This window comes from Beta vulgaris, chromosome 3 (genome assembly GCF_026745355.1).
Source record: "Beta vulgaris subsp. vulgaris cultivar EL10 chromosome 3, EL10.2, whole genome shotgun sequence".
NCBI classification, from domain to species: Eukaryota; Viridiplantae; Streptophyta; class Magnoliopsida; order Caryophyllales; family Amaranthaceae; genus Beta; species Beta vulgaris.
Genome location: NC_079204.1, coordinates 22,486,384 through 22,630,562, shown reverse-complemented (window position 1 = coordinate 22,630,562; position 144,179 = coordinate 22,486,384). Strand labels below are relative to the sequence as shown.

The 144,179-nt window shown below is 35.4% G+C and overlaps 6 protein-coding genes and 1 long non-coding RNA gene across 11 annotated transcripts; 5 read left to right on the top strand and 2 right to left on the bottom strand.

The window, feature by feature from the left end:
- The first annotated feature begins 40,143 nt into the window (after nucleotides 1-40,143).
- LOC104907990 (uncharacterized) lies at nucleotides 40,144-46,564 on the top strand. Of its 2 annotated transcripts, none has more exons than XM_010697025.4 (4): nucleotides 40,144-41,336; nucleotides 43,262-43,487; nucleotides 45,663-45,837; nucleotides 45,928-46,564. In XM_010697025.4, exons 1-4 carry the CDS (start codon nucleotides 40,340-40,342, stop codon nucleotides 46,357-46,359), a joined length of 1,830 nt encoding a protein of 609 aa, XP_010695327.1. In that variant the 5' UTR covers nucleotides 40,144-40,339; the 3' UTR covers nucleotides 46,360-46,564. The 2 variants fall into 2 exon arrangements, with proteins under 2 accessions (XP_010695327.1, XP_010695326.1); XM_010697024.4 differs by having other exon boundaries at nucleotides 40,145-41,381.
- On the top strand, nucleotides 41,388-43,123 carry LOC130590907 (uncharacterized). The gene is made up of 2 exons (XR_008968780.1): nucleotides 41,388-42,598; nucleotides 42,794-43,123. It is a non-coding gene; the product is annotated as an uncharacterized LOC130590907 (long non-coding RNA).
- Nucleotides 46,565-48,103: 1,539 nt separating the features above from the next.
- LOC104907991 (isoamylase 2, chloroplastic) lies at nucleotides 48,104-52,320 on the bottom strand. Of its 2 annotated transcripts, none has more exons than XM_010697029.4 (2): nucleotides 51,950-52,320; nucleotides 48,104-50,972 (listed from the first exon to the last, which is right to left on the bottom strand). In XM_010697029.4, exon 2 carries the CDS (start codon nucleotides 50,914-50,916, stop codon nucleotides 48,325-48,327), a length of 2,592 nt encoding a protein of 863 aa, XP_010695331.1. In that variant the 5' UTR covers nucleotides 50,917-50,972; nucleotides 51,950-52,320; the 3' UTR covers nucleotides 48,104-48,324. The 2 variants fall into 2 exon arrangements, with proteins under 2 accessions (XP_010695331.1, XP_010695328.1); XM_010697026.4 differs by having other exon boundaries at nucleotides 52,105-52,320.
- Nucleotides 52,321-73,219: 20,899 nt separating this feature from the next.
- LOC104907992 (hypothetical protein) lies at nucleotides 73,220-87,052 on the top strand. The gene is made up of 13 exons (XM_010697030.3): nucleotides 73,220-73,957; nucleotides 76,228-76,837; nucleotides 76,928-77,481; nucleotides 77,825-77,944; nucleotides 79,325-79,390; nucleotides 79,983-80,093; nucleotides 80,839-80,915; nucleotides 82,170-82,237; nucleotides 82,730-82,840; nucleotides 83,430-83,605; nucleotides 83,694-83,762; nucleotides 85,111-85,266; nucleotides 86,744-87,052. Exons 1-13 carry the CDS (start codon nucleotides 73,883-73,885, stop codon nucleotides 86,819-86,821), a joined length of 2,271 nt encoding a protein of 756 aa, XP_010695332.1. The 5' UTR covers nucleotides 73,220-73,882; the 3' UTR covers nucleotides 86,822-87,052.
- An 8,513-nt stretch (nucleotides 87,053-95,565) lies between these two features.
- Nucleotides 95,566-98,938, top strand: LOC130590906 (uncharacterized). The gene is made up of 5 exons (XM_057393666.1): nucleotides 95,566-96,276; nucleotides 96,921-97,169; nucleotides 97,682-97,828; nucleotides 97,923-98,123; nucleotides 98,554-98,938. Exons 1-5 carry the CDS (start codon nucleotides 95,581-95,583, stop codon nucleotides 98,875-98,877), a joined length of 1,617 nt encoding a protein of 538 aa, XP_057249649.1. The 5' UTR covers nucleotides 95,566-95,580; the 3' UTR covers nucleotides 98,878-98,938.
- Nucleotides 98,939-107,466: 8,528 nt separating this feature from the next.
- Nucleotides 107,467-122,255, top strand: LOC104884274 (hypothetical protein). 3 transcript variants are annotated; one of them, XR_788703.4, is made up of 10 exons: nucleotides 107,468-107,651; nucleotides 107,783-107,917; nucleotides 109,096-109,212; nucleotides 109,364-109,492; nucleotides 111,406-111,582; nucleotides 114,243-114,383; nucleotides 118,417-118,602; nucleotides 118,754-118,825; nucleotides 120,829-121,218; nucleotides 121,393-122,255. XR_788703.4 is itself a non-coding variant. In XM_010668897.4 (9 exons), exons 1-9 carry the CDS (start codon nucleotides 107,520-107,522, stop codon nucleotides 120,976-120,978), a joined length of 1,239 nt encoding a protein of 412 aa, XP_010667199.1. In that variant the 5' UTR covers nucleotides 107,468-107,519; the 3' UTR covers nucleotides 120,979-122,255. The 3 variants fall into 3 exon arrangements, 2 of the variants coding, with proteins under 2 accessions (XP_048497245.1, XP_010667199.1); XM_010668897.4 differs by having other exon boundaries at nucleotides 120,829-122,255; XM_048641288.2 differs by lacking the exon at nucleotides 118,754-118,825 and having other exon boundaries at nucleotides 107,467-107,651; nucleotides 120,829-122,255.
- Nucleotides 122,256-133,009: 10,754 nt separating this feature from the next.
- Nucleotides 133,010-133,612, bottom strand: LOC104884282 (uncharacterized). The gene has a single exon (XM_010668904.1). It carries the CDS (start codon nucleotides 133,610-133,612, stop codon nucleotides 133,010-133,012), a length of 603 nt encoding a protein of 200 aa, XP_010667206.1.
- Between the last annotated feature and the right edge of the window lie 10,567 nt (nucleotides 133,613-144,179).

Genomic DNA, 144,179 nt, shown 5'->3' with positions numbered 1-144,179 from the left:
TTCAGTTTAGTTATTGTTAACTTTTTTAAATTTATAACACTTTTTGAGTTAGTATTCTAACTTCGTATTGTAAACTTTTTTTGGAATATTAGTATTGTAATAAAGTAGGAGTAACATCACTTTTTTGGAACTTTATTACTCTATTTTCATAATACCCATTTTTTACGGCATCTCCCTCTTAGTTCTAAGGTCTTCTAATGTCTCTCATCTCTACGTACCTACCAAACTATCGTTATTTTTACTCATCATTATTTCCTTCAGCACTACAAACTCTTGTGATCTCTTCGTTCTTTCACTTGATCTCTCTATCATCTTTAGTCTCTACTTACTTTACTAAACTAAACTATTCATCTTCAAGTAACGAAAATTTCCTTCCTTCCTTCTTTGTCATCTCAACTCTCAAGCGAGACATTTTGTAATTCACAAAACTAACAATTAAGTTTTGTCAGATCAAACAAAGTTTGTGTTTTATATCTTGCTGAAGATACCGAGCAAGAACGATTACACAAATTTTGCTTTATCTAATCTTCATGCAACAATTAGAATATGAAAATGCTCATGCATAGGTATGTCTTATTCTCTCCTTTGTATGCCATTAATCTGCTATCTAATTTATGAACCTCTTATTTTAGTAATTTTATTAGTAGTAAGCTTCATTTGTTTGATGACATTTCTACAGTCCCAATTCTATCCTCTTCTTCCTGTCTTTTTTGGGGACAATGAGAGAGGAGGCAGAGATGATCGAGAGAGCTGAAAGGGAAATAAGTTCAGTTGTGGCTTGATTTTGTTTGTTTGATCGCTTCATGTTTCTCCTCTAAGTTTTTTTAAAGGAAAAATTATCAAGAATAAGCCAACCTTTAGTTGGTCTGGTTAAAGTAAGTCACAGTTTTGATTAACTCAGAATAAGCAAAGCTTGAGGGATATTAGTTTTAGTAGGTTTAACAGGTAAACAACCTGTTATTATTGGTGATCCATCCATGTGTCTTTTTTTATCGGTTTAAATTTTAATTTATTTCTAAATTTTAATTCAAAAAACATTAACAAAATAAATAGTCTTCTTTTCTCTCCTTCACGTCCCTCCTCTACCCCTCCCCTTCCACCTCCAAAGCCACCATCCCTCCCTTTTCTACTCTGTCTAACGTTCCTTGTTTCTCTCTCATCCCTTTTCTCCCAATTTTCAATTTTTCCAAACCCTGCAATTTGTTAGGAAATAAGTGACAATGTCAGGTAGAAATTCAGGTCTGCCAATACCGATGAAGCGCATCCGCATGGCAGACATCCACTTCCGCCGCATGAACCACCGTCATATAACCGAAACATGGGTATAATGCCGCACCCAACACTTCTGGAGGAGATGAATGTAATACTCCGTATTTTTAGTAAGTTGTTAATTATAATTAGTAAAAGGGTTTTATTTATTAAAGAGGTTTATTAAGAATTATAAAGGTTTTAAATAAGCTTTTATGATATATTATGGGATTTTTAAATAAATTCTAGCCCAAATTATATATTGGGGCTAAGTTTACAAATTATAATCCAAGTAGTTAGTTTAGTAGTTGAAGTTATTTATTAAAAAAAACAGAAAAGATTTACAAAAAAAAAAAAGGAAAAAAAAGATTTATAAAAAGAAAAAGAAAAAGAAATTTTTTTAGCGCATGCGGCTAAGAGTTAAGTGTGTGATAAGTTTTGGTTTATGTTTCCTTTTTGTTTATCTTTCAGTTATTTTACCTTATATAATTATGCAATATGGGATAATTTAGATCTTTTCATAGTCTTGGTTGGATAATCATTAAATATTAGTTAGATCTTAGCTAGATTAGTTTATCTTTTTCCCTAGATTCATCTTTTAGTTTCCTAGTCCTATTCTGATTATACCAATCCAACTAGTATAAATAGGGGTCTCCACCCATCATATTTTTCATACCAAACTTGAGAAATACATCTCTTTTCTCAAGATTAAACTCTCTCTCTCTCAGCCTACTATTTTTCTTCTCTCCTAGTAGTTATTGATTTTCAAGGTGCGTGTATGTGTAGATCTTTAATAGTTATTTTGCAAGCGTAGTATTATGTTTTTAAGAAAATATTTTGGATTAAAATACATGCTTTTATGAGATTTATTATGAACTACATCTGTTTTATATGAACATGTTTGAATATTTTACAAATTTTATTTATGAATTTTGAATTATGTCTTTTGTTTAATATAATTATAAAGTTTGATCTTCAAATTTATATTCAAATATTTTAAAAGGAGTTTGATTTTTAGATTCATGTTTAGATATTTAAAAAGGAGTTGTTTTGAATTACTATTATTTTTCAAAAGTTATTTCTTAAGCAAGTTATTTTATTTATCTCTTTATATGGCTAAATTTATAAGTAGTACTATTCTTTTTAAGGGAGGATTATTTCAGAAGGATTTTTATTAGATATATGATCTTTCACGATCGCAATTATAAAGAGGCAACGATTTGTTATTTATTAGCAAGAACGGTGGCTATTAATATTATTTACCCAGGCAACGACTTGTTATTTATTAGAAAGAATGGTAGCCATTATATTATTTACCTATATACTTTTTGTATAAGTCATGTGGACAAGGTAGTAACCCCTCTTAATAGACTCAGTAAGGAATACTAAACTTGGGGGGTCTGCACACTTTAGGAAGGGTACCTAGGTGAGGAAAAAGGATTTTTAAAGTTAAATATATACTTTATATTATACAAGTATTACTAGTATCCAAGAAAGGTTTTTCGGAATTAAATATTTCAAATGTTTAATTAAATAAAGTGTTTAATATTTCGCATATACATGTACTCAATATTTTTACTGACACGCTTTTATTTGTTTTGTTTTATGGCTTTGTTCATGTGATGACCCTATTTTGGCGAACAAATTTTACAAGTTGATATGATGCATACTTCATGTGGGGAGCTAGTGAGGAAACATAATTAGTCAAAAAAAACATATTTTATTTTCTTTATTTGTATTGTTAAATAGTTGTACAATAAAGTTTATATTAATAAAGAGAAGTTATTTAAGTTATTTCCTCTGCATTAGTTCAAGTTCAGTTATTAGTTAGTATTAAAGTCTTTAACGTTATCACGTGGCGATAATACTCTCAAGTTTCTCAAGGAATTTTATATTAAAATGTATTTTCCAAAAGAGGGAAATTTGGGGGTGTCACAATGAAGGATAGAGAGAGAGAGAGAGAGAGAAAGAGAAAGAATCGCAGTTTGGGATTGGCCCACATAGGTCACTTCCCCCTTTACCTTGCAATACTCGAGGATCGCCTCAAGGGGCGGATCGTCCAGGAATTTTTTATTGCCTGGGCCATATAAATCGAACAAGAAATTTAACTAACCAAAAATTAAGAAATATGAATTTTTTAACGACAAAGATCCACATATGATTATATGTTCCAAAAACATTATTTGATACAAACTATTCTAGTCATCCGAATTGGACTTTCCTTGTTTTCATAGAATTGAAATCATCTATGATCAAGTCAATTATAAACTCCTTAGCAATATACTTCTCTATAAACACAATCAAGTACTCCGATAGAAAGTCATCGTCCATATTATTTCGCAAGCTAGTTTTGACAATTTTCATTGTTGAAAAAGCTCTCTCAATAGTTGTTGTAATAACAGGAAGAGTTAAAATTAGTTGAATCAATCTATCAACTAAAGGATAGACATTGGAGTTACCAATTTCAGCTAAAGTTTGACATAAATCAGTTATGGAACTCAAATTTTTTTATCTCATCATGATTAAAGACACATCGGTAAAATAGCTGAAGTTGGTACCTCAAATGAAACTGATCTTCAGAAAAGTTGTCAAGATAGTACTAATCTACAAGACCACAAAGGTTATCCACGTTGAAGTTTTTATATCCCTTGTTAGGATTCAAAGATGCACTTAAGACAAGAAGCTCTGTTGTTTTCTCACTGAAACGACTATTTAGTTTTTGCAGTTGCTGATCCATAGTAGCTATGAACACATCAAATTTATAATGATGCTCCACTAATATGATATCTTTGTTACGTCGAGATCGTATTATATCGGAATAACTAGCTTGCATATCTGGGACTAGAGTGCCATGTTTGTTGCAAAATGAGAGTAATTTTTCCAAAAGATCTTTCCAACCTTCATCTATAAGATTCTGAATTGCGAATTTTGTATCAACAAGTAAATCCATGGTATGCCAAATATCTTGTGATTATTGTTGCAACTTGCAAGGCTCGACAAAGTAAATCCGTGAACACCATGAGTTCTTGCATCATATGCAAAATGAATACAAAATCAAATGCTAGTAAATTTTAAGAGCATATTTAGCATCGCTTCGTTGTGAATATGTAGCTCGACGATCCATGGCTATTTCATTCATGTCATGAGTAGAATTCCTCAGTTGTACGTGTCACATTGAACATTTTCTCAATAACTGCAAATTGATTTAAAATGTTGTTGAGCCCTATTTTTGATGATGGCAAAGGAACAAAGATGCAAATTAAGTATTGGACTAACAAGTTGTTTAAGTGAGTGAATTTAAAGGTATCAATGAAAGAAACAAAGAGAATAATAAGTCAAGGAAGAAATCAAGTTTGGATTTTGAAGACTAAGTGAAGATGTTTCTATATCTGGTACTGGAGCAGCATTGGAGCAAGAACACTAAAGCGAGACTTTTTATTTCTAGTTCTTTTGTAAAGGAAGGAGTAAGAATGGTAAGGAACTATGGCAATTTAGAATGAGAATGATCGTTTGTTCCTTTGAAAGGAACAGACGAACTGGTGCTGATCTTATAATGTCAAAGGAACTAATAATTAAAAGGAACTAGATTTCGGATGAAGCATTCTAACGGTACATTTATGTCAGTTGAGTAAATTATGCCTAGAATCTAGGTAACTGTTTTATTTAAGGAAAAATCTGATTTTAAGGAAAAAAGATTTTATTTTTCCAAAGACAATAAAAATTCTTTTCGGTTTTTATGGAAATATTTTATAGATAATATTGTTAGTAAAAGAATTTTATTTCGGTTTTATTAATTAAAATGTTTTTAATTAAATCAGATTTTCGAGGAATGCTCAAAGTAGTTGCTAAAATTAAGAGTAGTAACTTGAATCTCTCCCACGTTTAACAGTGATCATGGAGATCATGGATGATTGAGGAACGTGTTCCTCTGGATAAGGAACTTCATGGAATAATGGTTCAAACCACGATACATGTTTTTAAATCCCACGTTCTAAGTTTATTACACACTATAAATACTAATGTGTAATGAAGTACTAAAGTGATTTCGTGATCGAGTTTAACTAAGTAAAGTGTCAGTGCCTTCATTCTCTCATAAAAGCCATTTGTTCTTTATTTTCTTACTCTAATTTCACTAAGTTTATTTTTGGTTTGGGTCAAGGGACTTTGAGTGAAGTTCTATAAGAGAGAAGCTTTGAGTAAAGCAAGTTAAAGTGAGAAGACTTCAAGTGAAGTCGAGAGGAACAATTGTTAAGGGAACATTTGTTCAGGAACTTGAATTTAGGAACTCAAGGTGTGGCTCGTGAGTAGAATTAGGTTGTAACAAAGTTGTTATGCCTAATTAGTGAAAGAGTTGAGTTTAAAATCCCAAGTGGTCGAGGTTGTTTCTTCTTGTTGGGCCCAAGAAGTTTTTCCTCGTAAAAATCCCTTGTGTTCCTTTAGCTTGTTTATTTGTTTAAGTTTGAAATTCCACAAAAAGTTACGTTTATTTCTACACTATACAATTCAACCCCCCCCTCTTGTATTGTTCCTAGTGAAATAACAAATGTGAACTCCATCTAGTATCTCCAGGACGTTGCAGTGTACCAATTTGATTCATCCCTTTTACAATATCAACCTCCTCAATTTCAATTAGGTTCCCCAACTCAGCTACTTGAGTGGACATCCCTTGATGAAGTGATATGTACTACCACATTTCTGACAAGCAGCTTTGTTAGACAACTTTTTAGTTTTACCTTTGAAGTTCCCGTTCTTCATGTTCCAATATATCTTTCGAAATTTTCGGACCATGAGAGCTGCTTCCTCTTTTGAGTCAGAGTCATCTTCATCATCTGCTTTGAGGGCAATGGATTTTGATTTGTAGCTTTCACCATACTCAGTATCGAGGTGAAGCTCATGTGTCATAAGTGACCCAGCCAGCTGTTCCAAATTGAACTTAGTGAAGTCTTTTGTTTCTTGTAAAGCAGTGACCTTAGCCATCCATCTATTTTAGGAAGATTCCTAAGAACTTTTCGAACCTGTTCCTCTGGTGAAATAAACTTTCCAAGAGAAGCTAACTCATTAATAATGTTAGTAAAAAGAGTAAACATCTCTTGTATGCTTTCCTTAGTCTTTATGGAGAACAGTTCATATTGATTCATTAGTAAATCAATTTTAGATCGTTTGACTTCATTAGTTCCTTCATGAGTTACTTCTAGTAAATCCCATATTTGCTTTGCGGATTTGCATCCCATGATCCTATTGTGGTCATGGGGTCCAAGTCCACAATGCAACAATTTTACAACCATGGCATTTACTTCCATTTTTTCGAAATCAGCTTTTGTCATATTCAGAGAAGGGTTTTACAATATGATGTGGTAGTACATATCACTTCATCAAGGGATGTCCACTTTGGGAAAGTGCTAAAACCAAAGAAAGGAACAAGGAACGCTTCGCTGAAAGGAAAAAGGATAAAGCACCTTTCTCTAAGGCAAACGTTCGAAAGCAATGATAGCTGCTTGGGGAGATTCAGAGACGGAAGAAGAAGAGAACAAAAACTGAAAAACGCAAACCTTTGCCTCATGGCAAACACTGATGAAAAAGAAGATGAAGAAAAGTTGAGGTAAGTCAACATGGACTTGAGTCAGACTTAATTGAAAACTAGGCCTGAAATTAATGATCTTCTTTATGATGCAATTCTTGAATGTAGAGATGAACGTGAAAAACGTAGCAAACTGAACAAGCCTTAAAGTTTGCAAAGAACACATAGAATGGCTTAAGAAAATGAGAACGAATTGAAACTAGATTCTTTGATTTGTTTGATAAAAACTTAAAAATCAAAGAATTTATGAGAGTTGAAAAATGAAAATTATCTAATTAATTTAAAATTTCACACAAAGGAATTTGTCCCTGTTCTGAGTTCCTTTGATATAAGATCAACCCTTTGAAAGGATACAGATCTGAGATTGAAAATTGAATAAAGAGAAATGTTTTAAAGGAACAGATCTTAATCTTAAAAGGAACTGGTTGTGCAAGGAACAGAGGCAAAACATGGTTCCTAAGTGGATTGAGAAACCACAGACAAAAGAAAGAAGGTCTTGGTTTTGAAAACTACAAGAAAAGGAACAAGACAAAGAAATATGTTGCTACCTAGTGATAATTTTGTATGTATTGTGGAAGGTAGGTCATTACATAAATCAATGTCAACTAAAATCTGAGTGATTGGCAAAAATGTGAAATAAGTAAAGAAATGGGTTGTCAAATCAATCCTAGTCAAGAACAGGAACCCACGAAAAAGGGGTTCCTATCAACTAACAACTAGTTGATTTTTGCAGGTTGGAGTGAGGGGGAACAACACTTGGTATCTGATAGTGGTTGTTCCAAGCACATGACAGGAGACAAAACTAAGTTTCTCTCACTCACAACCTATGAAGGTGGAAGTGTAACATTTGGTGACAATAAGAAAGGTAACATAGTTGCCATGGGTAAGGTTGGTAAGTCACCATCACACTCCATTGACAATGTATTTTTAGTTGAAGGTCTAAAATATAATCTATTAAGTATTTCTTAATTCTGTGACAAGGAAATTGTAAAATTTGATAAGAAAAATGCTTGATCATAACATTAAAACTAAGAAGGTTATTTGGAAGGAACAAGGAAAGGGAACACATACATTGTGGATCTTGACCTTGTTCCTAAATCAATTAACTTGTCTTAGTGTTATTGAAGATGATTCACTTCTTGGCACAAGCGTCTAGGACATGCTAGCTTTTCATTACTTGAAAACTTAGATCAAAAGATCTTGTTTTAGGATTACCATCATAAAATTTCATATTGATCAAGTTTGTGATGCATGTGCACGAGGAAAGCAAGTAAGATCCTCTTTCAAATCTAAAACGTATAAGTACCACAAACCATTAGAATTAATTCATATGGATTTGTGGCCCTATGAGAATTCAAAGAGAAGTGGAAAGAGGTATGTGTTATTATTGTAGATGACTACTCTAGGTATACTTGGGTTATTTTTCTCACTAGTAAAGATGAACTTATGATGAGTTCCTTGTCTTTGCTAAAAGAGTTCAAAATTGAGTGGTCATAAAATAATGCCATTAGATCAGATCATGGCAAAGAATTGAAAATTATAAATTTGATGACTTAAGCAGAGTAATGGCCTAGATCATAATTTTTCTGCCCCTAGAAACCAACAACAAAATGGTGTGTAGAAAGGAAAAATAGAACTTTGGAGAAATGTCTAGAACATGTTAATTGCTAGTAACTTCCAAGGAACTTTTGGGCTGAACTGTTAATACTGCTTGTCACATAATTAATCGTGCCATGATGAGACCTATCATTAAAAAACTCCTTATGAACTTTATTTGGAAAGAAACCAATATCACTATTTAGAACATTTGGTGCAAATGTTTTGTGCATAATAATGGAAAAGATAATCTTGGAAAATTTGATGCAAGGAGTGATGAAGCATATTTTAGGATACTCATCACATAGTAAAGCTTATAGAGTATAACAAAGAGAACTATGTGTGTTGAAGAAAGTATTCATAATTTTGATGAATCTGACAAATCAATCCAAGCATACAGGTTGATGACTATGAGATTGGTTGGTACGACCATGAGAAATACAGATTCAAGAAGAAAAGAAAGTAAAGAGGAAAGGAACGAAGAAATGAAAAATCATAATAATGATGTTCCTGTTCCTCAAGGAGAAGAGTGTCTGTTCCTCAATGAAGGAACTGAGTCCACCAGGCTAACAGAGGAACAACTGATCAAGTTCCTCATCACTCAAGGAACTCAGAGGAACAACATGTTCCTATAAGGAGTTTCAACCAAAACCTTGGAGACATCAAAAAGTCACATCCAGTGGAACTCATAATCAGTGACATATCCAAAGGTACGCAAACTAGATCTCAGTTAAGGAATTTTGTGCATTTCATGTCGTTCCTATCAATGATGGAACCAAAAATCATGAAGAAGCCTTAACTGACTCTGATTGGATTACTGCATGCAAGCTGAATTAAATGAGTTTGAAAGAAACAAGGTATGGCATCTAGTTCCTTCATCTAAACAAAAAAAGTAATTGGCTTAAATGGTGTTTAGAAAAAACTAGATGAATATGGAACCATTGTAGGAAACAAAGCTAGACTTGTAGTAAAAGGTTATAATCAACAAGAAGGAATTGATTATGAAGAAACCTTTGCTCCTGTAGCTAGATTAGAAGCCATTAGAATTTAATTGCATTTGCTGCTTACATGGGATTTAAATTATATCAAATGGATGTTAAGTGTGCATTTCTAAATGGCTATCTAAATGAAGATGTATATGTTGAACAACCCCCTGGTTTGAAAACAATATCTCCCAAATCATGTCTACAAGCTTGAAAAGCTCTTTATGGGTTAAAACAAGCACCTAGATCATGGTATGAGAGATTATCAAAGTTCCTTTTAGAAAACAACTTTAAAAGAGGAAAGGTTGATAAAACCTTGTTCCTAAAATCTAAAGGAACTGACATATTCTTGTTCAAATATATGTTGATGACATCATATTCGGAGCTACAATGAAACATTTGCAAAGAATTCTAATCTCATGAGTAATGAATTTGAAATGAGTATGATGGGTGAGTTAAATTTCTTTCTTGGTATAATAACAAACTAAAAAGGAATAATTTTCACCAACAAAAATACATAAAGGAACTTAAAGAAATATGGCCTCGAAAATCAAAGATAAATCACACTCCTATGGGAACTTCAACTAGATTAGATGAAGACTCCATAGGAACAAGTGTTGATCAAACAAATATAGAGGAATGATTGGTTCACTTTTGTATCTAACTGCTAGTCGTCCAGACATAGCTTTCAGTGTTGGTTTGTGTGCTAGATTTCAAGCAAATCCAAAGGATCTCACTACTACCGTAAGAGAATTCTTAGATATCTTAAAGGAACAGATGATCTTGGACTCTACTATCCAAGAAGTGATACATTTGAGCTAAAAGGATATGCAGATGCAGATTATGCTGGAGATCTTGTAAATAGGAAAAGCACCTCAGGTATGGACAATTCCTTAGTCATAGTTTAGTTTCTTGGAGTACCAAAACAAAACACAGTTGCTTTATCCACTGCTGAAGCAGAATATGTAGCTGCTGCTGCATGTTGCTCTCAAATGCTTTGGATAAAACAACAACTTAGTGACTATGGAATAAACTTTAATTGTGTTCCTATTTATTGTGATAATACTAGTGCAATTAGTATTTCAAAGATCCAGTGCATCATTCAAGAGTTAAGCATATACATATCAGACATCACTTTCTAAAAGAAAATGTGGAAAAAAGTTTGATTAAACTTGAGTTTTGTCAAACTGAAAATTAAATCGCTGAGATACTAACTAAGCCTCTACAAAGAGATAGATATGAAAAATTAAGGCTTGAGTTAGGTTTAATAAAAATTAAGTAATTGTTCCTATTCAATCCCTCATGTCTGAATTGATTTGTCTTACTCTATGTGATATTAAGTGATTGTGCTTGATTGCCTAAGACCACTGCAAATTAAGATGTTAAAACATAAAAATGGATTCAAAGGAATAAAACAACTCACAAATGTCACATAATACTCCCCTTATTGTTCCAAGTTAAAGAAACATGCATAATATGAAGAATGTTGATATTTAGCATAAGTTGTTCCTATAGCACAAGTTCCTTAGAATTATTTTCTTTCCAAAAATTAAAAAATCCATAAAAATCTAAAATCCAAAAATCTCAAAAAGATAGGAATCGGAATTAATCAAGTCGTGATTCTCTTTTATTTTACTTATATCTTTTATTTTTGCTTTTATCTCTTTAATTTTTACGCGTGTAATTTCATAATTACTGTTACATGCATCTTCTTCTTTTTCTTTCATCGCAAAATAGTGCTCCTTAGTCGCTTCAACTTCGCCATTAGTCATCTCCTTCACATCCCTTCACACGCCATAAACCCGAAATTCTTTTCACAACATGGCAAAAACCTCACTTACTTCACCTTTTCCAAACACAAAAACCTCTAAAACCTCTCAAATGGAAAACACGACTTCTCCATCCAAAACCCTAGAAATCGAAAAATCTCAAGACTCAACAATGGTGGTAGAAGAACAAAAATTGGAATCACCTAGAAGAAGTGTGAGAAGAAGAAAACTAATTGGGGAAGATGATGAAGAAGAATCCCCGGAACAAGCTAAGGGGGGAGAAGAAACTACACCTGTTCCTTCCAAAGGAACTGTTGCTTTTTCCTCCAAGAAACGAGTGGAAAGAAGTGAATCAAGGTATGTCTTAGAATTCTGTGTTGATTTGGAGTGGGCAAAGGAAGTAAGATTCCAAGAATTAACCGAAATACTAAAGAAACAGGGTAATACCTGTTTGAAACTGCATTTAACAATGCCCTAGTTCCTTTAGCTATGGATGAATTTTGTACAAATTTCATCAACACTGATTGAATATGTACTACTGAATTTAGGGGGAAGAAAATAAAATTTTCTCAAGAAACGCTGACAAAAATTTGGGAAGTTCCTTGCAAAGGAACTGATGTGTATTTTAAGAGGAAAGGAACTATCTCCTTTCCCAATTTCCCTCAAGATAAGATTGTTGAATCTTTTGGGAGAACTGCTGGCCAAAACAAAATAAACCACGACCTTCTTTCTCCTATTCATAAAATTTTCTCAAGAAACGCTGGCAAAAATTTGGGAAGTTCATTGCAAAGGAACTAATGTGTATTTTACGAGGAAAGGAACTGTCTCCTTTCCCAATTTCCCTCAAGATAAATCTTTTGGGGGAACTGCTGGCCAAAACAAAATAAACCACAACCTTCTTTCTCCTATTCATAAAATTTTGTTTAATCTTGTTTGGAAAGCACTCATTCCTCGAACTGAGAAGAGGAATGAGGTGGGTCTCTTGGATATGTGCTACATGTTTTGTCTTGATCACCACATTCAAATAAACTTTACTTCTCTCTTTATCCAACATCTCACTCATTGCAATGATAATCATTGTGTTGTTGGATATGGAGCTTTAATTACTTCTCTTCTTACCCACTCTAAAGTGAAAACAACTGGTTGGCCAACATTAGGAATAAAACAAGGTAATATTCTCAATGAAAAAACTTTAAATGGTTTGGATCTCTCTGTGCAAGAGGGAATGTTGACTCAAGGGAGAATTGCTCCTAGTTCCTCTCACAAGAAGAAACTGCCTAGTGTAGTAGAAGAGGAACCAGCTGAAGTAATACTGGAGGAACAAGTTCCTGCTCCAATAGAACCAAAGGAACAAAAACCAAAGAGGCACAAAACCATTGCTAAAAAGCCTACCCCTCTTGTTCCTAAAAGAGTTAGACATAGCACAAGATTGAAAATTGCTCAAACTGTTCCCGCTCCTTCAAATCAGGACTCTCCTTTAGTCTTATCTGATGCAGATGAACCAAAACACCACTCACCTAAGGAACAAACTCCTCCACCCTCACCAAAAATATTTGTGCCCCTCACTAATCTCTCTTCCATCTCTCCCTCATCCTTCTCTGTTCCTTCTAGCTTTGAACAGTTAAAGGTTGAGATGACTGCACCCCAACACTTTCTCTTCCACCTCTACTGACCTTCCACCTCCACCACCTTTTCTTCCTTCCATTTACACTACCACCTCCCCATCTATTTCTCTTCCAGGAACATCTGGTCCTTCACAAGAAACCACCCCATTTCCTCTACCTAAACCATCTACTGCCTCTGGCTATAAGGGAGAGGAACAAGTTCCTTCAGATGATTGTGGCTGGGTTAATGAAGTCTGTCTTCCTGCTCAACATATGATTAAGTTTTATAATCACCTTCACTAGACTTTTGATGCTAAAACTGATAAGATGCTGGGTTTAATGAAAATCCTTAGTGATACCGTGATTGAGCAACAAAAGAACATGGAGACAATGGCCCAAGCCATTGAAAGTTTGAAGTAGCAACTTGATGTGCAACATGGAGAGGTGATGAAGAAGTTGGAAAATGTGGTTGAAGAAGAAGTTGTTGAGGAACACCATTCCCCTTCCTTTCCTAATGTATAGTTCTTGCTTCTCTTTAAGGAACAAGACTTCTTAGCTTTTGTTTATTTTATTTTCTTTCTTTGTCTCTTTTTGTACTTTAAGGAACAAGTGCTATAAATACATGACTTTTGCTATATTTGTCTTCGTTTGTGATTAATGTGTATAATTTCTTACTTGGAATGGCTAGTATTCTGTGATTGATGTTTGAGCTAGTCTACCCTTTGCATATCCTAACTTAACCATTTTTATGGTGTTTGTTAATGGTCTCAAGGTATTGATCTCTATTCATGAAATCACCAAGCGTTTGATCTTTTTGACGATGACAAAGGGGAAAAAAGATTACGGAACAAACTATACTAAATAAAAATAAAAGTTACAAAAAGAGGTAAATGAAAAATCAAAATTAAGATTCTTAATCCAAGAGGTAAATGAAAAATCAAAATTAAGATTCTCAATCCTGCTTTTTCATTTCTTATTTTATTATTTTGTCTTTTTCATTCTCTTATGTTATTTGTTATTTCCTTAGTTTGTACCTTTGTTGTCAATTGTCCTCATCAAAAAAGGGGAAAATCGTTGAACCCTAGTTTTGATGATGACAAAGGAACAAAGATGCAAACTAAGTATTGGACTAACAAGTCGTTGTTTAAGTGAGTGAATTTCAAGGTATCAATGAAAGAAACAAAGAGAATATAAGTCAAGGAAGAAATCAAGTTTGGATTTTGAAGACTAAGTGAAGATGTTTCTATATTTGGTACTGGAGCAGCATTGGAGCAAGAAGACTAAAGCGAGGCTTTTTGTTTCTAGTTCCTTTGTAATGGAACGAGTAAGAATGGTAAGGAACTATGGCAATTTAGAATCAGAATGATCGTTGTTCCTTTGAAAGGAACAGACGAACTGGTGCTGATCTTATAATGTTAAAGGAACTAATAATTAAAAGGAACTAGCTTTAGGATGAAGCATTACAACGGTACATTTATGTCAGTTGAGTAAATTATGCCTAGAATCTAGGTAACCGTTTTATTTAAGGAAAAATCTGATTTTAAGGAAAATCTTTTTAAGGAAAAGATTTTACTTTTCCAAAGACAATAAAAATTCTTTTCGGTTTTTATGGAAATGTTTTAAAGATAATATTGTTAGTAAAAGAATTTTATTTCGGTTTTATTAATTAAAATGTTTTTAATTAAATCAGATTTTCGAGGAATGCTCAAAGTAGTTGCTAAAATTAAGGAGTAGTAACTTGAATCTCTCCCACGTTTAACAGTGATCATGGAGATCATGGGATGATTGAGGAACGTGTTCCTCTGGATAAGGAACTTCATGGAATAATGGTTCAAACCACTACTACATGTTTTAAATCCTACGTTCTAAGTTATTACCACTATAAATACTAATGTCTAATGAAGTTCCATTAAGTGTTTCTGACTAAGTGATTTAGTGATCGAGTTTAACTAAGTAAAGTGTCAGTGCCTTCATTCTCTCATAAAAGCCATTTGTTCTTTGTTTTCTTACTCTAATTTCACTAAGTTTATTTGATCAATTGTATTTTGGTTTGGGTCAAGGGACTTTGAGTGAAGTTCTGTAAGAGAGAAGCTTTGAGTAAAGCAAGTTAAAGTGAGAAGACTTCAAGTGAAGTCGAGAGGAACAATTGTTAAGGGAATATTTGTTCAGGAACTTGAATTTAGGAACTCAAGGTGTGGCTCGTGAGTAGAATTAGGTTGTAACAAAGTTGTTATGCCTAATTAGTGAAAGAGTTGAGTTTAAAATCCCAAGTGGTCGAGGTTGTTTCTTCTTGTTGGGCCCAAGAAGTTTTTCCTCGTAAAAATCCCTTGTGTTCCTTTAGCTTGTTTATTTGTTTAAGTTTGAAATTCCACAAAAAGTTACGTTTATTTCTACACATACAATTCAACCCCCCCTCCCCTCTTGTATTGTTCCTAGTGAAATAACAAATGTGAACTCCATCTAGTATCTCCAGGACGTTGCAGTGTACCAATTTGATTCATCCCTTTTACAATATCAACCTCCTCAATTTCAATTAGGTGCCCCAACTCAACTACTTGAGTATCTTGTAACTCATCATGACGCTTGGAAGAAGAACTAACAACATTCACAGTAAAAATTAAATCTTCAAAGAAATCATGTACCTTAGATACTTCTCTTACGGCAGCAATAAGAGATAATTACAATGGATGGGCTAGGCAATGCCCAAAATATGCATAATGGCAATCATTTATAAATACAGCTTGTAATCCATTCCACTCCCCATGCATATTGCTAGCTCCATCATATCCCTGACTTCTAAGATCTTTAATATTCAGCTCATGATTAGACAAAACTGTTGTTATCTCGTCTTTGAGAGTTCTAGAAGTTGTATCTTTGACATGCACCAAGTCCAAAAATCGCTCTTGTACAATACAATCTTTATTAACAAATCTTATAACAACAGCCATTTGCTCTCTCTTAGATACGTGTTGTGATTCATCTATGATTATGCAAAATTTTGAATTACCAATCTCCTTTCGAATTTCATTCTGCATTTTTTTTTTTAGCAAAGACATGCAAAATTTGCTTTTGAATTGATGAAGTAGTATATTTGGCATTTTGTGGTGCATTTGTTAGCACAACACCTCGTACATCCTTGTTATAAGAAGCAATGAGTTTTAATATCTCTAAAAAGTTTCCTTGATTTTTGGACTCGGTACTCTCATCATGTCTTCTAAACGCACACTTTTGAAATGTGAGCCATTTTATAACTGTTGACCCTTGAGTTTTGAAGATGACCTAACCACAAAAGACATAGTGTATTTTATTTATGTTGTTGCAAGGTTATTCATGCTCGAGCTAAGAGAATACTTGATTGAAGATTAAAGCGGAGAATTAATCAAGATCGAAGTAAGATGTTCGAGAGATGAAGATCAAGCATGGAATGAAGATTAGAATACATTAGGTATTTTAATTTCTTGTTAAGGTTGAGTAAAAGCTTTATTAAGTTCGTAGTGAATTCTCAAAGGAACTTGGTTCCGTTCCCATGAAAGGAACAGACCTGGCACTATAGGAACAAGGCTAAGGAACAAGACTTAATAATTAGGGAACAAGACTTAAAACTAATTTAGGAACTTCTAAGTAACTAATATTGTGCGCCTAAGTTAATTGAGTGCCCAATATAGTTGTTAGAGTTTTTAGGGATATTTTGACTAAGATCCATTATTTTAGGAAGTTAGTTTAAGTTTGTTAGGAAAAGATTTTAAAAAGATTTTCTGATTTTAAATTTACTGATTTTCAAATATTATCTTTTTAAAAATATATTTATCTTTTATATTTTATTTAAAAGATTTAGTTTTCGAAAATTTATTATTTCCGGATTTCAAAATGTTTCGGATTTTTAAATTATAGAAACTGTTTTCCGGTTTTATAAAAGATTTTGAAAAAGATATTTTCCTAAAAACTAGCTAAAGTATTTTATTTATTTATTTCCTAAAATCTAGATTACACGCCTAAGGTTTACTGCTACACGTTTTATGTAGTTATGGATTTAGTGGCTTAAGTTAATTATCCTCCAAGTATTTAATTAAATTAAATAAGTTTAATTATTCTCCAAGTTTGCAAAACCACGTAATATGTTACTGCTTCTATGAAGTGAAGTAGTGGATTAGTGGATGCTTTACATGACATGGAATAATTAATTTAATTTAATTAATTAAATAAACATCATGGAGAACATGTGATAATGGTCTAACTTAATGGAGAACATGTCTTGTCTTAATTGTCTATAAATAGGCGCCTAATTCATTTGAGAAAATTGTGTCTGACTTAGTTAATTTGTCTAAGTTATCTAAAGTGTCAGTGCCTTTTCCTTAAGAGAATTCATACTTACATTAATCGAGTTTATTACTCTTCCATTATTTTATAAAGTGTATTTTTGAGAAAAAGGGTTTGAGTGAACTCTTGTAAGTGTGAGAAAGCTTTGAGTGAAGCAAGAGAAAGAGAAAGAGAAAAAGAAAGGAACTTCGAGTGAAGTTTGAGAGAAAACGTCAGTTGTTGGGAACTGTCGTTGGGAACTTGAGTTGAGTGACTTAAGTTGAGAATTGAGAGAAAAGTAATAGGTTGTAATCAGAGTTGTTTTGGCCTATTATAGTGGAAAGTTGTTTAAAATCCCTTGTGGTCGAGGTTGTTTCCTCGTAAAATCTCTCGTGTTCCCATTGTTTGTTCCCAAGTTTACTTTTAATTCCGCAAAAAGTATAGCTTATTCTCTCACTATAATTCACCCCCCTCTTATAGTGCTCATATTATACAACAATTGGTATCAGAGCGGGAACTCTAATATTCAGGAAACCCTGTTGAGTTCAAGATCTTGAAAAATATGAATACTAGAGAGAAACTGGAAGAAGGGTACTCTACGCAGAGGCACCAATGTTCAATGGTAAGTTTTACACTTACTGGAAGAACAGAATGGAGATCTTTATCAAAGCCGACAATTACCAGGTATGGAGAGTCATAGAGGTAGGTGATTTTGAAGTCACTACCACTAATGACAAGAATGAGGTAATTCCTAAATCTATATCTGATTTTGATAAAGCTGATTTCGAAAAGATGGAAATTAATGCTCTTGCTATAAAACTGCTTCATTGTGGTCTTGGACCTCATGAACACAATCGTGTCATGGGATGTAAAACCGCAAAACAAATTTGGGATCTTCTTGAAGTCACTCATGAAGGTACGAGTGAAGTTAAGAGATCAAAAATAGACCTTTTGATGAACCATTATGAACTTTTTCAAATGAAATCAAAAGAGTCTATCCAAGACATGTTTACACAACAAGAATCCGCCTTTGTAGCGTCTGAATTTAGCGTCCGACAGTATAAGCGGACGGTAAATTCACAATTAGCGTCCGATGTATGACAAACGCAAAGTAGCGTCCGCTTTCAGAAATGTAGCGTCCGTTCTTTTAAACGAACGCTAATTAGCGTCCGTTGAGTGAAATTACCGTCCGACAGACGGACGGTAAATAATTGATATAAATACGCGCTTAACTATCTCAAGTCGACCAAAACCTTTTACCCTAAGCCACGCTGCCCATGCTTCTCTCTCTTCCTCTTTCCACGCCTTTCTCTCTTCCTCACTCACGTTTCTCTCTCTCTCTTTCTTTCAGATCTCACGTTTCTCTCTCTTTGTTTCAGATCTCACGATTCTCTCTCTTTGTTTCAGATCTCACGACTCTCTCTGTTGTTTCAGATCTCACGAAGCCCACGGTTCACTCCACGTCTTTCAGTGAAATTTAGTGAGTAAATATGTTTTTTTTTTTTGTTTTGATTGTTGATTATGGAGTTTCTTGATCTCTCTCTCTTTTCTCGATTTTCTTTGTTTTTTTAATTTCGTTTTGCGTTTTCTTGTTCTTTGTTTTTCCTAGATCAGAATTCCAAAAGATTTTTAATTTTTTTTGTTTTTCGATTTTTCTTTTTTTTTTTTAGTTTTCGGATTTTTGAAATTTTGCACGAGTTTAAGTACCTTGAGTTTTATTTGGTTGAATTTCGGATTTATTTGTTTAAATTTGGGAAATTATGGTTGAGTTTTTTAGAAATTAGTTTTTCTTGTTTTTTTTATTCGTTTTTCGTTTTTAGTGCTGGGTTATTTTATGGAAAATATCAGATCTAGTCTCTTTGGCAGTATGAATGCTTGAATCTGCTGTATAACATTAATCAATTTTAAAATTAATTAGTTTTATTTTTTTTGGTTGATTTTTTTATTTTTTGGTACTTATAGGTTTCTGGCAGCGGAGTGGTGGCTGCGGAGGTGCGGTGGCTGTCACGGTGGTGCGGTGGCTGTCGCTGTGGTACGGTGGCTGTCGCTGTGGTGCGGTGGTTGTCGCTGTGGTACGGTGGCTGTTGCTGTGGTGCGGTGGCTGTCGCTGTGGTGCGGTGGCTGTCGCGGTGGTGCGGTGGCTGTCGCGGTGGTGCGGTACATTGGCAGTGGGTCCTACTCTTATTAGATTGAAGTTGTTGTATTAGATTATAGTTACAATGTAATTTTAGATTGTAATTATATATATTTATTTTAAATAAAATTCTCATTTGTTTAATTCTCAATTTTTGTTATTCTAACATTGTTCATTTTGAAATAATAATAAAAGTTAATAAAATGAATTAAATAAAAATAATAAAAGTAAAACATTGGGCAAAGTCAAAGTTCATAATAACTGTCAAAAAAAAAGAAAAAGGAAGCTCATACAGCTCATAATCATAATAAAAGCTCCTAATACCTGCTGGGCTAAGTGGTTTAGCGATGTGGCCTACTTGGCATACATTTAGCGTCTGCCTTCTTCTTTTAGCGTCAGAAATTCAGACGCTAATTAGCATCTGACAGTTCGGACGCTAATTAGCGTCTGAAATGTCGGACGCTAATTACCGTCTGAAAATCAGACGCTAAATTGAAAAATCGGACGCTAAATTTTTAGCGTCCGCCTGTCGGACGCTAATCCAAGTATTAGCGACCAGGGGATTTGCATCAGACTTTTAGCGTCCGTTGACGGACGCTAATTCTTTTAGCGTCCGATTCCGCGTTTTTAGCGTCTGATTTTTGCGGACGCTAAAGGCTGACATTCTTGTTGTGTTACACGCTTTACTAATATTATTAATGAGCTAACATCTCTTGGTAAAGTGATTACATCTGAGGAACAGGTACGAAAGGTCCTAAGGAGCCTTCCTAGGGATCGTTGGATGGCTAAGGTAACTGCCTTACAGGAAACTAAGGACTTTACTAAGTTCAATTTGGAACAACTTGTTGGTTTCCTCATGACTCATGAGTTGCAACTGGACAATGAGAATGGAGACATGTCCAAGCAAAAATCGATTGCCTCAAAAGCTGATGAAGATGAAGACTCAGAAACTGATGAAGAAGAATCCGCTCTCATGGTCCGAAAATTCAAAAGAATGTTTAGGAACATGAAGAATGGAGATTACAAAGGTAAGAATAAGAAATATTCTAACAAACTTGTTTGTCATAAGTGTGGCAGTTCTGAGCACTTCATCAAAGATTGTCCCCAATGGGAACAAGAAAAAGGCAAAGGAAGGGAACGAAGCAGAGATAGGAACAAGGAATACAAAAACTCATATACTCGATCTGACATGAAGAAAGCTATGGTTGCTGCATGTGGAGACTCTGACTCCGAAGAAGAAGATGATCCTCAACCGAATGAGGAGACCGCAAACTTCTGTCTTATGGCACGTGACAATTCCGAATCTGATGAAGAGATTGAATCTCTTGAGGTTGGAGTGAGGGGGAACAACACATGGTACCTAGACAGTGGTTGTTCTAAGCATATGACTGGAGATAAATCAAGATTTCTCTCACTCTCAGCCTATAATGGTGGAAGTGTGACTTTTGGTGACAACAAGAAAGGTAATATAGTTGCCATGGGCAAAGTTGGTAAGTCATCGTCACATTCCATTGATAATGTGTTTCTAGTTGATGGATTAAAGCATAACTTGTTAAGTATTTCCCAATTCTGTGATAGAGGGAACTGTGTGAAGTTTAATAGTGATGAATGTTTAATTGTCAACAATAGCACAAAGGATATCATTTTGGAAGGAACAAGGAAAGGGAACACATATGTTGTGGATCTCAACCTTGTTCCCAAAAACAAATTCACATGCCTTAGTGTTATTGATGATGATTCATTTTTATGGCACAAGCGTCTAGGTCATGCTAGCTTTTCCTTGCTTGACAAACTGCGGTCTAAAGAACTAGTTTTAGGTTTACCCTCTACTAAGTTTCATTTAGATCATGTGTGTGATGCATGCGCAAAAGGCAAGCATGTTAGGTCCTCATTCAAGTCCAAGAATGTGGTGAGTACCACAAGACCTTTAGAGTTAATACATATGGATTTATGTGGACCTATGAGGATAAAAAGCAGGAGTGGAAAGAAATATGTGTTAGTAATTGTAGATGACTTCTCTAGATTTACTTGGGTTATCTTTCTTTCTAGCAAGGACGAGACTTATGATGAGTTCCTTGTCTTTGCAAAGAAACACTAGGGAAAAAAAGCAGAAGGGCTGCGCAAGTAGGGCTGCGCTTTTTAAAAAAGCGCAGCCCTATTGTTGAAGGGCTGCGCTTTTTCAAAAAAGCGCAGCCCTTCACCTAGAGAAGGGCTGCGCTTTTTTAAAAAGCGCAGCCCTTCTCTAGGTAGGGCTGCGCTTTTTTGAAACTAGCGCAGCCCTACTAGCTGTGTTTTTTTTTTCGATATGTTCTATGCGCGCCTTACTTCATTCTCACTTTCCCTCTTTCACTTCTTACTACCCCAAGTTATGCGAAAATATATTCCCCCCTTCTCTTCGAGTGTTGCACCACCACCACCACCACTACTTTGCTGCCCTAATTCGAGCACCACCACTACTTTGCTCCACCATCAACAATTCGCGCACCACCACTTTTCGCACCACCACATTTCGCGCACCACCACAATTCGCACACCACCTTGTGCAGCACCCCCCACATTGTGCCCACCACCTTGCGCACCACAATTCACTTCTTAGTTTCTTCTCTTCTCTTCTCTTTTCTTCTCTTCTCCACCATTTGAGTGGTTAATTAGGTATGGATTAATTTTGTTTTTAAGTTACTTTTTTTTTTGTTAATTGAATTAAATGGTTAATGTGCAATGTGGGTTTTGTCAATTGTAGGAAGAAGAGGCTAAGGAAGGCAAGTAAAGTTCCAAGTATCTCTTTTCTCTTCATTGCTCGTCGTTGTGTTAAGAGGTAACTACTTTAACATGTAGACAAAGTTGATAATTTATTGATGTATATATGTATTTTTTTTAATGTATATATATTATTTGTTCATATGAGATTGTATGAAAACGCAATGTGATTTAGCTATATATATGAAAATATATAACTAGTTGTTTGAATCATCATCATATATGACTAGATACCCGTTCAAGACTTACTCATTAGGAGTAACTCTTGAATAGTCCCCGGTTTGGGACTGTTCTTGGACGTTTGATCTCAATTAGGTGGTGAATGTGTGTCTTCTTTTCAATTCTGAGGAAAATCTTGGCTTATCGTTTCGCTACATTGTTCTCTGGGTACATATGTAGATAAGCAATTATCTACATTGTGTACTTGGAGAACTGTAGGGAAATGCTGCCGGATTTTCCTTAGAATTGAAAAGTTGGCATATATTCACTAGTGAGATTAGACGTCCAAGGATGGGTTAGGTTGGAGTGATAAGGACCTTTGACTGCATGCATACAATTGAACATGTGACTATCTTAGCTTGTTGTATACGTGTGTGATTTGAATATGTGAGTGTGTGTACTTTAATAATGATTGATGCATTATAATGAATGTTGTGTTTAATTATTAGAGGTGGTCTTCTTGAATGAGATGGATCGTACTTGGATGTATGGTAGTCGTGAATCGATTGAGTTTGTGAATGGGGTCTCGGAATTCTGTAGAAGTGCATTAGAATATCAAACATCCTCTGGAGCAGTCGACTTTTATTGTCCTTGTTTGGATTGTAGAAATGTGAGCAAGGTTAGTAGTATACATGTGGTTAGGGAGCATGTCTTTCGCCGTGGGTTTAGGCCTCAATACCACGTATGGATTTGGCATGGTGAGCAGGGGAGGTATATGGGAAGCTCTGGAGTAAAGAATGATGTATGTGAAGAAAAAAAGAAGGATGATGATGAGTTAGGGGATGAGAATTTGGATGATGAATTTGGAGATGATGATAGGGATCGGGTAGACGAGATGATACACGAGGTTGAAGATCAGTCGTGTAGACGACCTCGTATTTTTGAGTCTATGTCTTAGGCTGCTGAAAAGCCGTTGTATCCAGGTTGTACAAAGTACACCAAACTTTCCGCGGTGGTAACACTGTTCAACATTAAGTCGAACGCTGGTTGGACGGACTCTAGTTTCACATCGTTGTTGGAAGTTTTAGCTGAGATGCTCCCTGAGGAAATGAACTGCCAAAGTCGTACTATTATGCGAAGAAGTGATGTGTCCTTTGGGTTTAGAGTACGAGCGGATACATGCTTGTCCTAACGATTGTGTGCTTTATCGTAATGAGTATGAGCATTTACATGAGTGTCCACGTTGTGGATTGTCGAGGTACAAGCGTGAAGGAGCTGGAGGTAGTGAAGGACCACCAGCCAAGGTGTTGTGGTATCTACCCATAATACCTAGATTTAAGCGCATGTTCTCAATTAAAGGAGATGCGAAGAATTTGAGGTGGCATGCAGATCGTAGGAAGAAAGACGGTCTGCTCAAGCATCCGGCTGATTCGCCTGAGTGGAAAACTATCGACAGGGTGCATAAGTCATTTGGTAATGAGGATAGGAATCTGAGGCTTGGATTATGTACGGATGGCATGAACCCTTTTGGCAATCTCAGCTCGCAGCATAGACATGGCCAGTAGTTTTAGTGGTTTACAACTTGCCTCCTTGGTTGTGCATGAAACGCAAGTACATGATGTTGTCGCTTCTTATATCGGGGCCCAAACAACCTGGAAATGACATAGATGTATACCTTCAGCCGCTTGTTGAAGATTTACAGAAGATGTGGAACGAAGGAGTGTTAGTATTTGATGCGTATGCTAATGAGATGTTCACTCTGCGTGCCATGCTTTTTTGTACTATGAACGATTATCCAGCTTATGGGAACTTATCTGGGTATAAGACTAAAGGAAAACAACCTTGCCCGATTTGTTTAGATGACATGAAATCTACACACCTTAAGGGCTGCAAACATGTGTATATGCGCACACGAAGGCTCCTCAGCCGCGACCATCCCTATCGGTTTAAGAAGAAGGCATTCGATGGGACGGTTGAAGAAGAAGTTGCTCATAGACCATTAACTGGTACTGAAGTTTATAATCAGGTGAAGGGCATTGAAACAGTCTTTGGTAAACCTGCTAGTGAGGTTGATAGACCTACAGGATTATGGAAAAAACAGTCCATTTTTTGGAAACTCCCATATTGGAAAGATCTAAAGGTCAGACATTGTTTGGATGTCATGCACATAGAGAAGAATGTTTGTGAAGCTATTATCGCGACACTTATGAATATTCCGGGCAAGACAAAAGATGTTAAGGCGTCACGACTTTACTTGGAAAAAGAGGGGTTCGACCAGAGTTGTGGGCTCAGAAAAGGGACGGAAGGAAGAAGAAAAGAGGGGAGGAAAGGGTTGATGATGAAACTCAGAAAAGTAAAAAGGTGGAGGATTCGGAGAAGAATTATTTGCCACCAGCTTGCTACACGATGTCGCGTGCAGAGAAACGAATTTTTTGCGAGTCATTGTATGGCATTAAGGTCCCTACTGGCTACTCATCGAATATGAAGCGCTTTGTTACCTTAAATGGTGAGTTGAAGTTATCGAGTATGAAATCGCACGATTGTCATGTCATGATGCAAGTATTCTTACCGATTGCAATTCGTGGGATACTTCCAAAGCATGTGAGGCACACCATTACAGAACTGTGTTCATTTTTTCATTCAATCTGCAGCAAAGTCCTAGACCCGTCGACCCTCGATTCCTTGCAGCTAGAGTAGTTGAAACTCTATGCAAATTTGAGATGTATTCCCCCCCCGCATTCTTTGACATTATGGTCCATCTCATTGTCCATCTAGTTCGAGAAATTAAGCTGTGTGGTCCAGTGTTTTTGAGGTGGTGCTATCCTTTTGAGAGATATATGGGAACTTTGAAGGATAAAGTTCGAAATCCTGCACAACCAGAAGGTAGTATAATTCAAGGGATTGTGGGTGAAGAGATCAGTAATTTTGTGGCTGAGTATTTTGCTAGTGTTGATCCTGTTGGACTTCCGACATCCCGACACGAGGGCAGACTTGAGGGCAAGGGTACAATTGGTTCAAAATTGATCACACCTTCCGTAGAAAAGCGTAAACAAGCTCACTTATTTGTATTGCATCACGTACCAGATGTCCATCCTTATTTAAGTGAACATATGGAGGAATTACGTGTTAGCAATCCTGGAAAAGGAGTGAGGGCATTGACGCAAATGCATAACAAGACTTTCATTGATTGGTTTCATAAACGAGTACTCAATGATTTGGATGAAAGTGTTCCTGAAACAGTCAAGTGGTTAGCATTTGGTCCTCGTGAAGCTGTACGCTCTTATGAGGGTTATGATATTAATGGGTATACGTTTTGGACTGAACGTCAAGATCTAAAGTCAAGATCGCAACAAAATAGTGGTGTTTCACTTGTGGCATCGTCTACACAATATGCAAGCTCGAAAGATAAGTCGCTGTACATGCTGAAAGCAACTATTATGGGCGAATACAAGAAATTGGGAGCTGGACTACTGTACTTTTAATATTTGCCTCTTGTGTTGCACGTGGGTTGACAATAATCGACGTTGTGTAAGAAACGATGATCCTTGCGGTTTCACCTTGTTGACCTTAGTCGTCTACGTGAAACTGAGGAGCCATTTGTAATTGCATCACAAGTCAAGCAAGTATTTTTTGTAACTGATCCTGCTGATCATAAGTGGTCAATTGTTGTACCTGGTAAAAGGAGTATCCTCGGTATTGGTGATGTTGATAATGAGGAAGAATATGATGCATTTGAGGACCTCCCCCCTTTACCTATCCTGAAATTCGTGTGGAAGATGATGTAAATATGTCGGAGAACTATATGCGTGTAGATCACACGGAAGGGATACATGTACTTGAGGATCCTAAGAAAAGGCGGAAGCTCAATAAATCATGAGACATAAACTCAGGTCTGTGTAATTTCTCCAATTTGTAACTATTTTGGCCTTTTGCTCCCAAAATGTACTTATGAGTGATTTAACCCCAAATTTTCTTTGAACATGATTATATGATGTATAATGTAACTAGTATGTAGATTTTAGGCTTTAATTTGTTGTTGGTTGCACTTTGGGAACGAAAAGGCCATTTCCGGCCTATTTTGGCCTTTTGCTCCCAAAATGTACTTATGAAGTGATTTAACCCCAAATTTTCTTTGAACATGATTATATGATGTATAATGTAACTAGTATGTAGATTTTAGGCTTTAATTTGTTGTTGGTTGCATTTCGGGAACGAAAAGGCCATTTCCGGCCTATTTTGGCCTATTTTGGCCTTTTCGCTCCAAAATGTACTTATGAAGTGATTTAACCCCAATTTTCTTTGAACATGATTATATGATGTATAATGTAACTAGTATGTAGATTTTAGGCTTTAATTTGTTGTTGGTTGCATTTCGGGAACGAAAAGACCAATTCCGGCCTATTTTGGCCTTTTCGCTCCCAAAATGTACTTATGAAGTGATTTAACCCCAATTTTCTTTGAACATGATTATATGATGTATAATGTAACTAGTATGTAGATTTTAGGCTTTAATTTGTTGTTGGTTGCATTTCGGGAACGAAAAGGCCATTTCTGGCCTATTTTGGCCTTTTCGCTCCCAAAATGTACTTATGAAGTGATTTAACCCCAAGTTTTCTTTGAACATGATTATATGATGTATAATGTAACTAGTATGTAGATTTTTAGGCTTTAATTTGTTGTTGGTTGCATTTCTTTATATGATGTATAATGCATGCCCCTTCCCCCCCCTGCTGCCCCTGCACCCCCCCTGCAGCCCCCCTGCACCCCCCTTCCCCCTGCTGCCCCTTCCCCCTGCAGCCCCTGCTGCCCCCTGCTACCCCCCTTCCCCCCTTCCCCCCGCACCCCCCCTTTTACAATTTCGAATGTTTTTAATTAATTATTTTTAATTTGCCTATTTTTTTTTAATTAATTCGTATGTTTTACAATTTCAGGGACATGGCGGATGTGCATACGGATACGAGTGCGGAACACACTACCGAGGATGAGTGTTTCGATTACAAAAAGGAACAGCGGCAATTGGTTATGGCTCGCCGTGAAGAAAAAGGTATACAAAGTCCAATTGCAAGTAAGAACTTGCAGACGAAAAAGAGGAAAGGAAGGGGACCTACAAAGTCACTAGGGAAACCCACCCTAATGACTTTGGATTACGATCATTTGGGGCAACCTTGTGGAAAATGGCGTCAAAAGTATGCCATGCAAATTGGGATTTGCATGCATAAGCTCTCCATTCTCCACTCATGGAAAGAGGTCCCCGAGTCTTTGAAGAAGATGATTTGGGAAGATACTATGATAAGATTCGCGTACAATTATTTAGAATTTTAACACTTTAGTTAAATATACTGTAATATCGACTAATTTGTGAAATGCGTTCTTTGTAGAATCAATTCCATATTCCAAATGATGAAGCGAAGAAGAATTTGTTTCTATCCGCGGTTGCCCAAAGGTTCCGAGACTTCAAGGCCAAGCTAGTATCGGGGTGGATCACGAAGCGGAGAAAAGTCGGGGGAACAATGAAGAAGAAAATCTATGACGGGGGAGCAACACCTTCTTCTGAGGCTTCACAGGACACATCATTTGAGGTCCCTCCAAGCTTCCATATCAGATATGGAGGCATATCACAGCTGAGCAGTGGCATGCATTTGTTGCACAAAAAACAACTACCCCAGAAGTTGTTGTAAGAATTTTTTACTAGCTAAGATTTAATACTTTAGATCCAATATAATTGTATAACACCATATCCAACCTTTGTTTATATTTGTGTGTTTCAGGCATCCGAGAAAAATACGCGAATCAAACTAGGAAGCACTATCACCATCTGGGTTCTCAGTCGTATGGTCTGGCGAGAGAATCGTGGATGTATGACCATTACCCCATGATTGCGTCGACCATGACATCGGGCATTAGCTCTACGACGACAGTTGCACAACGGCAACCAGATAGAGGCTCGATTGGTGGTGTTCCATGCATGGGGTTGATGCAAGGGACAGAGAGTCATACCTGATCCCGGAACAAAACAGATAGCTAATGCCATTGTAAGTACATATTATAAGTTTTTGATAAGGTTTACATAATAATATAACTTGTGCGCTCACGAGTATTTCTCTCTTATCTTATGCAGATTGGCTTGAAGGAAAAGGAGGCAACTGGTGAGTTCACTCCTAGAGGACAAGTTGATGCCTTACACGAGACTCTAGGACGGGACCAATATGGACGTGTGAGGGGGTAGGAGTGTCCGCCTCGGGTGAGAAAGGTGTATGGTGATCAATACACCTCTACGTCAAGATCCACTGCCTCCAGTGTCAATTCATCACCTTCCATAGATGTGGAGGCTATGAAAGCCCAACTTCGGGAGGAGCTCAGAGCGGAGATGACTTAGAATTTCAACGCCATTTTGGCGCAGATGGGCTTCGACTTTTGGTGCTTTCACGCAGGGCAATGTTCCTATGCAGCCTGTTCCTACGCAGCCTCGTCCACATCCGGAGTTCACGGTAATCATTTAATATCACAACTATTATTCTTAAATATGTTGTTTCATAGACTAACTATAAATAGAGTTTTTTTTAAAGGAAGAGACACCATGTGAGCTTTAATCAAGGAGATGGTCATGGTAGTTTCATTATCGTTGGCTTATGGATCTGTACAGCCCCCTAGGGACCGGACTATTGCACAACCAGCCAGTCGCTGATATTCACTATGTGGTCAGCGTTTCAGACATTGTGCTCGTTTCGAAGCATTCTCCCTCGTCCGAATGCGGAGTTGGTCTACAGTTATTGTCTGATCCCTTGGCAGTTATATTCTATGGCCGCGTGCATTGGTGCGGTTATCAGATCAGGTACAATGTTAACATAAGTTATATACATAGTTTTCTTTTATAGTTCCTATATATGATTGTCAGTAATATCTTTTAATTTAACTAATTACTAGGGTTCGGGGAAGGCCGACAGGAAGGGAAAGAAGGTAGCTTCACCTCAGGAGGCCGACGTGCCCAAGTGGGAAAGAATTTCTACGGCAAAGTCTCCACTCATTACGGATATGGAGGTGGTGCAAGGCCTTACTCAACCGTGCTTCTGGCTACATGAGTGCTTAGCGATGCAGACGATGAAGCAATGATTGAGATTAAGTTGTCGGACCACCAATTCCACTCATTGAGGAAACATCGACCTTCATTTCTAAGGTTGATATTAAAGAATTCTTACTTGGGGAAGAGTTGAATGTTTCCATGATACAAACATTCATGAGGTAATACTTTATTAGTATATTAAATTAATAAATATACATATATGCCTTAATTAAGTAGTATTCAATCCAACTAATAATACTTCCATAATAAGTAAGTTTTATTTTTATCAATATGAATTCTCAGGCTATTATACAATGATTGAGGCAATCTAGTCAGCCAATTTTGGTTGGTTATGTCCAAGCTTTGTACGAGATGACAGTTGCGTACAAAACGAAAAGGAGGTGAAAGCATATCTCAAGGATTCTTTGAAGCATGTTCTCGTAGTGGATATAAGATCATTCTTCTTCCTTACATTGAATCGTATGCTTCTTAAACTCACTTTTTAACTTTAATTAAATTGACCTATTAGTTGTTCTACGATATAAATAACATTTTTATTGTTGTAGGAACCATTGGACACATTGCAATATGTTTGTCACGTAACGAAGTCTACCACTTTGATTCTTTGCGTAAAGGAACAATACGGTCCTTACTAGTCAAATCATTGTTAAATAGGTAGCCTAATCGAAACATATATGCACACTTAGCTTATTAAATATTAAATGTACATCTAATCTTATATAATTGTATTGATGTAGTGTGATAAGAAGATTATGCATCTGGACTTCGACAAGGAAAACCTCCTGTTTGGTATTTGGTCGAGGTAACATGAGTAATTTTTTACATCCTTTTATATAAAAACACATAATACACATCTAACATGTCATTTATTGCATCTTTAGTGAATTTTAGTGTCCGGTACAAGAAGGTGGATTGTGTGTGGGTATTACGTCATGAGGTTCATGCTCGATATCGTCAACATTGCAAAGATGTTGGTGATCTTCGAAAGGTATGTAACTTTTAGGTTTCCAATTGTTGTTTGTTGCATTTCCGGCCTATTTTGGCCTTTTCGCTCCCAAAATGTAGTTATGAAGTGATTTAACCCCAATTCTCTTTAACATGATTATATGAGGCAAATATAACTAGTATGTAGATTCTTAGGCTTTAATTTGTTGTTGGTTGCATTTCGGGAACGAAAAGGCCATTTCCGGCCTATTTTGGCCTTTTCGCTCCCAAAATGTACTTATGAAGTGATTTAACCCCAAATTCTCTTTGAACATGATTATATGAGGCATAATATAACTAGTATGTAGATTCTTAGGCTTGCATTTGTTGTTGGTTGCATTTCGGGAACGAAAAGGCCATTTCCGGCCTATTTTGGCCTTTTCGCTCCCAAAATGTACTTATGAAGTGATTTAACCCCAAATTCTCTTTGAAAATGATTATATGAGGCATAATATAACTAGTATGTAGATTCTTAGGCTTGCATTTGTTGTTGGTTGCATTTCGGGAACGAAAAGGCCATTTCCGGCCTATTTTGGCCTTTTCGCTCCCAAAATGTACTTATTAAGTCATTTAACCCCAAATTTTCTTTGAACATGATTATATGAGATATATTATAACTAGTGTGTAGACTTTTAGGCTTGCATTTGATTTTGAAGGGAAGGTATATGTCATTTTTAGAAGTACTAACTAGGTAAAATGATTGAATTTTATATATGTGTTTATTCCTTGGTTGTTTTGCAAGGTTTATGCGAATTCCAACCACGTTTGAGGAACTTCACCAAAGAAGAAATTGATGAAGTTCGGGATAAGTTGGCGTCCCACATTACCGATGATTGCATAGGATAGATTTAGCCACAATGTACTAGTTTCTATCAATCTTATGTACACTTTTTACATTATTAAATTAATATATTTGAAGTTAATTATTACCTTTCTCCACTTGTCATATATTATCGTATTGCAATTTGCATTTTTTTTGTCCAAGGGAGGTTTTGGGTGGGGGTGGGGCTGCTGTGTGTGTGCAGGCTGTGCTGCTGTGTGTGCAGGCTGTGTGCACGCAAAAAAAAAAAAAAAAAAAAAATAGTGAAGGGTTGCGCTAGTTAGAACTAGCGCAGCCCTTCTAAGAAGAAGGGCAGCCCTTCTAAGAAGAAGGGTTGCGCTAGTTCTTCACTAGCGCAGCCCTTCTTCTTAGAAGGGCTGCGCTAGTGAAGAAGGTGCAACCCTTCTAGCTTAGAAGGGCTGCGCATTTTACAAAAAAGCGCAGCCCTTCCTTGTGAAGGGCTGCGCTTTACTAGCGCAGCCCTACTTGAATAGTGAACGGCTGCTATGGAAAGGGCTGCTGTAAAAAAGCGCAGCCCTACATGCCATTTTCAGCGCAGCCCTTCTGCTTTTTTCCACTAGTGAAAGTACAAAATTTGAGTGGTCATAAGTTACTTCACCTTAGATCCGACCATGGTAAAGAGTTTGAAAATTTTAAGTTCGATGACTTTAGCAGAGACAACGGATTAGATCACAATTTCTCAGCCCCTAGAACACCTCAACAAAATGGTGTAGTTGAAAGGAAGAATAGAACACTAGAAGAAATGTCTAGGACTATGCTGATAGCTAGTGGACTTCCTAAAAACTTTTGGGCAGAAGCTGTGAATACTGCTTGTCACATTATAAATCGAGCCATGGTAAGACCTTTATTAAATAAAACGCCCTATGAGCTGTATTTTGGTAAAAAGCCCAATATTACATATTTCAGAACATTTGGATGTAAATGTTTTGTTCATAATAATGGGAAACAAAATATTGGAAAATTTGATGCTAGAAGTGAAGAAGCTGTATTCTTAGGATATTCTTCTAGTAGCAAGGCTTATAGAGTGTATAATAAAAGGTCTATGTGTGTAGAAGAAAGTGTGCATGTTATTTTTGATGAAACAGATAAATTTGATGCAAGCACACAGGTTGAAGATGACTTCGAAATAGGATTGGCAAAAGATCTAAGTCTCATTGATGAGACTTTGGAAGACGAAGTCATGGGAACAAAGCCAAGGGAACAACATCCTGTTCCTGTTCCCAATGAGGAAGAAGAGGAACTAAGTGATGATGCACTAGTGAATGAATCCACTATTGTTGAACCTGGTTCCCAAGTACAGGAAAATGAAGATGATCAAGGAAACCAAGTTTCCATCCAGGATTTCCAACCTAAGCCTTGGAAAACTCATCGTTCCCATCCTGTGGAACTAATATTGCTTTCAGTGTAGGGTTATGTGCAAGGTTTCAAGCCAATCCAAAGGAATCTCATCTCACAGCTGTAAAGAGAATCCTAAGATAACTCAATGGAACAGATGATTTAAGCCTCTTCTATTCAAGAAGTGATACCTTTGAATTGAAAGGATTTGCGGATGCTGACTATGCAGGAGATGTGGTCAATAGAAAGAGTACATCAGGTATGGTTCAATTCCTTAGTCATAGTTTAGTTTCTTGGAGCACCAAGAAGCAAAACACAGTTGCTTTATCTACATCAGAGGCTGAATATGTTGCAGCAGCAGCATGTTGTTCCCAAATGCTATGGATAAAACAACAACTACGTGACTATGGAATCTACTTTGAATGTGTTCCCATCTATTGTGATAATACTAGTGCTATTAGTATTTCGAAAGATCCCGTGCATCATTCAAGAGTCAAACACATCCATATTAGGCATCACTTTCTGAAAGATAATGTTGAAAAGGGTCTTATTAAAATGGAATTCTGTGAGACTGAACGTCAAATTGCAGACATCTTGACAAAGCACTTAAATAGAGATAGGTTTGAGAAATTGAGACTTGAACTTGGCTTAATCAAGTTGAAATGATTGCTATAATATTCCCCTTTGTGTTAATTCTTTGGCATTATGTCTGGATATGCATATTCGATGTTTTTATTTGCTTAAATACATCACAATTCTTATATGATTATTTCATGTGTATAAGTAAAAATGTCTGAAAACTGCTCACCAATGTCTAATAAAATTCCCCTTATTGTTCATAGGACAATTCTATGCCTTAAGTGATGAAAAAGGATTAAAAGAATTAATGGAGTTCCAAAGTAGCAAAATTTCATTGTTTCCATTCATGTTCCCAAACGCTGTTCCCAGCGATTGATTTAGATATTTTTTCTTTTCAAAATTCGAAAAACCAAAAATATTCTGTTCAGATTTTATTTCCTAAAAATCTGATTTTTCCTTATATCTCTCAAGTTAGTTGAAGATATTTTTTTAATTAGATAGAAGATTTTTTTTCATAAAACGTGTAAATACACGGTTTTATATTATTCTTTCCTTAAAACAAAACAAATTTTTTTCCTTCCTTCTCATAAAACCGAAAAACTCTCCACAAATCATGACTACCAAAAACACTTCTCACTCTCTCTCCTCCCACAAAGCCGAAAAACCCTCTCCTTCATCACTAAAATTGAATCACCAACACCCATGGATATTTCTCCCAATTCTTCATCTAGAATTCTAAGGAAAAGGAAGAAATAGAAGAATCGGTTGAAATGGAGGTTGAAGAAGCTCATGCAACTAGTGAGGGGGAATCAGATGTTCCCGAGAGAGGAACAACTACGTGTTGCTCGAAAAAATTCCACGGCAACTAGGTATGTGCATGGACTTTTTATTGATGTTTCTTGGTGCAAAAGAGTAAACTTTCGTCAATTGCTTAATATGATTAAGTTTCAAGGTTGGGAAAATCTTTTTGTGAAATGTTATGGAAATAGTTTGATTCCTAAATTGATGGATGAATTTTGTGAAAACTTTTCCATGGATGAAGAAGGAAATTGTTCCACATTGGTGAAAGGAACTCAAATAATTTTAATGCTAAAATTTGGGTAAATTGCTTGGTGTTCCCGTGAGAGGAACGATGTTTATTTCAAGAAACAACGTGGTTCATATCCATTTTCGGACATTTCTTTTGATCAATTGATTGTTAAGTATGGTGGTCAAAAGGGAAAACATTTCTTGATCATAATCTTCTTTCCCTTATCACAAAATTTTTTTCACATCCTCAAGAAAGCTTTATTGCCTCGTCTTTCCAAACGTGCTCAAGTTAGCATGTTGGATTTAATTTACATTCATTGTTTAGCCTCTCACAAACACATAAACTTTCCCTCTTTAATGATTCAACATTTGAGTCATTGCATTGAAAATGGATTTGTTGTTGGATATGGAGCTTTAGTAACCGAAATTCTACTTAAGTTTAATGTGAAAATTTCGGGAACTCAGTCCATTGGAGTATCTACGGGAAATATGTTGAATGTGCGTGCCTTGAATAACTTGAATGTTTGTGTTGTGAATGGAGAAGTTATTAAGGGACTGCTAATCTTGATGATGATGAGGATGATGATGTGGATGATGAAGTGGAAGAAGAAGAAGAAGAAAAAGAAGTTGAAGAGAAGAAAATGAAAAGGCGAAAAAGAAAAAGAAAAGAAAAATCAAAAAGAAAAGAAAATCGAAAAAGAAAAAGAAGAAGTTAAAAAGAAAGGGAAGAAGGTGGTTGATGAGGTGGTGAAACCGGTTGTGAAAAGCACTAGAGCTAGTCAAAGGGTTCAAAATGAAAGTGCTTAATTTTCCTTTGCTTGATGCCGAGAAAGTTTTGAGGAAGATGAAGTAAGGTGATTGATAGGGAAGATTATGAATCTAACCTACCTCCTTCTAGGGAACCGACTCCTGTTCCCATGGAAACCAATCCTCCTTTTCCTCCATCTCCACAAAAATCTGCCTCACCCTCTACCCTAGCACCACAAATGATCCTATCCCTCCCTCTACCTCAAAACCTCCTGTTCTGTTCCTAAACTAAGAAACAGGTGTGTTCCCATTCTAGAGGAACAACTGCTGTTCCCAAACCTAAGGAACAAACAGAGCACCCAATCCTTCTCAAGCTCCCTCGTCTTCTCAAAATCCTACCATTGGTTCTACATATACTCTAGCTCATGCTAGAAGTTGGATTCTTTGTTTTCCTTGGTTATGGGTCATTCGGAAGCAATGATGGAGTTTGCTACGGAAGCTAAGGATTTAAATGGGTTGGTAAAAGGGGTTATGAGCAAAGTTGACAAAGCCTTGGATGGACAACAAGAAATTGGCTCGGCTTGGTGAACTTTCTTCCTCATTCAAGCTATGAACTCTAGTTGTTGAAGTTGGAAGACATTGTGCTCAAGGGAAATGATACATTGGCCGAAAATCATCAAGAAGTGATGGCAAAGCTTCATGATGTGGTGGAAGAAGTAGAACAACCTCCCTCTCCTAAATCATAAACTTTTCTAGTTTAGTTTGTTTTATTTTGTGTGGGAACATGAACTTTGTTTAATATTTGTCTTTTCTATCCTTCTCCTTTAATCATGCTACAATGGAACTAATTAATTTGCTAATTCTAAGTTTGATCTTTTTGCATGTGTGCGTCTAAATGAATGGCTAATATTCTTGGATTGCGGTTTTTGAGAGTTGAATGCTTTATTTGCTTATACTAACCAACTTATTTCTTACAAGTTTGGTGTTGATGTGTTTAGTGAATAATATTCATCTTTTTGAAATCGTGGACTATGTTTTTGAAGATGCCAAAGGGGGAAAGATAAGGCAAACAGAGTAAATTTTTTTTTGTCATGAATTATGTTCTCATATTTCGACTTTACAAAATAAAAATAACAGTCTATAATACTTAATTTAACTTGGTTACATACTTTGTTAAAATTGTTTTATATGACTTATGTGTATTATTTTTAGTATATGCCTTTTGTTGCCATCTTCAAAAAGGGGGAAATTGTTGACCCTTGAGTTTTGAAGATGACCTAACCACAAAAGACATAGTATATTTTATTTATGTTGTTGCAAGGTAATTCATGCTCGAGCTAAGAGAATACTTGATTGAAGATTAAAGCGGAGAATTAATCAAGATCGAAGTAAAGATGTTCGAGAGATGAAGAATCAAGCATGGAATGAAGATTAGAATACATTAGGGTATTTATTAATCTTCTTGTTAAGGTTGAGTAAAGCTTTATTAAGTTCGTGGTGAATTCTCAAAGGAACTTGGTTCTGTTCCCATGAAAGGAACAGACCTGGCACTATAGGAACAAGGCTTAGGAACAAGACTTAATAATTAGGGAACAAGACTTAAAACTAATTTAGGAACTTCTAAGTGACTAATATTGTGCGCCTATGCCCAATATAGTTGTTAGAGTTTTTAGGGATATTTTGACTAAGATCCATATTTTAGGAAGTTAGTTTAAGTTTGTTAGGAAAAGATTTTAAAAGATTTTCTGATTTTAAATTAACTGATTTTCAAATATTATCTTTTTAAAATATATATTTTATCTTTTATATTTTATTTAAAAGATTTAGTTTTCGAAAAATTTATTATTTCCGGTTTTAAATGTTTCGGATTTTTAAATATAAAAACTGTTTTCCGGTTTATAAAAGATTTTGAAAAAGATATTTTTCCTAAAAACTAGCTAAAGTATTTTATTTATTTATTTCCTAAAATCTAGTTACACGCCTAAGTTTACTGCTACACGTTTATGTAGTTAGTGGATTTAGTGGCTTAAGTTAATTATCCTCCAAGTATTTAATTAAATTAAATAAGTTTAATTATCTCCAAGTTTTGCAAAAACCACGTAATATGTTACTGCTTCTATGAAGTGAAGTAGTGGATTAGTGGATACTTTACATGACATGGAATAATTAATTTAATTTAATTAATTAAATTAAACATCATGGAGAACATGTTGATAATGGTTAATTATGGAGAACATGTCTTGTCTTAATTGTCTATAAATAGGCGCTAATTCATTTGAGTAAAATTGTGTCTGACTTAGTTAATTTGTCCTAAGTTATCTAAAGTGTCAGTGCCTTTTCCTTAAGAGAATTCATACTTACATTAATCGAGTTTATTACTCTTCCATTATTTTATAAAGTGTATTTTTGAGAAAAAGGGTTTGAGTGAACTCTTGTAAGTGTGAGAAAGCTTTGAGTGAAGCAAGAGAAAGAGAAGAGAAAGAGAAGACTTCGAGTGAAGTTTGAGAGAAAACGTCAGTTGTTGGGAACTGTCGTTGGGAACTTGAGTTGAGTGACTTAAGTTGAGAATTGAGAGAAAAGTAATAGGTTGTAATCAGAGTTGTTTTGGCCTATTATAGTGGAAAGTTGTTTAAAATCCCTTGTGGTCGAGGTTGTTTCTTCCTACTAGGCCTAGGAATTTTTCCTCGTAAAATCTCTCGTGTTCCCATTGTTTGTTCCCAAGTTTACTTTTAATTCCGCAAAAAGTATAGCTTATTCTCTCACTATAATTCATCCCCCCCTTATAGTGCTCATATTATACAACAATAACATTTATTGAAGTCGATAGTCTTAAACGATTATCTGCAATCTGGCTTGGAGTGAGATTTTCAAATGTAGTGTATATATGACCTTAAGAATTTCGAATATTTTTGCAACATTGAACAGAATATCCATGAGCTGAATTAATGTCTCCTCCCCATATGGGATACAAATGCACAATCTTTTCCACCGACTCTCTTTCAATTTCTAAATCCTTGTACGGTAAAAGTATCTGAACCAGCTTTTCCCAAAGGTTTCTTATCGAAAAGAAAGCATTGGAAACAATAGGCAGCATCAGTTGTTGGTGAATACTCTAGCCATGTAAAACTGTTAAACTAATTAGATACAAATCGACGTGGATGACTTTCTGGACATGATAAGGGATACTCATATAAACAAATTTGGAATGGTTCAAACTCAATGAACTTGCCCACAATTTCTCGTTGTATCCCCGAGGGATAACTACTAATTGGCTTACGTAATGCTGGATCACGCACAAAAGAAGTGTCACTACTATTAGGTTGTTCATTTGCTATCTGAGTTGGATTATCTAGATCTCATGTTTGTTGTTTCACTAGGATCATCAAAGTTGACGTTATCAACATTTATTTCTAGAGTAGGTTTTTGTTTTTGGAAGTATGAATCAATGTTTTTTCTCTTCATATTTTAAACCTAGAAACAAATATAGTGAATTCTATCAATAATATATCAGATTAATACATTTTGAATTAAAATAAAAATCATATACTAAGAAAAAAGTTGTAATATACTTTGTCTAGCAAAGTTAAGTAATTGACTTAACTATTAAGTTCGTCCACAATCTAACAAGTAACAATAACATCATACAACCAAAGAGTAAAAAAATATTGAAAATTATCGAAACAAACACCATCATCATTCATCCTATCAATACATGCTTGTTGTGAATTATGAATTGGGACTTGTGAGAATTGGATATTACAGTATTTTACTCAAGCAATCAAGCAAAAGCAAATCAAGATTCAAGTTGAATGGTTGAAAATGGCAAGAATAATAAAATATGAGAAAAGTAAAGACACTTAATAATTAAATATGAGAAAAGTAAGAGGCACTTATAGTTAAATATAGAATTAAATAAAATACTTGTACTCTTGTAAATTGTGAAGTTGGAGAAACCAAGAAAGCTCTGAATTTTGTTGTTGCTTACTTACACTTGTCAATTGTATTTTGGAGTAGTACAATAGGTTGTACTGTAGCAAACTGCAGATTCTGAATCGACTAGGATAAGGACTAGGGCTTAGGCAAACTAGGCTTTTTAGTTTTTGCAAATGAATATGTTTTGTTTAACCTCAGGAGGCTGTAATTTTTTGGATCATTTTATGTATATTATAATGGGCCTCTAAAATACACTATTTTTTTGGACCATGGGAGGCCAAGACACGAGTAGTCCCCTTGGATCCGCTCTTGATCGCCTTAGAGTTCAACTTCAAGAAAGAGGGGGTGCGAGCGAAAAAGAAGGAGACAAGAGAGATAAGAATGAGGGTTTTCAAGTGGCCTGATGATTGGGGGAGGGTTGGTGGTTTTGGCGGGGAGGTGGTGGTGGTGGTTGTGAAGTGAGAGAGCAGAGAGTTATCTAAAGAAAAAAAAATTTAAAAATATAAAATTATCCAATTGTTCAAGTAATAGGTCCCCTGAGCTTAAAAAAGGTTAATACCGTACAAGTTTTACTTATTTTAAGTAGACATGACAAAAATTGGCTTATTTTTTAGAATTTTTGTAAAAAAAGCTCAATTTTTTTAAAAAATTATAGGTAATATGTGATATCTCTTATTACTATGTGGCTCGGCCACTGCATGTATAAAGTCTTTAATCCTTATAATGATCTAGACGCGTTTCATGTAGAACCTATCCATCGAAAAAATGATTTTTGTGAATAAATATCACTATTATATAAGGGAAGGGGAAGCTATGGTGTCCCCAAATGAAGAGACTATTTTACCCTCCTTACCTTTCTAAATTACAATTCACTTACAAACCAAAGGGAGCCTTCAAACAAAAATTAAATACCGAAAATAAAATTATAACAATCAGTCAAAAGTCAACTAAAATAATAGGATTGCATAATTTACGTTATACAAATCACTCAAATGAGGAAAATTTACAAAAACTAAAAAAAATTCACTTACCAACTACAACCAATACACTACAGCGTCATTACATACTAACAAAAACATTCACAAAAATTTGACTTGAAATCAAAGTGTTCACTTTCTTCAAAACCTATGAAGTAGTGTACTTAATACAAAAATCAACTAAAAAATTATAATATTAGAAATCGTAAATAAATTCAATAGAATTTCTATTTTGTTCATAAAATTTAACTTTGAAAAGTAAAAAAAAAAAAAAAAAAAAAGAAAAGACTAGCGAGAGACTTAAGTGATAGAGACTAAACTAACCAAATTTTGCAACTAAAAACAATTATACTTCGTATGTCTAATGTTCAAATTTTGACTCTTATTTATGTCGAAAAAACTCAAATTTCTGTCTCGAAAAAAATCGAAGAAATGCTAGTATTAAATTAAATTAATACCATGGACACTTTGACATAACATTATAGCACAAAGGCTCAAGCCGCTCAACCGCCTTTAGGTCGACATTCGAGAGTCCAGAGTCGAGACTAAACGGCTAAACCTTCGAAAAGTTGTCAAACGGTAATACTTTATTACTATAAGAAGAAGAACCCCCCTTAATTCTCAAATTGCGTCTCATTTTCCGGCCTCAATCTTTCATCATTGATTTGCTTCTTCTACTGAATCTTCTCTCTCTTTGTCAGTGTAAAATATGGCAGAAGAGTCGCCATTGCCTTGTTCTGATACCTCTCCTCTTTCTCACAAGCGAAGAATCACTCTCTCTCCTCCTCCATTGGAAGTCAAATCCTCAGTTCTCGAATTGGTTCCTGCTGAAACCCAAGATACTCATTCTCCCCCTGAACAATCCCCAAAAAAGCCAAAGTTTTGTTCCCAGAATCTCTCAATTACTGTTGATGAGGGTGGAATTACTGATGAATTTCCTCAACTTTCAGAGAACAATAAAGGTGAAGACTTCTCTGAATTTGAGCAATTGGGAAATGAACAGTTGGACGTTAATGGTTGGACCAAGTTCTCTGAATTTGAAATGGAAGAAAAGAATGTTGGTTTTGATGAGTTTCTTGGAAATAATGATGGAACTAGTGTTTTAGAGACAGAAAGTTCCTGTGAAATTGTGGGTTTTGAGAAAAAGGCCAAGAATTTTGATGGGTTGTTGCAAGAATTGGGGAAGAGTGAAGATTCAACAAGTTCACTGAAAATTGAATGGGAGAAAATGAATGAGGGTTTTGAGGGTAAGGAGGTAAATGATGAGTTTCTTGAAATTAAAGATGAAATTGGTGTTTTAGAGAGAGAAAATCACTGTGAAATTGAGAAAAAGGGCAAGAATTTTAATGGGTTTTTGCCAAAATCAGGGAAGAGTAAAGATTCTTCAAGTTCACTGAAGATTGAAGTGATTGATGGAACTGCAGTGCTTGATGTTTCAATGCTTGAAGGAAAGAGAAACATAAGAAAGGGTAAAAAAGACAATTCAAGAAAAACTGGTGTTGTTGCTGGTGCTTCAAATGGGGGGAGAAGAAAGTCTATTTACTCAAGGAAAGATTTGGAAATTTTGAAGTTTGTAAATGTAAAAGGTCAGAAAAAGTTTTGGCAAAAGATCTACAATGGGTTTTCTGCGACTATGAAGAAGGAATATGATGAAGTGGGTTGTTTTAAGCATCATAAGAGAAACTGCAGTAATGGAGGAGTTGCGGGTAATTACTCAACTGTCCCTGACAATTATAGCAGAGGAATTTTGGGTATATTCTCTTTTGTTCATTTGATCTTGAGTTCCTGTCCTAAAATGAGTTTTTTTTTTGGTTTTAAGTTGTGTATAAGTTGTGTATTTAGTATTCATTGTGTTGCTTTAGTTGTGTTCATCTTGAAGTCGGTTTATTGGTTTTATGCTGTCTATTTGGTATATTGTTACGTTTTTTTATCTTCTTGAATGATTGAGTGATGTTTGTATTTTTTTACGTAAGAAATTTGAGTGTTTGAAGTCTTGAAGCTTAGGATATAATATTGAAGAGTAAGAAAATAGGGTAGGGTTTCTTTTTGAGTTGTCTCCGCTAGAAGTTAAACTGGTATTGCAATTATTTGAGAAAGTTCTGTTTATCAGTTGTGAGCGGTAATAGGCCAGATATGTTTTTGTGGTATGTTCTTGATTGCTATTTTACTGCTAATATTTTGTTAATCCAATTTTTAGATTACCTGTGATTGCTTGATGTTTGTAAATAGTCTTGTAGAAATAACATAAAAAGTAATTGATGCTATGGAAGTTTGCATTGTTGGAGGCTCCTTGTAATCACCTAAACCAGTTACCCTTGGTACTAATCAATTTGGAAAACGTTGCTGATGTTTTGTGCATAATAGTGAAATTTCATTTTGAAACACCCTAATGCTCTGTAACATTCTTATAAGTTAATAACTTACGTGTAAGTTAATACCTATTTGTCCTTGTTGTTTGCCTCTGTCAACCTTTCTCCTCATCTTGCCCCCATTCTCAGCCTGTACATTTCTTTCAGGAGGGCAGGGTACTTTTATATTTCTTGATTGGCCAACTTAAATAGTCATCAACACCTTACACGAGTTTGTTACTCTTGCTTTCAACTTTACTTGGATCGTATTGAGCTAGGCATGTACTGTTGTTTAGGTATATTTTTCTTAGATGTGTCCTTTAATCAGTTCCAACTTCCAAAATATTGTTGGGTCAAAAATCAAGATTTACGAGACTTCTTCAATTCTGCTTTGTGATTTGACCTTCTGTTGTTGCATCATATCACCTACCCCTTTTTCTTAGGGGGTGGGGGAGTTACAAAGTTAGATTCCAACGTTTGCAATGTATTTTTCCCATCTCCTCCATGCCAACATCTCTTCCCAGCAAATTAAAAGAGTATATTCCCATCTTCCCATGCCAACATCATATCATTGTCCTTGAAAATTCTTTGTTGATTCTTGACTCTCGTGACATGCTTCAGTAAGCTCCAGCTCTTGTCTTTCATTCTATCATCGTAGTCTTCATATATACCTCACCTTTCTATGATACTTCATACAACTTAATTCCTTATATTGGAAATGGATCGAGGGGATTGTTCCTTCTCTTTTTTGAGCTATCCTCTTGAAAGTTCCTCTCTAGTTGTGTCAATTGATGGATCAATTTCTTTTGGCACAGGTGTCGCTGCTGCAAGGGGAAGATGCAACTATCCAAACATTTTTGTCTACAAAAGAAAGAGGATAGCTACTTGCGAAGGCCCGATCAGTTGACATTTGATCTTGATTCCTTATTACCATTCCAAAGTTGATAGTGCTTAATTCAACTGTTCAAATTGTATATACCACTGGTATATAGTGTAGTATGTGGGGGTAGTGTTGTAGATGGACACTTGTTCTTTCCGTGTAGTATGTTTGGATAGTTTTGTAGATGAACACTGGTTCTTTCTGTGTAGTACTTGTTTGCTGGTTACATTGTGCAATTTGTGAATAAAATCTGATTGTGAGTTTATGCATTGACTTTAACATTTTTAGTACTTAGTTGTTGAATGTGCAGATTGATTTCTTCACTCCCATTATCTTCTCTAAACAACCATAGGATCTCAATTCTGAATACTTTAGATTTGCTAAATCTTGTGGTGTCTTTCAGGAGAATCTTGTTCAGGAATTGTGAGTTGTGATGCAGAAATGATTAATACCTCAAATCTTACTTGTGATGGTGAGGATGGTGATGGTTTGGTGGAAGAGTGGAGTGAAAATGAAGAGAGTGATGATGAATATGAGAGCATTTATAGACCTGCATTTAAGGTTGAAGGTGAACCAGATTTTGAATCTGGGCCACCAGAAGATGGATTAGAATACCTGAGGCGTGTCAGGTACATCTATTTTACAGTCTTTTAAGCTACCTAGCTCCTTTCAATTACTTTTGGTGATGATAATTTATTTATTTTATTCATCTAGTTCACTTATATATGCATCTTTTTATTGGTCGTACACTCGTACCTGGTCGTACACTCGTACCCCCAATTTTGTGATTTATGGTTCAAGTAGTTCCGTATTATATGAAACAATTTGCAATTTGCAGTCTCTGTTCTCCTATAGGTTGATGAATTTGTCAATGTAATCTATTATTTCCTTTGTTCTTTTTCTATTGCAACAATGGGATTTTTACACTATTCACTCACCATCCTTTAACTATCTATTGTGATTTTATGCAAGGAAAAATGCAGTCATATGGGACTTGTTAGATTCGTCTCGATATATATTTTCAAAATATCTTTTTTTTCTTATGTTTATTTTTACTAAATAGTTGAAGTTGTGCATTGGCAAGCGTGAAAACTCAATTGTTGCAATAGAAAAAGAATGGAGGAAGTAGAATTTTGTGGAAACTTCTTTTATATCCTTGAATAAAAAAATTGGTATAAGTATTGTACATCATACATGAGAGAACATCATTTCCAAATCATACGAGTGTAATTATAATAGATATCAATGATATAAAATGTGCATTGGTAAATTAAAGCCTAAAAGCAAACAAGAATAACATTTTTGTGAAACAAAGAGAACACTGTTGATGTATTTGTAACTAGAATATAGAATATCAGAAACTTGTTAGGCAAACTAGTTGGAACTTCTATTACTTGTCCATGTTGCTATAGAGGAGTCTGATCAACGATTAGGGCATTCCCTGGCTTATTATGTGAAGGGAACCACTCTTCATATTACTGATGTATTTTTTTTCTTCCTTTTGTGAATTTTTGGTTTTTTTTCTCAAATCATTCATATAACACAATGGCTAAACAGTTAGATTGCAAATACTCTCATTATTCATAATTATGTCACAATTTTGGCAGCAGATGTATAATCTAATTTGAAATCCAAATAAAGGAACATGGAGGAAAAGGTTAGGAGTTGGGAAAGAATGTAGAGGAACATGAGATATTTCTAAAACTGAGCAGTCTAAATGGGAGATGAAGGAAGCAAAGGTTGGAAGTTGGGAAAGAGAAGAGAAGCGTGAAGAGAAATTTTGGAAAATGTGAAGTCTAAGATCTGTGTACCTCAATATTTCAAAGTAATTGCATATAATGCTAATAGTGCTATTGCTTTAAATTATCCACTCTAATGACTCATAGTGACACATTATATGCAACTAGTAATAGAAAGTGAAGCATGGGCTAAGCTAAAAGCTTGCTACCTTTTACAGATTCCAGCCGAAAGCTCAATCTTGCATTCAACTGTAACTGTAGATTCTTGCATGGCTTATGTCTCTCTGTAGATTCTAATGAAAAGCCCTATCCTTTATCTATCTCAAATCCCTGTGACCATGCTTCCCCCTTTCAGGTGACATTAGGCTATAATTGTTCTGATATCACTGAAAAGTACTCATAATAGCCTCCAATCCTGATTTATCAATCTATATTTTAAATTCTCCTAGTTTGACAAACCCCTTTTTGCTCCTAAAAGCTCCTCTGCTGTATGTGTGACCATGGATTTGGCAGTCCACATCTCAATGATCCTGTTACATTCAGTTACTGCTACTTGGAAGACACATTAAGTTATATTGTATTGACTTATTCTAAATTCTGGAATTTACATGGAATGGAAATGAGGATTTAGATGCAGGATTATGATTGTCTAAATTGTGGAATAATATGATGATAGTTTGGAATAATATGATGATAGTTTGCTCCAGGGTTAAAACCATGAATGTCAATGATGCCAGTATGACTAAACCCCCACCTTCCTGCAAGGGGGTGAGATTTCTAATGCATCATATGGAAGAAGAGAGCACTTTGCAGTAAATGCATGGAATTTCTTCTATATCTATATTTTCTTGTATGCTGCTTCAACAAACAGCGTGCCTTTGAACCTAGCTATGAAAGACTTCCCTCTTACTATGTTGCTGCAGCTCTGGGAGCTCTTAACAATCATATATGTAAAGAAACGAACTGGTTGATTCTTGATAGAAGGCTTGAAAACATTTTAGTTTGTCTCTGAAACACCAGTAACATGTCGATTTCTTTGCATTTATGTGAATATCATTTACACAGGTGGGAAGCTAAGCAGATTCCAAAAGTCAAAACTGCAAAGCTTGATAATGTCAAACTCAAGGATCAGAGTTTTTACATGCCTGAAATTCCTGATATCGAGGACTGCCCTCCACACCTTATTCCGCTTAGGCAGTGGGAAGATGAGTTCATTTCTGATTTTTCGGAGTTGAGGCTGGTAATTATCTAGACCTTTTTCTCTAACTTTCATTAATTTTCGTAAATCAAATTCCATATTATTTACTGATCAGTAATTCCTTGGTTATAGGCTCTGTCACGTCTTGAGAATACCAGTGATGCTGTGGCAGACGATTCAGAAACAGTCATTTTTGCTTGCCATGAACGCAAGTCTCATCCGAATGGAAACTTAGCATCACTTAAGTTAACACCAGGGGCTCCGACATTGTCTACAGTTTTAGCAATGGACTCAGTAACTAGGGTTGCAATGTTGAGAAAACGCATAAGCATGTTTGAGAATTCAAGTGATTTCTCAAGGGATGAATGTGCTTGGCTCTTTGCTCTTTGTGCAATAGTTGATACTCCCTTGGACGCTGATACTTGTGCATCTCTTCGTTGTTTGCTTCGTAGTTGTGGCAAGTTGCGCGCCAGAAAATCTGAAGTTGATGATGAGGTTATAATGTTGAATGTTTTGACAACAATTTCTGGTAGATTTTTTGGGCAGTCGGGCAAAATGATGTGATATGCTAATGAATTATGATTAGCTCACCAAAGTCATATGTTCTATTTACTTAATGTACGGTTTTGGCCTTTTGGGTATAATTTGAGTATATTCATGTTAATCCCAGTTTTAATTCGAGTATATTCATATTCATCCCAGTTTTTGTGTAAGTTAACTTTGTATCCCAATTTTGTGTAAGTTAACTTTTGTATCCCAATTTTGTGGATGATACTGGTGTTATTTCTTGGGGTAATATGTCAAACTTACATGTATCATATTCATACACAATATTACAGTATTACTTGACCTGATAGGTTTCACACAAGGAGTTTTGTACCAACGACTCAACGAGTAATGACAGTTAAATATCTAAGAACGGATCTGAAGTGAGCCAGCAACGTCGACCCGAAATTGAGTAGAAGATCTGAAGGATCTGTAGAGGTTGCGTGGAGCAAACTATCAAGTATAAACGATTGCAATTAGAGCTGAAAATCTATAGCCTGAGTTGATTAGAACCCGAACAATTGACTTGACTTCGTCTCAAAACCAAACCAAAGTTGTTTCGAGTGTAAGCTGAACCCAACCCATGTAATTAAATTGCCAGCTTTAAATTGCAATGTTGTGTCATTCTAAAAATTAATCGCACTTGTGTTGCTTAAGCCAATAGGTAAGCTAAAATTTGTAGGAAGAGTTGGAAGACCAAAAGCAATGGTGTAGATGTATCCGCCCAATCAAGGCAATACTAACAAAGTTACAAGTTTGTAGTAAAGTTCTAAGCAACATACTAAACGGTCAATAGAAAGAGAGAAGTCAATTGGCAAATAGGAGAGGATAAAGCTTCTTTAAAGTGTGAAAAGAGAAAAAGCTTCGATTAAGTTCTTAACCACGCTTGTCTCAGGCTAAGTGAACTCTTACTGGTTTAGACGAAAGCTTTTAATCAACATGAGGTTTTTAATAGCAAAGAATCCATTTTGGTGATTGGGACACAAGATTACACATTCTATTAAGACAATTATAGCCGAGAAGACAGGGGAGTCCGTGCAAAAAGCACAAGTTGGACTATCACCCACCAAAAATGAAAATAACTAAAGAATCCAACCCGTTGTAGAAAGCGCAACTAGATTTATAAAAAAGGTAAAAAAAAAAAAAAAAAAAATGCACATTCCATCCATAAATAATACTCCCTCAATTGTATTTATGTTGTCACAAACGCTTTTTGCACGAGTTTGAGGAGACGAAAAAGTAGAGAGAAAAAAGTAGGTAGGTAGATGTCTATCTAATATTAAAGTAATCGTAAATATAAAAAAGATTAATGAAAACATATGATACACTTAGATTGATACGACCTAAAAAAATAAAATGTGGCAATTAAAAAGGCATGGAGTCGGTACATAGAAGTTTATTCTAATGTAGAGATAGTAGGATTTTTTGAATGAACTACATAGATATCCCAACTTAGACTAAGCATTTGCTCTCTTCATCTTATCTTTTTCGTCAACTTATTGGAACTTCTTACACGAGTTTCAAGCAATTTATTGGAACTTATCTGAAACTATTAGAATTTATTGAAACTTATCTAAACCTATTAGACCTAGAACTTATTTTTCTAGAGGTGAATTGAACACACCCTAAGTGATGAAAAGTTGAACGGGGTGCTTTGAACTAGAATATCATACACGAGCAAAAATCATGGCATATCAGCTGAGAACGTACTGCATATAAAAGACTTAGCAAATAAAATGACAAGAATAACAAACATATAATATGACCATACCTTGAAGACTTTTCTCATTATTCCTCCATCTCAAAATATGACATAACATAAGTCACCCACAAGAAAATCAGGATAATTTGATGAAGTAACCCCGTCCCCAACAGTCCACAGATGAAATTTTTTGTCATATTCTGGACCATTCAGATACCACTATTATATGTACATTTACTATTGATAAAAAAAAACTAATTTACAATGCAGAACAATTAAAGTTAAGCATGCTGGACTTTTGCTTCGAAAAGCACTGAACTGTATGATTTTATTTCATATGCTATTAATCCAGGCATCTGCTCAGGAAGAGGAATGCCATCCGACGAGAAAAAACCAGGAAATGCAAGAGCAGTGTCAACTAATCGTACCCATGCCATCCCCTCCGGAGGTGATGGTAAGATCAAACTTTCAGACTGTTCCCCAGCATTGAAGGCGACATACAAGTCACCGCTCACAGGAAGATACTCTGAGCTACTTTGGATGCCTTTGTTTTCAGCCTTGAGCTCCATAGCCAAGAATTTAGCTGATGGATCATTCCATCGTGGTGGAGATAAGTCACTGTGGTACCAGCCAATTTTTTCTTCTTCTAAGAACTTCCTCTTTTGCAGAAGATCACCACGCCTCTCTCTTAGAGAGATCAGAAATGAGATGAACTGTGTTATCTGGATACCAAATGCAGTATTGACAGCACTCCAATTGAAAGCTTTTCTATCATTATATGAAGGGGATCCTCCAGATGATTGACCACACTCATCTCCCATATTTAATACAGGAATACCAAGTGAAACAAATAATATAAAGAGAAAATTACGAATTTGTTTAAGACGCGTTTCAAGAACAACTTTCTTATCTGTAGGACCTTCTTCCCCACAATTCCAACTTAATTCAGAAGCAAGATCACTGCTGCTGAAGCTAACCAAATCAACTAGTGGAAGACCAAAGTTCCCAGCAACATAATTAAAGGAAAATGATGGACCTCTTGCAGCAGAAAAAATGTCCCCACTTCCACAAAGTCGTGTTGCAAGACTACTTATAAGTCCCTCACCCCTCAGAAAATTTCTCACATCAATACAAAATTTCGAATTTATCTCAGCCCACCTCTTCCAATGAGGAAAGCAGGTTCCTTTGGATTTTAGGTCATAAGGATCCCAAAAATCTGCAATTATCTTTGTTTTTGAAAGTATAGGATCAAAAGCAATAGTTTCGATCAAAGGCGGACGAGACAAGCTCTCTCCATAAGAGCCTTTTAAGAGATATGAAGCATTTAAGAAGCAAAATCCATCTATACGGAACTCTGTCACCCAATATCGGAGACTATCAACAATCATCTGCTGCACGATTGGATAGTTACAGTTCAAAGCACACCTGGCCCTCAATTCACCATCCTTGTCAGCATAAAAATAGGATAAAGGATCAATATCTTGGAGAATTCCATCTTCAGTGGTATGAGTGAAAACAACTTCCAAGTAAACCTCTATTCCATTAGCATGCATTTTCTTTACCATCTCTTTCATCGACTTAATAGCAGATACAGAATCGTCATCAGGTCCATATACCTGCATTGGTGAAAAATAATGAAAGGGAAAATAGGGACTCTTTTTCTCATTGCTTGGAAAGACTGGCTCCAGTAATATGCCATTGATACCGAGATTTCTGAAATGCTGAATTTTTTCAGTAACACCAGAAAAGTTCCCAGAAAATTCAGCAGGTAGTTTACTGGACTTATCCCTAGTAAAATGCATCGTATTTAGTCGATAGAGAACTAATTTCTCCATGCTTAACCCAGGACGGGAATCCCCACTCCAATCAAAAGCAGGTATATCACGTAATTCTCCAAGATCAGGCAGACCAGGCATCTGTTTCCTAATTAGTTTGGCGTAAGGATCTAAAATAATTCTGTTACTACTTCCGTTAATTACAGCTCCTTCGCATCGGTAGCCGTAGCTCACAAAAGGTCCAGCACTATCAAAGGATGCATGCCAAATATCACCAGTTCGGTTCACATATGAATCTAGTTCAATCTCTAAAGCAGGTTTCTCTGATGCATTATCATCAAACAAACACAGGAAAATACTTTTTGCATTTCTGGAGAAAAGAGCAAAATTTATCTTACCATCACTGGAGAAAGAAAGACCCAGTGGAGCTGGATACCCAGGAGCAAAGCCAACAGGGACGCAGAAATTGCTTTGTCGATTACTCTTTATCTCTACACTTTTGGAATCAGCACCATTTGGATACTTCAACACAAATGAGAGATAGAATGGGGCTAAATATGATTCAAAATCCATTTCAACTACGTAGGTGCCAAAAGAGTTCCTCCTCAAAGGTATTTGAGATATTCCCTTCTGGGTATCCGGATCTGATGTTCGGTATTCAAGAGCCATAAAGGATGAAGAGTCAGATCTATATATACCCCAACTTAGTATCAGCTTCTCTGCTAGGTTGCCATTTAATTCAGAAGGCAAAAACTCTATATGCACTGAATATCTTAAACTTCTCTTCCCTACAGCTACCTTCACCTGACCACCACTCTCAGTCCTATATAGGTATTTTGACAATCCCTGCTCAGCCTTGTCAACCGAGATGCTAGATGAAGCTCCTGCTTGGAGAACTAGTTTTCCTGCAGGATATCTTTTGAGACGACCACAGCTTTCTCCAAATTGAATTTCATTTTGCTTAACACTTTTTCCCTCAGGTCTCAGACTCCTTCTATTATATGAAATGCAAGTAGAAGCAAATTTTCTTGATGATTCTACACTACTATTGATTGTTTGGGCACATCCTATCGGAACAGATGCTAACAGTGTTGCCATTGATTGCTACAAATGGAGATGTTCCAGAGTTCTTCAACAGGACACAATAGTTTAACCTGTTTGGTAGCGGAGTAAAAGTAAGTCCAGAATTTATATTCAAATGCAGAAGGCTTACAAGTTATAAGTACTTCATAGCTAAGAAGAATGCATATCCAACAAATGATAACAAGAAGCAAGAAATCTCGTCTAGCAAAATCTTCTTAAGTTTAAGATCCATTATGCATTACACATGTACAGTAGATAATATTGGCAACATAGAACCTATAAATGGAAAGACAGTTATCAATCAAAGATATGGGAAAAGAACTATCAACAAGCTGACCTGTGTACCTTCCACAAGTCAGCTAGACCTAAGCACCTAGCCAAATATGTCATTTCATTGTTAGAACATACAACACACAAGATGTATCTGAGTCCACACTGTTGGCAAGTCCAAGTAACATCAAAGTATAGTTTAAAAGTATTTTACGAAGTACCACAATTCTCATATTCTGGAATCGCTTTAATCGCATCAAGATTGACATCTGAAATGAAATCTCTCTAGAAAAGTAATTGAACTATTGTTCAAACCATTGATCTCACACGAAATTACACAAGTATCACTTTTGATCCAAGTCATTCCTGAATATGTGTCCATTAAAAGAAACTACCATCTCTTGTTCCCTCTACCAAATTCTGAAATATATTGGATATATTTTTATTCGAGTCCAATTTATGCTCAAACAAACCCCCACAAATCACTAATCAACAAATGCAGAGCCTAAATTAGTTTAAGAACTTGACAATATTGTTACTAAATATTTCAAAGAGGTAGTACTTAGTACTTAGTAGGCTCTGCATTGATCTTACCTAGCGAAATAATATTGAATCATAAATATTTCATTCATCAACAGTAGAAGAAACAACCTAATTTCATCAACCCAAAATTCCAAAAAACACACACCCACATTATCCTAACAAATAAAAGCAAAGGGATGTGAATAATTTTACAGTCATATTTGCATATTTGAGGAAGAGGAATAAAAAAACTGACCTTGAGCTTTGAGTCTTAAGTGATACACCCAAACCCAACTCTCTAAAGAGTTGAAATCTCAATCACAAATGGTATGAATTTTGACAATTTTGGGAAGCTGTCAAATAAACCTTAACCAATAAACAAAGATAAGTGAGAGAAAGATGAATACTAACAGAATAAACTGGTGCTGCTGCCTTTGCTGGGCTACTTCTAAATGTTGCTGCTGATTACTTGTGCTCTTTTGCGTCTACCGTTGATACTTGATGGATTGTTCAGTAGCTCCTTGCGTTGGATTTTGGACTTTGGAGGGAGAGTCATTGTGATCTGTGCACGCCTTCCTAGAAACATTATTTGTTTTCCACATACACTAGAGAAATGCATAAATCATAGCGGCTCACAACAATATGTAAGGCTCAGACCGAACACCTCTAGACCCGGCTCGGCTCGTTTAAGAATTACTCGAGTTCGATTCGGCTCGTCGAGCCTGAGATTCCTGAGCTCGACTCGAGCTTGTCAAAAAAAACTACAGCTCGAGCTTGACTCGGGCTAGTGAAAAAACTACAGCTCGAGCTTAAGCTCGTTGTTGGTGACTAAACTCTATTATATTTACTTAATGTTTGTCAACTAAGTCCAAAAGGCCCAATCCATATTTGTTTAACTAGGCACATTTAGAAGGACTAATGTAAAGCTCATTCTAAAGGCTACACATATGTGCTTGCCTCAAAACTTGTGTAGCATTTTAAAAACAATATCTCACTCCCTTTTTCACATTAAGTCGATGTGGAAATTAAAATTGTGGTACTTTATGTTTTGCACAATTTATATAGTGATACTTCCAAGCTATTCTCCTTGAGGGTTCCAATGTGGGATTAGTGATTGATTCTTGCAATCATTGCTACCTCTTTTATAAGCCAAAAATGAATTGCAATATATTTGATGACTTATGCCCGATGTCTATGTAGGAAGTGAAGGATTTATGTCCTCGACTTAAATGCAATTACTAATATATAATGGATCGTATTATAGAGATAATAAGTTCATTATATTGGGTCGTCTATACGTCTTGCTAGAGAAAGCTATAGAACTTCGGATTAGTAAATAAATAAACCCGAAGCCCAATGTAACGGATCCTACAAGGTCACACATTAAACTTGGATCAACAAAAGAAACCTAGAGCCCAAGAGGGCCCTAGGGTGGCCGGCCAAGAGAGGGGAAAAGAGAGAAATCTGACCTAAATACATCTATATATATGGGTTAGGCAGAAAAGAAATACATCAGTTGTCTCTTATTATTTTCTCTCTCCTATTCTCTCTCTTCCAAAGTCACGTGATACCATAAACAAAGAAGGTTTCTTCCTTTCCAACTAGCATTGGTGGAGTGTTGATCTGGGTTGGTGGACTAAGTAGAGGAATCACATCTGAGATTCTCAATCCGGGTTATTCAAGCTTTGTGGAAATCACGCTACAAAGGTTATTTCTAAACTTGTATGTGATCCTTAATTGTATATGCATGTGATCCTGATTTAAGTGCTTATGAATTTGATTCATGAAATTCCGCTTTATAGTACTTATAGATTCCTACAGTGGTATCAGTTTTAGCCTCTTGCATATAGATTTTGGTCATAAAGTTTAGTTTATGTATGATTAATTTTAATTTGATTAAGGGGAGGAATTAAATTATGGATTGAATAACTAATTAAATTGTTAAAAAGAGTTTTAATTGCTTTTTTCCTATATTAGCCGAAAATTCACCCTAAAAACCCTATATTCGAAATTTTAAAATCTGATTTTAATACCTAAATTTCGAAAAATAAATTCATGTCATTAATCTAATTTTCATGTTTAAAATCGTTTATGTATGAAATAAATTCATATAAAAGGTGTTTTGTATGAATTAGTGATTAATTATATGAATAATCTGAAAATTAATTAAAATAGAGATTTTAAATTTAATTTTCTGTATTAAGCATAAAGAGTTATGTTTAATTTAATCAAGATCACCTAATTAAATTTACAAAAGGTTGTATTTTTAATATCCTTCAAGAAAAGAAAAGAAAAGATTTGAAAAACAGAAAATTGAAGGAAGAAAGAACAGGAGCAGTGGCTGCTCCGGTGTCTGTGGTCTGCCGGCGAGATCTCGGGGAGGGCGACGGAGGCTGGCCACCAGCAGTCGCGTCGGATAGGGGTCGTGGCGGCAGCACGACGCACGTTTGACGTGCGAAGCAGTGCTGCTCGCTGCAGTTGCTGGATGCCGGCGTCTGGGTCGGTTCGCGAAAGAACGGCGAGTCGCCGGTGAGGTGGCCTGAAGGTCGCCAGTGAGGCTGCCTGAAGGTCGCCGGTAGTCGCTGGGTTTTGCGTCGTTTGGCTAATAACGTGAACTAAGTTCACCGTTCTTCAGTTTAAAAAAAAAAAAAAAAAATTTTTTTTGTTAAGGAAAACGTGCCTAAACATCAAGGCAGCAACAGCAGATTTTTTTATTTTTTTTTTATTTTGGAAGCTTTAATTTTGAAAACAGAATTTTGAGAAAGATAAGTAATTTCAATTATGTTAATTATTGACTTGGTCATAAATTTCAATCCATAATCTGATTTTTTAATCTAATTAAAATTAATTAGGCTAGTTTTAAGGGATAGAATCTTTAGGTGATTAGATATTACTTAAAATTTTATCTTCTTGCTTTAATTAAGAATATTTGATATTTTAATTGATGGCAAGTATAATATATGATATTATTATGTGGCTTTTATATTATGATATATTTGCTATGTATGACTAGTATGGCCCAAATTAAGATAGAAAATACGATCTGCGTATCGTTATGTATTCTTGTAATTTTAAATACGATCTGCGTATCGTTAAGTATTTTTGTAATTTATTTAATTTAGTTATTATTTAAATTATTTTTGATACTTATGTAATCCAAAGAAGAGCTATCAAGAGAAGCCCATGGAAAAGTGGATGGAGATCCATGAAGAGTCCAAGAAGGAGCCGTTGATGCTTAGTTCTTAGGATTAGGGGTCATACTAGATCATTTTATTTTCGCATTTTATTATTTTAAAATGCTTATAAGTTTATTGTATGTTGTTTATTGATGCGCTAGAGTTCACTAATTCATAACAACATAATGAACTTAGGCCCCGTAAATATTAAGGTTTGCTTTTCCAAACATAAAGTACTTATCAAACCCTTAATTAATAGTAATAGGTCATACCTCCGCAGGGTGTTATCATTAATTTTGGGATATAAGGTAAAATTGCGAATTTTACAACTTAGTTTGGTTGTCCTTAACAAAATTATCAAAAGCGTTTTGAATTTTGAAGCAAGAGATAGTTAAACATGCGATGTTTATCCATCTAAACAAGAGTTATAAAATGTTATAATTAGTAAAAGAGTTTACTTACCTTGATAATGTAACGTTAAGATAAGGCCTCCGTCTGCTTAGTGTTACATGTTGATAGGATCTTGTAAAACACTTATTCATAGGGGACTTTAATTTTGAATAGGTGGTCAACCTAGAAACCTTTTACATGTTTTAGGTTGCTTTATAAACATAAAATTGAACTTTGCCTTATTATTCTGTCTGTAGATATCATGTCTAATAACAACAACAACAACTCCGGTTTCAACATTCGTCCTTTTCTGGAAAAGGACAGACTGAATGGTGAAAATTTCCTTAATTGGGAAAGGACCTTAAGACTCGTTCTGAGGTTTGAGGGTCAAGGGACGTCTTAGATACCCCGCTTCCTGTAATAACTGATGAATCAACTGACGCTGAAAAACGTCGTGCAAAACAGGCTAGTGATAAGTCTATACCAATCACTTGTTTGATGGTAGCAGCCATGGAGCCGAACCTCCAAAAGAGGTTCGAAACCAAGGATGCCTACACGATCATGCAAGAGCTGCGGGCCATGTTTAAAACTCAGGCCCGAGTTGAGCGGTATGAGACTAACAGGGAGATCCTTGAATGTCACTTGAAGCCGGGTCAAGCTGTTGGCCCCCATGTGTTCGAAATGATGGGTCTTTTCGAAAACATGGAAAGACTTGGGTTCCCTTATAGGCTCGAGTTGGCTACTGACATCATTCTCCACTCACTACCTGAAAGTTTTAATCAGTTCAGAATGACCTACAATATGAATGAGTCTGAAAAGACTTTGCAAGAGCTGCATGGATTGTTGGTCAATGCTGAAAGGAACATCCCTAAGGTTGAACCAAAGAAAGAGGTTCTGTTGGTTCAAAAGGGAAAGGGTTTCAAAAAGAAATGGGCAGGAAAGAAGGACAAAGGCAAGCAAGTTGCCACTGTCGCTGAAAAACCTAAGCCAACCGCCAAGCCCAAGGTTGCTACGGAAAGCAAGTGCTTCCACTGTCACAAGATTGGACACTGGAAGAGGAACTGCCCGATATACTTGGAGGAAATAAAGAAGTCTGGGGCTTCTACTTCAGGTATATATGTTATAGAAATCAATTTGACTTTGTTATTTTCCTAGGAACACTACAAGAGGGGGGGTGAATTGTAGGTGTAGAAATAAACGTAACTTTTTGCGGAAATTAAAACTTAAACGAATAAACAAGCTAAAGGAACACAAGGGATTTTTACGAGGAAAAACTTCTTGGGCCCAACCAGAAGAAACAACCTCGACCACTAGGGATTTTAAACTCAACACTTTCACTAATTTGGCCAAACAACTTTGTTACAACCTAATTCTAACTCGAGCCACACCTTGAGTTCCTAAACTCAAGTTCCTGAGCCACTGTTCCCTTAACAGCAGTTCCTCTCAACTTCACTCGAAGTTTTCTCACACATACAAGCTTCACTCAAGCCTCTCTCTTACAGAACTTCACTCAAAGTTCCCTTACCCCAAAAACCAAAATACAATTGATCGAGATAAGCTTAGTGGAATTAGAGTAAGAAGGCAAAGAACAAATGGCTATTATGAGAGAATGAAGGCACTGACACTTAATTAGTTAAACTCACTTAATTACTTAGTCAGACACAATTTGGAACTTATCTAGACTTCTATATTTATAGTATTAAACATGAAGAACGTGGGATTAAAACTAGAGTACATGTTTAGTCCATTATCCCATGATGTTCCTTCCCCTAAGGAACACGTTTTTACATCATATCCCATGAACTATAAATGAACGTGGATATTTTTCAGCCATTACTCCTAAGTAATAGGAGTTCCTTGAGCTTTATCCGAAAATCAGTTTTTATAAAACACTTTTTATCTTTAAAATTGAATTTTTAATCTTTAAGAAAATAATATCTTTTAAACAAAATCTTTCTAACAACCGGATATTTATTTTCTTAATTTTCCGAAAAATAAAATCTTTTTCTTAAACAGATTTCTTTTTAAAACTGATTTTATCATTTGAAATTAGATATAACTAATTTCCTATAATTTAGGCATGACTTACTCAATTATCTTTTTAACCGTTATAATGTTGCACTCCTAAGTCTAGTTCCTTTTATTAACTAAGTTCCTTTAACATATTCGTTTAGTGCCACTTAGTTTGTTCCTTACAAAGGAACAAACTCTCATTCTCAAATAGACTGCCACTGTTCCTTACCATTCTTTCTTTGTTCCTTTACATTGGAACTAGAAAATAAAACGCCTAGCTTATTCTTCTTGATCCAATGCTTGCTCCAGTATCAACATAGAAACTTCTTTACTTAGCCTTTGAAATCCTCTCTTGACTTCTTCCTTGACTTCGTATTCTCCCAGTTCCTTTTATTGATACCTTAAACACCATACACTTAAATAACTCATTAGTTCACTACTTAGTTTGTTCCTTTGTTTCTTTGTCATTATCAAAACTAAGGTTCAACAGACTTCTACTTCTTTATGGGTATTTGATACCGGTTGTGGTTCTCACATAGTTAATGATATGCAGGGACTAAAAAGAAGTAGGAAGCTGGAAAAAGGCGAGGTAGAGCTACGCGTTGGAAATAGAGCACGAGTTGTTGCACTTGCCGTCGGGAGCTATAGTCTACACTTGCCATCTGGGCTTATTTTAGAATTAAATAATTGTTATTTCGTTCCTACAATAACTAAGAACATAATTTCGGTTTCAGTTTTGGATTCTGAAGGTTTTTGCTTTGAAATAAAGAACAAATGTTGTTCCATTTCTTACAATAATATGTTCTATGCCCAGAGCTAATTTGATAAATGGTTTATATGTGCTTGATAAATCATTACAAGTCTATAACATAGATAGCAAGAAAAAGAAATCAAATGATTCTAACCTAACCTATATTTGGCATTGCCGAATGGGTCATATAAACCAAAAGCGCATTCACAAGTTACAAAAGGACGTATAATTCCATCATTTGATTTCGAATCATTTGATGTATGTGAATCATGCTTAATGGGTAAGATGACAAAATCACCATTTACTGGAAAAGGTGAAAGGGCCAGCGATCTTTTTGGACTCATACATACAGATGTATGTGGTCCTATGAGCACAAAGGCAAGGGGAGGGTTTAATTACTTCATCACCTTCACTGATGATTTGAGTAGATATGGCTATATTTACTTGATGAAACATAAGTCGGAATCTTTTGATAGATTCAAAGAGTTCCAAAATGAAGTACAGAATCAACTTGGTAAGACAATAAAAGCACTACGATCGATCGTGGTGGTGAATATTTGAGCCAAGAGTTTGATGATCATCTAAAGGATTGTGGAATTCTTTCACAATTAACTCCACCAGGAACACCACAGTTAAATGGTGTATCTGAAAGGAGGAATCGAACATTACTAGATATGGTTCGATCTATGATGAGTCTTGCTGATCTACCGATTTCTTTTTGGGGATACGCTCTCGAAACTGCTGCACACACACTAAATATGAGCCCGTCAAAGGCTGTAGAAAAGACTCCATATGAGTTATGGAATGGAAAAGCTCCAAACTTGTCTTTTCTAAAATCTGGGGATGCGAGGTCTATGTAAAGCGGTTACTATCAGACAAACTCGCACCCAAGTCAGATAAATGTCTCTTTGTGGGGTATCCAAAAGAGACAAGGGGTTATTACTTCTATAACCGTCAAGAGAACAAAGTGTTTGTTGCTGTGATGGTGTCTTTCTTGAAAAGGAATTTGTTTCTAGAAAGACAAGTGGGAGTAAAATAACACTCGAAGAAATTCGAGATGAGCAACAACTGGACGTGGCTCACACCATGTCAGAGACGGCCCAACAAGACGAAAGTCATGTTGAGGAGATAACGTATTCAACGCATGAACCTCCTACCGTCCCATTCGAAGTTGAATCAAGCGAAAATCTTCAAACTGTTGAAGAAACGTTTCTCTTGATGCTCAGACCCCGCGTAGGTCTAGTAGACCAAGGATTCCAAACAAAAGGTTGGTTGATTTCCTAATGACTGAGAATTCTGAAATTATGATTTTGGAAAATTCAGAACCTACTACCTACAAACAAGCTTTGACGAGCCCAACTCTGAGAAATGGCTTGATGCCATGAAATCCGAGTTAGACTCCATGTCTGAGAATAAAGTTTGGACACTGGTTGACTTGCCTGATGGGGTTAACCCTATTGGATGCAAGTGGGTGTTCAAATTGAAAACAGACAAAGATGGAAATGTCTATGTCTACAAAGCAAGACTGGTTGCAAAAGGATTCAGACAAGTTCATGGTATAGACTATGATGAGACCTTTTCTCCAGTAGCAATGCTTAAATCAATTCGAATACTTTTAGCGATTGCTGCATTTTTCGATTACGAAATTTGGCAGATGGATGTCAAAACCGCATTCTTGAATGGGTTCTTGAATGAGGATGTGTACATGACACAACCTGAAGGTTTTGAAGATCCAGAAAATCCTAAAAGGGTTTGCAAGCTTCAGAGATCCATTTATGGATTGAAGCAGGCATCTCGGAGCTGGAATCTTCGGTTTGATGAGGCAATCAAACAATTTGGTTTCATCAAAAGCGAAGAAGGATCTTGTGTTTACAAGAAGTTTAGTGGGAGCAGCTTAGTCTTCTTGGTTCTGTATGTAGATGACATACTAATCATGGGAAACGACATACCAATGCTTGAGTCAGTCAAGGAATGGTTAAAAAGTTGTTTCTCTATGAAGGACCTTGGAGAAGCTGAGTACATACTGGGAATCAAAATCCATAGAGATAGGTCTCGAAGGATGATTGGGCTAAGTCAAGAAACTTATATTGATAAGGTTCTTACAAGGTTCAACATGGAAAACTCGAAGAGAGGTTTCGTTCCCATGTCACATGGCATATCGCTTAGCAAGAGTCAGTGCCCGACTGAGCCTGATGAGTTAAAGCGAATGAGTAGCATTCCTTATGCTTCGGCTATAGGGTCTATCATGTATGCCATGATAAGTACTCGACCTGATGTTGCATATGCCTTGAGCATGTGCAGCAGGTTCCAAGCAAATCCAGGAGAAGCACACTGGACTGCAGCTAAGAGCATCCTTAAGTACTTAAGGAGGACTAAAGGCATGTTCTTAGTATATGGGGGACAAAGTGAGTTGGTTGTTGAAGGTTACACGGATGCAAGCTTCCAAACCGACAAAGATGACTACCGCTCTCAGTCAGGGTATGTCTTTCGTCTGAATGGAGGAGCAGTGAGCTGGAAGAGCTCAAAGCAAAGCACTGTAGCAGACTCTACGACAGAATCGAATATTTAGCAGCAGTTGAAGCAGCTAAGGAAGCAGTTTGGATAAAGAAGTTCTTGACAGAGCTGGATATCGTACCTAGTGTTCTGGAAGGAATTGAGTTGTTTTGTGACAACAATGGTGCTATTGCGCAAGCAAAAGAGCCAAGGTCACATAACAAATCCAAACATGTGATGAGGAAGTATCACCTCATTCGAGAGATAGTTGACAGGAAGGATGTCAGAATCTGCAAAGTTCATACGGATGAGAACGTGGCTGATCCGCTAACTAAACCGCTACCTCAACCCAAGCATGAGTGTCACGCTAGGGCTATAGGCTTGAAGCAAATGTTAGAGTGGCTTTAGATTGTACTAGGTTTAGAGAAACTTATTGCAGTGTAAAGACATGGTTTTGCTATTTATGTTTGATAATAAATTTTGTCTTATTTAGTTTTGGTTTGGTATTAGATAAAATGTCCAAAATATATCTTGAATTCTATGGTTTTGTCAAATATGTGATTTGATGAATGAAACACTATAAGTGAACAGAATTCATAGAATATTAAAGTTCCTAATCTAAGTCATTAAACTGGACATAAATGACTTATTAAAGGGATTAGCATATAAGGTTGATTGATAGCGCCGTTTCATGGGCTATGGAAACATAGAGATGTTTAATCAATCATATGGACATGTATAGTTGATACATAGTCGAACTTGACCTACTTAGAAGTTTTATAACTTCGAAATTATATTAGTAGATTCCTGAGACATGAGTAGAACATTACTTACCCAATGATTAGTATAGCTTTGATACTGTCAAACGTCATGCCGTAAAAGGGGACTATAAAGGCAGCATTCAGGTTGTGCTAAAAGTTGAGTGGGAGTATTGGTTACTACAAGATTGGAAAAGTCCACCTATATGAGATAGGATATGTGTCTTGGCCCCTTGAAGAGTGAAAAATTGAAAATGCATGGCCGTGCTCAAATGGATCATTCGATGATCATTTGTTTGACGATTTGAACTCGGATTTCAAGGAATAATTTGAAAGCTAGTATGGATGATATAGAAATATGATCATACTATCAAATTAAGACATTAAGAGACTTGAGGAATAAAAACATGGGTTTTTTCACCAAGTACCCCTGTGGTTTTTCAAAATTCATGGGGTACCCCTGGTTTTTAAAAAAAAATGCACAAGGTACCCTTATTATTTAAGTTAAATGCACCAAATACCCTTAATGACTAACGGTGTCAAGTAGGGATGGAAATGGATCGGATTCGGAGCGGGTGGAACATCACCCGCATCCACCACCCGCAATTGTTTACTCCACCCACATCCATCCATCTGTCATCCATCGGGTGAAACGGGTGGGTCGGGTGCTAAACGGGTGATGATATTTAGTATATTTTTAAAAGAAATTAGTGACATAATATAAAATAATTATATCAAACACATACAATATAAGTAATTTACATGTAATATTTAATAATTTGGTAATGAGTTGGATGTTAAACGGGTGATGGATCGGGTGACGGATTAAAAAATTCTCACCCACCACCCACTTTCCATCCATTTTAATTCGGGTTTTCATCCATTTAAAATACCGGGTTAAGCGGGTGATGGATCATCCATCACCCATTTCCATCCTTAGTGTCAAGTTTCCGTTAGTCATTAGGGTTAATTAACTCCTCTAATCCTAATTAAGCCCTAATTAACTAACTAAACCCTAACTCCATAACTTGAAACCCTAACCCCCAACCACTACCACCTCCCTTCCTCTCCCCTAACCCACCACCCCTCCAACAACCCCAGCCCCCTCCCCCTCGCCGGCAACCCCTCTCCGTCGCCGGCAACCACCTCCCTCTTGCGCCGCCTTTCCGGCAATCCCTTGCAGCAAGCCTCCTTCCCCCTTGATTTCCCCAACCCACCGCCACCCCCGCCACCCCCAACCCCACGCCCACCCCCGACCCCACGCCCACCCCCACCCCCGACAGCGTACCCCCCTCCCCTAGCAGCAACCACCACCATTCTTGATGTAATACCCCAAATTTTCAAAGATTATTTTATTATTATTTATTAAGATTTAATATTATTTTCGCTTAAAAATTATTTTGTGATAATGAGATTTCATTGTTAACTACGTTTATTAAAATAATAATTTAATTTAGTTTGATTTATTTTAACAAGTTTCAACTAAATAATTTACTTATTATCCATTTCATTATCAAACCCTTTAAATTGATTTATGGATACCTTGGTTCATTGTCCATCCACATTGGTAATCCAAGCCCAAACATTAGTCCATAGTTCAAGTCCATGTGTCTTTTACCAAAAAGAAAAGTTAAAACAAAAAAAAAAAAAAAGAAGTGAAAATCAGCTTCTTTCACGTCTCCCTCCCTCCTTCCTCTTCTTCAAAAAAAAAAAAAAAAAAAAAAAAATCAGCAGTAAAAGAATTAATTAGCTCATCAACTTGCAATACTTGTCAGTAAAAATTTAACCTTCCCAACTAATATCAGATTATAGGGAGGTAAACATTGAAGAAGCTACAACACCATAGCTTCACCTCCCTACACCATAGCCTCCATTAATGGGACTTAACCAAGCTTGAAAATTTCTGACCAAATCCCTCTATAAATAGTGACTTCAATCTCATCAGATTCCTTAAGCAAAACCACTTCAAAGGTTTGCTTCACTCTCTCTCTCCCTCTTTAATTTCTGAAATTCTGATAATTTTTAAAGAAAAAATAAAAGAAATTCAAAACCCCCCATTCCTCCACCATCTCAAACCACGGGAAAACCTTCGAACCACCAACCCAGAAAATTCGACCAACCCTGAACCACCGCGTCACCTCTGCCCAGGTTGTCGCGCCTCCCTCACGCGCAACCCCTCGCGACCCTCGCCCCAACTCTGTCGCCCAGCCATCGTTCTGTCGCGACTTTCTGTCGCCCAGCACCTTCCCTCGTCGAATTCCGTCGCCGGCCAAAACCACCGCCAGCCCAAACCTCCTTCCCTTCCTCTTCTTCGGCTCCCTGCTGTCTTTCCCCTCTGCTTCGTTCCTTTTATTTTCTTCTGTTTAAATGAAACTGATTCTTAGAATCAGTAAAGTGGAAAACCCCTCCCTTTTCCCTTTTAAATGTTTTTTTTTGTTATTTTACCTTTATTTTAAAAAGCTAAAACTTATAAACTTCCTAAACTAGCTACATTAATTAAGTTAGGGTATTTTATTAATCTTTTACAAACTTGATAACGTTTTCTGATTTTCTAAATTAAAACAAGGAGTAACATAAAGTTATTTTTCTATGTTTGAAATAGCTGTTTAAGTGAATAAAATTAAGTTGAAGTAATTTTATGAATACTTAAAATGATTTCATATATAATGTGAAAACTATAAAACTTTATAAACTCTCTTAAGTTCATTAAGAATTTCTTTAAAGTTATTATTTGAATCATTTAAATTGTTTACTTTATAAAAAAAAGGGGTTATTTAGGAACTAACTTAAATCTCGTTAATATTGTAGACTCCGATTTCGTAGACAAGGACTATCAAGAGCGCTAAATTCGTGAACTTAGCTTTGGGCACGCGTCACGAGGTAATCTCCGATGTCCATCTAAACATAGATCCCGCTAGTGCAAAATGAATTGGTTATGTGATTATTATGTGCTTATAAAATTTATAATTATGGACTATAATTATGGACTCGAATAACAAGTGGACAACGACTCTGGATTCTGATTATGATTTATGAATAACGACGATGGACGATGTACGATATGACAATGAGGTTACTATAACGTTATTAAAAATCGGTTAATGTTATTTAATAATGATATGATTATTATTATATTATTATTGTTATTATTATTATTATGATTATTATTATTGTTATTATTATCACTTTATTCATGAATATTATTATCGTTATTAACTTTGAACTTTATGGAAGTTGGAATTGATAAGAAATTGTGATAACAAAATGATTATGAATCTGAGACGATAAATGAACTCAAGTGATTGGAAATATGAAATAAGTTATTGAAATTTCTATGAATGAATTGAGATTATGATGGATTGAATATGTTCACACTGGATTGAACAAGATGACGTAATTGAATAAGATGCCGTAATTGAATAAGATGACGTAAATGTATATTGTGAATTATGTGACGACGTGAATTAAAAGATGTTAATCACGTAAAGTGAAATATCGGAGGGAAATGATGAACAGGTTGCCCTGTATGAGTGGTTCAGCGGCCCCTACAGGTTATCTGGTTACTATGCTGATTATTCTGTTAATGTCTTCCTTCTATCTTGTTGTGATCCAAGTAGAAGGGGTGTGCACACTAGGGACTCTGTTATGGCCAATATGATTTTTCGTAGGTGGTTACAGGGGGTTTCCCCGGCCTACAAGTAGGTGGTTACAGGGGTTTCCCCGGCCTACTATGTTGAAGTAAGTGGTTACAGGGGTTTCCCCGGCTTACTGGCGTTCTCTTTCCTCTCCTTGAATAATTGAGATAATTGAATTAATGAAATGATTATTCAGTGTATATATATGTGTACATGTGTTATGACTTCCAAAACTATTAGTATACTATTTTACAAAGTATTTTCAACTTAAGTATTTTACGGGATGGAGTTGGAATTACTCAGTTTATCTGATTTTGGGAGCTTGTCTCTCTTGTCTCTTTTCAATGTATTTGTGCAGGTGGGTGATCGAACGGGGGAACAAAAGGGAGACCACCTAGAGTTGTCATCCACTTAGCCTATGATTAGCTTTCGCTGGAACTCTAAAACTTTTAATTAATTAGTGATGTCTAATAAACAATTTACTTAGTTGTTTTGATTAATGAATTTGAGTTGGTGTGTTGTAACTTAGCCTTGCAATTGTTTCCAAGGAGATAATTGCGGCGGTAACACCTCCCCGTCGGATCGAACCCTCGTGGATCCGTTTTCCCCCGAAAACCCGAGTTTATTCGAATGGAAAAAGGGTTCGGGTCGGCGGGGGTGTTACACTTGATCTCAAAAATTGTTTTCAAAAATCAATTTCGAAAATCAATTTCAAAAACAATTTCGAAATCATTTTCGAAAATCAATTTCGAAAACATTTTCGAAAATCAATTTCAAAAACATTTTCGAAAACATTTTCGAAATCAAGAACCATTTTCAAAAAGGTTTTTGAAAATGGTTTTCGAAAACCTTTTGCGAAAATTTGCAAAAACCTTTTGAAATCATTTTCGAAATCAGTTTTGAAATCAGTTTTTGAAATCAAGAAAATCATGAAGAAGAAGGAGAGAGAAATTAAGAACAGCATTCGCGGGGTGGGGTGGGGGAAATCGACGGGAATTGGGGACGGGATAGGGCTGTGAGGGATGGGGGAGAGTGGCTGTCGCGTAGGTGTGGGAGGGGAGGGGTGATGCGGGGGGTGGGGGAAAGGGCGGCTGCTGCGAAGGGTGGGTAAAGGAGGGGAGGGGTGTTGCAGGTGGTGGTTTGTGGGTGGGGGAGGGGCTGGGGAAGGTAGAAGGGGGATGTAGTGGGTGGGTGGTAGTTAGGGTTTGGGTTTAGGTTGGGAGTGGGTGTGGAGGTGTTAAGGTTAGAAGGCTTAATTAGAGTTAGAGGGCTAATTAGGGTTAATGACTAACGGAAACTTAACGCCGTTAGTCATTAAGGGCATTTGGTGCATTTTATTGAAACAATAAGGGTACCTTGTGCATTAGGTTAAAGTTAGGGGTACCCCATGAATTTTGTTAAAGTACAGGGGTACCTGGTGAAAAAACCGTAAGAACATTGCACACTCGTCTCGGACAAGTGGGAGATTGAAGGATTTATGTCCTCGACTTAAATGCAATTACTAATATATAATGGATCGTATTATAGAGATAATAAGTTCGTTATATTGGGTCGTCTATACGTCTTGCTAGAGAAAGCTATAGAACTTCGGATTAGTAAATAAATAAACCTGAAGCCCAATGTAACGGATCCAACAAGGTCACACATTAAACTTGGATCAACAAAAGAAACCTAGAGCCCAAGAGGGCCCTAGGGTGGTCGGCCAAGAGAGGGGAAAAGGAGAGAATTCTCCTAAATATATATATATATGGGGTTAGGCAGAAAAGAAAATACATCAGTTGTCTCTTATTATTTTCTCTCTCCTATCTCTCTCTTCCAAAGTCACGTGATACTCCATAAACAAAGAAGAAGTTTTCTTCCTTTCCAACTAGCATTGGTGGAGTGTTGATCTGGGTTGGTGGACTAAGTAGAGGAATCACATCTGAGATTCTCAATCCGGGTTATTCAAGCTTTGTGGAAATCACGCTACAAAGGTTATTTCTAAACTTGTATGTGATCCTTAATTGTATATGCATGTGATCCTGATTTAAGTGCTTATGAATTTGATACATGAAATTCCGCTTTATAGTACTTATAGATTCCTACAGGAAGTAGGAACATACAAGGAAATATACAATTGATACCCTTATTAGTTAGAATTTTTTCCTTGAATAATACAAAAGTGGGTTTTAATTCCCAAAATATGCCCAAAAAAAAAATTCCTACGTACCGTCCACGTAGGACGGCACGTGAGAAACTGGTTTTTTTTTTGTTTTTGCCCACGAAAACCGCTACTCACAGTAGCGGTTTATTTAAAAATAAACCGCTACTTCAAGTAGCGGTTTATAAATATAAACCGCTACTCTGAGTAGTGGTTTACCTGGGCAAAATATTGCAAGCACATATCAACAACTTGATTAATGAACCGCTACTTGAAGTAGCGGTTTACACAACACAAAAAAAAAAAAAATATTTTTTGTAAACCGCTATTTCAAGTAGCGGTTTTACTTAAGTTGGAAAAAAAAAATTCTCGCGTGCCGTCCTACGTGGACGGTACGCAGGGAATTTTTTTTTTTGGCATATTTTGGGAATTAAAACCCACTTTTGCATTATTCAAGGAAAAAATTCTTATTAGTTATTAGTGCATAACATTTTAATAACAAATCATTATATCTGAGATGAACAGGCTTATTTTAAATACATATGTTGCAATTTAAGTAAATTCTAGAAAGCTACCGTCTAGGTAGCACTGATACGGACACGGGGACGGGGACGGAAAATGACAAAAAAAAAATTCAAAAACGGGTACGGCTCGGCACAAAAAAATTTAATAAATAATATTACCTAAATTTTTTTATAGAATCTCTATTTAATTTTGTGGAGAAAAATATCAAATGACATACATGTAAAGATATATAATTTTGAAAAAGTCTTGTAAAAGAAGTCATTAAAAAAGTCTTCTCATATTGTAATATATCCAAGTATCCAACACCCAAACAAAAGAGTCCTCTTATCAAATAAAAAAAAAAACCCAGCTGGTTGCAATTCGCCAACTGTCCCTACCCGACTATCCCTTACGCTCTTTTTTCTAAAGTTAAAAAGTGGTAAACCCCCCCCCCCCATTTCTTTCTCCTCTTTATAACATTAAGTTATTAACCACTCTCTGTCTTTTTTACTTTACATTTGCTTTTCAACTATGGAGCTCTTCGATAAGTGTCTAGTCAGAATTCACCGGCCACCGCACAACCACCACATCAGAAACTTCTCGCGACTTCATAGAATAGGTCGCATTTTAACGCTGACTCCGAACCCTAACCATTGATCCTCCTTCATATATGTTCAGTGCTTGAATTTTTAGATTTAGTGTCACAAACCCTAGATCTGAGAAAAAGAGAAAGAAACAAAGGGAAGGGTACGTTTTAAAGCTTTAAAATCCGTACCCAAAACGTCCCCATCAACCTCCTTAGCCGTCCCTTATTGAACTTGACGTCCCCACCATTCTAGAGTCGTCCAGGGGACGTTTTTCCGACGTATCCATCACGTACCTGTACCGTCCCCGTCCCCGGTATGGGAAACGGCACTCCGGGGAAGTACTCGTGCTTCATAGGCTACCGTACTAGTTCATTGTATATTTTAAACGCTATACTACAATGATTTTTGGAAGAATTTCAATGTATCCATCATATATTAAACGAGATTATAATTAATAACATGAGAGTTTGTTATATGGAGTATATAGGGAGTACTATACTTGAAGATTACAAAAATCAAGCTTAAAGGATTAGTAATAGTAATAGTAATAGTAATAATAATGATAATGATAATAATGATTAATGAATGTTTTATGAATAAATAATACTGCGTACCAAGGACCCTTGAGTCTAATGGTATGGCTTCATATCTCCCACATGGGAGACCAATGTTAAAATCTTGGTGGAAGCAAAAAAATTCAATATTGTTGGGGAGGGGTGGGGGGTTGGGCCTCTGGGTGAATGGCCCTGTGCGAGGGGAGCCTAGAGGAAATTAATCTTACCACGGGTTCCCAAAAGGGGGGCTAAATAAATAAATAAGTAATAATGCGTAATAATCGAGCTTGCTCCCAAGCTATTCAAGTCGAGCTTGACCTAGCTGAGCTTGGCTCGTGAAGGTTTTGAGCCGAGTCCGAACTCTACACGAGTTTTGACCGAGCCGAGCTCGAACTCGAACTGTTCACGAACAGACCCGACTCAATATCACCCTTAGGTATGGGTATTGAGAAGGCATACACCAACAATGAGCAATGATAAAACACTAACTATTCAGCTATGTTTAGTTCACTTTATTTTTATAATTATGATATAATCTGAACTTATTTTTCTAATCTAAACTTATTTATTTTAATATGAACTTATTTTTCCTAATCTAATTTGATATGAACTAATCTGATTTGATCAGAACTTATTTTTTATGATCTGATCTGGTCTGATCTGAAATAAATAAAAATGAGGTGAACTAAACATAGCCTTAGTGGCTTCAAAACTACTAACAAAGACCGCTTTGCAAAACGAATTGTTGGAGGGTTTAACAGAAACTTGTTATGTACTTTTTTATTCTGAGATCATAATTGTACTTTTTGACAATATGATTTCACACAAATCAACATCGGTTGATTTATAAAAAACAGGTGTCTCAAACATATCAACAATGTTTGGTTTATAGACAACAAGTGTCTTAAACAGACAAATAGAGATTCTTATAAATTGCACTTTTTTGGGGGAAAAGTTGATAAATCACGGCGTTGATCGATGCAACTTTTACTTTTTTCAGATATTACAGATATACTTTCTTTTACTAAAAAGTAAGATTTCACACACAAACATGGGTTGATTTATAAATAACAATTGTCTCAACACACATAAACATGGGTTTATAAATAAAAAGTGTCTTAAATACACAAACATTGGTTCTTATACACGACCAATTGGACCTTTTGGGAACCAAGTAGTACTTGGTCTAGTGGTAAGGAGAGCACCCTTCCAACCTCGAGGTTGGGGGTTCAATCCCCACTAGAGGCACTTTGAGTGTAGGGATTCCCCTTATCCTTCCCCCTTACTCTCAAAGTGTATGGCCCATTAAGACCCGAGCAGGGTCCGGGCCAATTCTGCTTACCCAAAAAAAAAATTGGATTTTTTTGGGGGAAAAAAACTGACAAAAGACACTAATCAATGCAACTTTTATTTTTTTAGATTACAATTGTACTGTTCGACAAAAAGTAAGCTTCAACATACAGAAACATGGGTTGGTTTATAAATAACAAATGTCTTATACACATAAACATAGGTTGATTTACAAAAACAAGTGTTTTAGACAGACAAACAAGGGTTCTAAAAGTGACTTTTGTTTTTTCCAATCTTATATTAATCGATCTTTTCACCAAATACCTTTGACAATTTTTTTTGTTCACCAGATACCCCAACTTTTTTTCAAATTCATCATACACCCCCGACTTTCTAAAAAAATACATCAGGATGCCCTTAATGTCTAACGACAGTTAACTCCATTAGTCATTAACATTAATTAACCTTAAAAAACCCGAAAAATTCTAAGTCAACCCAACTAATCCTAAGAAAACCTAACTATCTCTCTCCTTAACCCAGCCCCAACCCCAATAGCCCCACCAACCCCCGTCCCCTTCCCCCTCGATCTCCCGCGCCCCCCTCCCCACCACCCCCCGTAGCCCTAATTCTCTCTCTCTACCACCCCTTCCAACTTCCCTCCCCCGCCGCAAAATCGTGAGCCCCCACCCCTTCGAACTCAGTCCAGCCCGACAAAATTGTGAATCCCGAGCTCGACAGTTTTATTAAGAGAGACGTGGGTGCGCCGACTAGAGTGAGAGAGACGAGCACGTTAGCGAGAATGAGGGAGGGGGAGACGCGAGGGAACTCGAGAGGGAGGGCCTACGTGGGGGTAGCTGGGGAGGGGGGGCTGCCAGGGAGGGGAGGGGGGATGATGGGGCTGGGGTGGGGAGGGATGGCGAGGTTGGGGTAGGGTTAGGGTTATTAGGGTTTTTAGGGTTGACTGAGGATTAATTAGGGGTCTTAGGGTTAACTAACGTTAATGACTAACAGTGTTAACCGCTATTAGTCATTAAGGGCAAGCTGATGTATTTTTTTAGAAAATTAGGGTATATGGTGAATTCGGAAAAAAGTTGGGGTATCTGGTGAATAAAAAAAAATTGTCAGGGGTATTTGGTGAAAAAAACGTATATTAAGATCCGCTGAGTAATACCAGATGTTAGGGGTGAAAGTTCGGTGTATGGTTTGGATTAGGGCCTAATCCAATCCGATCCGAACAAAATTTGGATTTTAATTTTCCAATCCGAATCTAAACCAATTAGAGTTTGAATCCGATCCAATCCAATCCGAATTTTCATACTCTAAATTGGATCCGATCCGAAAATCCGATTTTTTTAAAACTCTAGTTTCTCGATGAAATAAATCAAGCACAACGGTAACCTAGTAGATTTAGGAAATGAGGAATTATGTTTTGTTAGGATTCTAGAGGAAGGGTGGAAGTGCTACGCCTACTAGGCTATGAACTATGCCTTTTTTTAGAAAAAAAATAGTTAAGCACTTAACCCAATCAAGATACATGATACAAGGCATATTACTATTTGGTTATATTGGATGTTTGGATCCAATTACCCTCAATCCAATCCGATCCGAAAATCCAAAATTTCAAAAAATCGTAATCCAAATCCAATCCGAACACATTTCAAATCCGATCCGAATTACTAATTCGGATTAGATTAGATTCGATTTTGGATTTTATCCGAATAACTTTCACCCCTACCAGATGTGTAACACCCCCCAATTTTTTCTCCTTTTAATCAACATTTTAATATAAAAATCTTGAGAAACTTGAGAGTATAATATAAAAATCTTGATAAACTTGAGAGTATTATCTCCACAAGATAACATTAAGGGCTTTAATGCTGACTACTAACTGAACTTTAACGAATGTAGCGAAAATAACTAAAATAACTTCTTTTTATTGAAAAAACATTATTGTACAATTATATAACAATGGAAATAAAAGTAAAATAACAACTCCTTGATTAATTATGATTCTTCACTAGCTCCCCCATATAAAGTATGCAACATATCAACCTGTAAATTCTGCTCGCCAAAATAGGGTCATCACAGGGACAAAGCCATAAAACAAAACAACACCAAAAATAAAAGCGTGACAGTAAATATACCGAGTACATGTATATGTAGAGTATTAAACACTGTATTTAATTAAATATTTAAAATATTTAATTTCGAAAAACCTTTCTGAATACTTGATAATATTTGTATAATATAAAATATATAACCTTGATAAAAATTGAAAGTTAGGTTGAAGGCGGGGCAGAAATAAAGCAACCGGAATCGTTCAATACAATAAGATCATAAGACTTCCTCTACTTATTGATCAAGTACGAACTACTCGCCCTTACTCTATTCCCCTCCTAAGGTCCGGGAATAGAACGGGGTTAAATAGCAACATTAGCTACAGGAATGGAACGCCCTCATCCAACAGAAAAGTGGCGATTCTTATCTGAATTGCGAGAATAACTGACTAAGCCGTGCGTGCCAGGCTTCGGAACAATCCCGAGTGAGCTCAAGAAGTCTCAGTTTCAGGAAAGTTTAGCAAAGATGTCCCAGCAGAATCCGTTAAGGCAGCAGCTTTTTCGTACACGTTCACTTGCATCACATACACAAGTGCTCTCTGAACCGTGCAACACTCGTGGGTCACTCTTGTTCAACTATCGATCTGGGGGACTTTCCTGAAAGCGGTATATCGCACTGACCCTCATTACGGGATCTAGCCTCTTGGCTTACTTGCCGCAGCGGGACTACCATAGGAAAGCCCGCCCCCGCGAGCTAACATAGAAATATATTCCCGGATAGCAGTAGTCTCAGGTTTAGATGAAGGTCATGAAAGAAACGCTAAATAATAAATAAATGGTTGTTGTAGATTTGACTAGACATCTCTAGTAAGAATCCTACGTAATCTTATGTGAACTGCCGTTACTTGGGTGATTTTGATGATTTTGTTTTCTTCTTGTTATTCCTCTGTTATACACGAGAATAGAATTGGAGAGAATTTTTTTAGGGAAACATTTTTTAAGCGATACTAACATCTTATTAAATGAAAACTTTTAATTAACTAATTAGCAATATAATTAGACTTATGATAACCATGTTAAATGTCACACTTCTTAATCACATAAATCTAATTTTCTAGATGATGCCACGTTCTAACTATGAATAAAATAGCAACACGTCCAAGCAAATACTACACATTTGACGTTTTTCTTGTGATTTTATCTTAGGTTAGGACTTTAAGGGGGGATCTCAAAATTTAGGGAGGTCCAAAATTCCAAATACCGACACATCCTTCAACAAACACAACCTCCGTTGTTGCTGGCGTAATTTTTATAGCTTCTAAATATACACAAGTAGTAATTTTTACTACAATACCAAACTTACAATTATTGATTTTATTATTTTACATTTTGTCGATCCAATTTCACCTAAAAGGTTGTTTGTTGTCAAAATTCAAAAAAAACCCTCTTTTATATATTTACCCAAAATTAGTTTGTTCATAATTTTAGTGCTTTTGTTTCGTAATTCTTTCTCTCTCCCATATCTTCTACATCTTCGCAATTCGATCGTTGTTTCGATCGAGAGAGATTTTGGGAAGATCTGCGAATTTAGGGATTGAATCGATTCGAATCAGAAATCCCATCAATTTTGAAGTTCGAATTGCAATTTGACGGTTCTGGGTTGTTCTAAATCAGATGATTTTGTTTGACCTAATTGGATCAGATTTCAAAATTGAAGATCAATCATAAGAAACACCCACTTTTTTTCCGCCATTGTTGGTGAAATTTGAGAGGTTTAAGGAGATTAAATTGTGTATTTGAGTTGTATAATGTTGAATTAGAGGGGAGAAATTTGGGTGAAAATGGCATCTGCTCAAGTTTTATCTAATCCAGCAGTTTCATCTCGTAAAAAGGATTTGGAAGCTGGTAGACGCAAGGTATGACCTTAATTTTGGGCTTTGATTGTTTACTTTAAGCTTCCTTTTATAGTTAATGCAGAAATCACATTTTTTTTTGTTCTTGTAATTGTTCATTTTGTTGATGTAAGTATATATAAGTTGAAAACCCTGATGTTAGTAAGAGTTTAGTCGTCGTAAGAGATGCATACTGTGAATGATGTAGGTGGATCATGATTCATGAGTAATGCAGATATAATTTTGGATTGGGAGAAGATTTTAGATGTAGTGCTTTGATTTGTATAAGGTCAAAAATTTGAAGATAATGTTGAATTTTGATTGTTCCATAAGTTAAATGCTTTTGGGAAATCTTTACTTTGAGCTTCCAATTAGAGTGTCTTCCTTTTTGGGCTGGCGTGAAAAGGGATGTGTTTGCAGTATTTTTATTGCAGTCATGTAGGTGTTGGAGTTATTTTTTATTATTACAGAAGCAAATATGCTGGTGGTTTGGAGAAATTTGCTTAGTTAATGGCAGGTGATGTGGCGGTTTGGGTGTCCCTCTATTGTTTGTTTGTGTAGTGAAAAAATGAACCAGGGATGGGAAAGATGTCCAGGTTCGATCCCTTTGGAGTATGCCAGTCTGGAAGGAAGAAAGGAACCTGCTGTTTTGGATGATACTTCGTTATGACGTGATAGTTGACTATAAATCTAGAGCATGTGATGTATGAAGCTTGCAAACGTTGTTCATATCTTAATTCTGGCTTGACTACAATCTTCATTTGGAGGAGCTGAGGTAGTTAGGCTGTTATAGCAATTTCTGATTACCTCTGTGTGTGTGTGTGCGCGCGCTCTTGGGCTTCTGTTTTGCTTTTGGTGTAGGAAATAGAGTCAAGGTTCATTATTGACTTTTCTTCCCAAATTCTTTAAGTTGATTTCCCAGGTTAACGTCTTCACATAAATTAAATACCTTTTCTTTTCTCCCATGTTTGTGTATCTCTCCAGAGTTGAATGGTAAGTTGCAATCAGATCATACTAATCGTTTGACAATAAATTGATTAGCTTGGATTTTGGGGTGGATGGGATTTGTCTTCTTCTTTACTCCCGTCCTGATTCTGCTATTGACTGAGTCTGTAGCAACAGCTGTCACCACCAGTTGTCTATCTCCTTGCTTCATTTGTTCTGTATGGAGAGTTGTATGCAAACTTACACTAAGAAGTGGAGACTGGCGAGCTTTCCCTGAAATAGGAATTGAGTAAAATGGAGTAGCAACTATATTAACAAGAAAAGACAATTTTTAAAAGATAAATGCAACAATCTAAACTCATACAAATATGCATCATTGAATTTCTGTGGGAGATTGTAACTTGTAAGTGATATTGGCTGTACAAAATAGCTGTGCTCCTTATCATTGATGTTTTTGAGGTGTATTCTAGATTGCCAGTCCTGCTCTGCCCCCATTTGTATGTGACTGCCTGTAGGCTTTGGTGTCCTGCTCTTATTTGCTCTTTGAATTGGTTAAATTATTGTCTGTCCACTGTGGAATTGGGTGTTGTGAACCCTGATGGATTGTCTTCAGAACATTTGGCTGAACATAGCCGAACCAAGCAAGTGAAATTTTCTGCAGACTGTCACCTTTTATTGGACATTGGCTGTTATACTTCTTGTTTTTGTTTTTACCTGATTGCTCAGGATTGGAGATTTGTTCCTTTCGCTGTGTTAAGGAGGGAATGGCAGGGGAGAATAACCAGAGAGCTATAATGTCTCATAAATTTATTACTTTAGCAAAGCATCTCCTGGTTTGGAGTTTGTTTGTAGAGTACATACGATAGTGAACTTGGGCCAATGTCACAAAGTTTGTCTATTCGACCTTATGCCTCATTCCTCTTTCACACAACTTCTCTTTTGTCCATTTGTTTCATGGCACGCACAACCCCTTTTTTCCCAACAACAGTGACCCAAAATTACTACTCTCCTACCTTTTGGGCTCTGCGATAGCAGCTCAGCAGGGGAAAATATTTTGGTCCTATTGAGGGCATGGCATGACTTTTTGTTGGGGCACCTTTGTGAAGAGGTGAACCAGGGCATGAGAGGAGATAGTGTTGGTGCCCTAATGAGGGCGCACATGCTCTGAAAGACTATTGGGAAATGTTGTAAAGCTGTGCTTGATTGAAGTTATTTTCTTATTGTTACTTCCTGTATCGTGCTTCACAATCTCGCTAGTTCCTACAACTTAATATTTGTATATTAGATTTGAAAACGTTTAAGGATCAATCTTTACAAAATTTTGCATTAATATCTACTGTTTCCTCTAGCTTGAAGAGTTCAGAAAGAAGAAAGCAGCAACAAAAAAGGCAGTATCAACTAGCCAACCTAGTATTGATGATGCTACACCAAATGAGAAACAAATTTCAGAAAATGGACAAGCATCGTCTCTCAATGCTACCAGTGCTCTAGGTGATGGTAACTCTAATACAGCTTTAGGTGCTTCTGGTTATGACAAATCACGGGCTTCCACTCATCCTGATGGGTCTGAATCAGTACCTCATGCACATATTGTTACTCAAAGTGATAATGACAGTTCACATGATTTGCTTCAGAAGCTGCCGAATCAAATGGAAAACAGTCCTGAGATTCCAGGCGTGAAGTACCAAACAGGTTCTGACTTTGAATCACAAACAGGGGAAAATGTTGGTAAATTTGTCACTGATATGGGAAAAGGAAGAGATGCAGAAGTAATGTCATATAGTAGACCCAGTGGTTCTCAAGATTATGTTAATAGTGATTCTCACACAAATCTGTATGGATTTGTTAGAGACTTTAGTTCTGCTGTAAGCTTTCAACAGACAAATGAGAGCACCAATGATGTTGCTACAAAAGTCTCTACTGATGGACATGTCACCAATGTATCACGTCAGGATTCTGGTCAGTACAGTAAACAGGAACCATGTCTGACAGTTTACAAGTGCTTAATTCTGTGAATGTGTCATGTAACATGTTTTGCTATTGTTGCAGAATCTACGCACTCGAGTATGAATTTGCCAGCATCTGCGTCAGAGCTTGATCATAGCCATGCGAAGTTGAAGAATAATCTATTTTCGGGGTTGGAGGAAAGAAAGCCTAGTCAGGTAGTGGGGAATTTTGTAGGTTATGGGAGTCAACAGGCATCCGAATCACATTTGACAGGCTTCAATTCTTATGTTGGTGGCTCTTTGAATGGCCCCTCATATTCAGCCGTGGTGGAATCATATCCCCGAAGAACTTATCCATCTTTCCTTGATTCTCTTAATATTAAAGATTCTTCTGCATCTGGCCGGACTTTTGTTGAAAAAGACAAGCTCTCAAATTCAAAGCTTTCGAGCAGCAATATTGCTACATCTTCTGCAATTCATGCTCCTTTTACAGCATCTTCTCCTGCTGAACCACTTCCAACACCAGCATTTTCAAATCCAAGTGATGAACATTTTGGCTATGCATCAATGGGACTCAATTCATTTGAGCAGAGCCTGGAAAATAAGCTGGAATTCACTTCACAGAAACAAAATGAAGATTTTGCTGCCTTGGAACAGGTATTTGCCTTTCTGATATGTGTACCATTCTTCGAAATGTTGCTTGGCCGCTGTGTATGACTCTCCCGTTATCGTGAATTTCTTGTGTTTTCTTGTTTTTTTTCTCTGTATAGACAATCATGTATGTTTGAGTTGGAAAAGCTCCTTGCTTGCACATACATATACACACATTTGTGTTTGTATGTACATATACGTATATATGTTCATGTATGTATGTATATATACACTCCATCTCTAAATATTTGTCAATTATGCCTTTTGATGTCAAAATTGGACGGTTACATATCTGACATGATTTTTGTGCTTCAAGAGATTTCTATATTCACTTTTCCTCTAACTGCAGCACATTGAAGATTTGACGCAAGAGAAGTTCTCTTTGCAACGATCATTGGAGGTTTCTAAAACATTGGCAGAGTCATTGGCGACTGAAAATTCTTCCTTGACGGAGAGCTATAATCAGCAGGTTGGTGTTGCTTCTGTCGACTGTTTTTCGTGTATTTGTTTTTTATATTCTTCTTCTTGGGGGTGGTGGTGGAAGGAGTGTTGTGACTGCAATTCCCTTTTGGCATCAGGAAATTTCCACAGTCTGCCAACTGTTTAATCAATGTGTGATGTATGCAGTCCCTTTCTAGTTCAGAGATATGAATACTTTACTACCAATAGGTGTTGAATGAGAATGATGTGTGTTATCTTTTCGTTTTTCTATTCTTGTATATGCTTTCTAGTGAGAAAGAAATTCATAGCAGGAATTGTACTTACAAAAGTTATTGGAATTATCTGCCTCAGTGGGAGCTAAACACTGGCAACTTATTCTGCCTTACTTCTGCAGTTTCTTTATATATATTGTTATGTATGCTATTGTAAAGAACCCAACTATTGCTCTGGTTGAATCTTCTAGAATAATTTGGGTCCCTCGTCCAGCCTTCCAGGTGCTTTGGGCCATGTAAAGCACTGTCAGAAGTGGGATAACTAAGATGGGACTTTGCTTATGATGATCTGGGACCACTAAAATTCCTTTGAAGTCTGATTTCTGGTGCTGGACATAGTGTGTTTGGTTATTGATATAACAATACATAGTTACTTATTCGGTTTGATGTCTCCTTGGTCTGCGCTCTACATATTTATCCTTTCAAGTTACTACTATCTGTTTGACATAAAGACCCATGTGTATGTGATATACAGATTAAAGTAATTGTCTGCTGGTATCTGAATTATAGCATTGGCCAATTAATAAAGTAACCGAACGTGTAGCTTTCTGTTGAAAGTTAAAACAAAGCAACACTGGACAGCAGTTTGCTCCTTGGGCAATGGTTGAGGTGGCTGTCAAATAAGACGTGTATTGAGATAGGACGCAAAGTATTAAGTATGGGATGTGTGCTGAACTTAATTTTAAAATCTATTTCTACCTGTAATGGCAACTCGCGAGTACAAGGTAGGTTAATATCTTTTTGCAGATTTTGTCCTATTAGTCTCCTTTTGCATGGCATGCTACTATAATCTTCTATTTATACTGCATGATCTGCGGTGGACCAACTGTGCTGTTGGTGGAGCCATATGTCTTGGTCAAGTGTGATACCTTTCACGACTTGAAGAGTACTACATGAAGTGCACTACATTTGTTGTCTTGCCCTACACCGCCCTATCACAGACTAAGGGAAAATGATCCCTCAGACAAATCGCATGATGTGTTTTTTTCTGTTCTGGTTGGCCTCATTATATGAAGTGCTGGAGGTTACTTTTGTCGAAGTTCTTTTTTCTGTTTTGTATTGTTTGGGTTTGTTTCACAAGTGTTTAGCAACATGCACTTAGGTAGTTGTCAACTAATTTACTTTCCTGTTTGTAGGCAGGCATTGTGAGCCAATTGAAGGCTGAGATGGAAAGGTTGCAAAAGGAAATCAAGGCCCGACTGGTTAGTGTCATCATCATTGTGTGTGGATAATGATTTTATTGGGTGTGGTTAGAACTGCTGTGCACTCTAATTTGGTAGTTTGGCATTTTTTATCATATAATTTCTTTGTCCACTACTTGCCAAGCTTCATTTCTCTATATATATATATTTGAGCTTCTATAATGATCCCTAAAGCCTTTTAATCGGCAATAACACTAAATAGTAATTGGTTAAAATGGAATATTATTTTTGGGAAAGGTAACAGTTAATGATGTTTTGATATCTTCAGATACTCTGCATATGACAATTCTTAGAGGACGGAAGTGTGTCCTAAGAATTCTTTATATCTTTTAAATTTTGAAAAATCATGGCTTTATTGATCTCTATCTTGCTGTAAATGGCATAAATTTTGTTTAAGTAAAAGAGATAGAAGTGCTTGTGAGACGAGTAGAGCATCAGAATTCAGAAGTAAACTAAATAATAAAGGAAAAAGAATCATATTATGTAATCTCTGTATTTACTACTAAATACATGTTTCTTTGGCTATTAATGAATTGATGCATGTACTATCCAATATTCTAGCTGTTTTAATTCTGTCATCTTGGTGCAGTAGGTTGAGCTTGAGGCTATCAAGGCTGAATATATGAATGCACAACTTGAGTGTAATGCAGCTGATGAGCGTGCAAAACTTTTGGCTTCTGAAGTTATTAGCTTGGAAGAGAAGGTGGTGTTCTTCTTATGTCTTCTTCAGTATCTCTTGTAGTCTATGACTTTAGTTGCGTCCTTGAAGGTTTGAAATAAAAAAATGACTTGTGTGTGAAATACGAGCACAAACACCCCAAACAAACAAGACCTCGATGAGAAATCAATTTAAATCATTTATTTGGACTAGACGTTAAGACTTGAGAGTTAAGACACTGTGGGAAGTTCTTTTAACAGAGAAAGCAGTAGAACTAAAATACTTCCTGGAATAGGTCTGAACTTTAAATCATGTGTATTCTGAATGTGGATCGAAATAACTCTTTCAGTATTATTTCAATGGACATAGTAAGTTATCTCTTATTATGATAATCAGCACCTGGTGAGGTGTGTTATACTGCTTATATCTTGACTGACAATGGGTGGTCTTGTACTCTTGTGTGGAGTAGAACTTGGCAATTTTGATTCCTTGCCTTTATATATTGCTTTGGCTTAGTGAGAATGTTGTAACATGCGGAGTCTTCTTCATTAGGTGTAAGTTTGTACCAATATAAATCTTTGCAGCATTTGTGGTTGAACTTATGTCAAAATTTCTCTTGGCAATTGACGAAATGCTTTCCATGTTTTTGCTTCATGACTTTTGAAGAATATGTAAAATGATTCTTATCTGTATTTTTTTATGTGTTAGGTACCTGCATTGACTTTTGATAGTCAGTTATGTCTTGCTGATATATATAGTATTGGGTGTGCCTTGTAATCATATCTTGTAGGCCCTTAGGTTAAGATCTAATGAGCTGAAGTTGGAGAGGGAATTGGAATACTCAAATGCTGAACTTGCTTCCTACAAGTATGGATTCCTGCTCTTGAGTAGTTCTGAAAGCAATAGCATCTACTGTTAATGCTGTTTTGCCTGTTCTCTTTTATGATTTACTATTATGAGCTTGTCTTTTAAGGGTCTTCTTTCATCTACTATATCTATATGAAAGTTTATGGGTCATCTTCAATCTGATTTATTTTTCCACTCGTGCTATTGTGGTAAGAACATTTGTAACTTTAATTTTATCTATTCTGATTGTGGTCCCAACTCCCAACTGTCTCTAATCTAATACCTGCCCTCCACCCTCACCTTCCTTTTGGGGTGTGTAACCTTATTAAATTATATTTCTGATTTTGCTTTTAGTATTGATAATCGCTGTAGCTATGGCCTTACTCTAGTGTTTTGTTGGCTGATGATTGCACATGGTGTACTAATTATGTAATAGGCAGTAGGCACTGTATTTTCTAAGTATTTTGATATTACCAAAGTTTCAGTTTCTGAATGAGGATCACCTTTATGCCTTTTTATGCAGAATTCTAATTGGTCAACCCTTGACCTTGGCAGACTTCTTTTATTTCCCCCCTTTAGATACTCAAAGTTATATTGTAGGATGCATTGTGTGGAAAGTGGCATTTTAAGTTCTTACACTGAATCTGTAATGCAGCAAGAACTGGTGTCCCTTATATCATTACTTTTTATTTATCTTTTTAAAAAAGAAGATCAATAGTGAATGGAAGAATTTTAAGTCTCATGAATCATGATACATTCTTTTGGTATTGGAGATTTTAAGTGTCTCAAGGTCATGATATGTTTTCCCCTAGCCCTCCTTTTTCTGTATGGAGTTGACACACTCTTGTTGTCCCTTTTAAGTTTTAACCGAATTCTTGTTACAATATCAAAAATCGATTGAGGCTATGTTTGTAGCTTGCATGTATTTGATGGAATGTTTCTTTCTAAAGAGTTCAATGCCTCTATAGCTAATGATGAAGGGTTAATTGAAGCGTGCTGGACTTGTATGTTTTTGTCTCCTTTTTCTTAGTGCACAATTTTTGCGATGGGATTATGGTATATCTTTCCGAAAGTTATCAGCCAGCTACCTTGTTTGTGGTGTGCCTTCCTTGTAAATGACTTTTCTGGTTTTGGTCATGATGCGAAATCTGATATGATTGTTCTTGTCGACACAGCATCACTTTTTTTTTGTTTTGTAATATTTGAAGATTGTGACCCCCCGCCCCAAATTTCATATTCCACCTATCATAAAGTTTGTTATGGCTGTTCATGCAGGAAGAAAATGTCTAGCCTCGACAAGGAGCGTCAAGATCTGCTGCAGACTATTGATGCTTTACAGGAAGGTAAGTGGTTATGAAATTTTACAATGTTCTTTTAGATATTTTGTCATTCAATTGTTTGGAGCTGAAAATTTTGCTGATTGCTTGCTTTTGCTCTGTTTGTATATTTTTCCTTCACCAAAAAAGTTTGCATTTGTTACAAAGTACTTCCTCCGTTCTCGTTGAACTGGAACACTTTGACTTTTGCACAATTCATATTCTAAATTTGACCATAGGTCAATTCTTGATCTTTTTGTTAGCCGCATTATTAAGTATGTTATTGCCCGAACTTGGGACAATAGCTGTTGATATATCATCTGTTAGGGAGAGACTGGCAATTCTCTGTTTCCTGTTTTGTAGATAATAATGGTGAGAGATGAGATCCTGCCTTTCTATGAGCTATCATTGCTGCTATATCCTGATTGACACTGTACTATTCGTTTGCAACGTTGATCTCTTTGGTTCTTTAGTGTTTGGACTGGGCTTTATCTGATTTTAAACTTTTTATCTATGCAGAAAAGAAGTTGCTGCAGTCTAAAATACGGGGAGCTTCTGCTAGTGGAATTTCAGTTGATTTGAATAAGGGACGTGGAAATAAAGATGCTTCAACTTCTACTAATGATTTAGGTACTTGTTATCCTAATCCTCTTTGTTGGCATATTTCAACTTGAAGAATTTTTGTAGTTTTGAGATGGTAATATCCACAATATTGAAGCTAGTAAGAGAGATTGATTTATATGGATTATGAAGATTAATTGCAGAAAACTAACTAATAAGCAAATACAAGGGTTATTGGTGACATACAAGAGCTGAGTCTTGCAGCAAAGATAATCATTTGTCACTTGCCTGCGTGGAGGTTCTTTTGTATCTGTTATTTGATACAAGTTGTAACCTTTTTGTGTCTTCATGTTCCTTGGTGTTGTGTGTTTGTCTTGTCCCTAGTTTTCCTGTAGCTTCTTATATCAACAGGATTATGTTCTATCAGTAACATTTATGTATATTGTTGAGGCTTAGTTGGCTTGGTGACCTGATGTTCGCAGTTTTGCATGACACACCCTGTTTTGGATGTGCTTCTTTCGTCTGCTCACTTTTTCTAGATTTTATTACTCTTTTGCTGCATATATAGTCAGATTTATACCTCAAATGCTCAACTACTGTTGTTAATAGTTTTGGAATTAGATGCCTGCATTGATAGCTTATCCTGCCTTTTCTGCAGGCCCTGAGGCTACAGGTGATAACTCTGAACAAGCTTCATCAAACATGCAAATGCTTGATGATATAGACAACTCGCTGCTTGTACAAAATAGTTTCAATAGTCATGAAGATTTTGCTATGAGTATTCCTCCGGACCAAGCGCAAATGATAGAAAATATCAATTCACTAATTGCTGAGGTATGATTGCTTTTGTTATGTTTTTTTTTTTTTTTGCTTTTTTGTGTTAAAATTTTGTAGAAGCTAAATGTGGAAGCTTTGGCTGCAGATAACGTCAGAGAAAGAGGAGTTGATGCAAGCTTTGATTTCTGAAGTTTCAACAAGTACGAAGCTGAAGGTATGTAGATCTTAAATGGCGTTTATAGATTGTTTAATTGTTTTTGGTTGACCTATATATAATATATATTTTCTCGACCGTCGGTTTATTTTTATATTTTATTGTTTGTGCCTGACCTACATATTATACTTCCATTATACTTCATCCCAAAATATAGAGCTTGATTCTCTTTTTTCACGGGAATTAAGGTAGGTAGAAACTAAGAGGGATATGAAGAGCTTTTGTTTATTTGAATAAAAACAATGAAATATTAAATAAGTACCACCAATGAGAGTGAATGATGGGGATCAAGGATTTTTTTTTTTTTTTTTTTTTTAATGAACAAAAGGGTCAAAGATGTCATATTTTATATAATAACATTAAATATGGATACAATATTCCATGATAAAATGAGGATATCTGAGGAGTCAATTTTTTTTTCAATGATAATATATTAGGGAAAAATAATGTTTCTAAATAGAAACAAGCACTACATTCTGGGACACTTGAGATGGAAATCAAGCACTATTTATTTGGACGAAGGGATTATATATATAACTTCTGAATGAGAAAGAGAAAGTCAAAAGGGGGAATTCTAAGGACTTAAATGGTTTGACAAATGATGGCTTCTGATTGTGTAGACGTGTGCATTGATAGTCTGATTGTTGAAGGCTTCTCGCATCTAAAATACTCTTCCTCTCTTCTCTCCGTCCTCTATGCATCTCTCTTTCGCTCTTCCGTAGGGTGTCTAGATCTTGAGTTGGTAATCTCTGTTTTAGATGGAGTGCAAGAGGATGGTGAGCATATCAAGTAATCGATTGGAGACACAGGAAGGAAGAGAGAGAGAGAGAGAGAGAGAGAGACAGAGAGAGAGAGAGAGAGAGAGAGAGAGACAGAGTCAATGCCTGCTAAAATCACATGAAGGGGATTTGTCACAGGCCCGTCCTGACCTGCTAAATTACATTGAGGGCCAAATCAGAAAGGGCTCACCCTTCTACAAAATGGGCCCATTATCGCCAGGCCAAGTCAGGGCCTCTGATGGGACCCCAGTTAACTCTAGTTATTTAGCCTTCCCTGCCCTAAAAGCAGAGGAATCAGCAAAAAAACTTATAACAGGATGTAACCTCCAAGTTAAAATGTTAATATCAATTTATATAACCTTTGATGGTCTCCACCTAACTCTAGCTATTGCCCTCCCTGCCTCAAAAGCAGATTTGGAGCAATCAGCATCTCAGAGAAAAAGCTTATAACAGGCTGTAACCTCCGAGTTGAAAATGTTGAAATCTGCTCATATAAGTTTGTACATTAGATGATTAACATTTATTGTCTGCATTATTTGTGTGCATAATGTGTTAGTTTTGATTTGAAGGAATTGAACAAGGAGCTATCTCAGAAACTTGAAGTTCAGACTCAGAGGCTAGAGCTATTGACTGCCCAAAGCATGGCAAATGAAAATATTGCTGTCAAACAGCCTACTGCTCTTGTTGTACGGGAAAGTGTTGCGTATGCAGATGAAGGCGATGAGGTAATTCTTTTGTTCTCGTTTCACTTGTTTGGTTTTGAGAAAGGGAAGCTCATTTAGGTTGGAGAGCTTGAATTATGGTTATTGTCTTGATGTCTTTCAATCGTTAATTTCGAATGTACTCCCTCCATCCATTTTTTTTGCTTGTTATCCCTTTATCTTTATGTATCTTGAATAATTTTTTTCTGTTATACCCTTTATAGTTGTGGTTACCATAAATATAATGACGTGAGGAACATTGTAAGATAAGTTTCATGATGATGTTAGGGTTAAGGCAGAAGTCCCCCTCTTTTCTGGTTATTTTGTTTTCACAGATCTCTGGATTCTCATGTTTTTTCAGCCATGCAAACATATGGTGGTAATGGGAGTAAATGTCTAAATGATTCAATGATGTGATTAGGAACAATTAAATTTCAGCCAGGGCTATAAATTGCGGACGAGAATCTTTCCTAGCCAATATCCGCTTTCTTGTACTGATAGTTGGTTTCTTCCCTATCCTCAGCTAAAAGCAAGCAAGGATCTTAATGCTATTTTTGCAGATTCATTATTTTCCCAAAGTTTTCTTTTCGAGTTGCATTACAGACATGTTTTTTTGGGTACTGTTTCGACCATCTTTTGGAGTTGGACAAATATAAGGGGGCTTTTGGTTAGAAGAGAGGAAAGGGAAAGGAATCAAGAAAGGGTTTAGTAACGAAAGGGAATCAAAGTCTCAAATTGAAAATGTTACAGGTATTAAAGAGGCATGTTTCCCCGGGCATTTGCATATTTTTGCCATTTGATTCCCACTTTACATATTCCATGCTGCAGATGTTTTAGTTGGCCTTCAAGATGGGCCGTTAGCTGTCAACTATACTAACTTCCTTCCATCTTACCATTTCCTAACTCTCTTCCGGGTCTCTTAAAGTGAATTTTATTAGTCTAATTAAATTAAAATTGTGAGAGAGAGCAGAGAAATAAAGTGAAGGTTATAGTGACAATTTGGTGATACGTAGTTTGAGGTTCTTTTAATATTGTTGGTAGTAGAATCACTAGGATCACAATAGTAGTTTGAGGTTCTTTTAATATTGTTGGTAGTAGAATCACTAGGATCACAATAGCTTATTGGTAGCTTATTTTGTCACTCAGGATACCCGACTTTTGCTTAACTAATTGGGCATTGAATCTGTAACTTACTGGTACTTATTGGTATCTAAACTTGAACTTATTCCTCCTGAAACTTATATTTGAGGTGAAAAAAACATACCCTTGATTGTGTGTGTAGTTTTTCCTTTCATATTTTGGCATGTAGTCGTACTAGGTCTTGAGGAAGTTCTTTCTTCTTTTTCCAGCACAATCACACATTTCTCAGAATTTTGTATGAATATTTTTGCTTAACATTACATAACATCCTTTTATGGTGCTTAGGACAACCACTGCATCCCTAGTCCCTGCTACTGAATATTTGATGAAGAGTATCTTAATACTTTACCTCTTTTATTAGGTGGTGGAACGAGTGCTAGGATGGATAATGAAGCTATTTCCCGGAGGACCGTCAAAGCGAAGGACCAGCAGACTCTAAGTTGAGGACAAAGCTCATATTATTCGTCGACCATCCTCTGAAGTCTGTAGTCGCATTTTGAGGCTAGAGTAGAGGATAAGTACTGTATATCATGTGTGTGACACATTTTGTTTATTCTTTTGAGTTTAAGGAAGAAATTAAAAATTAGCCACATTTTCGTAGTTAGTAGATTGTTTGGGAAATCCAAATACCATTTATTTTGATACAAGACAATAAATTTATTTTTTCCTACCAAGTGTTTTCAGGATATGTCTTTCGTATTTTGGTGTCTGGCTGAAAGCGTCTTCGACACCAGATATACCGAAGGGAATTATATGTAGTACAAGCGTTTTGAATGAGCTTGTCGTTCTTTTTTCATTAGTTTCTTTTTTTTTATTTTTTATCGTTTAAGTGTTTTATAGAACTTTGAGTTTTACGCAATTTTTACTTAGTCACCACGAGACTCCATAAGTTGGAGTGTTATTAGATTGGTAATTGAGAATTTTACGCAATAAGAAATAACCACCGCTATACCCAACCATCAGGTGGGTAATGAAAATCAAACCTTGATTTAAGGGTCCGTTCAGTATTACTGTGGTTTTCTGTTTTTTGGTTTTTTGATTTTCAAAGTCATGTAATATATGTCCTATAATGAATAAAAAATTAGTCAAATTTATTGGGAATATGATGATTTTGAAAACTGACAACTGAAAAGTGAAAACCACTTTTTTTGGTTTTTTGTTTTTGGTTTTCAGTTTTAAAAAAAAAAACTGAAAACAAAAAACGATAACGAACGGGCCCTAATGAAATTACTTTATATGTTTCAAGTTGTTGTACTCTTAGTTGGCTTTCACGATCGGGTTATCTGTCAATTTTTATTAGTCACCACAAGAAATGAAAGTGTTGAATTTTCAGTCAATTTTGATTTACTCACCACAACATCTACATTGTATAGCTTTTCGCGGAAGCATATATTGGTTATTTGGTTATTTGGTTATTTGAAAGTCGTTAAAAGTATTGGCTAGTATCTTCTCAACATTTTGGTTAAACTTAGTTTGAGATTGTTTTAAGTCGGATGGTGAGGTGGGATAAACAACGAGTAAGGTGAAATTGGGTTAAAAAGTCATCATAGGTTGGATTCTCGGACCACTTACATGCTGTAATTGGCTTTAAAAGCTCTTCTTAGAGTGCACATGGCCTACGGGTCGGGTGCATGTCCGGGTACTAGTCATACATAATTGGGTCAAATTGGTTATTGGTTAATGTTAGGTCAATTATAACTTCCATATCAAGTCAATTGATTGTTGGCTTTATACATTAGGTTATTGATGGTAGAAGTTTTAGGTAGGATTATCAAATTAGGTTATTTATTGTTGGCTTCAAAAATAATATGGATCTATGATGTTTAAATAACACGATTTGAATTTATCTCAACATACATTTTTGCTAGATCATGTATGAAATCTATGATAATGTAATAATAAATGTTATAGAAAAATTGCACAATGACGTTAGAATAATTTCAATTATGAGTTATTCTATTATGATATTAAGAATGGGGATGTCTTGTCAAAATAATGATGTGACCTAAAATACAAATTTAGGCTCCGTTTGGTTAATCCCTTCAATTTGAAGGGAAAATTATTTTACATCATTGAGAAAGCCATGTAAAATTAAAAATAGAGAAAAACAGTTATTCAAGGAAATGTTTTATGTCCTATCAAACGGAGCTTTAGAAACTCAAATGATAATGTGTCAAACTATAGATGAGTAGGTTGGGTAAAGAACAAGAGAACGGAAGGAAAGAAAATGAAAAGACATAACAAAACTTAATTTGTCAAACAAGTTATTGATCGTTGGAGATTTAATTTTTTTTTAGTTCACTTGAGATTAATTTGGTATATTATATTACCTTACATCATATAAGATTATAAGGTAAGTCACCACATCATTAAGGATGCGTTCTGTTCAACTTAAAAAATTAAGTTTCAGGTCCAATAAGTTCAGATAAGTTCAGATAAGTTCAGATAAGTTGCAATAAGGTCTAATAAGGGCAATAAGTTCCAATAAGGTCTAATAAGGTCCAATAAGTTCCAATCAGGTGCAATAAGTTCCAATCAGGTGCAATAAGTTCCAATCAGGTCTAATAAGGTCCAATAAGGTCCAAATAGTCAATGTTTAATAAACATTTGTATTATTGTCCATTATTTTGTTATTCATAATTTCATATCACTATTAGTTGATTATGTTATTATTAGAATTTTAATTAAAGTACCACAATGGTTATATAGTAGTGAAAGTATTGGGTCAGACCGTCTGACCCAATACCTTCCGTCGGACAGGCTTAGCCCATCAAAAACGCGCGGGCTTTTTTTTTCATATTTGTTTTGTTGATCAGCAGTTTTGTTTATTTTTAGAAAAAACATTTAACGGTTATTAGGTCATTATCTTTTTTCGAGTTTGAAACTGTTTTTTGGATATCTGCTTGATTCTCGCTAGTTTTAAAACTGATTCTTCTTCTTTTCAAAGAAACCGATATATTATTTACTGATTATTTCTAGAATTTTTCTGCTCTCTGCTTCTCTGCTGTTGAAACTTAGCGTGTTTTTTGTTCGTAATTCATTACTGTTGCATCGCAAATATGGTGAAGAGGATCAGAGATGATGATTCTAGGTATAATTTCGTTTGATTTTTGCTGCAAATTTTTTTTTGTTTTCAAATTTTTAGCGTTTTTGTTGTTGTAATTGTAATGTAGCCCGAAGTCGAAGAAGGTGAAGAGTGTCGCATCTTCAGGAAAATTTTTGCACTGTCTACTGCTGGGAAGAAGAAAGAGAAAGATGGTGATTATGATCCAAGGTAGATTTCAAGTTCTTAGTGTAGTTGAGATATTTTATTTTTCTATTTTTGGATGTTTTCAGTTTATTAGTGTATTTATTTCATGTTGTTAGGGTTTGTGTTTCAGTTTTTGTTGTTTTATACACATATGTTTTCAGTTGTTGTTGTTTTTAGTTGATATTTATATTCTTTCAGTTGATTATAGTATTCTTTCAGTTGCTACTTGTATTCTTTCAGTTGATGTTGTTTTTCAGTTGATATTTATATTCCTTCAGTTGATTCTTGTATTGTTTCAGTTGATTCTAGTATTGTTTCAGTTGCTTCTTATATTTTCTCAGTTGATATTGTTTTTGTTTCATTTAGACATTTCTACCTTTCTTTTGGTGTTTTTCATTTGTTTTTCTTTACTTTTTTTAAAAAATAAAGATGTGTAACTGAAAAATGAAAAAGTGTAACTGAAAAATGAAGTAGTGTAACTGAAACAATGTAAATTGTAACTGAATATTTTTAGTCTCATTGGAAAACAATGAAATAAAGAGTCATTATACTAAATGAAATAGTAAGAAGACCAACTGAAAAATAAAGAAGTCTAACTGAAAAATAAAGAAGTCTAACTGAAGCACTATTTAGACTATCTGAAAAACAAACAAGTCTATCTGAAGCACTATATAGACTAGCTGAAAAACGGAGAAGTCTATCTGAAAAACAAACAAGTCTATCTGAAGCACTATATAGACTAGCTGAAAAACGAACAAGTCTATCTGAAGCACTATATATATACTAGCTGAAAAACAAACAAGTCTATCTGAAGCACTATATTGACTAGCTGAAAAACAACAGTTTAAGTGAAGCACTATATAGACTAGCTGATAAAACAAACAAGTCTAACTGAAGCAATGTAAATTTTCAATGAAAATTTTAAGTGTAATTGGAATAGAATGAAATGAAAGAATAATTATACTAAATGAAATAATAAGGACTAGCTGATAAACAAACAAGTCTAAGTGAAGCACAATAAAGAAGTTACTTTGAAGGACTGTAGAGACTAGCTGAGAAACAAACAAGTCTAACTGAAGCACTATATAGACTACCTGAAAAACAAACAAGTCTAACTGAAGCACTATATAGACTAGCTGAAAAATAAACAAGTCTAACTGAAGCACTATGTAGACTAGCTGAAAAATAAACAAGGCTAACTGAAGCACAACAAATACTAGCTGAAAAACAAAGAAGTTACTTTGAAGGACTGTAAAGACTATCTGAAAAATAAACAAGTGTAACTGAAGCACAATTAATATAAGCTGAAATGCAAACAAGTCTAACTGAAGCACTATATAGACTACCTGAAACACAAACAAGTCTAACTGAAGCACTATATAGACTACCTGAAAAATAAACAAGGCTAACTGAAGCGCTATATAGACTACCTGAAAAATTAACAAGGCTAACTGAAGCACAATAATGACTAGCTGAGACACAAGCAAGTGTAACTGAAGCAATATAAATAGTAATATAACTATTCTTTCAGTTGATGGTGGTCTTCTTTCAGTTGATGGTGGTCTTCTTTCAGTTGATGTTGGTATTCTTTCAGTTGAACTTTGTATTCTTTCAGTTGATCTTTGTATTTTTTCAGTTGATGCTGTTTTTGTTTTAAGTTAGTTTTATTGTTTGATTAAACTTTCTTTCTTTCAGATGTGATAAATCATTGTTTAAGAAGAAAGGCAAATCTGATCTATCACCAATCAAGTTTTCATTTTCAAGATCTAATCCCGATAACAGAAAGACACATTTGATAGATCATATGTTTTTTTCATTATTCTCCTTTTATATTATATGATTGTTTTTTTTTTTTTTAAAGTTATTTTTGTTCACTTTTGTTAGGAATTTCACTGAGCAAGAAATGAAGTCAATTAGTCTACAAGTATTGTCAGACTATTCCCATTTAAATGAAGTGGTTAGTAATTTGAGTGATGAGCAAAAAAGAGACATTAGGGATATTGGGTTTGGGAGTCTCTTAGATATTAGGATAAAGAAGTTTTGTCCTAATCTGAATTTGGAGGTGTTGTTGAATTACAATGCATCTGGAATATGTTTTCAACAAAGAATGGTAAACTGATTTTTAATAAGTTTACCATTAGTGATGTTTTGGGTTACCGTGTCAGATAGACCAGTAGAGGTTATAGATGATGACGCCTTTAGGAGGAAAGGTAGTCAGATAGAGGCTGGAAGTGCCAGGAAGGATTGGCATAGGTTTCTTGGTATTTCTGACCCAAGAACCATACATTGGTAGAAAAAATTGGGATGATTTGTTTAAGAAATATCAATCCGGGGATGATTTAAGAAGTTATTTGTTATCTTTTCGTTGTCCAAGCTTCTAATGTCCTATAGCTGATTTAGGGCCTGTGCTGAAATGTGCCAAGAGTTTAGAAGATGCATCTACAATTTCAAGTTATGACTGGTGTGGATATATATTGAGAAGTCTTTGCTGCTGTTTTGGACTGTCATCAGTCTATTATGATGAAGAAGAATGAGCTTGGACAAAGAAAGTACATTCAAGCTTCGGGGATGCGTTAGCGCTTTGACTCTTGCTGTTATTCACAACTTCAAGTGTCGTAATCTGGATTATTCAAATGTCAGTAAGCCATTTATCACTTATTGGCAGGAAGAGAAGGATTTGAGTAGTGTTGTGAAGCAGTTTGAGATCAACATGGATTTTATTCTGCCGGTGAAGCGTGAAAAACGAAGGTTGAGTTTAAAAGCTCCTAGTGTTAGTGCTGCTAGTAGGAAGTCTGGTTCTCCTATAATAAGGTGGTTGAGGGTCCATCACCTTCAACTAGGCAGCTTATTATGGATCTTCCTCATAGTTTGATGACTGATGAGGAAATAGATGCTCTTGATGTTCCTGTGAGTTTCATTTATCTTATGTTTTTATTTTTTTACTCTTGAACTCTAAGTGAAGACTGTTAACCTCTAACTGAAATAATGTCAGTTCTAGCTGAAGAGCAAATAAGTCTAACTGAAAAGTAAAGAAGTGTAACTTAGAAATAAAGAAGTCTAACTGAAACTATTAACTGAAGAGTAAATAAGTCTAACTGAAAATTATATTAGTCTAACTGAAAAGTAAATAAGTCTAACTTAGAAGTAAATAAGTCTAGCTGAAAACTAAATAAGTCTAACTGAAAATTAAAGAAGTCTAACTGAAGAGTACATAAGTCTAACTGAAAACTAAATAAGTCTAACTGAAGAGTACATAAGTCTAACTGAAGAGTACATAAGTCTAACTGAAAACTAAATAAGTCTAACTGAAAACTAAATAAGTCTATCTGGAAACTAAATTAGTGTAACTGAAAACTAAATAAGTTTATTTTTATTTCATTTAAGTTTTCATTTGATAGTTGGATTCTTTCAGTTGGTCCTTATATTTTTGTTTATGTTGTTCTGTGTCATCATCATATTGATTTGTTTGTTTATTTTGTTTTGCTCTTTTAATTGAAGGAATATGTGAAGAACATGCACAAGTTGAAGAGGAATGCGCTTGCATTCTGTCAAGTGAATTGGAGATTGCCCAAATATTCGGGAGGAAGGCGAGAAGCTGTCTCAAGACAGTATTTCTCTGGATGATAGTGAAGTATTTAACCCAGATTTTCTGAGTCAAATTGACGACATATGCAAGCGTCATTTGGAAGCGAAAGACAGTGCAAACAAAGTTGATCCTACAATTTCACTATTGGTGAAGCGGCCTGTTGAATTGGAGTTTGGAAGAAATGAAAATGTTCCTGATTTGGATTCTGGTGTTCATGGAGTTGAAGAGAAAGAAGGAAGTAAGTTCCTTTCATTATATTTTTTCATTTTGTTGTTGTAGTTTTGTAATCTGGTTGGAATAAAAATTTTAGACTCTAACTGAAAGAAATGTTTAATGAAGAAGTGAAATAGCTAACTTTGAGACTCTAACTGAAAGAATAAAAAGACCAACTGAAAACTTTGACAGTCTAACTGAAATAATATGAACACCAGCTGAAAATGAGATGAATACTAAATGAATTTTTTCACTTCACTTAAGTTTTCATTTGATTGCTGGATGTTTTCAGTTGATTTTTTTTTTCATCTGTGGAAACATTGTTTCAGTTCATGTGTATTTAGTTGTTTTTTTATGTTTTGAATGAAGATGATGAAAAGAAGGAGAGGAGGATGAGAAGAAGAGGAATGCTGATGATGATCAGCATAAAGATGATGATGATGATGATGATGATGATGATGGTGATGATAAGGATCACCAGAATTATAATGAGACAAAGGATGATGATGCTGATGATAATGGTGATGCTGGTCTTCAAGGAGATGAAGACAAAGGAGGAGATAAGGATGCTGGTGTTCATGGAGATGGAGAGGAAGGTGGAAGTAAGTTCTTCTTATTGTATTGTTTCAGTTTGCTTAAATGAAAAAGTTAAATAGCTAACTGAAAGAATAAAAAGACCAACTGAAAAGTCTGATATTCTAACTGAAATAATATTAATACTAGCTGAATATCATATAAATACCAAATGAAACTTTTGGTATTTGTTTTTATTTAATCTGGTGGAAAAATTGTTTCAGTTTGTCAATGAATTGATTCATTTTTGATTTTGTGTTTTTCAGTTATTGTGTATTTATATTTTTTTTTATTGTTTTTGTTTTTGAATGAAGATAATGAGAAAGAACCAAAGGAAGATGATAAGAAGACTGGCAATGCTGATGATGATGGTGGTCTTCAAGGAGATAAAGAGAAAGGAGGAAATAAAGAGTTGGATGCTGGGGTTCATGCAGATGGAGAGAAAGGAGGAAGTAAGTTTCTTTATTTTATACTAATTGAAAGAATTCAAAGACCAACTGAAAAATGTGATGCTCTAAAGGAAATAATATCTTATAAATAGCAACTGAAATACTGTTTAGTTTGTAACAATATGAAAACGAACTGAAAAATAAATAGGGCTAACTGAAGTATATAAAGACTAGCTGAAAAATAAACAAGTCTAACTGAAGCACTATAAAGACTACCTGAACAATAAACAAGTCAAACTGAAAGAATATTCAGACCAACTGAAAACTTTGATACTCTAACTGAAATAGTATTAATACCAACTGAATATCATATAAATATCAAATGGAACTTTTTATATTTATTTTTTATTGTTTTTTGTTTTTGAATTAAGATGTTGAGAAAGAACAACCAAAGGAAGATGATAAAAAAGGAGATGCTGATGATGATCAATTAAAGGGGCTAAGGATAAGGATAAGTGTAAGATTTCTACACACGTCCCTACTCGCACCGCTGCTGGTATTGATCTTGTGATCTTCTACTCCAACTCCTCCTCCTCCTCCTCCTGTTGTTGAAGCTGTTGAGAATGTATATAGCAGAAAGTCTTGGAGAGTTGATTCTTCTGCTAAAAGGAAAAGATTCCTGATTTCGATGGCCCTTCATTCCAACTATTAATCCTAGTCCTGTTGTTGAGGATGTTGGATTTGCAGACAGTGCAGAGAGTGGTGAGGGTGTTGGAAGTTCAATTCCAATCATCACTCCAGTAAATGTAAAATATCCTCGAGTAAGTATAGTTTTAGTTTGTGTTTTAATTTGTTTATTTTTCTGTTTCAGTTAGTGTATGTTTCTTGTCATTTAGTATATCTTTTATTTCAGTTAGTGTATGTTTGTTGTCAGTTAGTGTTTGTTTCTTGTCAGTTAGTATTAGTTTATGTTTGAGTTAGTGTAAGTTTCATGTCAGTTAGTGTTTGTTTCTTGTCAGTTAGTATTATTTTATGTTTCAGTTAGTGTATCTTTCTTGTCAGTTAGTAATAGTTTATTTTTCATTTGGTTTGTGTTTCTTGTCAGTTAGTATCTGTTTCTATTTTCAGTTATTATATGTTTATCTTTCAGTTAGTATAATGTGTCATTTTTTTGATATTTTAATTGAATGCAGGGTGATGGCTCTTATTCTGATCAATCATCATACAAATCCTACAAACCTCAGAAACAATCAAAGTCAGAAATTCCTTCAACACCTGAATTATTGAAGGGGTGGGACTATGACCCTACTTCAGAGAAAGTTGTGAGAGTTAAGGAACCAGGTGATGATTATGACGATGAAGGTTTGGAGGACCTCATTGATAGGGTTTGTGCACAAGGAGTCGGTTCATCTTCTGACAAGGCTAAAAAAGAAGAGGATGAGAAGGAAGCTGGTGTTGTTTCATCTTCTACCCCTGGATTGCATGCTGTTCCTGTCAACAATCATGGCATAATATTGTGTCGAAGTTTGCAACATTATAATAAATATTTGAGTGATCTGTCTCCTGAGCAGAGGTTGCTGGTTGATTATCTATTTTACAATGAGTATGAAGATGTTGCATTTATGTCATTGGATACAGATTCTGAAGAAGTGAAGATGAAAAATCAAATTATGCAAAGTGAACTAACAAGTGATCTCATTGTGGATTTTGATAATCCTCATAGCAACTATGCGGTTCAGTTGTACAAATTCGACTTAATTAGCATGCCTCGTCAAGGTTGGCTCACAAGTGGAGTTATTGACGGATGCGCCTTCATGTTCAATAGGCAAGAAGAGGAATCACCTTCTGCAACAAGGAGATTCTGGTTTAATATTATGCCTTTTGTAAGTGTTTATTGTTATTGCTTAGTTTTATATGTTTGTTTTCATTTGGTCATATTATTTTTTGTTGGTCATCTCTGTTTTTCAGTTTGTCATGTTATGTTTTTCAGTTGGTCATATTATTTTTTCAGTCTAATAAAAAGTAAATAAGTGTAACTGACAACTAAATAAGTCTAACTGAAAACTAAATAAGTCTAGCTGAATAATAAATAAGTCTAAATGAAAAATAAAGAAGTCTAACTGAAATAGTGGAAATGCTAACTTAAAATTTCATAACTTAAATGACAACTAAATGAGTCTAACTGAAAACTAAATAGTCTAACTGAAAACTAAATGAGTACTGAAAAGTAAATAGTCTAACTGAAAGTAAATTAGTCTAACTGAAAAGTAAATAAGTCTAACTGAAAACTTAATGAGTCTAACTGAAAACTAAATAAGTCTAACTGAAAACTAATAAGTCTAACTGAACTAAATAAGTCTAACTGAAACAAATATAACTGAATAATAATAGTCTAACTGACATTTAAATAAGTCTAACTGAAAACTAAATTTGGTCATATTATTTTTTCAGTTGGTCATCTTCTGTTTTTCAGTTGGTTATCTTCTGTCTTTCAGTTTGTCATATTATCTATTTTCTTTTGTTGTAGAACTATATCAATTGGTTGTGTGCTGAGAAGGTAAAAAAGGTTCAGTTTGAGAGTGAGATTGCTGAAAATGAGATTATTTTGAAAAAGCTGGAGGGCACTAGTCAGTATGATCAGAAGTTGAAGGAATGGGAAGAAAAGAAGAAAAAGCTGGTTACAAAAGATGATGATTTATACTACAAGAAATGTAAGGAAGCTATTTCTTCATGGGTGAAATCATTTCCAGGGAATGATATTCGAGAAGCTGAACTGGTTAGTTGTATTATTGTTAACCATTTTTTTATTTGTTTTGATTTCACTTAGTATTATTTTATGTTTTATTTAGTGTAGTTTGTTGTCAGTTAGTGTATGTTTCATGTCAGGTGTATTAGTTTATGTTTCATTTAGTTTATGTTTTTTGTCAGTTAGTGTATGTTACTTGTCAGTTAGTATTAGTTTATGTTTCAGTTAGTGTATGTTCCTATTTCAGTTAGTGTATGTTAGTTGTCAGTTAGTACTAGTTTATGTTTCAGTTAGTGTATGTTTCTATGTCAGTTAGTGTATCTTTCTATTTCACTTAGTGTATGTTACTTGTCAGTTAGTCCTAGTTTATGTTTTCAGTTAGTGTATGTTTTTAGTTCAGTTAGTGTATATAAATGAGTTGGAGTAATTTACATTTCAGTCATTGTTTTCAATCTTTCAGTTAGTGTATGTTTATGTTTCAGCTAGTGTTTTTAGTATGTCAGGTAGACTTATTGCTTTTGCATCTTATGTTTATCTTCCAGATTTTTGTTCCTGTTCACAAGGATGATCATTATACTGTCTTGGTGCTGAACAAGAAAGCTAAAAGGATTGAAAATATTGACAATCGTACAGACATGAAGGACATTGATAGATATAAGCATGAGGAATTTAACGGTCTTACATACTTTGTACGTACCTTTTTATGAGTATTTGTATTTTTTTTTTTGTTCCATTTTATTACTTGTTTTTTAATTGTTGTTTACTTTTGATCTTCAAATACAGTGTCGTGCTTTTGATTCTTTTATGCAAGATACTATGAGATGTCGTGATTTTGATCATCTCCACCATTGGCAAACATCAACTCTTTATTTCCCTTGGAGAAGCAAGGACAACAATTTTGATTGTGGTGTCTATGCAATCAAAACCATGGAGTTGTATGATGGTCAAAATACTAACCATTTTGCACTTGTTGACCTGAAAAGGGTATGATTACTTTATTGTTTTTAGGGAGTATTTTGCTTATTAGAATTCTGTTTTTGAAAGTTTTTTAATAGAAAAGGGTATGATAGCCAGTTAGTGAAGGACTTGAAAGACTAGCTGAAAAACAAAGATGTCTAACTGAAGCACTATAAAGACTAGCTGACAAATAATTAAGTCTAACTGAAGCACTGTAAAGACTAGCTGAGAAATAAACAAGTCTAACTGAAACACAATAAATACTAGCTGAAAAACAATCAAGTTCTAACTGAAACACAATCATTACTAGCTGAAAGCATTATAAGGACTATTGAAAAACAATGAAGCACTATAAAGACTAGTTGATGTTGGGTTGTTTTCAGTTAGTTTTATTTTTTAATTGTTACATTTCTGTTTTTGAAACTTTTTTAATAGTGTTGATTTTATTATTTTTCAGGCAGCCACCAAAAACCTTGAGCGGTGCAGGCTTGCGCTTCGTCTTGTGGACCATCCTTTAAACAAACTGAGAGAGAAAGTGAAGCATGACTGTTATGTTTGGTCTTCAAACAAACCTCAACTGATGGCAAGACAGAAGTTAAGGAAGGATAAAGAGATTGTTCTAGATAAATTAGCATGTAATCGATCAAAGATGACAAATAGAAAAGAAGCACACATTTTACGGCGAAGGAGGGATCATGAGGCGAAAGTAGAAGAGGTGTTGAATAATAATTTTGGAGACAAAGTGAAAATAGAGCAACCGTTGAAATTTCATTATTCTTAGTTGCCAAACTATTTTTTTTTTGATTTTTTATTATAATGTACAGTAGAAATAGCACACCATTAAATTTCTGTAATGTACAGTAGAAATAGCACACAACTCATTATTTTTTTTTATCTTTATAATTTACATTTACACTTACTTTGAATGGAATACATTTGTGTAAATGAAGTTGTTTGAATAATTGGAAAAATACAATCACCAACTGAAAAATGAAAAATCTAACTCATAATAATAAGTGTATGACATATATTTGTAAATATAAATTTTAAGTCTAACTGAAGCACTGTAAATAGTAGCTGAAAAACAAACAAGTCTAACTGAAGGACAATAACGACTAGCTGAAAAATAAAAAGTCTAACTGAAGCTCTATAAACACTAGCTGAAAAATAAAGAACTCTAACTGAAGCACAATTAATACTAGCTGAAAAATAAATAAGTCTGACTGAAGGAAATTAACACTAGCCTGAAAATACAACGATCTAACTGAAGCACAATTAATACAAGCTGAAAATTAACATAAGTCTACTGATACAGCTTCCCTCAAGCTGAAAAATAAATAAGTCTAACTGAAGCACAATTAACACTAGCTGAAAAATACACAAGTCTAACTAAAGCAGTATAAAGATTAGCTGAAAAATAAACAAGTCTAACTGAAGCTCAATTAATATAAGCTAAAAAGTAAACAAGTCTAACTGAAGCACTATAAATACTAGCTGAAAAATAAACAAGTCTAACTGAAGGACAATAAATACTAATATTACTGAATTTCGAGTAGGTGAGAAATAAACAAGTGTAAATTTGAATACAATTACTGATTGGAATACAATTGAAAACTAATATTATTTGTACACTATTCAACTTGAGGTACATTTGGGGTTTTTGTTCCATATTCATTCGGATGCCTTGTCTTCATTTTACGCTTCTCAAAATGTCCTTTTACTCTCTTGTTTCCCTTTGGGGTCTTCTTTTGTCTTTATCACCTCAGGATTTTCAACTGTCTGTCTTCGTAGTTCTTCGTCTTCGATTTCTTGTTGTTTTTGTTGATCGGTCTTGAAAACTTCTTTCACTGATTTGTATAATTCCTTCAACGACTTGTCACATAATGTTCTTGCATCCTCATTTGATTGACATATTGACACTAGGTTGTAGAAATTCTTGGTTATTGCATGTCTCCATGGTGTCCACAACAGTGCATTTTGGCTTTGGTCCTTGTCTGTTGTAATAAATGTTTCTTAGTCAATTATTTCATTTCACTAACTAAGTTTTTCAGATAGCTTATAAATTCTTTCAGGTGGTGTGTTAATTGTTTTAGTTAGTTAAGTGTTAAACCCCACACCCCCCCAAAACCCCCCACCACTAATATCCCCCCTCCCACACACAAACAAAACCCCCAATTAATTTTCTGTTAGTAACATTAATGGATCAGTTAGTTATACTAATTTTTCAGCTGGAGCCTTTTTTTTTCAGTTCACTAATTAAATCTTTCAGGTGATCAGTTAATTGTTTTAGTTGGAGTCTTCATTTTTTCAGTTAGTTGCATTAATTTGTCAGTTAGTCATATTGATTTATTTCACTAATCTTGAACATTCTCCCATACTGCTGACTTTGCAAGTCTTGTCCATCTCTTAAGGATATATTGTTGTGGTATTGAAATATGCTGAACATGTGCATGACCCTTATTATGTGAAAGCAAAGCATCCCCGTCTCTGTGAAGCATTGACATGAGCACACTAATTCTGTTGTAGCCTCATCGTATGCTACTGTATGTGAATTGGTGAAATCTTCTTCTGGTGAGACTTCAAACAACTTCAGCTCTGAGTTTTCTGTTGCAAATGCTCGTAAAAAGGATGACATTGCCCACTCATACTCTGTTTCAAAGTCATTATACAGTGCTAGTGTGTATACATCAGCTGCATGTTTCAGAAGCTTTGATTTGGATTTGACGGCTTTGGGACGTTCGGTTATGTTCCGGAAGTTGTCACTAGTTTCATTGCTTCTCCATCTTTTCACTATTTGCTCAAATATATGATAGAATTCAAACAGGTTTGTTGTTGCTTTTGCATTGAATGATATTGCCTTATTTGTGACTTCACTTCTTTGTGATGATAAGATTCCAGCTGAAAACATATCCCTATTTAACGCGGTGCACCACTTGTGTCTCTGATCATATACTTGTTCGAACCATTCCTTTTTCTCGTGTCCATACAATTCCATCATTTTCGTCCACAATTCTTCAAAGCCTGATTCATTTTGACACCCCATCAAGTAGTTCTTGAACATGTTCTTGAAGTCTTCATTGGTCTTGAGGGATCCGAAGTGGCTTACAAAGTTCTTCTCTATATGCCAAAGGCAAAGCCTATGTCTTGAATTTAGGAAAACCTGTTTTAGATAGTACATATTATGCTAGAAATCACTTTCATTTGAATGCTTGTGAATCTAATTGAAATAGTAAAGAAATAATATGAAGACCAACTGAAAAATAAAGAAGTCTAATTGAAACAGTGTAAATGCTAACTGAAAATTTCATTAGACAAAAAGAAGTAATATGAAGCCCAAATGAAAACTAAATGAGTCTAACTGAAAACTAAATAAGTCTAACTGAAAAGTAAATTAGTCTAACTGAAAAGTAAATAAGTGTAACTGACAACTAAATAAGTCTAATGGAAAACTAAATAAGTCTACCTGAATAATAAATAAGTCTAAATGAAAAATAAAGAAGTCTAAGTGAAATAGTGGAAATGCTAACTTAAAATTTCCACTAACTTAAAATACAACTAAATGAGTCTAACTGAAAACTAAATAAGTCTAACTGAAAACTAAATGAGTCTAACTGAAAAGTAAATTAGTCTAACTGAAAAGTAAATTAGTCTAACTGAAAAGTAAATGAGTCTAACTGAAAATTTAATGAGTCTAACTGAAAACTAAATAAGTCTAACTGAATTATAAATAAGTCTAACTGAATAATAATTAACTCTAACTGAAAACTAAATAAGTCTAACTGAAAAGTAAATTAGTCTAACTGAAAAATACCTTTTCAATTGCATTGCCCATTGCCTTATCTTGATCAGTGAAAATTGTCTTTGGCTCTTGTTGGCACATTGCTCTCTTGAATGTTTCTAGTAGCCATTCAAAGCTCTCTTCCTTTTCATTAGTTATGAAAGCACATGCAAACATTGTTGTTTTCCAATGGCAATTTATGCCAACAAATGGTGCACATATCAGTCCATATTTGTTTGTCCTATATGTTGTGTCGAATATCATAACATCTCCATATGCTTTGAAGTCCTCCAACATCATTGAATCTTGCCAAAAGTAGCTGACAATGTTGTTATGTTCCCCAAATTTCAGCCTGTAGAAGAATGCAGGATCATCATCCGCTCTTTGCTGAAGTAAATCCAACACGCTCTGCATATCCTTTCCTTCAACCAATCTTGTTCTGTACTGTGTGATATAGTTTAGATGGTCCCTTTTGTGTGACCCACTACTTCTTCTGATCCAGCCTCATGACACAAAAAGTTGTATGCATGCATTGGCTTTATGCCATATTCAACCATTGTTTCTATTAGTTGTCCTTTTTGTTCAGTTATCTTCCTTTCTGATTTCAGATGATGTATTTCTTGTTGTATTACCAACTCATGGTTGTGCTGCAACTCATGAGCTACTACAACAAAGTCTTGACCAGGTTTTTCTTGCTTAAATCTGACCATGGCTTTGCATGCTGTTCTTGTTTCATTGACTACTCTTTCCTTTCTTTCCTTGGTTGGCTGCTCAACATCTGGTATCTGAACATGTTGTTGTTGTGTGTCTTTTTCTTTTGGTTCTGTTATTTTGTTTGTTGATTTTGAGGCTCCTTCCTTTGAGCAAACCAAGTAGAATTCGTATATTGAATTATCAATTCTCCTCCTCCTTAGAGTTTGTTTCCTAATACTAAATCCTAATGCTCTTGAGTGTGCTTGATACAAGTTGTAATCATCTTTGTGATCTGTAACATGTCTCCCTATTAAACTGCTACTGATATTCTCGTCATTGATGTACTTGAGATATTCATGTTCAGCTGTTGAGTTCATTGACAAAAAATAAGGACACTAATTGAAAGAACAGAAGCACTAACTGAAAAATAAACAAGTGTAGCTGAAAATAATTGTAATAGTATCAAATGAAAGAATCATTATACTAAATGAAATAAAGTAAGGACCAACTGAAAAGAAAATAAGTCTAACTGAAAAATAAAGAAGTCTAACTGAAACTAAATAAGGCTAACTGAAACTAGATAAGTCTAACTGAAAACTAAATAAGTCTAACTGAAGAGTAAATAAGTCTAACTGAAGAGTAAATAAGTCTAACTGAAAACAAAATAAGTCTAACTGAAAATTGAATCAGTCTAACTGAAGAGTAAATAAGTCTAACTGAAAACAAAATAAGTCTAACTGAAAACTGAATCAGTCTAACTGAAGAGTAAATAAGTCTAACTGAAGAGTAAATAAGTCTAACTGAAGAGTTAATAAGTCTAACTGAAGAGTAAATAAGTCTAACTGAAGAGTAAATAAGTCTAACTGAAGAGTAAATAAGTCTAACTGAAGAGCAAATAAGTCTAACTGAAGAGTTAATAAGTCTAACTGAAAACTAAATTAGTCTAACTGAACACTAAATAAGTCTAACTGAAAACTATATTAACTGAAAACAAAATAAGTTTAACTGAATAATAAACAAGTCTAACTGAGTATTAAATAAGTCTAACTGAAAAAGAAGTTAATGAGTGAAAAATAGACTTTTGTTGCAATGTAAATGCTAATTTTATCATACTAACTGATACAATCGAAATTCTAACTGAAAATGAGTAAATGCAATTGAAAATTAATTTTAGACATACACCTGTTTCTCTGTCTTCTTTTCCAGCTGATTCTTCATGTAATTTCTTTTTTTTTTTCTGATGTGATATCTGTGTTATGGTTTTCATTGTTTAGTTCAATTTGTAATGTGAGATCTCTGTCAGTATTCTCATTGCTTAGATCAATTTGTAATGAACTTCCAATTTGTGAATTCGAATCTTCGGTTGACATTCTTGGTTGAACTAGATTTGAGTAGTGGAATGTTCAAATGAGATTTAATTGCAGGGAGAAAGTGGATCTGTTCGATATGTTTCGGTTGTTTTTGTTTTTGAACAATGGCGGATGAAGCGGATGAAGCGGAAGAAAGTGTTTTTTTTTTTTTTTTTTTAATTTTTTCGGTCTTTAATAACTCGAGCTCGTGTTGCTCGTCCGATGAGAGTGGAGTCCGACACAATACGTTCTCTATATAGTATTATACTTGTATTAGTGTCTATTATTTTATCATTTATTTGTATTATGTCTATTATTTTATTATTTATTTATATTATGTCTATTATTTTATTATTCATATTATTATTAGCTGATTATGTTATTATTATAATTTTTTATTAAAGTACCACGCACAATGTATATTATTATACTTGTATTATTGTTTATTATTTGATTATTCATATTTCTATTAAATAATATTATAATCATGGTCAAATAATTAAGGTTAACAATAATAATAATTATAATTACAATATTTTGCAATAATAATTATAATTACATTATTTTATTATTTATTTGTATTATGTCTATTATTTTATTATTTATTTGTATTATGTCTATTATTTTATTATTCATATTAAAATTTTTGCTTTTCTACTAGTGTTTTATAAAATCAAAACAAGACTATTAGATATATTAGTGGTGAAAGTTATGTATAGGCCTAAATAGTAATTTTTTTTGTTAAATTAATTATCATGAGAGATAATTAATAATTATTATTTTTTAAAGGACGAATTACAATAATTATTATTACTCCATAAAAAATTTTGAGGGGTAGTATTTACGTTAGTGGTGATATTTATGTTATTAATGATCAATTTTTTTGTCTAATAAGGTCAAATAAGTTTCAATCAGGTCCAATAAGGTCTAATAAGTTTCAATCAGGTCCAATAAGGTTTAATAAGTTTCAATCAGGGCCAATAAGGTCTAATAAGTTTCAATAAGGTCAATAAGTTTTAATAAGGTCCAATAAGTTCCAATCAGGTTCAATCAGGTCCAATAAGTTGAATCAGGTCCAATCAGGTTTAATAAGTTCCAATAAGTTCAGTTCAGATAAGGTCCAATAAGTTCAGGGCCAATAAGTTGAATAGAACGCACCCTAAGGGTGCGTTCTGCTCAATTTAAAAAATTAAGTTTCAGGTCCAATAAGTTCAGATAAGTTGCAATAAGGTCTGATAAGGGCAATAAGTTCCAATAAGGTCCAATAAGTTCCAATCAGGTGCAATAAGTTCCAATCAGGTGCAATAAGTTCCAATCAGGACTAATAAGGTGCAATAAGTTCCAATCAGGTCTAATAAGGTCTAATAAGGTCCAAATAGTCAATGTTTGATAAACATTTGTATTATTGTCCATTATTTTGTTATTCATAATTTCTTCACTATTAGCTGATTATGTTATTATTAGAATTTTAATTAAAGTACCACAATGATTATATAGTATTATACTTGTATTAGTGTCTATTATTTTATTATTTATTTGTATTATGTTTATTATTTTATTATTTATTTGTATTATGTCTATTCTTTTATTATTCATATTACTATTAGCTGATTATGTTAATATTAGAATTTTTTATTAAAGTACCACAATGTATAATATTATACTTGTATTATTGTCTATTATTTGATTATTCATATTGCTATTATATAATATTATAATCATGGTCAAATAATTAAGGTTAACAATAATAATAATAATTATAATTACAATATTTTGCAATTCGTCTTTAAATAACTAGAGATAACATGTTTTCGTTACTAATAACAATGAAAGATATAAATGTTATCAATTGATAGCTTCATTATCATCACTGGAGTATCTTTCTTCATCTTCTACATCATCCTCTTCAATCAATACATTTTCTTCACCAACATCCAACCATATTTCATCTGCAATTTTCGCCCGAGTTATCTCCATATTCTTTGTTCTCGTCTTGTCAGTCAAATTGCGAAACTGGAATCCCTAAATCATGTAAACGAATAAAATTATGTAGCGTGCATGTTGCCACGATGATAGCCAACTGGTAAGCATCATCCATCTTCGGCATCATTCTTAGAATCTTCCATCTATTTTTTAGGACACCAAAAATTCTTTCAACAATCCCACGTAATGAAGAATGTCAATAATTAAAATGTTCTAACTTTCCCTTTGGTGGAGGACCATTTCTAACTTCAGGAGTATGAACTCTCAAACCTTTCTCTTGATATGGACTCAAATACCCGGTAGAATTTGGATATCCAGAGTCAACCAAATAATATTTTCCTGTTAGTGCAAAAAAGATAATTTATAATCATAGTAAAATGCTTCAAATAGTTAACAACAATAATATGATATCTGGAGGTGGGTGGTGGAATCCCATATTAGGATCGCTTAAACAATGCCTCAAAACCGCTGTGTCATGTGCACTTCCTTAAGAAATGAAGGAAGGAGTTAATGCTATCTACTTAACTTCACATTAGTGAAAGTGAAGTGAGAATTTTTTATATGTGTCAATTTTAACTTGTTAGCAATAAATGTTAATTAATTTTTGATTTTCTACAAGTGTTTTGTAAAATCAAAACAAGACTATTAGATATATATTAGTGGTGAAAGTTATGTATAGGCAAATATATAAATAGTAAATTTTTTTTGTTAAATTAATTATCATAAGAGATAATTAATAATCATTATTTTTTAAAGGACGAATTATAATAATTATTACTTCATAAAAAATTTTGAGGGGTCGTATTTACGTTAGTGGTAATATTTATGTTATTCATGGTCAATGTTTTTGTCTAATAAGGTCAAATAAGTTTCAATCAGGTCCAATAAGGTCAAATAAGTTTCAATCAGGTCCAATAAGGTCTAATAAGTTTCAATCAGGGCCAATAAGGTCTAATAAGTTTCCATAAGGTCAATAAGTTCCAATAAGGTCCAATAAGTTCCAATCAGGTTCAACCAGGTCCAATAAGTTGAATCAGGTCCAATCAGGTTTAATAAGTTCCAATAAGTTCAGTTCAGGTTCAATAAGTTCAGTTCAGATAAGGTCCAATAAGTTCAGGGCCAATAAGTTGAATAGAATGCACCCTAAAATTATTCTTATGAATTCCATGTAATGTAATAGTTAAAATTAATATACTTTGTTCCATTAATTTTTTTTTTATGCACCTAAATATCTTTGACATATTTAGCAACGTACAACTTTGAAGGTTAATCTACCACTTATACTTTGAACTTATGAGTTATGATTAACAACTTGGGCTTAAACCAAGTCACGTCACGAGCAATGATATTTCCATACCAGGTATGTGCCAATACCATGGCATTTATGTAATTTTTATGACAAAAGTAGTATTAAAAAATTATATAAAAAAAATTTGAGGAGCTTGCTAGTTGAAATCTTAAATCATATCCGGGCTACATCAAATCATATCAGTTCGCTATTAAATCATATCAAATAACTGATATGGGAAAAGTTGTCCCATACCGAATATGGGACTATACTTTCTCGTCACAAAATAGAGAACGACTAACCACCTCCAAAGACACTGAAGAAAACAGAAAATGGCGCTTCTTCTACAACCCAACCCCAGCTTTACGTTATCCACTCCTCAATTCCCAATCCTCTCTAATTTCCGAAAATCACCATTTTTGAATCTTCCAAATGTAGTTTCCTGCTCCAATTCATCCAACAAGGTTAGCTTCTTAAATTAAGCTTCAATTATGAGATTATATTCACCATTCATTCATTTATTGCTTTAATTTTTACTCAAATCAATTTCGTTAATCTGAACTCAATTTGCTTGATTTTAATTAAAATGATACAGTTCAAGAGGCCGTATACGAGCGTGATGATCGTGCCGACTGGAGTTGGCGCGGCCATTGGTGGTTACGCCGGCGACGCTTTACCGGTAGCGCGCGCACTCGCTTCTGTCGTTGATTGCCTTATTTCTCACCCTAACGTAGTCTTCTATCTCTTTCGATTCACGTGTGATTTTGTCATAAGCCCCTTATTTTATGCCTATTTTAGGAAGTAGTACTATGTTTTGTTGCTTATTCTTAGGACCTGTTCATTTTGACCCAAGTGAACTGAACTTGTATGAACTCAATTGAATTTGTCCGAACTCAACTGAATTTGTCTAAACTGAATTGAAGTGTATTGATCTGAACTGAATTGAACTGTATTGATGTGAACTGGATTGATCTGAAATGAATTTGATGAACTTATTTGAATTTGTCTAAACTTAATTGATCTCAACTAAATTTCCATTAATTCAGTCCAAAAGAACAGGCCATAGTCCTTAGGCCTGCATGTATCAAATCGGAAAATGTATTCTTTCCCTATGAATTATGTCTGATACATGTTAAAGTGTTTTTCGAGTTTATCTCTCACACAGTTTGTATGTGACCTTGAATGATGGTACTCAATGATAATTTTGTGTAATTTTGTAGGAAGTCGCATGTCCATGTCTATGACAACGAAGTTTTTTCTTTAAGCATGTGTTTATCCATATACATTATCATTTAGTAACACCTCGAAAAGTCGAAAGTCCTAACAGATCTTAATAGAAGATATCCAGTTTTCCATCATCATTTGATCACAGACATATTTTTTATTTACACATAAATGTGCTTAAGTTATAGTTTTGTGTAATTCACAATTTAAGTATTTCAAGGTAACCATGATTTCCAAGTACTTGAAACTCCTAATTTACGGTGAAATTGAGATCTGAGAAAGTCTAATTATGTTTTACATAGGCTTAATTTCAGCATGCCACAGATAAGAATAAAAATAGTCCAGTTTTTGCAAAGATTAGCATTTATTAGGTTTGAGGTGTGACCCTACTCTTGTATACTCTAGCTGTCTTGAGTAAACTTTACTCCATATTACATGGTGATTACGGATAGTGGAGAAGTAGAGGGAATTAAGTGGGGGGGTGTTTGTGGGCCACAATATGAGAAAAAAGTAGGGAGGAAAAAATTACTCAAACAGAGATGCTAGCTCCATTTTGATACATTCATAAGGGATGGTGTGAATATTAGGATCGTGTGATAGACTATCCTCCAGAAATTTGATGGGAACTAAATTCACAGTAAAGAGCTCAGTTGCTTATCTGTTTCTCTAAATTTATGTCTACAGGCTCTAAATGCAGCCATGCTTTACTGGCCCATGCCAAATACATTATATGTGGAAGGTTATGCTCTGGACCAGTTTGCTAAAGGCGCATGGGCACTTGAGCCAGTTCATCAAAATAGGGTGTGCATTTAATAGCTATTTCCACCTTTGTTTCCCAAGCACTGACATTACAAAAGTGTACGCAAAATGACAGCGACATGGTTGCTGTTCTCACTGCATATATGGCTTCTATCGCAGCATGAAATTCACGCTAATTTTTGCATGTAAACAGGTGGGACTGGTTCTGGATGCTGCCATAGAAATGGAACTTCGTATGCGCCATTTGCAGGTTGCAGATGCTGCAAGAGCTTCCCTTGGATTGCCAGTTCTAGAATATACTGTCACAGACCAGCCTCTAGAGGTAAAATATTCTTAAAAAATGCCATACAGAGTATATCACTTCTATAAAATGTGCCTGCAATAAAGAAGGAATTACAGTGACTGGGAAAGGAAATGTGGGCCAGGTTGAAAAAGGTTAGAATATTGAGTTTATACTTTATATTGGAACAGTGAAATAGGTCAAAAACTTGTAAATTGATACATTACATGTCTGTTTCTTCACCTAATTTAATTTTTATTAATTTTGTAGTTGCATGACTTGCGTCTCTTTTTGACTCTTTATTAAGGAGGTCTTATAGAGTTTTATGCAGAGATCTCTGTTGGGATCTTTCATGAAGCTTGTGAAACATCATTTATTCTATGATAAACTATGTATCAATGATTGACTAATAGACATGTCATATAGGAATAAAAATAGCAGCTCAATTCTTTTATGTCTGAAATATTTTACCACGAATTCTCATCATTGTCCTTATATTGAGTAAAATTCTTTTTCAGCAGCCCTAGGTATTGAGTTACTCCTTATCTCCTAAAGCACCAAAAAAACTCACTTCAAAAAAAAAAAAAATAAAAAGCACCAAAAACATGTCAAGTTCCATCCGCTGTATTTCAAAATGTAGGATGTGTAAAATTCTAGGGCATTAATTTACTAGAGTTGGAAAAGGAGAGGGTTAATCGTGTTGGAACATTTATAGTATAAGTGAGTGTTCGTGTTTCACACACAGTCTTGTTGCATGAGTGTCGCTTTGAGTTGAGCTTAAAAGCAATTTACGTATACAAGAGATGTGGATATAGCAAAAAATCTAAGTTTGGGACTGCTTTTGGGGCTGTATGATTGGATGTGCTCGCATGATCAAGAGCCAAGCCCAGAAGTTTCCAGGAAAATTTCTTTTCTACATGACCGTTTGATAAGAATCAATCTCTTCCACGCCTTCGAGTTAATGGTTGCATTGCTTCATGTTAATGTGTGGTTTTGCATGGCTTTGCTTGTTTATTTATTAGTAAATTATGCAACACTACTTATGTGATAATTATGAGATTAAAATATCACTTTAACTAAGAGAGACACTCCTTTCACTCGATAAATGGAGAACTTGGGACATATGTGATTTTGTGATGATTATTTTTCACTTTAAGCAGAATTATTTTTCATTGATTTAGATAAACAACCTAAATCGATTGTCTCTTTGTATCCAAATAGTTATTTCGTGTTGTTTCCTAGAAGGTTGAAATTATAGTACTAGGAAAGTGTCTGGTTACGATAGTTATGTACCTAGAAGATATATCTCGTCTAGTTTCACTATTAATCCTCCATAGTCTTCAACAAATTTTCTATTATGCCCTTACATTAAATTCTTCATTATATGATTGTAGGAAGAAGAAAAGAAACGTAAAATTAACAACAAAGCATAAAGGTATGTATTGGTTTTGTGAAGTGACTTATAGTAAAATGCAAAAGATTTACATGCCTATAGTTCGAATTCGAGGGAATAGTTATTTTCAATTTGCTCCACCGTCTTTTTTGAACTTTGTTAATTGGGATATTTTGCCTTTAGGGATGTTTTTTTTTTTTGATTGGAATATTTCACCAGTTTGACTTAGATGAGACTTTGGCCCACATGGGAAAGGGACATCTCACCCTAGAAAGGACAATTAACACGAGCCACCAACTCTCTCTCTCTCTATTTCAATTTCTTCTCGCTACCTCTTCAGTTTTTTCTTGGTCTAGGTGAAAAACAAGATGTCGTACTCGATAAAAATCAGAGGGAGTACTTCCCATAAACCCATTTTCTCTCTTTTCTCTTCATCATGATCAATCTTCACGTGCTTTATCTTAATTTCCTTTACTATCTACTCAGAAATGACGTGACAAAATTTCCTACTAGGTATTATCATATATTTGTCTGCTAGAGTTTAAAAGTGTATTTTGTATAGGTGGAAAAGTGGATTGATCCAAAGACTGGGCAGTCAACTGGAAGGATTAAGCATCCTGATTCACTGCTACGAGCTGTACAGAGTTTGGTGGATCGATCACAAGTGAACGCTGTTGCTGTTGTTGGACGCTTTCCTGATGATGATGAAAATAGCATGCATGATTATCGTCAAGGAATTGTATGTCCCGTATTTAAGTGCTTGTTGTCCCTTTATTTGCACTAGCATTTGTCTTCTTCTTAGCTTGTAAAATTCTTTCATAATTACTTGATTTTACTTGATAATGTATAGTATTTCAATTGACGGCTAATTTTTAAGCTTCTAATACTTCATTGTTGCTAATAGTAATTAGCTTCTAGATTTGAAATTGTGATACATGTTCGTGAGTATCTTAATATGTGGATAGATTGGGCTCACTGATAATGTGATGGAGATCACAGAAGGAATTAGTAGAGAATCAGTGGAATGAGAATCTAGGGAAAGAAAGAAGAGGATAAGGAGAATAGACGGGGTAGAGGAGAAACTGATGGGGAAGGACACGACTCATCTGTATATACTCACTAATCTGACCCTAAAAGTCATGTAAAACAATAAGGGAACTGGTCACTCTAATTCCATCTTGAATATCAGATAAAATCTGGCTGCAATACTCCTACATTCTCAATTTCAATATGTATAAGAGTTATGATACTTAATACCTACACAAATAAAAAGAACTACCTTTATTTCAAATAACTATCTTCAATATTTTATTTCCATCACTGGCTATCAATTCTTATCCCTATCTCACCATCTGATGTGAAATGAGGAGAAAATAAAAGATGTTTCCTAAATTTACAATTTTCATTCTTTCTCTTGTCCTCCATTAGCATCTCTTTCTCTATCTGACACAAATGAAGAGAAAGAAAGAGGGAAAGAAGAAGCAGCTCTTAGTCAAAAGTTCATGTCCGTGATTCTGAACATCTATGTCTTATGTAACACAAGATATATCATGAGGAGGTAACTAGAAAAACTTAACTGTGTTAGAGAATGACTTGCAGGTTCTAACGCATAAACAATTAGTAGAATTTTTTTAGAAAAACTTAACTGTGTTAGAGAATGACTTGCAGGTTCTAACGCATAAACAATTAGTAGAATTTTTTTGAAAAAGTTCCTGATATCATAGTATGAAGTTTCTAATTGCCATTGAACTGATTAGGTGATTTAGCACCATTATTCTCTCTTTCCATGTGAAGCTTCAAAAGCTAGATCCAATTTCGAACAAAAGTAAGCCTACTCAGAGAACACTTGGAACACTTCGGTTTACTTACAAGAAAAAGATGAGCTAAGCCTAAAACCTATTGCCAATAAACGTTTCCCATCCTTACATTAAGAACAAGCATGTTGATTCCGTTCTCATACTTGTTCCTACTGAATTGGCATCACTTGGAATCTGCAATCTGGAATATTAAGTTAAGCTCTTTTTTTATTCCTATATTAGTCAAATGCTTCATACCCTTGGATAGTTTGAACCTTTATTTTGAACAATATAAGGATACTTGTCGTTGCTTCAATGAGATACTTTTCCCTATAAGAGTTATCAGCCTAAAGTTACCTTGTCATAAGTTTGTATCTTAATACTAATTAACTGAAGTATCGAACGATACTCATAAAGCATATCAAAATAGTCAACTAAAATGCAACCAAATTTTGAAGTCCTTATTTCTAATTGAAATCTACTTCGTTTTTATAAATCTGACTATTTCATAGCTACCTACCATGTATCCTGCAATACGGTTTTTGATGTGCCTCTCATGAGAATTTTTGCTGATGTCTCGTAGTTCATATAGTAAAATGTGTGTGGCTGTACCCTTGCAGTTGTAAAGAGGATGGTCCATAATTAAAGAATGATTAACACAAAAGACACGTTAGTGGAACATATCCATCCGTTATAAAATGTGTGGCTGTGCCCTTTGCAGTTGTAAAGAGGATGATCCATGATTACAAAAAAGATACCTTAGTGAAACATATTCATCCGTCATGAATGTTTTTGACCTTTTACCTCTGTATTAATGGATAAGTGATAATATGTTGCATCAAGGGAATTATAACTTCTATATGATGGTGACCTTTTGTTCTCTCTCCCTCTTTCATATAGTCGTGATGGTGACCTTTTATTCTCTCTCCCTCTTTCATATAGTCTTGTGTGTGTGTGTGTGTGTGTGTGTGTGTGTGTGTGTGTGTGTGTGTGTGTGTGTGTGTGTGGTGTGTTGTGTGTGTGTGTGTGTGTGTGTGTGTGTGTGTGTGTGTGTGTGTGTGTGTGTGTGTGTGTGTGTGTGTGTGTGTGTGTGGTGTGTGTGTTGTGTGTGTGTGTGTGTGTGTGTGTGTGTGTGTGTGTGTGTGTGTTGTGTGTGTGTGTGTGTGTGTGTGTGTGTGTGTGTTGTGTGTGTGTGTGTGTGTGTGTGTGTGTGTGTGTGTGGGTGTGTGTGTGTGTGTGTGTGTGTGTGTGTGTGTGTGTGTGTGTGTGTGTGTGTGTGTGTGTGTGTGTGTGTGTGTGTGTGTGTGTGTGTGGTCGTGTGTGTGTGGTCGTGTGTGTGTGGTCGTGTGTGTGTGTGTGTGTGTGTGTGTGTGTGTGTGTGTGGTGTGTGTGTGTGTGTGTGTGTGTGTGTGTGTGTGTGTGTGTGTGTGGTCGTGTGTGTGGTCGTGTGTGTGTGGTCGTGTGTGTGTGCACATGTGCGTGTGTGTGTGCGTGTGGGGGAGGGGGGGATTGGATGGGTGGGTGGGTGCGTGCATTTGTGTGTGTCATGTGTGTATCCTGATCTGCTTTTGAGATAGCTAATCAGTCTCTCTGAACAATGCAGGGAGTTGATACCTTGGCAGGAGTGGAGGCTATTATAAGTCATCTTGTTGTGAAAGAATTCCAAATTCCTTGTGCACATGCTCCGGCTCTATTACCTGTTCCATTAAACCAATCAGTTTCTCCCAAATCAGCTGCTGAAGAGGTGATCTCTATTCTTTAAGCTTTCCTTTAATACATTTTATGGGCTCCATCCCCAAATACATTTGTGTTTACTGAATAGCTGGTAGTATAAACCTGATGCCCAAGTTGTGTCTTCATATGAATCATATCTATGCCTATTTGTGTTATGGCTATTCAACGTGGGCTTCTCTTTATTGTTGTGGCTGGACTCTTACGACATGTTTGTAGACAGTAATAAGTGACATTAATAGTAGTGAATTTGTATGGAGTGTATGAGACATGGTCTCAAACTGCCGCTTCAGTCGTAGTCATTCTTTGCCCAACGTATTAGTAAAAACTTTCACCTCAAATGAAATAATACATCCTTGTTAGAAGTAATGTATGCATTCACTATAATATCATACAATAAATAGAAGAGGAATACAAATGCACTGCACTTTCAGTGATTCTACATATATTTTTTTAATGTAATTACATCATTACACTACCCATTTATATAATGCTATTAACTAAACAATCTATTCCTTCAAAAAAAAAAAAAAAATTAACTAAACAATCTAATTGACACCCTTTCCCTCTGCTTAACAATCTCTTCTTTTCTTGTAATAATAGCATCTCTTATATTATCTTCCTCATCAAAGATGCTTTAGTATCTTTAAGGATAATTTGTCAAATAAGACCTTTTATATACCACTTTTTGTGAGAAAGAATCTTTTATAATTTTTTTTAGTAACTTGAGACCTTATAATTTTATTCTTTTGCGAAATACAATCTTACCCGATTACAGGCGTTGACCTATCGGTTTTCCGACGTTGACCCACTGATTTTCAGGCTTTTATATAGTACTCTTTTCTATCGACATTGTATGTGCATCGGGTTTTTCCTTTTCCAACCCTTTCCCCTCCTTTTTATTTCCTCAAAAGAGTGTAAAAATCTGATGCAGGTGTAGAGCTAGAGCACATGGGGGATTCAACTGGGTCAACACTAGAAACTGGTGAGTCAATGCCGGAAAATAGGATAAGGTTGTTTCTCGCAAAAAAATATAATAAGATCTTAAGTTGCCAAAGTTTTTATTGCGTCACAAAATTGATTAGGATGATCATTTCCAGATATTCCTCTTACTGTTTGCTTGTGTCCAAGCTCTTTAAGTCCTTGAATATGAAGGTGTCCAAACCTCATGTGCCACTTCCAACAAGGATCTTAAACACAAGTCATCAAACATATTGGTCCAAGCATCTGTAGATTTATTAACAACATTCTACTCTTCGTCATAGACATTGTAGCTGTAAGTTTGGACTTCTCATGAAGCCATAACTTTTGTCCTTCCATTAAAATTTTGCAACTGTTGACCTATAGGAGCTATCCTAAATTCAAGATGTTACTTCTTAAGTTAGGAATATAATTAACTTCAAGAAGTAACTAGTGGTCTTTCTGTTCAATTAGGATCGTTGATTTTACATTTTCCTTCAATCTTATCTTTGATTCACAGCCAAAAGTCACATTACCAGTCACAGAAGTATCATGATCCACATATGTACTTTTATCTCCTGTCATATGGTCACTTGTCCCACTATCAAGGTACCATGTAGAATTTTCACCTTTCTTTTCTTCCACTTTAAGAGCTAACAACATGGTTACCTCTTCGGTGTCTTCAATAAGATTTGTGTCTTCTTGCACCTTTTTTCGCATAGCATTCCTCTTATAACTGGCCATATTTTCCACTATTATAGCATTCAAAATTAGCTTTATTATTATTATTATTATTATTTATTTACCTTATCCATTAGGCACAACCTCTAGTAGAAGTTTCACCTCTATAGAAATATGGAGTTTTGTTCATCTCTCCCTCTTCCTTCGCACGCCCATTCCCTCATTATCAAGAGAGAATATTGCTTGCAACACTTGTTGGTCATCCCTTTTTTTGCCTTCTTTAATCCTTTGTGTTGGATATAATGCAAATGGAAGATGTGGTATAGACTAATAGGGCCATGATGTATCTGAGAGTTCAGACTTATGAAGCTTTTCAGTTACAAAGTCTATTCCACTCCGTTTTAAATGTGCTGTAACAGTTGCTTATTTTTCTCCTCCAAATCTGATTTCTTTCCTTAAATACAGAGAGCTTTTATGGATTAATTTTCTTGTTTAATTTGACAGATTTAATTTGGCAGATTTCTCTCCTAAAATCTCTCTTCAGTTACAGTTTGTTTTTGGCTTTAAAACAAGTGTTTTGCTGAAAAAAACACAGAAAACATTATCATCTTCCTCTCTTCTTTTCTGATTTTCTCTCTCTAGTTCAGAGCATTATTATGAGTTCCTAACTAGTATTTAGGCCCGGGCGATGCCCCGGATTTTCTCTTTGCTACAATTTATTAGTAGTTAAATAAGTATTCTCATACTCATTTAAAAAAATCATCTTATTCATTATATGTATTTCAAACGTTTTCCATTCATATGTCATCATTAATTTTGATTACAAAATCAATAATGGTATGGTGGAGTAATGGTTGGATTTCTTAGTTTCATACTTGAGGTTATGGGTTCGAATCTTTACGTAATCAATTATTCTTTTTTTTTTACTATATGAGAAAGACGTGGATATAATGTTATTGGATGAGGGAGGGTGACACGTGGCACATATATGTTCTTAGGAACGCCTTTTAATAAATTAGTATAGATTTCCCTTATTTGAGTGCACATTAAGGGGAATAGCTGTGTGAAATCTTGGGGGGCAACGCCTCTTCCGATTGTACCATAGTCGGGGCGATTTTTGCTTCTAAGACAGTGTGTCTAACATGTCACAGCTTCCTATCACATTAATCTTTTTGGCCCACATTGTTATTCATCTTCTGTTTTTGCAGAGCTATATTTACTACACTTTGTTCATGGAATCAAAGACAGCCATTTAACTCATCAATAGTCATAGAATATGTATGTATTTGCCTCTTCAATAGCAACTACTATGTGGTTGAAATTAAACTTAAGTGAATGTAATCTTTTTTCAACTATGCAAGAATCTTGTATTAATTCACCAAGTCTGTTCCTTTGGTACAACATCACTCCCATAATAATTTGGAGATGAATTCTTTGTCTCATATCTCAAGTTTTTCAGTCTCCCCTTAGAGTTTGAAGGCAAACCTTTTCTACTCTACTTACTCCCTCGAAAGAATTTTGAAAAGTATCTCATGGTTGTTTGGAAATTGTTGGCAAGTTTCTCAAATATATCATCATGATGGATGAGTATTAGTGCATTTTGGTCTTCTTGAACTCTTTCCCAAAAGCTTCTTTCTGAGTTTGGTTTGCTGTTGCCCCATCTTCAGAGGCTTAGTATAACATTTCCCAATAATCTCTTAAATTCCTTGTGAGCAAACAATTGTTTTCATCCTAAGTGAATAAGTGATCGCTTATCATAATTTCTTTTGTGCGTCTTGGATATTGGAAAGCTAGGACATTTTTTTTTTCCATGTTCTTTAAGGTGGCTGTGATACCAGTTCCTTAGAAGGAATGTAGGCACACACTATAATTACGATAAATAGAACAGGAAAGCAAATGCACTTTCAATAATTCTATATGACTTTTGGAATGTGAGTACATCACAATTGAATTGCATGCCACACATTTATATGATGCTTTTGACTAAACAATTTAATGGATACCTTTAATTCCTCCTTGTCAGTTTCCCTTTCTATATTATAACAGGAAAATTGGACAGGAATAATCCCACCTTTGGCCGATCTGCCAAAAATAATCCGACCTTTGGATTATTCAGGAATAATCCCACCTTTGCTTACTAAATTGAGTCTTTGGTCCCAAGAACATAGTGACCAGTGACAAGTTACCAGCCCCCTCTCCTTGTTACCATATGTGAGTAATGTGACTAAGCTAATTGTCATTCTTGCAAAGGATGAGATTGTGAAAAGACCAGGGGAACTCTACAAATTCTTTTCTATGCTGTGCAATTTTCTATGGTTTTGGCCCCACAAATCAGTATTGTTTTTTTATATTATTTCCCTTCATATTTGTTGATGAAAGTCTATTTATAGATTTCTATTTAACAGATTGGATACACATTCTTGCCATGCGTGCTTGCTGGGCTTAGTAATGCACCACAGTATTTGGTTACCAACTCAGATGCAAGAGACAACGGCTGCATTTTTGCAAATGATGTTGATAGTGTCATCCTCCCTATAGATGCTTGTGCAGGAAATGGTGTCCTTTCTTTTGCAAAAAAGAAAAAAAACAAGGTATGAACTAAGCTAGATCATAATTATTCAAACTCATCCAAAGACAAGGATCTTTATTAGTTTTTGTGTGTGGTGTATTACCAAGTTCTTCTGTTAAACCTGATTGGTGGTCAGAACACCTAAATTTGCTGCTAACCGTGACTTTATACAGCCACTTATAATTGCTGTTGAAGAGAATACGACTGTTCTCATTGACACACCTGACAGACTCCATATTGAAACGGTATGCAGTACTTGATTTGCTGATCTTTTTGCATCTATTATCTTTCTCTTTCAAGGTACTTTTTATTATGAGAATTGAAATGCACTTGTCAATTAGAGAGACTGCTTTTAATGAATTTACTGATATGGAATAGCGAATGATTTGAATAACCAATACTAATAGCTAGTCAAGCAAGCCAATGGCTAAATGCTGAAAACCAACTAACCGGCAAAAAAGGTCTATACCTAAGTAGCTTTTGACATGTATATTTGGTGATTTCCAAAAATATTCTCTGTTCGGTAAGGTACCCCTCTCCGTCCTGAAAAAATTTCACAATACTATAGTGTGATTTTTTTTTTTCCATATTTCCTAAAATAAGAGTTGATTATGATTTTTCCATTTAATCCCCACTTAAATTAAGTGTTGAGAAGAACATGGAAGGATGCAACTATTCCGTAGTGTGTTTGGTGTTGCCATGGTGAATCCTTAATTAGCTAATTTTGAGGAATTGGATTTATGACTCTCTGACAATTAGTTCCTTGTAGAGGGAAAAGTTTTTAGGTCTTACATAGCATCTCAACCTTAAATTAATCCTTATATCTTTTGTTCATTACTAGAAGCATATCAGGGGACCTTCTGTTAGGACTTAGGAGAAACAAATATTCAAGGTTTTCATTCAAAGAAATATAAAGAACATATATGGTATATGATGGTATGAGCACTGTAGATACTTTTCCTTTTTGGATTGGAAGGCAAAATGTGTTAACACTAGTTTATTGCATTGCATAAAATCTGTCATATCTGTTCAAGGTAACAAGGGAAAAAGGTTTCTGGCTGGTATGAAATCGGCTTTCTTGTCTCTTTCTGTCTATGACTTGGTTGTAGTAGAGCAGAAAAATGAATTTACTTGAGACCAAGTTCGAAGAAGCTCAGTGTCAAGGACTCAAGTTCCTACTCTAATTAATATTAGCGCAATAGCAAATGATGACTCTTTTCTTGAAGTGCACTCTCTCTCCACTTCTCTGAAAACATTCATTTGGTGAAATTTATGTAGTCACAAACCAAAAAGCTGCAGTATGGATGTGGTGGTCTGGGATTGTGACAAGCATCCCTTTGGCCATTGTCTTCCTTGCTAATTGATCATCTAAGATGCTTCAAATGGTTTTAAAATACAGATTCTACATGCCATGTTTTTCAGCTATAACAACAAGGCAACCACTAATTTTCACTGGAAAATACGACTTTTTGTTAATTGAATGCTTATTTCTCTATAGATAGACCCAAATTGTGATCCTTTTGCTCATGCTTGCCTTTCTTTCACATAATATTCCTATCTGTCGCATTTTTCGTTTTACATATATCATTAGTGTTTTTTATTTATTCTAACCCGAAATTCCTCTAAGTTTATCGTCTCCTCATTAATAAAAAAATATAAAATGTGAATTTAAATAGGATTAGGTATTACTTAATAATTTATTCTCAATAATTGTAGAAATTGAGAATTAGGTAAGTAAGAAAATACATGATGAAGGTATAAGTAAAAGAAAATTAGGGTAGAGAATGGTGACATTGGTTACCATTGAGGGAACTTGAAAGGGGTTGGGTCATGAGTTAAGTGATAAATGAGGAGAAGGAAATCGACATAGAAGAAGGATAAGTATGCATGAGGGGACATTTTTGGTACCTTTGGCCCTTACCTCATGCTTGCACTCAATTCATTGTTATGGTTCTTCCTTTTCTGTTCTATTATGAAGAAACTTGATCAAGCTCAACCCTTAGCTGCTGAGCATCCCTTTCAGCTTTAAGGCTTTTCAGGTTACGACAATTCCACAATATGTAGTGTAGCTGCAGCTACAAGTACCTTCCTAGTTTTAGTCTCATCTCCTGTTTTCGTTAAAAGAAATATTTGATTATGTTCAATTATTGGAATTAAAACATGATTGACATTAGAATAACCTTTTGTAACTATTCAGTATTTTCTATCTCCAAGAATCCACCAGGCTATTGTTTGATCTTTTCTGCAGGTAAATGTTTCAAATTACTGGGAAGCTATAGGAGTCATTGCTGCCCATAAGGCAGGAATAGATCCGTACTCTCTTCGGAAAAATAGAATCAACAACATCCCTTGCAGATCATCCTTGTCGCTGAATGGTTCTACTGTTGTTCATGTTTGATCAGTCTCGCAATCTTTCTCCTCTAAGCAGCAATCTCCGCTCTCCTTTCCTTCTGAAGGGTCTTTAACTTTGGTCTTGGCTTACTGCCATTATATTTTTACTGGATGGATCTAAAGCAAGAATGAGGTGCTTCAAGCTCGCGCCTTGAGGTGCTAAAACTTAAAAAGCATGGCAACCATTCGAAGTAGAGTGGTCTCATCAGCTTGAATGAACAAGCTATTATTGGTTTTTGTGGGAAAAGTAAGTCTTTTTCAAATGTGGCAGTGTTACTAAAGAGGCCTTCAGCATCCTCTTCTTTTCAATGACGACTAATCCATTGCAGTTTGATTAGCTTTGATGATGTAATTTATGTCAGCCAATGCCTGCCCTGGTTAACCTTCGTCTAACACTGATTGTTTCTGGCTTGATGTCCAGGATTTTCAAATGCTCCCTAAACTGCACAGCAAAATGGCAATGGCCGACACTAAGTAATCATGTGATAAAAAAACTGTACGATTTGTTCTAGTTCTCATACAAAGTCTTCCATTATAGGTGGTGGATATCATGAAGCCCGTTCACTGATGTTGGAATTTCCCTTAATAGATAGTATTTATTATTTAAGCACACTACTAAAATTTTTGAGTGTCTATAACAAAAGATCCCAAGGATATGAGTTTTTGTGGGTTTATTCAACTGGTGGTAATATATAGTACTATACAAGCAGCCTATCTATGCATTGTTGATTGTTCTCTTCCACGAATTATTAAGATGACTTGATGGGCTGAATAATGGGACTATGTGAGGTGCTAGGAGTTCTGGGTTATGACTTGCAGAAGCCAGTGAACGCTTATGATGGAGTTTTGGGTTGAAGACTTGAAGTCGATTAGTAAGCAAGAAATTTACAGGATCAGATTTGCGACGGAAGCAATGAATTTGCTGTAGACGGGGCTGATACGTAATAAGCACAGAAGAAGCCATCAACAAAGTCTTGGAAAGCAATCAGCCATACGGGCTGGTGCATGAAGAACAACAGCTAATGTATTATTTTTGTAGCAAAGTTTCACGTAGGCCATGGTCACTGGTCAGCAGCAGGTGGACAAATTCGTAAGTCACATTGCCTGCACTTCTAATTGCATTTTCGCTAGTTTTCCAATTATATTAGGATGTATGTTAACTAAGAAGAGGATTTCTGAATTATGATGATAATTATTTATGATGATTTTTCTTTTTCTTTGAGAAGGAAAAATACAAAATTCGGAAACCTTTTTATATCAAAATAATATATGAAGATTAATATCCACGAAGGATCAATAATTCTTTTTTGATTCAAAAGAGACAAGGCCAAAAATAAGAAAAAAACCAAACAACAAAGAAAGAAAAAAGTCAAAAACCAAAAACAAACCCACTAATGCACTAAGCGTGGAGTTGACACCACGAGTATCATCAACTAAAATCCTATGGAGATCAAGAGGAGCTTCCTCCAATACAACAAGATCATTAGCTTGATCAACGCCTCAATTAGCCAACTAATGTGCAGCATGGATGCCCTCTCGACAGACATGGATCGCCTTCACAACACAATCATCTTTACGACTCAATGATAAACAATGACGAATGAGGTGGTACACCCACCATAACTACTACCCGAATTTAAAGATTGCAACATTATACATTATCAAGTTGGACAAGAATTTGGCTAATTTGCAGAGTGCGTGCTAGTTTGAGGCCTCTAAGTAAGGCCAACACTTCATCCCTAAGAGCACTACAACGACCGAAGTTCAACATTAGTGTCGACATAAATGAGCCACAACTATTACGTCTTATAATTCCCCCTCTTGCATCCCTGGCGAGCCTCTAGCAGCATCGTCGCTATTAAGAGCATACCAACCTGATGGAGGGTGAGTCCAAGTTATTAATTTCTCCTCCTTTGAATTGATCCCATCCATGGCCTCCATCTCATCATGTAAGCTCCTCCAAGTTTCATAAAAAACGAATTTCTAGAAAAGTTTCAATGTCCATTGGAACTTCATTCCCACGCCTAAAAACATACATATTTCTCCAACGCCACAACCACCATATGATAATCGCAAAAAATGTCGACCAAGTCTCAGTTTCATTATTTTCGATGTTATTGTAAAGCCAATTCTTTAGATCACCTTAGAAAAAAATCGGAACACTCTTAGCAGCAGGATAATCATGCAGATGGTGCAGGATTGATTGTTCAAGTCACCAGAAATAAAGCATTTAGGGTCATCAGTAAGCCTATTAGGCTTATAGCGGCTTACATTCCTCATTAGTCGATCATGGCAAGCTAGCAGGGGCGGATCCAGCGTGGGTTCAGTGGGTTCAACTGAACCCACGTGGATCTGCGAAAGAAGTTGAAATAAGGAAAAACCTAAAACACGTTTATAAGCTAAAGCGCCCAAATAATTTTAATGATAGGCAATTGGCTTAGTGGCATCGCGTGAAATAGAAAGCCTTACCCTATCTTAGGTCGCGGGATCGAATCGCGGCTAGTTGTAATTTTTTAATTTTTTTTCCCTTCCCTTCGGTTTTTATTATGACAAGTTTACAACTTTGTTTTAATTTTTTGTTTTATTTTTCTTCCATTTTCCAGATTTTGCTCTTCACAAATACTCCCACCCAAGTTCCACCAAGTACTAATATACTGATTGGGAAACAAATTTAATTCAATTCCCCATTTCTTCCAATATACTTGTTTAAATAATCAATTAATCATAGTATTAATAATTTATTAGCCAAATTATATTACAAATACCTTATTATTGATGAGTCGTTAATCATTAATGTCATTAATAATTTATTAGGCAAACCACTACAAATGTTTTTAACGCCTTTAAATATAAGTATTTTAATAGTAAATTTTTGCCGCACGCTTCGTGTGCAAATAAGACTAGCTTTTGTTATATGTTTAAATAAGTTCGAACCCACGTGGTTCAATTCCTAGATCTGCCACTGCTAGCTAGCCACATAAAGGCTCTAATACGCTGTTGAACCGGGGCCTTCTAAATGATACTACAAATATGATCTTCAAGCTTACTTGTTTCAGCCTTCCTCAAAATCTGAATTATAGATTTTATTCAAAATTTGCCTTTGGGGACCGTCATCCTAATATAACAAATCCTCAACAACAAGCTCCTTCACTACTTCATGGGTTTGGATAAGTTCGAGAGCCTCTTCATCAAGATATGGGATGAATAAATCTGACTTCCAACTGGCCCGAACTTCCCACATTTCATTAACTGTAGTGCCATCTAAGTCACTTGGTGGGGGTTGATCAATAGCACGATCTATCAAAGGACATCCGAGAGCCATTTATGGTCCAAAATAAAGTTATGACACCATTACCCATATCACTCTAGATACCTTCATAGATTAAGCTTGCACTCTCAGAAATACCACTCCAAATATTCGAAGCACCCTTCTTAGACTCAAACATATCCGCATCACAACGACCTTTGCAATATTTTGATATTAAGACTCTTGACCATCATGAGTTGGGTTCAGTGAGTCGCCTCCAACCAAGTTTAGCCAAAAAGGTTGTATTAGCTTGTTTGGCCGATGCAAACCCCAGTCTTCCATGTGTCTTTGGGCTTATAAAGAGTGTTAATTTTTCTTGTATCTTCATCCCCTCCCCACACAAATCTTATTGTTTTTCCTTTTTTTTCTTCACAAATAGGTCTAGGAATTTTTGTTGTCTGCATTGATTAGTAAGGGAGGAAACTGTATACTTAGCCGATGTTATTCTTCCCGCAAGGGAAAGATACTTGGTCACAAATAATGTAACACCCTAATAATTCTCTCTTTTCAAAAATACTTTTCAAATATAAAACTTAGAGAATCATCAAAGTATTATCACTCGTGTGATGACGTATCGACTTATTCAGAATTTTGCAGCAGAAAACATAATAACTAACTTTAGAATTGAAATATAAATAACAACAAAGTAAACTTCAAAAGTCAACCAATAACGTCAATGTTAAAATGAAACCAAACCAACTATAAAGTATATAAACTAAAGTACGATAAATAAATAATAAACTACACAAGCTCTCCATTCCCGAACCCAATGATGCATCACCTTCAAACCATTAGATGACAATGCACTAGAGAGTCTGCTCACCAAGAACGAATCATCACAAGATCAATAAGGCAAAGCCATGATCAACACACACAAACAAAAGCACGTAATCAGCAAAGCTGAGTACTACATAATAAATAAATAAACAATCCTAACATGATACTAATAAATAGTAAACAAGGATAAATAATAACATAATAACTTGCAGATAACTTTTACTGAACTAAACTTTAACAATATTCTTATTACTTTAATTGGAATATTCACTGGACCGAGTTGTCTAACTAAAACCAACCTTCCCTTTGGAAGACGAAATACGGGCGCGGCTCCGTATTCCCATGACTTACGATACTGAGGAACCTTTTAAATAAAAATAGGAACGGTGATCAATCTGATCCCAGAAAAAGCCATAGCACAGAAACCATGTATCCCAACTCCTATTTGTCCAATATTTCAGATGTGCACCAGTCTAAAGCTTATTAGTATCCAAGTTTCACTTTACGTAAGTTACCATTTATTACTTGTTATGACACACAAGCAACACAGATAATACATGATCAAACAATCACAAATTTTATTTTTGCCTTAGGATTAGATAAGTGATCACACAACTTACAACCCAAGATTAATTCCTTTTTTAATCCAACCTTCCTTATTTGTTGAACCTAGCCAACAACCAACTAGCCTTTCAAATGTATAAGAATATCAACTTACCAAATAAGGCCTTCCGTCCTCATAGAGTAGTGAAATAATAATAAAAAAGAACAACATGATTCAATCATGATCCATACCAACATATATATTAATTCCCCCATGTGAATTAATAAAATAAAGTTCCCAACCAACATGCTTACATCAATCCTCCATATAAACATGAGATAAATCTCATAATATCAATCTCATAATTAGCATGTTCGCACAATGGCATAAAACATGTAAAATCCAACATAATAGCAATCATATATGAACTCAACATAGTTTCTATACATGATACTACATAACTTTCCTTCTTAAAATCATGATACTACATCAATCAACACATAGGTATCTACGTAACTTGTGTAAACAAACTGATAGGCCACTTTAACAGTCTTCAAAGTCGCCTAGAGAGAATTCTCCGCCTAAAACAACCAAATTAAATTCATAATCAATACTCAAATTAAATAATTTCCAGCAACTTTGAAATATTTTTTCCATCTATAAAAATATTTAAAAGTTTCCATTATTAAAACTTCAATTACTAACACTTCCTAGCATATTACTTTTATACTAGTTATAAAAATCTTTAAAACTCCATCAATAATATCATTTTTAAAATTTCAGCAACATATAATCTATTAAAACTCCCTTTAAACATGCTTAAACATACTTAAACTTATAAGGATAATCAATTCCATAGTTTATAACATACTACTATGATTTCCCAATCTTTAACATCCTAAATATTTATGCTTTGATAATTAAAACTCCAATTTAAACATAATAAATAAATCTGAATTTTTATTTCTTCAATACATAAATTATATAATTTTATATTCATAATCAAATCATCAAACTAAAGTTTTTAAACATAATTAAACTAAAAACAAATCTTAAAAACACAATCTTTAAATAAAACTTGAGGAGGAAGAAAGGTAATCAAACCAAAACAAAGGAAGAGAAGAACAAAGGTTGCCGGCAGTGGTGATGTGACAGTAGGTGGCGGCAGTCGCGGTGGTTTGATTGAGGAGAGGAGATTACTTGTTGAAGAAGAAAGCATTACTTGGGATGGAAGAAAGAAGAAAACCGTGAGAGAGAAAGAGGGAGAAGGGTGCCAGTTTTGTGTATGTGGAGTGAAGAGAGAGAAAATCATGTGTGGAGAAAAATTATGGGTTTAATGAATTCATATATGTGTTTTCCTTGTGGGCTTAGGAAAAGGTAATTAAGCTTAAATAGATTTTAATGATGAGTAAAATTGATGTTTGGATTTCCTAACAGAACTAGAGGCCTTTTACTAATTGAAATAGTGTTTGGGTCCCTCAAGCCCATTTAGACTCCTTTTTTTTCAAATCCAAAAAGTATTTCAAATGTTTTCAAAGCATGCCTCAACAAAATATTTTAACTTCTTTAAATCCTTAAATAATTATTTGACTTTCGAATAGTCAACCTTAAAGAAATAAATTATTTTAATACTAAATTATATTTAAATATAAATATATATACTAAAATATATTTATAAAATTCATAAATTTATGAGAGAAATTACACATAAATGATTAAATGTTTCACAGAAAACACGACTAGAAAAAGTAGGCATCCCCAAGGAAACCTCTAAATTATCCATCGCTAAAATTCCCAAATTAAAGAGTCACAAATTTCAACTTGTATGTTGCGTGGAGGTAACATTTTTTGGAGAAGTAGACCGTTGACTTAGGCAAACTGATTTTTTTTACCTCGTAGCTTTACAAAAACATTTGTAGCACATCTTGCATGACATTAGCTTGCTCAATGCTTGCTTCCGAAAATAAAATTATATCCTCAAATTAGAGATTGGAAAGAAGATGACTATTCCAACTTGCTTGTATTGATTTCCAGCGTTGAGCAACGATAGCTTCCTCAATAGTTTGATACAATCGTTCCACACACATCATAGACAAATATGGTGATAATGGGTCTCCTTGCAAAATCCCACGACTAGGTTTAAAGCTGGAGGAAGGTTCACCATTCCAAAGTACTTGATCGAAGTGGAGAAGTACTCACACATTCCATAATAGTGTCAATCAAAAGAAGAAGGAGGTTCTTTTGACTTAAAGTATCACGAATAAACTTCCAACACAAGAGATCATACACTTTTTAAAACTAACAAAAGTAGAAAAAACATCAAATGACACAAAAAAAGATCTGATTTATCCTAAACTGGATCAGTTATGCTCAACTTATCCGGTTGGAAAAAGCCCGAATATCAATTAAGTTGATTGGGCTTTTGTTAAAAACAAGGTTCCCTCGCTGACTCACAAACAGATCCGGTTGGAAAAAGCCCGGATTAGTTTGGGCTGGACTTTTATTTAAAAGCACGAACCCCAAAGCCCCCTTAGGGTTTCGCATGCCCATTTTCCCTTTATCTCCCTCAGCCCTCACTCCAGTACTCTATCTCCTCTCTCCTATCTTAACGCACAAACCATAAACCATAAAAGACCACCGCATAAACCACCAGATCTCTAAGCCTTAATTAAATCATTCTTCATGTTTTTTGATCTTTCATTCAATGCACTCAACTGACCGTCACGAATGGCCACCATATCTTTAAACCCTAACTCACCACCCCAGTCCCAAACCCTCCTCTCTCATCCACCAGCGAAGCGAAGAAACGTGAAGAAAGTCCCAACCCTCATCTCTCCTCTCTAATCGGCAGCGGAGTAGCAGAAAAATGTGAATTGAAGAAAGAAGCGCGAGGAGAAGGTTAGACTGAAATTAGAATTTCGTTTATTTCCTTTTTTGTAATTAGGCTTTCGATTAATCTTTTCTATCTTGTAATTTTTCGTAGTTTTTTTTTTCATTTCTTTTCATTTCATTTTCGTAATTTGATAATTTTTTGTTTAGGGTTTATTTATAATTTAATGCCTTTTTCCTTTTCTGTATTTTTCTCGTTTTCTAATTTTCGTTTTCTTTTTCTCTATTTTTACTTTGTTCCTTTTTATTGCACTGAATCTGCGTTTTTTTTTTGTAATTTTTAACGTGTTATGTACTATAATTTAGTTCCTTTTTTCATTTTTTTTGGACAATTTTTTGTATTTATGTATAATACTTGTGTTATTGTTGAATTCTAAACTTGTCCAAAATGTCTTATGATTTAATTGCTAATTGTTGATACACTAGAAAGTTATCATTCTATATAGTTACTTTCGTATTTTGTTCCATTTAGACTTCTATATTTTCTGGACATTTGTCCTTTTGTGAAGTAAGGTTTTTATTTCAATTCAGACTTGCACCTCACTGATCAGGTTTAAGTGGAAAATTGGGTCAATTAACTACAATAACTAATCTAGTTGGGTGAAATTGTCCTCATTCTCTAGATTATCTACTTTAGGCAGTTTAGTGATAAATGTATCATTCAAGTACTCTGGTAACCCTTTCCCCTCAAGAGAATGAATCACTGCTTTAAAATAATCTCATTAACTAACTCCGAATTTTTTAAACGAATAATGCTTGAAATCCATCTGGTTCAGGCATTTTGAGAGCCCCCATTGAACACACCACCTCTTCAATTTCTTTTTTTTTTGGCAATTCAAAGTTGTTATTGATAACCAAAAAAATAGGGGTTACAACCAAAGTGAAAGGAGCAACAGGCTGCCTCCAGACACCAGACAAATAATCTAAGTCAACAGTAGCCTATGCCTATCATTTTCATTACAATTGCAAGCTACTTTAAACAAGACTTCCTTAACTACAGCAATAGGACTTAGATTAGTACCCTTAAAGTGTTTACAATTCCTCTGGATCCAAATAGCATACAGACACTCAGTATAAAGCATCACATACAATATGTCTTTACTTCTTTTACTCCTAGCTTTCTGCACAGTCTTCCTTAATTCACCCCCAGCAGTGCTCTCAGGAGACATCCCAATCACTTGTATAACAGCAGTCCAAACTGACTTGCTGTAATCACAATAAAAAATAGATGCTGCACACTTTCATTTTGGACTCCACATATCTTGCAAAGAGTACTGCACTCTCTGTTCCATTTGCTCACTCTGTCTGCAGTTGCTAATCTGTTCAATAGGGCCAGCCATAAAATAAATTTGCTTTTAGGCGTGGCTTGATTGTTACAAGTAAGTCTTCTCCAGCTCACTTTCTCAAAGTTCTCCTGCATCAGTTTATAAGTTCTTTTTATACTGAATTTTTGTAAACTACTCACCACTTCCCAGCCACTAATATCCCTCAGCAGCTCCCTAGTGTCTAAAATTTTCCTCAATAACCAAGAAGTGTTACTCTGATCTTGACAGTAACACTCTCAATGGATCCCCTCTTGATATAGTAAGCATGTACCCTGCGCACCCATAGCTTGTCCTGCTCAAATGATAGTGCCCATAGTTGCTTTAACAGAGCAGCTTTATTCCATAGGTTCATGTTGATAACATTTAGACCCCCTGTGACCTTAGGCTGCTGAATACAAGACCAAGCCACTGGAGCTTTGTTTGATTCTATGCCCCCAGTCCACAAAAACTTCCTACAAATACTCTCCACAGCTTTAATCAACTTTTTTGGGAGGGGAAAGATTTGCCCCCAATAATTTTGCATACTACCAAGAATGGTCTTCACTAACTGAAGTCTGCCTGCATATGACAACAGATGCATCATCCAGCTTTGAGCTCTGGCTGTGATCCTTTCAATCAGTGGTTTACACTGAGTGAATGAAAGTTTTTTTGCTTCCAATGGAACCCCTAAGTATCTGAATGGAAGATTCCCAATAGGCATGTTAATTTTTCCAGCAATCTGATGAGCCTCCTCCTGATGAACCCCAGAGAAATATATACAACTCTTCTCATTGCTAGCTTCTAACCCAGAAGCTCTTGAAAACTTTTGAAAAGCCTCCATAATTTTCTCAACTGAACTGCTATCAGCTCTTACAAACATAAGCAAGTCATCTGCAAGCATTAGATGTGTGAGACCAATCCTTTCACACTTTGGATGAAAGTTAAAATCAGGGTTTTTACTCATATCACTCAAACATCTACTTAAGTATTCCATACTTAAGGCAAAAGGAAAAGGGGATAGGGGGTCCCCTTGTCTTAAACCTTTCCTTGCATTGAAAGGTTTTGTAGGGATCCCATTCAATAGGATAGAGTAAGATACTGATTGCACACAAGCCATTATCCATTGAGAGAATCTTACTGGAAACCCTAACTCCTGCAACATACTTTCAAGAAACACCCACTCAACTGAATCGTAGGCTTTCTTTATATCCACCTTGACTACACATCTAGGAGACATGTGACTCCTATTATACCCTCTTATATTATCCACAATTTGTCTTCCTGGGATGAAACCTGTTTGAGAACAGCTAACAACTGTGGTAATAACTTTCTGCAGCCTATGAGTCAAGATTTTTGAGATCAGTTTGTAGATAAATGTACAGCAGGCAATAGGCCTATAATCTTTGGCATACAAAGCATTATCTTTCTTGGGTATTAAAGTGATAGCTGTACAGTTAAGTGGTTGATGAATGAAAGCTTGCTCAAAAAATTCAAACACTGCATCATATATATCCTTTTTAATTATATGCCAGGTTTTCTTAAAGAAAACTCCATTAAACCCATCCAAACCTGGGGCTTTTGCATCATCTATGTCATTAAGAGCAGCATCTATTTCTTCAGTAGTTACCTGCTTAATAAGAGAATTACTTTCATCTGGAGTCAGCTCTTGACCCAAGGAGGCTGTTATAGAAGCTTGTGATTTCCCCCTGAATTTCATCTTCCTTAGTTAACTTCTCACCCTGCTCATTATACAACACTGCTATTTTGTTTCTTGCATTCCTCACTTTAACTGCACTGAAGAAGAATTTGGAGTTAGAATCTCCCAATGAAATCCACTGAATTCTAGATTTCTGCTTCAATATGCTTTCTTCAATACTTGACCATTTCCTGAGTTGCTCAATAACCAGTTTTTCCTCCTGTTGCCTTTCAGCTACATACTCAAGGTCAGGCAAAGTTTGCAATTCAGCCAGCTTCTTCCTTAGATCTTCAACTTTAACATGAGCCTTAGAGAAGCTTTTCCTATGAAAGCTTTTCAAAGCAGTCTTCACAGCTTTTAGCTTGACCCACACACTTTTCATTTTATGATGACTATAAGTAGACTGCCAGGCCTCTTGGACCACTGCTAGGAATCCTTCTTGATCAGCTAGGAAGTTCATAAAACGAAAAGGTTTCCCTTTGTGAACTTGACCCTCTTCAGTATCAAATAACAGTGATGTATGATCAGAAATACTAGGCTCAAGATAATGAATCACCACCTCAGAGAACTGATTGATCCATTCCATATTCACAATAGCTCTGTCAATTCTACTAGACACTCTCTCAACACCAATCCCCTTATTATTCCAAGAATAAAAGTGACCACCAGTGGGAGCTTCCAACAGTTGATTATCGATCATGAAATTATTAAAATCAACAGTTTCAGCTTTAGACACATCAACTCCATTCATTCTATCCACACTATTACACACAACATTAAAGTCCCCAATCATGATACTAGGTTGACTTTGATCAGAAATAAAACTTGTCATTTCAGACCACATAGACTTCCTATCAGCAACTGAGTGCAGACCATATACTGCTATCATATGAAATTTAAACATCCCAGCTCCATCATGCACCTCAGCAATGATCATCTGTTCTGAAACAGAAAGAATATCAACTTTAGCTTCACCTGCAATCCAACCTAACCAAATTCTCCCTTTATTTGAATACTCATAATTACTAATCCATTTCCACTCCTTCCCAAATTTTTTCTGAATTTTGCTGCTGTTGTGTACTCTAACTCTGGTTTTCAGTAAAGCACAAATGTTCACCTTATGAGACCTGAGGAAATGTTTAATTTCCTTCACCTTCAGGGGATCATTCATTCCCCTGACATTCCATGTTGAGACTATCATCAGGATAAATAGGGATTAGGTCCCCTAGCACCCCCAGGAATCCCTGAGCCAAATTGTAGTTGAACTCCACTCTGCATCACACTCTTGCCCTTATCTTTATGCTTCCTTGTTACTATCTTCCATGCTCCCTCTTCTGGATCTTTTTCTTGAGCAGTACTTGGGGTAGCAATAGGAGTAGCAGTATCCCCTACCATTGTTTCTTCCACTCTACTCTCAACTTCATCTTGCTTCCTAGGAGCACCTTCTTCATGAGAGGGAAGACTAGTTATCTCCTTATTCATAGGAGCTTGTACCTGATTAGTCTTTTGCTTTATCACCCATCACTGCACCACCTTTTCAGGCCCCTTCACTTGACTTTGATTACCACAATTGTGCCCCACCTTCTGACATTTCTTACAGAAAGGAGGAAGCCAATCAAAGCTCACCTTTTGCTTGAAAACAACCCCATAAGGATCCTCAACTTCTATCTCCTTCACCAAGTCTTGTGTCACATCTATTTCAATTAACACTCTAGCAAATGAAACTCTTAAACACTTGCTTGTACACTCATCTGCATACAAAGGCACTCCCAAAACACTTCCTATCCTACTAAGAGAATCCTCCCCCCAGCACTTTAGGGGTAGATTTGGGAACTTCACCCATATAGGAATCACTTTCAGTATTTCTTCATGAAAATTGAAATTTGCACTCCAATTTTTGATAATCATAGGCTTACCATAAAATAAGTGAGGTCCAGAGTACAAAATTTTATCCCTCTCCTCCCTGTTATTAAGTTTAACAAGGAAAAACCCTTCTTCATGCTTATATATCTTTGGTTCCTCCAGTAAACTCCAGTTAGCAGCCACATATTGGTTAATAGCTGATAGGGTAGGGTTCTGACCAACCACATATACAACAACTGCATTTTGCCAACATTCCCCCATTTTTTCTACTTCTCCTTTATCTAGCTTAGCAACCCTACTACCATCCTACTAGAAGGTCAAGAAAGCGCAACCCAATCTGAATGGAGTAATTTTGGAAAAATGCCACAAGGAATATAATATATTCCATCATCCTCTTCTTCTGTAAACAAAGTTGAAAAATAATTCACAATTTCCATGAAGGATCAATATCCTCATGAGACTGAATAAGGTGACCTAAAAGTTGCTATATAATATATTTTACAATTGGTTTTTCGCTGAACAATAGGTGAATTTAATGTCAAAATGGACCAACAATTGATATCAGCCGATAGCAAATGAATCTTTAAGAAGCATTGTGCTTGATCTTGTAGAAATATTGATGACCAATATTACATTCCTATAATGTAAACATGCCTAATATTGTGTTTGATGGATAACAAAAGATCGTTATAGATTGTGGTTATGATCATGATGGAGAAAGGCAAAAAAGTAACCAAATCATAATTTTTATCTTCTTACTTTTTACTCCCATGAAATTGAGAAAACTCATACATTTGTCTAAATTAACATCATCACCATGACAATGGAAGTAAATAACTGTACGCGTTACCAAAGGAATATTACCACAATTTCAGTCCCCCTTTTATGTACAAAGCTTCAAAAAATCTGCATTTTCTCTCTCTACCACGCTGATCAGCTTTAGCTTCCTTGTACCTTCCTCCAACTACACCATGTACGATGGTGGTTGTTGTTGAAATAAAATACAAAGTAAAATTAGTGTAACCACCATTTTAATAAAATACAAAGTAAAATTAATTGAATTTAAAAATAATCATTTTGTCGTTTGGAGAATTAAAGAAGTTCAAATAGAAAATACATACAAACTTCAAAACTGAAAGTAGTCGTAGAAATTTATGTTCATTGTCGTTGTTAGTCTAACCACCATTTTAATAAAATACCAAGTAAAATTAATTGAATTTAAAAATAATCATTTTGGCTTTTGGAGAATTAAAGAAGTTCAAATAGAAAATTCGTACAAACTTCAAAACTGAAAGTAGTCTTAGAAACTTATGTTCATTATGGTCTGTTGTTCTCAATTTTCATTTTTTTTGAAAATAAAAAATAGAAATATAAAAAACAAGAAAAAAATGTTTTCAATTTTCAAAGTAAGCATAATTAGTGTGTTATCACTTATTCATATTCATTATACAACCTATATCATAAATCTTATTACAAATCTTACAACCAAAATTTAAAAACTAAAAATAATATCTACCTAACCTTAAACTCCGCAACAATTGCGAAAGCTACTTTAATTTATTTTGAGCCCCTTAGAAGCTATGTGCCCTAAAGTTTATGATAAAGAATATATGTAAATATTTCTCTTCATAGGTTTAGGACATATATTTTGTAAATATTTCCTATATTATTGTCATGTTTTCTAACACAATTAGGACTGACCCTTTGTAACCCTATATATTATGATCAATAGCAATCTCTTCACTCAAGGAGATTCTCATAATCCAACATTGTATCAAAGCCTAGGTTTATAATTTAACCTATTTTTTTCTCTCTCCTTGTGCGTCATTCTTCTGCTATCTCATCTGGTTTTTCGGTGCGACCATTAATACATCCTTGGGATATGTTCTTCCTCTTCATTAAGCTACTATTTTTTATTCATTCTTCAAAGCAATCTCCTTGCATTAACTTGAGTGTGATGATCATGAGTGATAACCCCAAGCCCAGTGATGCTCCTACGCAGCCATCCAACCCTACACCCACTTTTCACCCTGTCTTAGGTCTCACCAACATCAAAACTCACATTACCTTCGTCTTGGATATGGAAAACGTTCAATACTCAAACTGGGTTGAACTTTTTGAAAATTATGCCCTTGTTTATAATGTCCTTGATCATATAAACACATCAATACCTCGTCCCTCTGATATTAATGAATCCATGTGGAAACGCCTTGACGGAGTTGTGAAACAATGGATATATTGCACAATTTCAATCGACCTTCTTCAAACATTCTCATGAAGGACTCTACTGCTTTAGAAACATGGACTCGCTTTCAAGATATTTTCCAGGATAACAAGAACTCGAGGGCTATTTATCTCGAAAATATTTTCACTTATGTAAGTATTGAACAATTTCCTAATGCTACTACATACTGTCAAAGATTAAAGAGTTTAGGTGATTAGTTGGCTATTCGGTGGCCGATCAACAAATGGTGATTTGTCTTGTCTACGGGCTACATTATTCTGATTTTGACACAGTGGCCACTATTATCCAGTAATTCGAGGCTCTCCCCACCTTTGCCAAGGCTCAGTCTATGCTCTTGATTGATGTGATTCGTCGCTCCAACGCCAACAATACCTCTCAAACCTCCTTTGTCGCTGAATCTCCTTCATTTGCCCATGCTCTACCATCTCACTTTCACCATGTTGCCTCCAACACCTCCAATGGCCGTGGTGGCGGTGGTGGTGGCAAGGGTCGCGGTCGTGGCTCTGGCAAACCATAAAACGCTGGTCAGTCTCACCAAGGTAATTACCAAGGTAATAACTCTTCTGGGGAAAATAAGCAACCTAGCCAATATCCCTTCGTTTGGCCCCCTGATTCTTCTTGGCCCAGCACACAAACATGGGCTCCTACCCCGTGGCAGATCTCCCTTGCCCCTATGCTACTGGGCAGCAGATGCAACACCCTCCTGCCAGCGTCTTGGGCCCTAGCCTAACAAGCCTACGTTGTTGGGCCTAGTGCATCATATGTGCATGTCGCTCATTATGGCCAGTCTATGGCCCTCACTGACTTGGGTAATGCTCTCTCTACTGTAACTCTCTCCAATTATGATGACACTTGGTACATGGACTCTTGGGCTTCTTCTCATCTCACTCACAACTCAAGTACTCTCTCTCCCCTTTTTAATTTGAGCACTAATGAGTATATCTTAGTTGGTAAAGGTGGTCGTATTCCAATAATGGGTTCTGGTCATACTAAAAATCCTCCTCCCCATACTCCCTTTAACCTATCCAATGTGCTTTATACTCCTAAAATTATTAAGAACTTGATATCTGTGTGCAAATTTACCACTGATAATCAGGTTTCAATAGATTATGATCCTTGTGATTTTTTGGGAAGGACCTTCGAACGGGGACAATTCTTACTAGATGTAATAGCATTTGGGATCTCTATCCTTTTTCCACCATCAACATCACCACCAACACTCTTACATCTCTTGGTGCCATCACTCTTTCCACCTGGCACAACTGTCTTGGTCATCCGGGATTTCTAGTTTACAGCTTTCTTAGGACTCATAATTTTATTTCTTGTAATAAGGAGCATGACTCCACTTTTTATACTGCTTGTCAATTAGGAAAACATGTTAAGCTTCCTTTTTATTCTTCTACATCCAGTACAATAGCTGATTTTGATATTATTCATGCTGACTTATGAAACTCTCCGGTTCCCAGTGATAAGGGCCACAAATGTTATCTTATGTTATTAGATGATTTCACACATTTTTTATGGACATTTCCTCTTGTCTACAAATCTTAAGCTTTTCATACTTTCCTTAATTTTCAAGCTTATATTAAAACCTCAATTTGGTTGTCCTATTAAAGCTTTTCAAAGCGATCATGGGCGTGAGTTTGATAATGACCCATGTTACAAATGGCATTGCGTTTCGTTTCTCTTATCCTCACACATCATCCTAAAATGGTAAAGCGGAACGTATGCTTCGCACTCTCAACAATATGGTCCGCACCACCCTTTTTCATGCTTTCCTTCCTCCATCTTATTGGGTTTATGCAGTAGAAGCCTCCACCTACCTTGTTAGCATATTGCCAACTAAAACTTTGGGAAATCGCATTCCAACTCACGCCCTTTATCTCCGCGCTCCCTCCTATAATCATCTTTGTGTTTTTGGGTGCCTTTGTTTTCCCAATGTTTCTTCCACTTCTCCTCACAAACTTTCCCCTCACTCTTCCCCATGCGTGTTTCTTGGGTATCCGACCAATCATCGTGGGTATCGTTGTCTAGAGCTCTCCTCAAATAAAATCATTTTCTATAGACATGTAGTATTTGATGAGTCCACATTCCACTTCAGTAATCTTGCCCAATTTCATAAATCTGATTATGAATTTTTACAAGCTGAGGAGCCATCTCGCTCCCTACCTAACCAAATATTTCCAATAGCAAGCCTAACCGTCTGCTGGCCCAGTTACTCCCTCTCCTCATACCACTACAACTTACCCAGTGTGCGGCCCAACTCCTCATCAGCCAGCTACAGACTCCCATCCCTCGTTAGGCCCTACGACCCATTCACCTAACACGCCCAGCTTGCACTCCTCTCAACTGGACCGCATAGCCTCTCCTACATACCCAACTTCCCCTGTCCAACCCTATACCCCCCTCCTATGCGTGGCTTCCCCCATATACACTAGTAGAAAAATAACGATTTGCGTCGCCCATTTGCGCCGCATGAAAGGCAAAACGACGCAATAACGTAATTTGCGTCGCATGCAAAGAGGAGTGCGACACACTACATGGGTACATAAGCACCAGATACGAGCTATATGCGTCGCATGTGCCTTAGGTGCGTTGCAAAACCCAATTTGCGCCGGATCCCCTGGCCCATCCAGCGAAAGTCGTCTCATCCTTGAAAAAGAACTTTCACACTATATGCGTCGCACGTCTTTAAGATGCGTTGCAAAAGGCTGATTTGCGTCGGACCCCTAGGCCCATACGACACAAATCACTTGAGCCACGTATATACACGCACGTTGAGGGCCATAATTTAGACCTAATTTGTATCGCACCTCATTCAACGTGCGACACAGATACCAAGGCTACGAGGCCCACTTCCCTTTTTTATTTCAAAAACCCTAATACAGTTCCCACATCTGCATGCCGTCACTCCTCTCCTCTCTCTCTCTCTCTCTCTCTCTCTCTCTCACACACACACACACACACACACACACTCCCCCTCCCTCACTCAATCCTAATACAGTTCAATTTCTCTTCTTGTTCACAATTCATCATTTTTAGTCACACAATTTCATATTCTTATTCTGGACTTTCATCATTTCAATTTCTTCACGCTTCTCATGCGACTTCTCAAATCCACCTTTTCTACTTTCCCTCTCCTTCTCCCAATCTAACATTCGAAGGTACAGTGAATGTAATTGAAGAAGAGCATCGAACGAAAATTTAAACGAAGATTGAAATCCTTCGTGAACTACAAATCCTTCGTGAACTGCAAATCTTCATCAGAAAAATGGCAAATCCTTCATGAAATGCATTCGTGAACTTCATCCATGTTTATTTTTGGTTCTTCGCAGTACCAATTTCGTTATTCGCACTCCAAAAATAAGTTAACTTTGTTTAGTTTTTCTTTTTCTTTTTTTTCGCCTGTCTTAATTTTTCGTTATTTGTCATTTTTTCCAGATCTGTTTGAAGACCTCATTTTCTCATTTTTGTCTGTGTCGACACATCGCTGCTGGTGCATTTTCATTTTCATTTTTTCCAGACTTGTTCGAATTATAAGAATGAGAAGGAAGGTCAAGATGTGAAGGAAGCTCCAAAATTTTTGTACTACATTAGTTATTGATAGATTTGTTTTTATGAATTGTATTATATATGTTCTGAAATTCGAAGCATTTTCGTTTTCATTTTTCCAGATCTTTTCGAATTTTTGTACCTTATTGTTATTAGTTTTATTTGATTTTTCCATCCTCTATCTCTACACATTCATTGTCACAACTTGAATTTCATTTTTTTTTGAAGTTTTTGCTTGGTTGTGGGTTGATTTTATAATATTTTTTTTTGAAAAAAGGGAAATTTGCGTCGGATGGAAGACGACGTGCGACGTACATGACTGGCCTGGGCTGCTGCTCGTCTCCTATCTGCGTCACATATTGAGCTAAGTGCGACACAGATTATGCACCATTTGCGTCGCACAGTGCTCCGTATGCGACGCAAATAATCACTCAAGTGCGTCGTATCCTTATCCGATGCAGATCCTGTATCTTTCATTTGCATCGAGACCTGTGCTGTCGGACTTAAGTCCCACGCAAATGGTGTTCTCAGGTCCGACGCAAATTGACCTTTCTCTACTAGTGATACCACCCACAACTCCCCCTTCCTCCTCTCCTCAAATGCAAACTCGATCTCGCCACAAAATTGTGAAGCCTAATCCTAAATATGCCTTCACATCTGCTGTCACCCCCACTAAATCTCCTCTTCCCCAGTACTATAACCAAGCCTTGGCCGACCCAAATTGGAATGCCGCTATGACTGATGAATTTGGTACTCTTATTAAAATTGGGACATGGGAGTTGGTTCCAAAACCACCTGGGGTCAATATTGTTAATTGCATTTGGTTATTTCGGCATAAACTAACCTCTACGGGTGCCCTTGAAATACATGAGGCTCGGTTGGTGGCCAATGGAAAATCTCAAGAGGTGGGTATTGACTGTGATGAGACTTTCAATCCTGTGGTGCGTCCCGCAACTATCCGGACTGTTATGAGTTTGGCTCTTGCTCGTAAATGGATCATTCATCAACTTGATGTAAAAAAAATGCTTTTCTTCATGGTGACCTTCATGAGACAGTTTATATGCGGCAGCCTCTTGGCTTTATTGATCGTCGGTTTCCTAATCATGTTTGTTTATTGAAAAACTCTCTTATGGTCTCAAACAAGCTCCAAGAGCTTGGTATCAGCGTTTTGCCAAATTTTTGTTGATGATTGGTTTTGTAGTTGCTCATAGTGACCCTTCTCTATTTGTTTATCGATCGGGTACTGATATGACATATCTTCTTTTGTATATTGATGAAATTGTTCTGGTCGCTTCTTCTGATGAGCTCCGTCAGTGCTAGATCTCTCAGCAACAGTATGAATTTCCTATGATTGGTTTGGGTCCTCTTAATTATTTCCTGAGTATTGCGGTCTCTCGCACCCCTTCGAGTATGATTCTCCCGCAACATAAAAATGCTCTGGAAATTCTTGAACGTGCTGTTATTGGAACTTGTAAGTCTACCACTACTTCTGTTGACACTAAGGCCAAACTTGGTGCTGACTGTGGTCCACCTGTGTCAGATCTGTAATCCCCCATAATTTTAAAAGATTTTATAAATATATATATTTATATTTAAACCCAAATTAGTTTTAAAATGATTTGACTAGTTAAAATGGTTGACTATTTTAAAAGTCAAATGAAATTATTTTCATGATATAGTAAAGTTGAAAATATTTTAATTAAGCATGCTTTGATAAAAAGTTTTCAATATTAATTTATATTGAAAAAGAAGTCTAATGGAATTGAGAAACCTAAAAATCCTAAAAGAATAAAAAGGAAAAGAGTCTTAGTGATGATTAACGTCTCAAATTAATTATCATGTTCATCATCGATTTTCATTAAACTTTATCTCTTTTCCTATGCCCAAAAAGGAAGCTCTTTATAAATATATTAATACCCAATTATTTATTCCACACAAAGATTTATTTTTCTCTCTCTTCTCACTAAATCTCACGCCACTTTCTATTCTTTCTCTCCCTTCACTCATTTTTTTCTCTCACTCGAATCTGATTGGCCATATTTCTAATAGTTACGTTTATTTTTAGCCAAAACTTCCTTCTTTAAAGTTGTAGATCTCGAAAAGTTATTGAATTTAGGCTCAAGAATCACTCGATTTCGATTAATATTCTATCAGTTATAACCTCTGCAAGTTTCGCAATTCTGCTGCCATATTTCACTCGTGATTTCGGTATTTCACTCTTTTTCTCCCTTTTTCTTTTCTTCTTCCTCAAGTTTCCATTAAAGACTATATTTTCATGCTTTCTTATAATGTTAATCATGATTATTGGATTTAATTTACTGTTTTAATTAATAATCTTGATTCATATATATATTATATTATAAGAATAAAAATTCAGATTTGTTTATTATGATTGGATTGAAGTTTTAATCATTAAAGTATGGATTTTTAGGGTTTTAATTACTAGAAAACCATAGTAGCATGTTAGGTACTATATATGAGATTAACTTAGTATATGATTTTAAATATGTTATACATGTTTTAAGGAGGTTTATTAATTTTTAAAGTTGCTGTAATTTCAGAAAAGGTTTATTTATAGGGTTTTTAAGAGTTTTTAATTACTAGTATGGTAGTCCTATACTAGGAATTAAAAATAGTTCAAGTTTTGATATTAAACTCGACTTTTAAACCTTTTTAAAGGGGGTTTTAAGTACTTTAAGGCTGCTGTAATTTTTATTTAAAGTTATTAATTTTGGTTACCTTGATTTCTAGGCGGAGAATATCTCGTAGGGGACTTTTATAGTATTAAAAGTGGCCTACTGGCTAGTTTACACGAGGTACGTACATAATTACGTGCTATGTGATTAGTATCATGTTCTAAGGAAGATTAAATTTTAGTATCATGTACAGGAACCTACTTTGTTCATATATATGTGATTTCTAGTAATTGATTTATATGTTTTATGCCTGTGTGCAACATGTGATTTGGAATTTATTATGAATATTGGATTGTATGTTTGTATGGAATAATTGATGCAAGCATGAAAAGAAAGTTATTTGTTAATTCGCATGAAGAATTAGTATATGTTATAGAAGTTATGCATGTTATTCATGATTCCTTGAGAAGTATTGTTTTTATTATCTTATGAGGACTGTGGACCTTACTTGGTAAGTTTACAAGTTATGCCTATATAAAGGTGAGATTATTGTTGGCTAGGTTCAACAAGTAAAGAAAGTTGAGATTAGAAGGGAATTAAAGTATTCTTGAATTGTAAGTTGTGATCACTTGTTAAATCCGAAGATAAAAGAAGTTCAGTTGTGACTGTCTGATTATCATTTCTGTGTTGCTTGTATGTGAGTCATCACAAGTGATAATATGTAAATAACGTAAAGTGTAACGAGAATAGTTATAATATTTACATATTATCACTTGTGATTACTCACATACAAGCAACACAGAAATAATAATCAGACAGTCACAACTGAACTTATTTTATCTTCGGATTTAACAGGTGATCACAACTTACAATCCAAGAATACTTTAATTCCCTTCTAATCTCAACTTTCTTTACTTGTTGAACCTAGCCAATAATAATCTCACCTTTATATAGGCATAACTTGTAAACTTACCAAATAAGGTCCACAGTCCTCATAAGATAATAAAAATAATACTTCTCAAGGAATACATGAATAACATGATTCAACTTCTATAACATATACTAATTCTTCATGCGAATTAATAAATAACTTTCTTTTCATGCTTGCATGAATTATTCCATACAAACATATAATCCAATATTCATAATAAATTCCAAATCACATGTTGTACACAGGCATAAAACATGTAAATCAATTACTAGAAATCACATATATATGAACAAAGTAGGTTCCTATACATGATACTAAAATTTAATCTTCCTTAGAACATGATACTAATCACATAGCACGTAATTATGTACGTACCTCGTGTAAACTAGCATGTAGGCCACTTTTAATCCTTTAAAAATCCCCTACGAGATATTCTCCGCCTAGAAATCAAGGTAACCGAAATTAATAACTTTAAATAAAAATTACAGCAACCTTAAAGTACTTAAAACCCCCTTTAAAAAGGTTTAAAAGTCGAGTTTAATATCAAAACTTGAACTATTTTTAATTCCTAGTATATGACTACCATACTAGTAATTAAAAACTCTTAAAAAAACCTATAAATAAACCTTTTCTGAAATTACAGCAACTTTAAAAATTAATAAACCTCCTTAAAACATGTATAACATATTTAAAATCATATACTAAGTTAATCTCATAGTACCTAACATGCTACCATGGTTTTCTAGTAACTGAAACCCTAAAAATCCATACTTTAATGATTAAAACTTCAATCCAATCATAATAAACAAATCTGAATTTTTATTCTCGTAATATAATATATATATGAATCAAGATTATTAATTAAAACAGTAAATTAAATCCAATAATCATGATTAACATTAAAAAAAGCATAAAAATATAGTCTTTAATGGAAACTTGAGGAAGAAGAAAAGAAAACGAGAGAAAAAGAGTGAAATACCGAAATCGCGAGTGAAATATGGCAGTAGAATTGCGAAACTTGCAGAGGCCATAACTGATAGAATAATAATCGGAATAGAGTGATTCTTGAGCCTAAGTTCAATAAATTTTCGAGATCTACAACTTTTAAGAAGCAAGTTTTGGCTAAAAATAAACGAAACTATTGAGAAATCTGGCCAATCAGATTCGGGTGAGAGAAAGAAACGAGTGAAGGGAGAGAAAGAAAACGATGAGGAGAGAAAGAATAGAAAGTGGCGTGAGATTTAGTGAGAGGAGAGAGAAAAATAAATCTTTGTGTGGAATAAATAATTGGGTATTAAGATATTTACTTCCTCCGTTTTTTATTAGATGTTACACTTTTCAAATCACGGACTCCTAGGTAATTTTTGGAGAGGAGAGAGAATGAAAAACAAAAGGGTCCCATGTGAAAATGTGATAGAAGAGAGATAGAGAGAAGTTATTACTCAAAATAAAATTGTAACATCT

Excerpts from the sequence above, each read along its gene's own strand:
- LOC104907990 (XM_010697024.4), top strand. The coding sequence starts at position 40,340 with ATGGCAGAAGAGTCGCCATTGCCTTGTTCTGATACCTCTCCTCTTTCT. Across the intron at positions 41,382-43,261 it reads TTATAGCAGAGGAATTTTGG|GAGAATCTTGTTCAGGAATT; the intron begins GTATATTCTCTT and ends GGTGTCTTTCAG. Across the intron at positions 45,838-45,927 it reads ATTTTTCGGAGTTGAGGCTG|GCTCTGTCACGTCTTGAGAA; the intron begins GTAATTATCTAG and ends CCTTGGTTATAG.
- LOC104907991 (XM_010697029.4), bottom strand. The coding sequence starts at position 50,916 with ATGGCAACACTGTTAGCATCTGTTCCGATAGGATGTGCCCAAACAATC.
- LOC104884274 (XM_010668897.4), top strand. The coding sequence starts at position 107,520 with ATGGCGCTTCTTCTACAACCCAACCCCAGCTTTACGTTATCCACTCCT. Across the intron at positions 107,652-107,782 it reads GCTCCAATTCATCCAACAAG|TTCAAGAGGCCGTATACGAG; the intron begins GTTAGCTTCTTA and ends AAAATGATACAG. Across the intron at positions 109,213-109,363 it reads AGCCAGTTCATCAAAATAGG|GTGGGACTGGTTCTGGATGC; the intron begins GTGTGCATTTAA and ends GCATGTAAACAG.
- LOC130590906 (XM_057393666.1), top strand. The coding sequence starts at position 95,581 with ATGCAGGGTGATGGCTCTTATTCTGATCAATCATCATACAAATCCTAC. Across the intron at positions 96,277-96,920 it reads GGTTTAATATTATGCCTTTT|AACTATATCAATTGGTTGTG; the intron begins GTAAGTGTTTAT and ends CTTTTGTTGTAG. Across the intron at positions 97,829-97,922 it reads TTAACGGTCTTACATACTTT|TGTCGTGCTTTTGATTCTTT; the intron begins GTACGTACCTTT and ends CTTCAAATACAG.
- LOC104884282 (XM_010668904.1), bottom strand. The coding sequence starts at position 133,612 with ATGGGGGAATGTTGGCAAAATGCAGTTGTTGTATATGTGGTTGGTCAG.
- LOC104907992 (XM_010697030.3), top strand. The coding sequence starts at position 73,883 with ATGGCATCTGCTCAAGTTTTATCTAATCCAGCAGTTTCATCTCGTAAA. Across the intron at positions 77,482-77,824 it reads ATTTTGCTGCCTTGGAACAG|CACATTGAAGATTTGACGCA; the intron begins GTATTTGCCTTT and ends CTCTAACTGCAG. Across the intron at positions 83,606-83,693 it reads TCAATTCACTAATTGCTGAG|ATAACGTCAGAGAAAGAGGA; the intron begins GTATGATTGCTT and ends CTTTGGCTGCAG.